Source organism: Macaca mulatta, chromosome 8 (assembly GCF_049350105.2).
Source record: "Macaca mulatta isolate MMU2019108-1 chromosome 8, T2T-MMU8v2.0, whole genome shotgun sequence".
NCBI lineage: Eukaryota > Metazoa > Chordata > Mammalia > Primates > Cercopithecidae > Macaca > Macaca mulatta.
Genome location: NC_133413.1, coordinates 146,516,090 through 146,660,268, shown reverse-complemented (window position 1 = coordinate 146,660,268; position 144,179 = coordinate 146,516,090). Strand labels below are relative to the sequence as shown.

The 144,179-nt window shown below is 38.5% G+C and overlaps 1 long non-coding RNA gene across 3 annotated transcripts; it reads left to right on the top strand.

The window, feature by feature from the left end:
- Positions 1-29,775: 29,775 nt before the first annotated feature.
- On the top strand, positions 29,776-85,309 carry LOC106999960 (uncharacterized). 3 transcript variants are annotated; one of them, XR_001446886.3, is made up of 6 exons: positions 29,776-29,905; positions 74,217-74,362; positions 82,793-82,890; positions 83,512-83,799; positions 84,756-84,849; positions 84,936-85,307. It is a non-coding gene; the product is annotated as an uncharacterized LOC106999960 (long non-coding RNA). The 3 variants fall into 3 exon arrangements; XR_013396978.1 differs by lacking the exon at positions 29,776-29,905 and adding an exon at positions 49,062-49,217 and having other exon boundaries at positions 82,793-82,930; positions 84,936-85,309; XR_013396977.1 differs by lacking the exon at positions 29,776-29,905 and adding an exon at positions 49,062-49,217 and having other exon boundaries at positions 84,936-85,305.
- Positions 85,310-144,179: the final 58,870 nt, after the last annotated feature.

The following is a 144,179-nucleotide window of genomic DNA, read 5'->3' as shown; positions in this document are numbered from 1 at the left end:
TCTTAAGTTTGCCTAGGCTGACTCCCACCTGTGGACTTTAATTAGTCTGAATGATTCCAATATTAGTAAAATTATGGCACATAGATATTAAATCCAGCACTAAGCATCCTCCTTTGGAAATCACTAAGGGCTGATTTATCCAATATTGGTGAAAATAATTATATTGAATGGTTTTTCACACTATGTGTGCATGTGTCTAGTAAGCTGGTACCCAATACAAACCATTCACTGGCACACATCATTTATCTGCTCGCAAATATTACACATTTTTTGCAGCTTTTTTCATTCTTCATATAAAGAAAATAAGCATGATTAGACGATTTTCCCAATGTTACTGGACTAGTTAGTGACAGCATCTTCAGGTGTGTGTGTGTTGGTGGGTGCTTGCATGTGTATTGGATGCATGTCTGTGCATGCACATTTACATGTGTGTGTGTTGTGTGTGTCTGCGTGTGCATATGTGTGCATGTGTGCAAAAGCATGTGTGTGTGTGGAGAGAGAGAGGAGGGTGGGCGAAATTTTTCCCTGAAGTGAGTCAAGTGCTCTCTCTACTAAAATATGCTCTTTCATCAAATTCGTATCTTCTATCCTCACATAATTCATCATAGATCCTGGAATCTAGGATGTCTTTAATTTTGGTACCTGTTATATTAAAGATAAGACATACGCTTTTTTTTTCTTTGAGCCTACATTTTTCCACTCACTGTTAAAGAGAGAGACCAGTGAGCTGACCATGCTGTGACTGTGAATGTGAGCAGAATGAGGTTTTGGTACTGGGAAAAGTACTCCCTTGAGACAATAACAGTTGGGAAATTAAAACAATTGGCTCAACCGTTCTGGATATGACGGAGGTAGGGGCTGAAGGGAGGGCACTGTTACTGGAAAATAATAGCAAACTAAGTAAGTTTTGACCTGAAGCAAGAGAATGTAAAGTGTACTCTGGGATATCAGTAGAAGACAAGAAGGGATAAGTGCACAACGAACTTTCCAAAGCACCATGTTTACATGACAGAACTACATTAATTTGTTTTATATAAAGCGTTCTGTGAAGAATGATTATTCCGTTGTTTAAATAAAAACGTTCTGAAATCACTGTCTAAGAAAGTCAAATTTTTTACTCATCTAGTTAAAAATATACATAAACTGCATGATAATAAGTGTTAATGACAGTGTAGGCAAATAGGTATTCATTCACTGCCCGAGGAGATGTAGATTTATATAGCTACACTAGAGGTACTTTTGCAAAATATACTACAATATGAAATTCACAGATGACAAGCTCTAAACTATTCATTTCTGCAGGCTATTATTCTACAGGAAAAGAAGGAGATGTGTACAAGAATGCTCATTAAGGCACTATTTATAATGCTAAGCATTAAGAACTCATATAAAGGCCTAACACTAGAGGAATGGCTAAGTAAACACATATTTATTCTTTGTAATATCATTCAACAGTTAAAAATAACGACTTACAGCTACATGTATGGATATAGAAAGTCAACCAAAGAATATTACTGGGTGACAAATACAAATGGAACAATAAGTACAATGTGAAATATATATCCAAACACACACATTCATATGTTAAATACTATATATATACCCACACATACATACATATATATATGTTTTTGTTTTTGTTTTGAGACAGAGTCTCTCTCTGTTGCAAGTTCAAGGAATTCTCCTGCCTCAGCCTCCCGAGTAGCTGGGACTACAAGTGCGTGCTACCACGCCCAGCTATTTTTTTATATTTTTAGTAGAGATGGGGTTTCACCCTGTTAGCCAGGATGGTCTCCATCTCCTGACCTCGTGATCTACCCACCTCGGCCTCCCAAAGTGCTGAGATTACGGGCTTGAACCGTCGTGCCCGGCCTTTTTTGTTTGTTTCTTTCTTGTTGCCCAGACTGGAGTGCAATGGCGTGATCTTGACTCACTGCAACCTCTGCCTCCCAGGTTCAAGCGATTCACCTGCCTCAGCCTCCCTAGTAGCTGGGATTACAGGCACCCGCCACCACGCTCAGATAACTTTTTGTATTTTTAGTAGAGACAGGGTTTCACCATGTTGGCCAGGCTGATCTTGAACTCCTGACCTAGGGGATCCGCCTGCCTCAGCCTCCTAAACCGCTGGGATTACATGCGTGAGCCACCACACCCGGCCCATACTTTATATTTTTTCTAAAAAATAGATGTAATTAAAGGTCTAGAAGAGTATATATAAAACCCAGAAAAGAAAGGAAGTTTTCAAAGGGCATTTTAATTTGTGATTGATTGCATTATTGGCCCCGATTATTTACCCTTCTCTATACCTGTGGCCTGGGACAACATAAGATGTTTCAACCACTCTTACTAATGGGCAGAGTTCATTTTCTTGACACTTGACTCTGGTTTGAGCCCTGCTGGCTTTGGCTAATAAAACAAGGTGGAGATAACTACACCACACGTGAGGCTAGGCCTTAAGAAACCTTACATGTTACTGCTTTTTCTCTTGCCATCTGCCATCCCCATGATAAGAACGTTCCTGGGGCAGACTACTAGTCACAGATGAAGGATGAGATTTACCTAGACCAGAGCTCCTGCGGCCAACCTCAGAACTGCAGTGAAAAGCAGAGCAGCATAGCCAAACCCAAACGAATGGAACCCACTGAGCTGCGTATGCACAAGTGTTCACAGAGAGATGCTTTAAGCCATTGAGCTTTGGGGTAGCTTAGAATGCAGTGTCATTGTATTAGCTGGACAATTATTACAATAGTTGACTAATCTGTAGCTTACTAATGATGTTTATTTAAAAAGCAAGTGAGAAATATGCATTATACAAATATTAAGATAAAGAAAGTCAGCTAACATTTGGCTATTCACATTTTAGGAGGCTCTTTTCTTTCTGGATGTGAGATGGCAGCCTGTCTTTTAGAAGCCAGGGTAAGCATTATCTAAGAATGAAATTTGTACTCCTATTTGCGTATGTGTAGGTACACTTGTATATTCTTTTACCGATGACCGTAGTACTTGGTCTGACCATGCACAGATCATTTACATTTCTAGAACTTATTTTCTCTGCAAGAAGAATGGAGACTAAGGATGGGGCTGAGTGATCTAAATTCTTTGATAGGCTTCACATTCTAACATGTTACAATCTGCCTTTGAGGCTTTACTGGGACATAGAGGTTTGCTGCATTCTCTGATGGAACAGCCTCTTTATTCCCTTAAGGGAGAGCATTTGTTTTGAAATACTTTTCTCAGAATCTTATGATTTCAGAGTTTTCATCCTTCAGGATGTCAACCTTTGTTAACTCAAAAAGAAAATTTTGAATTTTTTTTCTTTTTTTTGTCGTTTTTGTTTTTATTTTTTGCCTTTTACTCTCTCATGGGGCCATCGTAATGCCGTTTTTATTTTCATGGAAGAGAGTTAAAAAGCACGCATATAGTCCTCCTTAACATATTAGAAAAGGGAATGAAGAAATGTATATTTATTGAGTTCAAAGCCCTTGCCAAGCTACAGGCAAGAACATTTCACATAGACTAGAAGCAATGTGACATGGTTGAAATAGCCGGATCTTATGTCTAAATGATCTCAGTTTGAAATTCAATTGCACTTCTAACCAGCTGTAGACTTTTGAAACCTTACTTAACTTCTCTGAGGCTGTGTGACTAACTTGTGAAAGGAAAAATAATAACATAGCCCTCAGTGGATATTTTAGAGCACTAATGATACACATAAAAGTTAAAAATATAGAAGAAGGCAAAAGTATAATAATAGAGAATCAGTAGCTCTATTGTCCAACACTCCTTATAATAAGAATGTGAAGTAATTTTATTGAACACATTTTGAAGATAAAAAATATATAATCCCAAAAATATAAACATTTCTAATATTAAATTTCTAATATTAACATGGGGTCAATTGCATGGTTACAGTTAAATCTCAGGGACTTCCACGTCTAGCCATGTAAGAAAAACAGGACAAAAACTTTTCTTTTGGCATGCGTTTCAAGAACGCTAGATACAATATTGTGAGGGGAAATGTGGTCAGACATGGAAAAAGAAAGTTGTTGAAGACTAGATGAAAGTGCGGGACCATTATCCCTAGAGAAGAGAAGTAAACAACGCAAACCCCATAGTTGCCTCACCTTCCTTCCAGGAAGAAATGTTTGGAAAGCAGAGCACGGGGGTCTCACCGAGATGAGTAACAGATCAGAGTGTGGGGAGAAGGATGCTAGTATTCCCGGCACATAATAGCATTTTAGAAGAAGCTATATAGATAAAGAGCTCCAGAAATAGACATGAATGTCACCTGAGTCTTTGGCAGGGCATTAAGTTGTCCAGTTGCAGAGTGAGACTTCCTTAAACCTGAGCAAAAGGCACCCCGCAGAGTTATAGGCAGAGCTCCAGAGGGGCATACCTCAAAGAAGAATAAAGTAGGCCTGGAGTAAGGTTCTGCTAGGGGGAAAAAAAAGCTTTAAAAAAGCCAAAAGACTTAAAAAACATTCTGTGGCTAACTTAACTGAACTCCAAAACTGGACTCAATACTCTTTATGTGAAGGCAACAAAACACTGACATTCAGATTTAAAAACTCACAGTGTAAAAGAGCTAGACATAAAAGCTTCTGCAACGTGATTCACACAGACAACTCATTTAATAAACACACATTCAATAATGATAGAGATAATACAATTAGCAGACAAGGTCTACAGAAGAGCTATAAAATGTTTGGCAAGGTTTAAAAAAATATTAACACAATGAGGAGAGAAGTGGAGGATCTGAAAAATAATCCCAACAACTTATTAGTTAAAAAATCAGATATAAAACATTCTACAGACGATAGTAATAGTAGATTAGATAATAGCAGAAAATCAGGGAACTTGAAGACACAGGAATAGAAATTACCCAATTGAAGAACAAAGAAGAAAAGTATCTGAAAAAAAATGGATCTTTACTGATGTCAGGGAACTCATTGAGCAGTATTTGGGATCCCAAAATGGAGAGAATAAAGAAGTGAGGTAAAAAGTCATGAATAAACAATGACCAAAAACATTCCAAATTTCATAAAAACCGTAAACCCACAGATCCAATCATCTCAATGTAACCTGAACAAAATAAACATTGAAAAATACACCAAAGAACCTTACAATCAAATTGCTGCTGAAAACAATAGATAAAAATTTTTTGAAGCAGACAGAGACATTAAAATACATTAGGTGGAAAGGAGAAAATCAAAATTAGTGCTGCATTCTCACTCAAAAAACAATGCAATTTGGTGAACCAGGGAGATGTTAAAAATAATAAATGAGTTAGTGATAAGTATAGTAAAAATAATAATAGGAATAATAGCAAACTTAGACACTATAAAAACTATGCCAAAATAATTTTCAGATAAAAGCTTAGAGCATTTATTGGCTACCCGCTTGCACTAGAAAAAATATTAAAATAGATTCCTAAGGCAGAAGAAAAATGATACCAAATGGAACTATTATCTATACCAACACAGAAATCATAAGTAGCAAACATGTATGTCAATAGAAGACATGTTTTACTCACTTCAACTTTTTAATTGACAGTATGAATGTTGCATTGACAGGTTATTATATACGTAGAAATGAATATGATAATATTGTAAAAGATGAGAAAAATAAATGAAATTATACTTTTGTATAGTCTAACCCTATATGTAAAATAAAATTTTATTTTTTGAAGGTAGCCTGTGAAGAGTTAAGAAAGCATACTATAAATCTGAGACAACAATTGAAACATAAAATAAAAAGATGCAGAGCTATTAAGCATGAAAAGTCAGTAATATAAAATAATAAAACAAATAAGAAATAAATCTTCCCAAAAGAATTACGGAAATGATAAAAAGGAGAATCAAGGCAAAATTGGCCAAATAAAGAAAAAAAAATTAAGATAAGAGATTTATACACGAACTTCTCTATAATTACATAAAATGTACGTAGTCTAAGTATCTAAATACAAAAATTTAAGAGAAAGATTATGTCAGGCAGGATAAAAGAGTAAAACCAAACTAGAACCTGTCTAAAAATGTGTGTTTTAAATATAAAGACATAGCTTAAAAGCAAAAGGACAAAATAAGATATTCCATATAAATACTAGCATTACTTTTTCTGTTATTATTGTAAGGCATCCAAATCATAAAGGAGGAAATAAAAATGTCTCTGTTTGCAGACAACATGATCTTACATATAAAAAAACTCTAAGGACTCCTTAAAAATACCCTTCTTGGCTGGGTGTGGTGGCTCATGCCTGTAATCCCAGCATTTGGGGAGGTCAAGGTTGGAGGATATGTTAGGCCAGGAGTTCAAACCAGCCTGGGCAACATAGTGAGACCTCTTTTCTACAAAAAAGAAAAAAAAAATAACTGGGTATGGTGGCATGCCCCTATAGTCTCAGCTGTAGTTACTCAGGAGGCTGGGATGGGAAGATTGCTTGAGCCTAGGAGGTGGAGGCTGCGGAGAGCCATGATAGCACCAGTGCACTCCACCCTGGGTGACAGAGTGAAACCCTGTCTCAAACACACACACACACACACATCCCACTCACTAGAATTAAGACATGAATTCAGTAAAGTTACAGAATACAAAATCAATATATAAAAATCAATTGTGTTTCTATACGCTAACAACAAAGCATCCAGAAAAGAAAATTAAGAAAGCAATCCCATTTACAGTACAATCAAAAAAAGAATACCTAGAAATAACTTAACTAAAGACATGAAAGACTTGTACACTGAACACTACAAAACATTGATTAAGGAAATTAAAGGAGACATAAATAAATAGAAATAAATTTTGTGTTCATAGATTGGAAGACTGATACATTGTAAAAATGTTCATACTTTCCAAAGTAATCGTCAGATTCAACACTATCCCCATCAAAATCCCAATGATGTTTGTTTTATAAAAATAGAAAAAACAATCCTAAAATTTATATGAAAATATCAAAGATCCCAGATAGCCTAAGCAATCTTGAGAAAGAAGAATAAATCTGGAAAAATCACACTTATTACTTCAAAATACATTACAGAGCTACATTGATTAAGATATTATGGTACTGGCATAAAGACAGGCATATAGACCAAAGGAACAAAGTGGAGAGCCCCAAAACAGCTCCACACATACAAGATCTTTGACATGGTGACAAGAATACCTAATGGACAAAGGATAGTCTCTTCCACAAATGATGCTGGGAAAACTGGATATTCACTTACAGAAAAAAGAAAAAAGAAAGAAAGAAAAGAAAGAAATTGGACCTCTACCTTAAAGCATACAGAAAAATCAACTAAAATTATATTAAAATTTAAAAAAAGACTTAAACATAAGACCTAAAAATGTAAAACTCTTAGAAGAAACAGAAGGAATAGCTTTGTGGCATTGGTCTTTACAATGATTTCTTGAAATTATGCCAAAAGAACAGGCAACCAAATATATATATATATATATATATATATATATATATACACACACACACACACACACACACACACTAGTTGAAATACATCAAACTAAAAACTATCTGCATAGCAAGCAACAGAATGAAAAGGCAACCTAGGACATAGAAACCAACATTTGTAAACCATATATTTAATAATTGGTACATTTCCAAAATATATAAGAAACTCCTACATCTTAATAGCAACAATAAAATAAAATAACAACAAAATAAGATAATCTAACTAAAAAATGGGAATAAGACTTAAAGTGATGTTTCCCCAAAGAAGATATAGAAAAGCCCAACAGATAAAAGTGTTCAATGTCATTAATTATCAAGAAAAGGCAAATTAAAACTGCAATGAGATATCACTTTATGTCTGTTAGAATGGCTATTACAAAACAAAACAAAACAAAAAATATCAAGTGTTAGTGAGGATATGGAAAAATTGGAACCCTGGTACCCATTTGGTAAGAGTGCAGAATGGTGTAGCAGCTGTGGAAAACTGTATGGAGATTACTACAAATAAAAAATAAAAGTAGGACCACCTTGTGATCCAGAAATCTCACTTCTGGGTATCTAAAAGACTGAAATCGGTATTTGAAGGGATTTCTGTATTTTTGTGATCATTGCAGCACTAATCACAACTGTAAAGACATGGGTGACACCTAAATGTCCATCTGCAGATGAATGGATAAAAAATAGTATTTCATGGTATATCATGGTTCATCTGTCAATGCACATTTGATGGATATTTATATGTATCATGAAATACTATTCAGCCTTCTTAAAAAGGAAATATTGCCATTTGTAACAACATGGATGAACCTGGAAGGCGTTATACTAAGTGAAATAAGCCAGGCACAAACACTGCATCATTCCCCTTATATGAGGTACCTAAAATAATTTTCCTGGTTGCCAGGAGCTGGGAGGTAGGGAAAATAGGTAGCTGTTCAATGTGTGTAAAGTTTCAGGTATGCTAGATGAATAAGCCCTGGAGATCTTTTGTACAGCACAGTACCTACAGTTAACAATACAGTATTGCACACTTCAAAATCTGTCAAGAGGCTAAATCTCATGTTCAGTGCTCTTACCAAGAAATGTTCTTACCAAAAAGAAAACAAGACAAAACAAAAAATAACAAAAACAAAAGGACCGAAGGAAACTTCGGGAGATGTTCAGCATATCGATTACCTTGATTGTGGTGATGGTAACATGAGTGTTTGTGGATGTCCGAAGTCATTTAGTTGAGCACATTAACTGTGTGCAGTTCTTTGTATATCAATGACACCTCAAGAAAGCTGTCAAAAAGAAAACAAGCAAACATAGACTTTAAAAATCAGAGTGACTTTGATACTGAAAATGAAACTAAGCCTGTATTTGATTCAGAATCCAACCGCACCGGAGTGAAGCATCTTCTCAATCGTTTCCCTCTTTCGTCTGTATAATTGGCTCTGGACTGAAGTTGGGTCTCTTCTACAGGCAGTCCAGTGAGACAGCACAGGACTCACACTCCCTCTGGAAGAAAGTGCCGCTGCAAAACCTAAGGAGATGGGGGTCTTTCCACCTCAGTCAATTTGGTGATATAATTCCAAATATTTTTCTGTCATTTCTTTTGGAATATGTGTGTGTGTGTGTGTGTGTGTGTGTGTGTGTGTGTGTGTATTATCCTGAACTATCTCATTAAAAGTGAGCAAGTTTCAACAAGTTCTTAGTCTAATGGTTTGTAATAATCATAATTATCTCTGAGAACCATAACCACATGCAAAGGGGACCAGAATTTTCCTGCTTTAATGTGCCTTATTATTATTTTTTTAATGTAGTTGTCTAACAATGGTGGGATGGAGCCTGAAAAGATAAAACAATAAGAATTTAACTTAAAGTATTAATATTTCATTTCACCGTTTCCACCTTTTACTGTGGCAATGTGAATGATTCCATGTCTTTTAAATACAGAAATGAGAACCAAAATTGATTTCTCACAATTTTCAGATAATCAGGTCTAGTAAAGTTTGAGGATATTTCATTGAATGTATTGTTAAATATGGTAAGTAGCAACTTTACTTACTTACTGTTGCTCGCCAGTTCCTGAAGCAAAGCTGCAAAACCTTATCTGATCCGCTTTGTAAAATCTCAGAGGAGCAAGTGGCTACCATGACTCATCAATTTCTTCAGGAAATAATAGGTATCTTAAGCCTAGTTTCAGTATTTAGATTCCACTAAAACTTCAAAAGACAAGAACTTTGCCCTTGATAGTATTTCACAATTCATTGCATGATTTCCTCTCTACTCCCACTCCCTAAACAACATGAAAATAATGGAAAGATGAAGAGGAGGAGCAAATTGAAGTGAATAAATCTCTCGAAAACAACCTTCATCCCCAGTTCAGCCTCAGAAACCAAGCATCTTTTTCTTTTCCTTCTTAGTGTTTCCATCATGTGGCCAACAGGACCCTTTATTGAATATGTACATTTTCCAGCACTTTGACACCAAGAACTTTTGGGTTCTTTCAGAAGCCCAGCTTTAACAAATTAAGCTAAAAACATTTAAATTGATATTTTCTACAACTTAAAAAAGGGAAAGGTGAAAGCACCACATAATAAAATAAAAGTAATGTTAGTAATTACTACAGGAACGCTGCAAATACAAAAGCAACAAGCAAATTCAGGAATATATATTTTCATCACAATGTCTATATAGTGGAAAACATCCTAGTTTGGTTCCCAAATGAATCCCTCTTCAGTAATAAAGACTATTGTAAACTAAACCTTCATTATTTACTCATTTAGTCATTAAAGCATGTTAATAAACACATTCAGACATACATATTCATATGTGTATGAATATGAATGTATACTAATGATAAATGATAAAGCCATGCAATGTAAGAGTTTATGCTTAAACTATGACATAACTGCTTATCTTTTCTTTCACAACTGATATGTTTTAAGTAACTAGGTAAGTTATTTATGGAATCTCGCAACCTCTAATTGTTGACTCATGGTGTCATTTAACTTGGTCCTCTATCCTCCGTATTTCCCATAAGCTAGAGGTCAGGACTAATGTCTCATTAGATTAAGAATGAGCTTTTTGTTGAAGGAAAGAAATATTTCAGGTGATGCAGCACTGCAGGAAGGACATAGCATCAAGTAGTCCCAACAATAGTGATGATGACTGGAAAATCTTGAACAGAGTAAATATTTTTTCCAAACTTTCTTATGTGCAATCATTTTAAGCATCCACTAATGATTTTTACTTGAATGGTTTCAATAATAATTGTAAAATTATTATTTTTAAATATAACGTTCTTTCTATAGTTATTGACTGACATTCTTCTGTTAAAAAAAAAAAAATCACCCTTGTCTCATCAGCTGGGTATGAACCACAGTTCCTTCTGAAAAAGTCAGAGTATGTATTACTTCTTTCCCTTTAATTAACATTTGTCAGTTTGAGAAGTGGTATATTTGTCACCTCCAAGAGTGGCAATTTGTGATAATTTTTTAATATTACTACAGATTAATTTTTAAAATGTAATTGGTGTATTACAACCCTTCATGGATTAAAAAAAAAATTTTAAACCAAATGCAGTATGTGGATACTGTATGATTCCTAATTTAAAAATAAAGGAACTTTTTAAGACACTGGGAGATTTGAATATGAATTAGATTTTAAATAATATTAGTGAATTTCATTATGTTTCTTAGAGGTTACGAGAAAAATGAGATAACTTAGAAAAATGCTTTTAGAAGAGGTATGGTTAAATACTTTAGGCTAAAGTTCCATACTGTTTGATACTTATTTTTAATAGTTCAACAATATGTGTGTGAGAGTGTGTGTGTATCCATGTGAATCGTAATTCAATTTATAGCTAACATGTAGTTCTTTCAATTTTTTGCTGATAATTTTTGCAATAGTTGGCAAGAATCATGAGAATTGATTTTGCCTAATCGAGCTAAATTTTCTGGAGCACTTAAATGTGAAACATGTGAGTTACACAAAATAAAATTAAGATCTTCAGAACTGATCATCTCTACTCAGGACTAGGGAGCAAAAATGGCTCTCAATTAGCCACCTAATCCTTTCTGATATTATAAAGCCTGCATTGCTGGCTTCTTGCCTGTCTGACTTTCATCCTCCCTATGGATTCAAGGAGCAGACTGAAGCATATCCAGAACCAGCTACATAATTTGCAGGGCCCAGTGCAAAATGAAAAGTCAGGGTCCCTCCTTCAAAAAGTATTACAAATTTTGAGACAGCAACAGTAGAGCATTAAGCCAAGTGAAGGGGTCTTCTGAGCTGAGGACCCTGGGTGACTGCACAGACCGCTAGTGATAGAGATGGCCCTAGGGCTGCCTCTTATTTGAAACACTCCCCATGCTTGGGCTGATAAAATTCAAGCTTACCTCAATGCTTCATTAAAATGCTGATAGAAGACAATGTGATCCTCCTTGAGAGCAAAATACTAAATTATTTCCTCTTCATGCTTGTATGTTTGGCATTATGTTTTGCACTTTGTACGCCCTTAAAGAAAGAACAGAAGAGAAGCTTAGTAAATTTACAAAGGAAGGAGTTTGTCGGGGGCCACCACTTAGTATTCGTTTCTGACAAATCACTTCAACTCCCATATACTCATATTCTTGACTCTTAAAAATAGATAATATCTCTATTTCACAGAGATTTTATGTGAGAAAATATGAGATAACTCTATTGACTTCTTAGAACTAAAATACTTTATTAATACAACTCGTGGTAAATGTATGAATTGCTTGATTGATATACATGGAATCTATATCTACGGTGTCCCAAGTGAGAAGGCAGAAGGAAACATAACCGTGTGACTGGTGGAGATGGCCAAATCCATAACACACATCCTGGGATTCCCTTTCATCAGTGTAACCAAATAATCACAGCAAAATCCAACTCAAATTGTGCTGCCCAGGCTCACACGGAGAAAAACAATATGATTCTTCCTGCAGAAGTAGACAGCAGGAGGCAACGTGACAGAAAAATAACACATTCTCTAGTTACCACTGATTCCTTTTAGTAACTATGAAGTCCTAAGCATGTGATGTAACCTTTCTGAACCTCTTATTCCTCATCCGTACAGTGAGCATAACAGATGATATTGTTCACTATGACCATTAGACACTATACAAGTGCCAAAATATTAGCCTTAGGTTAATGCCATATAAATGGTAGTTTATATAATAATAATAATAACAACAACAGAAACAAAACCAACACCACAACATTTATTACAAAGTTATTTTTCTTTTTTTTTCTTTTTCTCTTTTTTTTTGAGATGGAGTCCTGCTCTGTCACCAGGCTGGAGTGCAGTGGTGTGATCTCGGCTCACTGCAACCTCTGCCTCCCGGGTTCAGGTGATTCTCCTGCCTCAGCCTCCTTAATAGCTGGGAGTACAGGCACATGCCACCACATCCAGCTAATTTTTGTATTTTTAGTAGAGACGAGGTTTCACCATGTTGGCGAGGATGGTGTCAATCTATTGACCTCATGATCTGCCTACTTTGGCCTCTCAAAGTGCTGTGATTACAGGCCTGAGCCACTGCAGCTGACCAGTTACTTTTCTTTACAATTGCTGTAGTTTAGATATTTGTCGCCCCAAACCTCATGTTGAAATGTAATCCCCATTGTGGGAGGCGGGACCTAATGGGAAGTGCTTGGGTCCTCGGGGCAGATGCCTCAGGAATGGCTTGGTTCCATCCTCAAGGTAATGAGTGAATTATCCCTCTGTTGGTTCCTGTGAGTGAGACCTGGTTGTTGAATGAGCCCGGCACTTGCTCCTTGTTTCCTCTTGTACCATATGATCTCCGAATGTGCTGGGTTCCTTTCCTCCTTCACCTTGAATGGAAGTGGACTGAGGCCCTCGCCAGATGTAGATACCAGTGCTGCTGCATCTTGTGCATGAGGCAAATACACCTCTTTTCTTTATCAACGACCCATCCTCAGGTACTTCTTTATAGCAACACAGACTAAGACAATAGTGAACAGAGAACAAGAGCACTAGACCACATTGTCCACCAGCTCCCACAAGATCAAAACAGTCCCCTTGCTTTCACCTTCTCTTCATGCTTTAAATTTCTCTGAAAACAATTTGGCTCAACAGAATTAATACTTTTCTAGCTTTCTCTTGTCTTATGGGTACCTGTGTTATCCTGTTGGCGGTTAAGGAGCTGAAGTTCCTGGGTCTTATTCGTGATTCCACTAGGTAATGCTTGCTAGAATTCTTGTTAATGTCAGACTTAATTTAGCTCAGTAGTTTCACAGTTCAGACAGTGATTATGGTGGTATTTTTTTATGTTGCAAACCTTAAGTATATCATTTTATACTTTTTAAAGTATCATTTTAAAATTAGAGGTCACCTTATCCATTATGATCTAATGGATAAAGGATACACTCTCTACAGTACATTGGGATATTTTTTCTGCTTAATTTATTCTGGAGAGAATACCACATTTTCCAAATGCATAGACTAATTTTCATAGAGAACCACATTCAGAGACAAACATTTACTTTCATTCACTTATGCATTAGATTTAGTAATTCATTTATTCCTCAGTAATTCAACAGAGATATATAGACTAGGCATCCAGCACTGTTTTTATGTGTTATTTATACAAATAAAATGAAATTACCTGGATTTTTCTGTAAAAAGAATCACAGAGTCTAACACAATGTATTCTGAGCACTAATGAAGGGCTTTTTTACAAGTGTAGAGAGATCCAAGCAGGAGGAATGCCTAAGTCTACTTGAGGGCTTCAGGATCTGAGAGTTGAAGTCTGAAGAGTTTGGGAAAGGCATAGAACCAAGGAAGAACAATGGCAACACCACAGTATAAGTTATATGCATATAACTATATCAATTAGGTCTGTGCAATAATGTAAAATGCCGTCTCATGCAGTAGTAAGTCCCTTGTGTTGACAGACATTTATACAAAGTCTGTCAATCTAACAAGCATGCTGAAAAAGATAGGGGGTCCATAAAAATCTTAAATCCTGAGATTTCAGACTTGGTTAGATTGGCCTGTAGTACACCCCTGAGTCAGCCTGTTCTCACATTGCTATAAGGTCACACGTGAGACTTAATAATTTAAAAGGAAAGAGCTTTAATTGGCTTATGGTTCTGCAGGCTGTACAGGAAGTATAGCGGCTTCTGCTTTGGGGGAAGCCTCAGGAAGTTTCTAATATGGAGGAAGGCAAAGGATGAGTGAAGCTTCTCACATGGCAGGAGCAGGAATGAGAGAGAGAGAGTGAGGAGGAGGGTGCTACACACTTTTAAACAACCAGATCTCACAAGAACTCACTCACTGTCACGAGGACAGTACCGAGGGGGGTGGTGCTAAACTGTTCATGAGAAACCCACCCCCATGATCCAATTACCTCCCACCAGGTCCCACCTTCAACACTAAGGATTAAAATTTGACATGGGATTTGGGTGGGGACACATATCCAAACTATATTAATACCCAATCATTAGTGGGAGCAAAGCCAAATAATAAACTGCAGTCATGATTGAAGATAGAAAGCTTTGGTTAGGTCTAAAATGTTGCACTGAGAGTCTGAGAAGTGAGGTCAGATGGTGATCAGAAAAATGAGTCACAAAGCCAGAAACCAAAAAATTCCAGAAAGTTCTTAGAGGTCATGGTGAGAAGTTTAAGACAGAAAAAATAGATAATGTGACGACATCAAAAGTCTCAGTTTTATGTGGCATGAATATATTTATTTGTGTATTAACTAGGTTACTACAAGTCACTGAGAAAAATTATACATCTGTAGTTGGCTTAGCAGAGGTTACAGAGGTGAGCGACTTGGGGATCTGAAATTATGAGCCAGATATGAGTAAAGCAAAGATGACACCCAACACAGATTATCATCATTATTACCATCAAGATACCTCACAGTACAATAATCACTTATGCAAGGTCCCATTAGCATCAGATTCATCCAAATATTTACATAGACCTCTGTAGTTTTATTTTCATCATACTTAATCTTCACTAAAGGTAATTTTTCTTTTCTGATATTTCCGTGGGCCAGCAGAGAAACCTCTAGAGAATCTCTGTTGGTTAGGGTTGTGCCCACTGGCACATAACTTACTCATCTGCGCTTTGGAAGGCTGTTCTTAAGTATAAACCTAAAATTCTCCACTATAAAAACGTGCGGAAGTTAATTAGCCTCTCTATTCTCTGCCTCCACATCTCTAAATTGGGATGGTTTATTCCTCAGTGAGTGTGAGAATTAAATAAGTTATTGCAAATAAAGTGCTTAGCATGGGGCCTGCCTTAAAGTACATTTAAAAACTCGTGAAAGAGAAGCTAATAGCAGTCATTGTCTTTCAGAACTTTTCATTAAACATGTAAACAGAAACACGCACACACATACACACATCCCTCTTTCCCAACCCAAAGTCCTTCCGACTTCCCAAATCACATGCCTCTTTCCTTTCAATGAACCCCAAACTCAAGGACAGTAAATCAGCAGATTCAGAAATGAATGAAATTGTACCCCCATAAAATTCAGGTGATATTGTCAAAACTGGAAGGCAAAATAATCGTTTTTAAAATATTCAAAGAAATTTTAGAAAAATGAGTCCACAGGTAAGTAGAGGATATTATTTTTTTAACAAGAACAAAAATATTTCAAAAACGCTTCAAATAAAAATGCTGGCACGTTATGCACATGTACCCTAGAACTCAAAGTATAAAAAAAAAAAAAAAAAAAAAGAAATAATCAGTTGGTTGATCTTTTTTTCAAGTACCAGGTAGGCACATCCTGAAATAAAGAAAACTCCATTAAAAAAAATAATAATAAAATAAAAATAAAAATGCTGGAATTGGAAAGTTATAGTCATTGAGATAACAACAACCGTAACAACAGTAATCATAATCAACAGATGGGTTAAAGAGCAGATGTGAAACACTGCATTAGAAGACGAGTGTGAGGAAATCACCCACAACTCACTATGGCAAGAGGGTGAAGTAGATAAGAAGGTTTAGATGTTTACCACGGAAAGAAAGGATTAAAAAAACTCTCAAGCTCTGACCCTTTTCCTTCTCTTCTTCCTTTGTGTTCTCATCCTCTTTCTTCGCCATGATCTATTTTCCCATTAACTACTTTTGGCTGAACCTTTATAGCTTGTGAAAAACTTTGAAATGCATTATCTCGTCGTTTCTTCACAGCAAAACTTTGAGGTAATTGGATTTGAAGTTTTAAATTTCCATTGAACAGATAAATTGATTGAGACTCTTGAAGAAGAAAAGAACAAAAAAAAAGTGCTAAGGCCAAACCAACTTTTATATATTCACAACCTAGTAGCATGCATGACTTGGGATAAATCATCCATAGTGTGGGCCAATATGCTTTAAGGCAGTCCCCATGCTAAGCATTTTATTTTCAATAACTTATTTAATTCTCACACCCACTAAAGAATAAACCATACCAATTTAGAGATGTGGAGGCAGAGGATAGAGAGGCTAATTAACTTCCACACGTTTATATAGTGGAGAAGTTTAGGTTTACACTCAAGAACAGCCTTTCAAAGCACACGTTAGTAAGTTATGTGCAGTGGGCACAACCCTAACCAACAGAAATTCTCTAGAGTTTTCCCTGCTGGCCCACGGAAATATGAGAAAAGATGAGTTACTTATTTTAGTGAAGATTATAGGATTTTATTTCACCATAATATTTTCATTTACAAGACATATGGACAAGTTTTGGAAAAAGTGTTATTGCTTCCTTGTTCTGAAATCCATTGTCTTACACACATTTCAGCTACATGTAGAGAAGAAGAAACTGGAATACATGTGAACAGAAGGTTCCGATCTGGGGAACATTGAAGTACTCAGGAAAACCTGAGAAAAATCCCTCTTATCCTGGAGTCGAAATTCCTTATAAAAAGGAACACTTAGGGTTATTGCAAAAATCATCTAGACCTAAATTTATAAAGCTAAACTTTATATACGATAACAAAATAGTTGGTGTGAACATGTGACACTTAGGATCATCACAAAAATCACCTAGACCTAAATTTATAAAATCAAACTTTATATATGAGGACAAAATAGTAGGAACGTGTGAATGGTTACTTGGTCAGATCTCAGTGGAGAGTGGACCAGCTGGACACATCTGTGAGTGGCTGGTAGAAACCAGGCTGGCTTCATAAGAAGAAAAAGTGCTTTGTCTCCCTTCTGGCTGGGATGCCCCAAGGCATTAGACTCTATCTGTAGCTGAGCTGTTGCTGGCAAAGCTGGTGAAAACACTATCAGAAGAGCTGTCTTAAAGAAAGCAGAGATGGGGGAAGCTCAGCATCTCAGAGACCCACAGGAATCTGAGGAGACCTTCACATTCATGATGCTCGGATGATGTGTGCCGACCACTGTTGGCAGACGTGGGATATATGCCACTTGGTAAGACATCTCACTCCACCTCCGTATGAGTCGAAGGGTGGTGGGTGATGGCAATGATAGCAAGCTTGTGGGTTAAACACATAAGTGCGGATGTAAGTGCATCCTATATCATTAGGCTCAACTATCCATAAAATACCCAGACATATTCAACACAGCCTGGAAATGGAGTGACTGCCCTTGAGCATCGTAAAGCTTGATCATGTAGGAAATTCCTACGTGGGTGGGTATTCCACCATTTTAAGCCTTGGAGTTTTAATCTTCAAACTATATGTCATGAAACACATGGGTATATGATGTTTCTTCTAGTTTAAACGTATTATGTGTGTAGACCTTACATCATGTGGGAAAATGCATTTCTGTGGTTCTCAAGTAAGAGCCCATAGGGTGGTCATGAAATTATTAAGAGGAATCTTGGACTTAGTTTCAATTGTTTAAAAAGCCAAATTGAATAATGTATTTAACCTTGAAAAAAAATCCCTAAACAAAATGCGAAGTATTTTGTCTTGCCAAGAATTTCCAAGATTTGGTGTAGTAAACTCAGTCATCTTCTGCTGGCCCAGAGATCTGTAAATCACAAATGTGTCTGATAAAAATATGAAATTAAAACATTATTAACTTTCTATTTTGTATTTATTTTAAGTAAATGTAGAACACAATTACAATAAATATAAGGTGAGTCAGCTACTATTATTGTCCAAATTTTTGAAAACTGTTTTACATTTTAAAATTCAATATTTGTTCCAGTAATCCTATTTCTAAAACTCTATGTAAAGAAAATAATATAAAAGATAAGGCTATATACATTTGGGTCACTTTCATGATCAAGTTCCCTTTAAATTTTGTTCAGTCTGTCTTGCTTTATTTAACAATCTACAACATGGGCTTCATTTATTTATTCATTCCCTTATTCAAACTCATACAGAGGGATGTTCACTCCACTTGAGCACCATACTTGATATCAAGAATGAAAGAGCAAGGCTGGGCACGATGGTTCACGCCTGTTATCCCAGCACTTTGGGAGGCCGAGGCGGGTGGATCACTTGAGGTCAGGAGTTGGAGACCAGCCTGGGACATGGTGAAACCCCGTCTCTGCTAAAACTACAAAAATTACCCAGGTGTGGTGGTGGGTGCAGGTAATCCCAGTTACTCAGGAAGCTGAGGGAGGAGAATCACGTGAACTTGAGAGGTGTAGGTTGCAGTGAGCCACTGCAATCCAGTCTGAGCGACACAGCAAGACTCCATTTCAGAAAAAAACAACAAATAGAATGAAAGAGCAAAATATATGACCAAGAAGGAACTGGCAAAATAAATTCTGCCACAAGCATATCCTGCAAGGTTGGGCAGAAATTGCAAATGTTAATTAGGAACAGCATGTAGGAATATAGAAAATAGTTATATTATAATGTTTAAAATTGAAATGTAGATAAAATTGCATGTGCATTATAACTATGTCAAATATGCTATACAATGAACTGGAAGGAAAACCAAAACATAGATAGCTTTTTTCTTAAATTAGCATAGATATTAAAATATGTATACAGAATATGCATATGAATATAGAATAAATTGTAAGGAAAAATCCAGATCCGAAAGTTACGATTTTTTATTAGTTTGGATATTAGTAATAGTATTGTTTCTTTTGATTAATGTGAATATCATTATGATTTTTTATTAGTGTGTTGTTTGTCACTAGTGGATATATTTCTCTTGATTTTTAAAATGTTCACAGTTCCCCTTACGTTAGTGTTTTTATAAGTAAAATACTAAAGTAAAAATTGGAACAAAATTTAATTTATAAATAGATTTTATTTAGTAAAAGATTGCAAAATACAGGGACTGTTTGAGAGAAAATAATAGAATCTGTGACGCAGAAAAAGTGGACAAACTATGTTTTCAATCAACCTGAGACCTCTATTAGTGACATAACTTCGTACTTGACAAGAAGCTTCCACATCCGCAGTTTAGCATCACGCATGGCTCAGAGAGGGGGCTCAATATTTGCTAAATGTTTGTTACTGACCTATACTCCTAAAGCCCTCATTATGTGAGACTTGAATCATGAAAGTGAAGAGACTTGCTCAGTCCCACAGTGGGGGCCACAGTGGACACACTGGAAGAAAATGCAATTTCCCATATCCTTCCCTAGCAATGTTTTCACTGCACTAAACTCTCACTTTTTGCAAAGGTATTTTTTTCCTGTAGTGACATTATAATTAGGAAATCTTTCAGCCATTTAGAAAAAAAGACCTTCATTAAAGTTTAAAGCCCTTCCCCAAGTGAGAACACTCATAGCTTCAAACCTCATGACTGTTTTTTCATTACAAAAAATGCCATTGAAAAATTGACATTCTTTCAGATTATGCCAACAAAAATTGATTTTACATGTATAAAAGTTTATTACCAACTCTTAAAGTTCTACCTCACTCTGTCACCATGTCTAAGGGAGTTGGCAGGATAACTGTGGATGCAGAAAGGTCAAGATGGAAAGGGATTATAGGAATGAATGGCAATTCAGCTCTGTCTTTCCTTCTAAAGTAATTAAAAATTAAAATGAGAAACAGGACCCAAAACTGTATCAGCCCCTGACTGGTTCTTTGCTTCTGTTATTATTAACTTTACACACCTGAAGACATGGCCTCATCACCTACTGGCTTGGTCTAATGTGCTCTATGGAACCAATCCTCACCTGAGTTAGGTTTGATCACTTGGGTCATTTCCAGGGTCATTCCCTTTAAATTTTGTTCAGTTCATCTTGCTTTATCTAATGATCTACAACATGGGCTTCATTCATTATTCATTTACTTATTTAATCTTATGATGTCCTTCGTATATGCCAGACTCTGTGAAAGGAAGCTTCTTGTCAGATCAAGTTTAGTGCAGTGTTTCTCAACATCTCATTTTTAAATAGTAATACTTCCCTAAGAGGCAGTTATATATATATTTGTAATTTTTTTCTCTAATCACCCTACCATATTTATGTACTGGGGCCCTTGAAAGGCCCTTTAGAGGGTCACAGATCATTGTCATAGCTAAGATTTTAAGAATTTTTGCCACAAAGAACTAATTTTCACCCCTAGATGACATCACTCTTGTTGAGAATACACAAGCTAATGACAGAAAGAAAAAAGAATATGTATATATTCAGTAGTTGTCTGACATACGCTTTGGAGAAGGACCACGCAGCTGCTACAGGAGCAATGAACCAGGGGTTATATATCCCAGACTGGAGACATCACAAAAGGATTCTACAGTAGGCGGGAAGGAGTCCTAGAGTGAGTTTGAGTGATGACTGAAAAGGGGTAAAGCAAAGACCAGGGCCAGTGGAAGGTACATCATCGACCTGAAGATAAACGTCCTATGATGGCAAATGTGTTCTCTAAGAGGCTGCCATCAAATTTTTGGCTTTTAAGGCTTGTTTATTTCATTATGCACCACTTGGCTTTATGCTTTGTTAGGAAAAACAAAACGAAACAAAAACCAACAAAAATTCTGAAAATGTCCAGAATAATTTTCTATATTCTCTCCAGCCTACCTGTTCCAAATTCAATCATGTGTCAATTGAAGTCTACTTTCTCGTTTGCTATTTGTGATTGATTTTGTTCAAGCCATTTGTGGCTTCTGCAGGAAGTCTGTATTCATCCCAAATGATGGTTATTTAAATCTCTGCCTAAAAATGGCACATGTCACCTTCACTCATGTATCACTGGCCGAGACAAAACACATATTTCCCACGTGGTTCCATCATCTCTCTTTTCTCTTCTTCCGCAGAGATGGCAAAACCTAAGTAAGAGCTATCTTTCATCATATGTTCCAGAACGCACTGTACATATCACACCATACATATATGGAGTACAGTCAGACAATCCATAACACCCATGAACAGGAATGAGAAATGAACTTTGTTCTGGAATGTCATAAAGATCATGATTCATTTGTTACTGAAGATTAACTTAGCCTACGGTGACTAATACATTCTTTTCTCACTGCTCTGTGTTGGCTAATGCATGTGATCTTTTGAATAGTTAGACCTTAGTCTTTTTATTAATATTTTTATTCAGATTGTTCTTCTGTGCGTGGCGTTCTATAATGGCAAAAACCACAATTAATTTTGCACTAACCTTGTATACTAGTTTTTACAGGTACTTAGTACCAGACCTATCTATGAAGAATGCTGCAGGTGTGGACTACTGTTGATCGGACATTCTTCTAGTCAATTCATTTCATTTAGAAGGTGATAGAAGAACGTGAATGTCATATCCTTTCTCTATAAGCAGATGTTTAAAATATAAGTTCAAAGGTCATAGTCCGTTGCTCATGTATCAGCTGTCAATTATGTTGAAATAAATCACATTGAAATGAACAATTTATGAAAATCATAGAGTTGATGACTTGAATTAAGACTCAATTTCAAACAGGATCATTGACTTTTTGCAATAATACCCATTACATTTGTGTAACACATTATCATGTACATGTTTTCACATGCATAATTTTATTAAACTCTTACAATCTGATGTAGTACAAATTTTTAATATACTATTATACAAATAAATAACCTTCGGGTCCCTAGGATGTATATAAGAAAATCGTTATGGGGCAAGAAAATTGTTATGGGGTAAGAAAATAAGAGGAAATTAATGTTAACAATAATGTCTGTACAAATTTTAAATAGAATTTGGGATTAATGTCCAAAATATTTTCCAAATTATGTCAGAGATTATGTACTAGAGATTGTGAATAAAACAAGACAGGCACAGACCCTAATTTTATATGTTAGAAGTCAACAGAAAGATATCTTTAAAACCCTCAATTAAGTGTCTGAATTTAACTTTTTAATTTTAACTATAATAAAACAGAAATATTGGGTGCATGACAATAGATTTTAGGGTCCTGACCTGTACTGGGATGATCACAAATGTTTTCTTCAAGAAATGTCTGAGTTTTGAAAGATGTATGAAAATTATTCAAGTGAATATTCAGGGCTGGGTGGTGAAAATATATCTCCAAGTGATGCAAGTACATGCAAAATTCCTTAGGTGGAGAGGAACATGACTCTTGGAAAGAAAAAGGAAACCAATGTGGTTACAGGGCAGAAAATGACAAGAACAGTGACATCAGCTGGTGGTGGTGAAGAAAGCAGGGGGTGGTCCCACCTGCTTTGTAGACCAGACTAAGGATGGTGACCTTTTTCTTAGAGCAATGGAAAATTATTTTAAGTAGAGAAATACATGATTAAGTTTGCATTCTTAAAAGTTCGTTCTTGATGTAGTGCAAAAACAGATAGGAGAAGGGCAAAAATAAATTTAAGAAGACAAGGTAGGAGACCAGAAACGGAAGAATAGTTTCCTGTCACAAAGAAGACATATTTGAAAGGAGTAGTCTACTCAAGACTTAATGGTGAAATACTAGCTCTATTGTCATTATAATGAGAATCAAAGCATGGACGTTGGGTAACACTTCACAGATATGAGAAATGGAAAGCATGGAGCTCAAGGTGCTATCCCAAACTGAGGAATGCAGAACTTTAGGCTGCAAGAGGTGAAGTACGTGTGTTAATGTTCTTAGGTGCTGTCGGCTAGGTACTCAATAACAGTTGGTTTCCTTGATTTTCCTTTTTCTGTCTGGACACACTAGGAAAAGACCTGTATTAATTGTGCATTTTATTTTCTGTATTTTTTATGCGCTGGCATCTGGGGTCTTGCTGACCCTGGAGACACTGCTCTTCTCAGACCTAGTTCATTCCTAGTGATGTAAAAGACTCATTCTAGAGTACCTCTTTCATATGCAAATGAACCCACCCAGGACCCAAACCCCAACCACCTCCTCTACAGGCTCTTATGCTCTGGGCCACTATTCATCTACTGTAACCACCCAGAACCAGGTACCAGATAACTAGAGACAAGTCCTATACTCCAGAGGCTGTGGAAGTTATTCAAACTTGCCAATTCGAAATCTATATACCCGCCTCACTTGTTCCTTCCCACAGAAACACCAATCAAGGCTCTTCCCCATTTTTCTTGCCCGTCTGCCTTCTGACCCACACCTTGTGTGACCCTGTGTGACCCTGTGTGGTGTGGCGTGTCATCTTCTCTTGGGAACTATGAATATAATAAACTATCTTTACAATGACATCATCTAATCTGTTGGCCTCAGCATACCTGGAAATTTAAAAAACAAAAATAAACAAACTGCATTTCAAAATAAGGCCTGCAGCAAACTTGAGTCTGCAAGTAAAGGCCAACTCTGGAGGAGGTCCTGCCTCATATTTGCAGAGGGCTTGTTTGTGCTAGACATGGTTGCTTTCACTCAGCTAATCCTAATGATACCCCATTATTTAGGAGGACTATATTGATCCCATTATACAGATGTGAAAACTGAGGCACAGTTAGATTAAGTGACTCTCTCTACATCACAAAACTTTTAAATGGTAGCACTGGGCTCCAAACCCATTTCTATCTGACTCCAAAGCCTACACTCTTGCCTCCCTGCTGTCATGACACCACATTCTTCCAAGAAATGCAGAGGTGAGAATAAAGAACCTTCTTCAGAGAATGTATGTTAGAAAATCAGTACTGCTCTCAGAGTGATGCCTACTGATGGGGTCGTAGATGAGAAAACAGGAACCATGAAAGCAGTTCTACGTGTTCAAACAGAAAAACAGTGCAGCACAAATTAAGACATCATTGAGTTTTTCTTAAATAGGCACCCAGGCCAACATGGTCACTCTCAGAGGCCACATTTGCCTTTTGGCCAGTTCCAATGATCAGAGTTGATGCTTCCTATAGGTAATTATCCAGGCTCAGGGACTTGTCTCAGTCAATAACCGGAGTGCAGGGAGCTCCCGCAGGGTTATTCACACGGAAGTACTCACTATATATTCTTGCTCCAACTCACAGACCACATGGCCTGAATGGGAGCAATAAGGCCTCTGCAAAGCTGACCCAGTGCTGTTGAGCAAATTGCAGAGCTGATCTCTCAGCATTAAGAGAAGCCCATTAGCACAACGGAGCTACTGTGGCTGTCAGAACCACTGGGTGCCTGGCCATGCCTGCGTGCTCTGCTGAGACTGGCTTGTCAGGGAGCTGGCTATGCCTTTGAGATAGATCAAAGTTAAGTTGTATGTACTCCACTCACTCCAACTTCTCGAGAAAGGGAGCTTTATGCAGGCTAGGTGCACATAATAGGAATCATTCAGTGGCTTTGTAGCTCTTCTTTGGTGCATCATTACACTGTCCCAGAAAATGTACTAAATAGGAGAGAGATTCGGAATAATAAAAATCAGTATGGCTCAGGCATCAGCCAGTCGTAATGAGTGCAGCCCATTGACCTACTGGTGCAGCTTCCCCTGCAATGAGGGCAGGGGAGAAACTCCCAGGAGACAACATAAGTAACCCTCAGCCTGTCCTGGTACAAAATGGTCAGTGGTAAGATAAATAATGTGACACACAAGTCCAATCTGCTCCCTATTTTCTGGACTCGTGTTCATATTGTCTTTTCCAGTGTGGTCTCTAGACCCTGTCTCCCTCATGCATCTTCTGCAACACACTCTAAATGCTCTAAGTTTCCGTCAGCATCTTCCCCCAAAACACTCTGACTGAGCCCTCTACGATCAGAAAATGAACCACCCACCCCCAGCATATTGCCTTCTCCTCCTCAATATCCACCTTTCACAGCCCTATCCTTCTGGATATGGGAAAGTTTTAGGCCTGATTCTCCTGGTTGAGAAACATCTCCAAAACATTGAGAATTTTTCTCTCTTTTATCTATTTTTCTACTTCTCGCTGCTGTTTCTTTCTATTCTCACCATATCCTTTCAGTTTGCTGTAATAAGATGCTGTGTAAAAAGGATGGCTTTCTCTTGCCTGTCTTTCCAGGCCCTTATTTACTTCTGGTTTGCTGCTCTCCTCACCCGAAGCTGAATCTTGATTGTGTTGAATAAAGACAAAGATGCTAAGAGTCTCCACAGCAGTGAAGGAGACCCTGTGTTTCTGAAGCTTTTTTTTTTTTCTTTTTTGTGATTTTTTTTTAAAGCTACATTGGTACCCAAATATTTCTAGGGCGTTGTAACTGCGGAAGCTGCACCTTTTTTTTTCTTTTCTTTTCTTACTAATCCAAACCAAACACTCTTTCTGTTTGCCTTTTAATTTGCGTCTGTAAAAAAGATAAGTTGCAGTTCACAATTTCTGAAAAGTGGATGAAAAAAGACATTTTAATAAAGTGAGATCATGGAAGTAAATCACAGCTCCTAAGGACCGTCAGAATCAGGTGAAAATGATTCTTCGCTATACAACTTTATTGTGTGTTTTTGTTTCCAGAATTTTCCGCCAGTGATATCCTGGAAACTTATGGCTGGAACTCAAAATAGGTTCATACACCTGTCATGCTCATTTACCCTCTAGGCGCATGTCTGTTACATAGACAGAGCAATAGAAGTATCTAGCAAACGTGTGTTAATGTTAATTTTGCATCTTTCACATTCCTTTCTGACAGAAATTATCCACTCAAACCACATGGACTATTCTCTCCTTAGGAACTATCTTCTCAATCCGGATTTAGCTACTTAACTGGATCTCAGTAAATTAATTCAGAGTCAATTCATGCATCTCATAGAGAACATAGTTTTGTCATTTTGTAGTTATGTGATGTGTTTAATTCCAATGATGTTTTCAAGTATAATAAGATCATTTTATTCTGAAGATCTAGGTTATAAGCTTTTTCTTAAACACACATATTTCTTCAAAGATTGAAAGACTGAAGAGCTACAACTGATGAAATTTAAAAGAATATGATGTGGAATGTTGAAACATTTTGAGGACAAGAATAGAACTTTGAAGGGGACAATTTAAGTGAGACATCTGGCTTTGAATGAATAAGTCCTTGAACGTCTAATTTGAAAATGTCAACCAATGTTCCTGTGAAGTGAGCACAGTTTTTGAAAGTAGTAAGTCCTGGAGATTAAACCTATCCTTGACCTTGAAAAACAGGTGGCTTAACTTACCCAAAACTTTAAAATTTTAAGGTATAAAATGAGGTAATCATCTATGGTGGATAGAGTTATTGTGAAAATCAGAGCCACCTATAAAACTGGATCACTCAAACTCAGTCAAGAAATAAAACCCAGTGAATATTTCACATAGAGAGGATCAAACACACAAATACGGTTACACAGGTGTTGGAAAACTGATAGAGCAAAAATGAAAATCAATGACTGCAGAAAGCTGTGACTTTCCTTAGATTGAAGGAAGAAGAGAGAAGAATGCATGTTGCCTGAAACTGGAAGCAAACAGTGGGGTGCATTTGGGGGCTGGTACTGAGACTGCTAAGAAGAAAAAGCAAACCCAGAATGTTCTTGGCTCCAAATGCTTGATTCTACTTTCCAATCTACTGATTGGAGGAAGACAATGAAAATGTCATCATTGCAATTAAGACACTGCTCTCAGGCTGTCTGGGTTCAAATCCAACTCAGACACTTTCTTGTCCTGTGCCTTTGAGCCAGCCACGAGACCTCTTTGTTCCTGCCTCAGTAAAAGGGGACAATAACACTACCCATCTCGTAGGGTTGGTCTCAGCATTCGGTGTAATGCCTGACACTTAGGAAGTGCAATAGGGGCATTTGCTAATGTTGCCAGCATTATTATCATTACTCTTATCTTTTAACATTGTGACAATAGAAGTTCCTTTCCTACCATAGAAACCTGGAAGATTATAAAGTAAATATTGTCTCGTTTCACTGGGTGCTTATCTGTTTTGTGATTAGCTGTTCCCAACTTGACTATTAGCTCCTGAGAGCAAGAACCATTTCTGTTTCATACAAAGATGTTCCTGGTGTGTGGCACTGTGCCTGGCGTATGAGGCGAGTGCATTTAATGCCTGACCACTTAATGCCTGAATAAAATATGTGGCAGCTCCTAATGTCTGGATTGGGGAACTGAATGGACAATGGGACAGTCCTTCAGACAGAGCCACTCTGAGGGAGATCAGGGAAATCCTGGCATATGAGTTTATGAAACTGAATGAAGTTACCCAAAAAAATGTATAAAATGAGAAAAATGCAATTTTTTAGCATTTATTTTATGTCAGGCATTGTTCTAGGTATTGAGGGAAAAGCTGGGAAATGGAAGAAGACAAAAGCCCTTGATCTCCCAGAGTTTACGTGGGTGAGAGGGCACATTTTGACATTAGACATGATAAACGAGTAAATCACATAGGCTATTTAGGGTAAAGTAAATGCTGTGGCAGAAGCTGAAATTTGAAATATGGTTATCAGCACAGGCCAAACTGAGGACATTTGAAGAAAAAGTTGGAGGAAGTGAGGAAGTGAGCCATATGGATATCCGTGCGAACACTCCAAGAAGATGAAGAAATAGCAAATGTGAATGCACCGAAATAGAAGCTTATTTGATGTGTTCTAGGAGGAACAAGAAGGCTGTGTGGCCACAGCAGAGTAAGCAAGGAAGAAAGTCGTAGAGGATGAAGTCAGGTTAGTGACTAGGTTACACTGAGAACAAACTTCACTGTGAGTGACGTGTGTGGGCGTGGGAAAGGCTGAACAGAGGAATGTCCTAATAGGACTCACATTTCAAAGTGACCGCTTTGCCTGGTGAGTTCTTAGTAGCACTCTGGGCAAGGGTGGCTGCAGGCAGAGAGCAACTAGGAAGTAAATGTAATAATTAAGGTAAGAGAGAGACACTGGCTTCGACCACAGTGACGGCCGAGGAGGTTGTAAGAAGCAAGTCAGTTTTGGGCAGATAAAAAGGCAAAGCCACGCCAACAGGATTTTCTCAGTGATTAGATGTGGGACTGTAAAAAAGTAAATTTTTGAACATCAACAATTGTTCAGAGGTTTCTGACCCCAAATGCTAAAAAATTGAATTGCCTTTATTGTGTAAGAAGCAGGGTTGTGTGAAAAGCAGGCACTTCCCCAGCCATCAGATACACTGATACTTAAGGGATGGACAAAGGAAGACAAGCCGATAAAGACACTGAAAAGGAGGGGCCTGAGAAAAAAGATAAAACAAATCATGAAACATATTTCTACTGAGAGAAAGCAAGTGAATGATACTTCACTTCTGAAGTGGGAAGGTGGAATGTTAATGGCATTTTCTGAGACTATACCATTTAGCCTAAGGGTGAGACAGTGCGTTTGTCTCAAAGAAGCAGAATAAGTTTTACTTACAGAGAAGAACTAACGGTTGCTTTGCAGATGGGCAAACCTTCAATACTGTATTGTGCAAAAGAAAAAGTGAAACACAAAATAATTTAAACTGTATTATCCTTATACTGTAGGGATCTACCACCTCGGGATTGTAATATGGTCAGTGCTGGCCCATGCTTTGTCTCTGTAGGATGATGAGAAGTATCAAGACTACACACAATGAAAATCTTTACAGGAGGAAAAAAGACTTGAGATAAGTACACTTAGTTTTCTATTGCTTTTGTAACAAATTACCATAAACAAGTTACAAAAAAACCCACAGAATTTTTTTTTTTTCTGTCCAGTTCTGGAGTTCAGAAACCCAAACTGGGTTTTACTGGACGAAAATGAAGGTATCTAAAGGGTTATGCCCCTTCTGAAGTCTCTAGGGAAAATCTTTTCCTTGACTTTTTCACTTCTGGAGGCTTCTTGCATTTCTAGGCTCATGGCCCCTTTCCTCCATCCCTAAGACAGCAGCAGCCCCTGCTTTATTTTGCATGGTTTCTCTCTGTCCTTAAAACTGACCTCAGATTTCATACAGAATATCTGAATGAAACAAAGGCAAAGCTTTACTGGTGAGCATGAGATGACAAGTCTTTGCTTCATAATTGTCATAACAGAAAGAAACTGTATCCATTAGCTACCCAGCAGGACCTTGACCTCTTTAAGATCCAGGGATGGGTTGACAGGAAAGGAAAGTGGAGTGTAAACCAGTGCTTCAAAACCAGCAGCTGCCACAAACTGTAGTGACCTTTCAGTGTCCTGCCGACTTCCACTCTCTTGCTTCCAGCAGGAGTTAGAATCTAACATTTCTTTACAATGGCCTCTCTAACTTCTTGGACTCAAGGTAAGTGAACAAAAAACACTAAAGGAGTTAACAGGGAAGTCAGTTGCTGCCATGGAGAGTGCAGAGGCATGGTTGTCTAGGGTGTGGTTAGTGAATCGATACGACATCTAGTCCTCTTGTTAGTGATAGAGTTTGGCAGAATGGAGAAAGTGTGGACCTTTGAGTTAAACAGGTCGTGGTAGGAATCCCAGGCAGTCTTTCTACTTATGTTGTCTTTGGCAAGTCACTTACCTCCTTGAGTCTTAATTCTTTTATTCATAAGATTAAGAAAAGAATACCTCTTTCAGAGGGTTGCTGTGAATATAAAGGAAATAAGTTACATTAGGAGCCCAGCGGAATGTGTGACATATGGTGGATACTTGATATTAGCATGCCTTCCTTAATGATGGAGTTGAGCAGAACCAGACAGGGTCAATTTGAATTTTGAGGGTAAAGGAGAAGGCAGTTAGGACAAATATGTTAATGGGGCACAGGACACTGACAGCAGTGCATGGAGAGGATAAATGCAACGACAGTGATTGGGATTCTCCCAGAGTTCTCTTTGGATGAACAAAATGGCACCCAAAGGAAATACCTATTGGGAAGTACAGAAGGGGCAGTACCGGGCATACAGCTGAGATACTGGGCCATGCCAGCACACTATATGGAGCAGAGGTTACTTGAGTGACTTAAATACTAAGCAGTGCTTACCTCCCACTCTGCAAAGCTCCGTAGTGAAAATGGCGGTAAGTGAGCAGAAAGTGGATAGAAGAGGGAGAAGCAAAGGAGGATGCAAAAGAGGAAGAAAAAGAAGAAGAGTCAGAGATAGAGTATAAAGTAAAGGAGAGTGTGTTTAAAATGAAAATATGTTTTAAAAGTGTTTTGGGCAGTGCATGCTACATACATAGTAGCAAGCCACTATGTATGTGAGTTATTGATGTTGGCTGACATCACTGTTGTTGTTAAGTGAACACACAGTTCACACCCAGGCCTGCCTGCCTTCTAAGCCCGCGTTCATTCTCTTTTCTCATTCAACCTTCTAAGTGCTGAGGGAGGAGTTGAAGTGGAGAAATCAGAAGCAGGAGGTAAACCAGTGTGTGTTCATGGCTCAACGCAGAGTCAATTCAAGTTTTAAATGAATTTTTAAACCCTAGGGTAAAAGAAAATACGAGATGAAGTCAAACCAATTGAGACTCAAGACAACGCAGTAAAGGAGGACAGAATATAGCAAGAGCATTCAAGATATTTACTAAACCCAAGGTCACAGAAGCCTGTTTTTTTGGAGACAGGGGAATGTCACTGAATGGATGAGTTATCTTTATTGGAAAGCACCGTATCACATAGATATGTGTTTGGAATGGAGGTGATTACACCAGCCCACTGTCATGTGGGTGTGGGAATTCTTTAAGGTCTACATGACCTCTGACACATGAAGGGCATAGTTATTTATGTGTGCAAAAACTAATGGCTGGATTCATGCCTTATCTTGATGAGAGCTGGGTCATTGCCCATTTTTGAGGCCTTTGAATCCCTTTATCTTCTTCAGTATAAACTTTTTCTTCTCTTCTGGGAAATCTTCCTACTCAGAACTGTGATTTAACGAACTGTCACACAAAGAACTCTCTTCAACATTCTTACTTGTTACACAATAGCCAATTACAGTGTTAATTTCTCCAACAGAGTGACTGGTTCAAGATAGTCGTGAAATCAGCAAAACTAATCAAAACCTTACCTGAGGTGTCCTCTGGAAGAGGAGAGGGTTCTACTTCTCCAAAATATCAAGCTGCATGACCCCAACTGTCTGCCAAAAACCACATTTCCTGATCACCTGATTAATGACTCACCAATATGAAGTCATTTCACAGAGGAGAGTGAATCTGAAATAGAGAGAGACACAGGTGGCTCATGACATCCTGCTAACCCGTGATTCCCTGATCCTCCTCCTGACAAAAGCCAGATCAATTCCTGTACTTTCCACCCAATGTAAACCAATAACTCCCTCTTTCCCTTCCCCCATCCCTCCCTTCTTTATCATTCAGTTTGAACTAGGTGTCTATTACTTGAAAGGAAAAGGTTTCTAATTAAATTAGGAGAAAATATTGAAAAATTAATAACATTTATGTTTGGAGGCCTTTGACTCCAACCAGTGGTACAAGGATATATTAAGAGGTATTTTTAGTATCTAAGATGTGGGCAGAGGCGAAGAAAGCTGAAGGCTGCAGTGAGAGAGAGAAAAAAAAATAACCTCCAGTTCATTATTTATAATAGTAGAATTCAGGCACTGCATGTATGAGAATTGATGGAACAGCAGAAAGGAATGTTAACTAATTGCCAAGAATTAGGGGTTGAAGGAAACCACCCCATCCTGGTCAAAGCTCTACAGCAGAGAAACCCCTGCCCGGCAGAACAAAACTAAAACCACAATGAAAGGCAGCTCAACGTGAAGGAGTTAGAATTCATCACAACTAGATTAGAACATTAAAAAAAAAGTAAATCTCATCCCAATATTAGGCAATTTAGAGGCATGGTGTGCATGGACCCTATGCTCTTTAACCTGTCAGTTTGCAATTAATGACAATGAGAAATTGATCACTTCAAAGATAACATAAAGAATATTCTATTTGCATTTGTCTTCTTCACTGTCCACCCACAAAAGCTGGAAAGTGCAGATTGGTTGTGGAAGGTGGGGAACCACCTGAGTCAGTGACAGAGCCCAGGGGCTATAGGCGACAGGTGTTCTGGCTCCAGGGGAATGTGAGCCAGTTCCTAATGTGCTCCTGAGGCTGAGAGGCCTGCAGCCAGGGCAGTTCAAGCGAGTGTTATGACTGGAGTAACACAGGAAGTGGAAGTGTTTACCCAATGCCTATACCCCCATTGTATCTTGAAAGTAGCTAACTTGTTTTTTGATTTTACAGGCTCATCAGTGGAAGGGATTTGCCTTGTCTCAGATGAGACTTTGGACATTTTAGTTAATGCTGGAATGAGTTAAGACTTTGGGAGACTGTTGGGAAGGCATAATTGTATTCTGCAGTATGAGAAGCATATGAGATTTGGGAGGGGCCGGAGATGGAATGGTATAGTTTGGATATTTGTCCCCACCCAAATCTTGTGTTGGATTGTAACTCCCAGTGCTGGAAATGGGGCCTGGTGGGAAGTGTTTGGGTCATGTGAGTACATCCTTCATGGCTTAGTGTTTTCTTAGAAATAGGGAGTGAGTTCTGGTGAGATATGGTCATTTAAAAGTGTACGGCGCCTCCTCTCCTCCTTGCTCCTGCTCTGGCTATGTGGTATGCTTGCTCCTCCATCACCTTCTGCCATGATTATAAGCTTCCTGAAGCCTCCCCAGAAGCCAAGCAGATGCCAGTGCCATGATTCCTATCAGGCCTGCAGAACTGTGAGCCAATTAAACCTGTTTTCCTTATAAATTAGCCAGTCTTAGGCATTTCTTTATAGCAATGCAAGGACAGCCTAATACACAACTCATCTTTTATTTCCTTTTTGTTCTCCTCCCTCAGTAACCTCACCTCTACTTAGTAAAACTCACCTGCATACAAGAGGAAGAAAAGCTGTATTTGTAATGAATAAGGATGGCAATCACTAACAAAATTAAAACGCTTCATCTTAAGATAATTTCCTAAGAATTTTATATGAATAAACTCACTTTATTTAATTCTGACAACATACAGTCTGTGAAGCAACTAGTATTATTAGTCCCATGGCAGTTCATGAATGTATTGGATCATGAACCCAAACCTGTATGACATATTTAGAAAATATAAATTAGAGAAGCATTTATCTTGCTATTGGCTGGTTCTATTTTTTACAAAACAAAACTAAGCAAGAAATTGTTCCAGGCGAGAAGACACTATTTGAGGTGTGCATAATTGACATCGTTATCTGTCAAGTGGGCTGAATAAGTCCAGCAGCTATTATAAGGTCATTAAGAAAAGGGTAGTAATAGGTTCAGAGGCCCAATTGACTGTGTTCTAATCACAGGAGAAGCAGCATCCTTGACAGGGGCCTTGGGGGAAAATGTATTGAAGCAGCAAGAAGTGTTTAATGACCAAATCAGGCAGGGAAATCAGCACCCGTGCCCCAGTGAGAAGGATAATTTCAGCTGGGGGTGTGGATGAGCTTAGAGACAGGGTCCCTGTCACCTCTTTATTTTCCTCCTTCTTCCTATTTCTTGATATTACAGCAGCTACAGAAATCTGAGAACTCTCAAAGAGCTATCTGAGCAAAGACAGAAGCAAAAGAAAGGAACACACTCTCCTTCCATGAATTAAATAAGTTGACTTGGCTCAAAAGATCGGTGCATCCTAACCTAGCCCCAGGTCCCCTCCCGCTACTGACACAAGCTGGTTTTAGTACACAGATTTTGTACTTTTGTTTATAGAACTCAAACTTTGCTTTGAAGAGGGGTAAGGCCTCAGGAAGAGAAAGGGAAACAGCCTCCTAATTGAAGCAGAATCTAATTGTAAAAGCTCCTTTTCAGTAGGCATCTACATGTTCTGTTTTAATGCACCAATTACCTGTGGTCAATTGCCTGCCCAGCAGCCTAGGGAGAGAAGAGCTGGAGAAGAAAATGATATAATGAGAACCAGGCCTAGGACAAGCCTAAGTGCCTCACCAGGAGCATCCTGCTCAGTAGCAAAGAGCTCCTAATTACAACATAGCTGAAATCGCCACGGGATGAGGGAGAAACAAATAGACGCTGGCGTCCCTGAAAAGTTTCTTCTCCATGCTTTTTTACCCACCTCTTCAGGGTGATTATATTGGTGGTAAAAGTACAATATTTTGGTTATAGTACATTTTGTAAAGAGACCCTGAAACTTCCCAGGCTGAGTAAGCCTGATTCATTCCTGTTCTAAACTCCCACCAAATAATCTTTTTGCAATATATTAAAATCTTTTAAATATATAAATAGATTTATATTTATATAAATAATATATAAATATATAAAATATTAAAAAATGTTAAAATGTTTTTTAATGAAAACCCTCTTTTATATTTTCATTATTATTGTCTTAATTGACAAATAAAAAAATTTTATATATTTATCATGTATGCCATGGTATTTTGATATATGTATTCATTGTGAAATAATTAAATCAAGCTAATTAACATATTCATGACCACATATATTTATTTTTTTGTGATGAGAACATTTAAAATCTACTCTGTTAGCAATTTTCAAGTATAGAGTACAGTGTAGTTACCAAGGGCTGGGGGCACAGGGAATGGGGAGATGCTGGTTAAAGGGTAAAAAGTCCCAGTTAGGCAGGAGGAATGAGTTGTGGAGCTCTAGTTTACATCGTGGTGACTAGAGTAAATCAGAATGCATTGTATTCTTGAGGTATTATTGTGCCCAGTTTACTAAGGAAGACTGAAGCACAGAGGTTAGGAAATTCACCAAAAAGTACACGGTTTGTAGTGAAAGTTTACCTTTATTAAGGTATACCATGTACCAGACATGGGGATAAGCACTCTACAAGAGACTATACCACTAAAACCACAGCCGTCTTTCAAAGTGAAAATTATTACCATTTATTTATTTATTTATTTATTTATTTATTTGAGACAGAGTCTCGCTCTGTTGCCCAGGCTGGAGTGCAGTGGCGCCATCTCAGCTCACTGCAAGCTCTGCTTCCTGGGTTCATACCATTCTCCTGCCTCAGCCTCCCGAGTAGCTGGGACTCCAGGCACCCACCACCACGCACAGCTAATTTTTTTTTGTATTTTTAGTAGAGATGGGGTTTCACCATGATGGCCACGATGGTCTCAATCTCCTGACCTCGTGATCCGCCTGCCTTGGCCCCCCAAAGTGCTGGGATTACAGGCGTGAGCCATCGCACCCGGCCAAATTATTTTTTAATCTTTTCCAGCACATGAACAGTCAGAGACTCAGAGTGATTCAATAACTTGTCCAAATTCATACAAAGAGAAAGTGATGTGTGGGTAGAATACCGGCAGGCTAACTCCGGGGCCCTTTCTCTTGAATTTCAGCCTGACTTGCTAGTTCACAGGAGTGGTTTTGAAGAAAGATCTTCTTACTACAAGTGAGGATTTAGTAAATTCAAATACAATCCTGTGCAATACACAATTGGATAATGTTAGATATAAAAGTATTTAATGTGTGAATCCTCTAACCTGAAGGTTTTCGGTTGTTATGGTTTGGTTTGTTTTTGGCTGATGGGTTTGCAAGCGTGGAGCTGTTTCAATGCCCTTATACTCATTGACGTAATAGAAGCTTGGGTGGTTTAGAGAACACAATGGAAAGTCACGCCTCTCAGAGGAAGAGAGCTAGACAGGAATGGGTAAAAGGAGAAGCAGTCATATTTTTTGGCACTACTAAGGATTCTGGAAAGAACATATATGTCTAATAGGATCTAGTGAATTTGCTTGCTGGGGGATCTGCAGTGAGGGCCTACTCCCACATTTTCCATGGAAATGTCAACAAAATTCAGAATAATTATTGTGTTTGCTACAACTATGTTTCCTTTTTTAGAAAATATGAGAAAGTAATGAGCCCTGTGTCAAGACTGTTGGGAGCACATGGGGACAACTGATTCTCCCTTTTAAATCAACAGCACAACTGACTCTCAACCTAATTGAAAGTTGAAAAAAAGAACTAGCAATTGCATTAGCTGATCAGTTACACTCACAACCCCCACACCTGTACATAACGCATCTACTTCCTCCAAGATTATGATGATGCTGTCTTTAGTTAGCTAACACACATTTCTTTCATTCTAACTGCCTGCCAAGCATTATTATTATTTCCAAGTTTCGAGAATATAACAAACAAAACAGTCAGGATCTTGATCTACATGGAACTTCCACTATAATGAGGAAAGAAAAATGCATAGCATAAATAATTTTGGATCTTAATAGATGCAATAAAGGCTTATGTTTTTGATATGGTAAAGAATGACTGAAAGTGAAGAGAACGCTTTAGAGTGGTCAAGAAAAGCTTCTTAAGAGAAAGAGACATTTGACAACAAGAGGGAAAAGCATTTCAAGTAGAGGGAAGACCAGGTTCAAAGGCCTGGAGATGGGAATTGAGCTTGGTGTAGTCAAGTAGACCAGTGTGGTCACAGCACAGCCAACAGTATGGGAAGCAGAAAGATATGGAATTGGAACTTAGGGAGAGGCCAAATCATGTAGTATTGGGTACACAATGATAGGTAGTTTGTATTTTAGTCTTATTGTAACGGATAAGTCATTGTATAGATAAAACTTAATAAATCCTTTGTGAAAAATGAATCAGAGATTGGTATGAGTGGAAACAGGGAATTCAGTATTACAGGTGAGTGGTGAGGTGCAAGACAGTTTACAGAAGTTTCATTTAGGATATAAGTTGGTTACAGATTCTAAAAAAGATTAGTAAAATTGGATGTTGGGTATGAAAAAAACTACTAAGTATGACATTAGGGTTTCAGTTTATCAAACTTAAGTTAAACTGAAATTGATGCTTCTGTAAGTTGAAACTGAGCTAAAAGTAACATGACCTCATGGAATTGAATAAGAATTGAGATCTGCAAGGCCCCATAAAGTCTTCCAGCCTGGGACTGCTGATGTGTATTGTACATATCCTGGAGTTCCAACTAGTCAAGGCAAGAAAATCAATCATAATCCATTAGAATGGAGTCTATGATGGTAGAGAAAAGAGCAAAATTCAAGAAATTATCTAACTAGAGAAAAGAGAACCACTTCTTCTAAGTGGCATTTTAGCCACATTAATGTAACGCTTGACTCAATAGGAACTAACATCTCTTTTTCTTTCAATTAAGTTCAGGAATAAACTGAGAAAACAACTCCTAAGTGAATGTTATCGGTAAATATAAAATTCATTATCACAACAGTCCTATGAGGTATCATGTCTTAGTCTGTTTGGGCTGCAATAACAAACTATTATAGACTGGGCACCTTATACACAACAGAAATGTATTTCCCACGTTTCTGAAGGCTGGGGAGTCCAAGATCAAGGCTGATTCAGCAGCTGGTCAGTGCCTGCCTTCTGCTTCATGAACTGCCATCCTCACACTGTGTCTTTACATGTGTGAACGGACAAGGGAGCTCTCCAAAGTCTCTTTTATAAAAACACTAATCCTATTCATGAAGGTTCTTCCCTCATGTCCTGATCACCTGCCAATGGCCTCACTTACTACTACCATCATGTTGAGACTTAAGATTTCAACATATGCATTTTGTGGCGATGTGTACATTCAGACTATAGCATTCCACACCTTGTCTCCCAAAATTTATGTCCATCTCATATGCAAAATATGTTTATTTCATCCTAACACACCGCAGACTTCCAACTTCTTTTAGTGTTAACTCAAAACTCTAAAGTACAAAGTCTCAATAAAATATCAACTAAATCAGATACGGGTGAGACTTGAACTATGATTTATGCTGGGGTCAGTTGCTCTTCAGCTGTGAACCCAATCAAAAAAGTTATGTACTTCCAAAATACATGAGCAGGATGGGCATAGGATAGACATTTTCATTTGAAAAGGGAAAAATAGGAAAAAGAAAGAGGTATCAGATTCCAAATAAATCCAAACTATAAAGCAAATTTCATGAGATCATAAGGCTCAAGAATAATCCTCTTTGGTTCAATTCTATATCCCAGGCCTACTGGGGTAGACCTCTTGCCTTCCAGACCCACTGGGTCAGGGATTTAGCCTTCTAGACCCACTGAGGTGAAGGTTCTGCCCCAACAACTCTACTCAGCAGGGATTATTTCCCCATGGCTCTGGGTGGCCCCAACCCCACAGCTCTGGGCAGAGGCCTTTTTTTTTTGTTGAAAGCAAGGTGGTGAGCTACCCTTTTGAAACTGAGGAGGCATTCCCTGATGATCTGTGAATCGCTTTCAGGGGCATTCTTCCCTTGTCTTGAAGAATAGCCCATGTTCTCAGCTGAACAGCTTCCTGGTCCTGTCCTGTAAAATCCAAGAAGTCTGACAGTCTTCCTTTATTTCTTCTCATCTCCTTCTCCTTCAGTTCGATTTCCTCCTGGATTTACTTGTTAAGTCTATGGTTCACACCCATACTGATCCTTCTATCAAACGGATGCTCATTCACACCCTAAGTGTTGTAATTGTTTACAATATGGCTAGATTAAGAATTTTCAAAATCTTTAAGCTCTACTTATGGTTTGCTTAAAATTTTATTTTTTTTCTTAAAATTTCATTGCTTTAACATCACTCTTGGTATTAAAATCTATTTTAGGCAGGGTTTTCCAAAGAAACAAGAGGCCTGGGATGGGTAAAGAGGTAGGGAGTGTGATGGTTAATATTAAGTGTCAACTTGACTGTTTTGAGGGATGCCTAGATGACTGGTAAAGTGTTGTTTCTGGGTGTCTGTGAAGATGTTGCCAGAGAAGAGGACATTTGAATCAGTGGACTGGGAAGGGAAGACACACCTTCAACATAGTTGGGCCCCATCCAATTGGCTGCCAGCATGGCTAGAACAAAGCAGATGTAAGAAAGGGGGATAGATTTGCTTGCTGAGTCTTCTCACACTCTCTCTTCCTGTGCTGAATGCTTGCTTCCTCTTCTCCTGCTTTTGTGATTTGCATAAGATACATCTATAATACTGACCTCCTAAAAACTATGCACCCTAACTTTAAAATGCTATGAAATGATTGAGTCTAAGAAATATGTACTATAAGCATATACTAAGAAATGGGTTCTGTTATGGATACAAGTGGTAGGATTCAGAAATACTGGCCCATAAGCAAGGGCAAGGCCCCAAGGTTTATAAAATCATATGTGACTTCAGAGATTTCAGGCTACACCAAAGATTTCCTTTGTCTGCATGGAGGCGAGAGGCAGGTGGAGCTGGCTTGACATGTTTTTGCAAGGCTCTTCACTCATCTACTCACCTAGAGGCTAAAATTATCATACAAGGAAAATAGGAAAGCTGGGAGAGGAATACTTCCATGAAAACAGGGTGCTGTCACTCAAATATCCTGTGATCCATTCCTTAGGAAGTGGTTTCAAATCACTTGAAGAAGGAGGTTTTAAAGAAGAAGACTGGATCAACCTTTTTTTTTTTTTCAATCTAGATAATTATCTTTCCTATCTCACAGGGAGCAGCTCTGGTAACTAAAGGGTCAACTATGTTCATAATGATATAGAGAAGCCATCATCAGTGAGGACCTGACTATCCCCTTCCCATACAAATAATCTATATTCTTGAGATACTTGTTAACCTACACTTCCTGAGAACCCGTTTTTTTCACACTTGCTGTTTCCCCTGTATTTAATGTTTTCCCAATCCCTTCTTCACATGCTCTCTCATGCTGATCTTTCTAAATTTTTTTGACATACCATCTCTCTGTGTACCCTATCTCGAAAACTTTCTTTCTTATATCAAAAGCTTTTCCAGACTTTTAGAGTCCAGATCTTTTCAAACCACTATAACATCATTCTCTGAGATGTAGGAGAATGAAGTCTTCTTAATGAATAAAATTAATTATCAGTAAAAATAAAAGCAGCAGTTGTCTGTAGTGTGTGACTGAGTGGTTCATGAATACCCAAGTTATAAACAAGGTGGAATGAATATAGTTTCATGCAGATAGAAATAAATGTGATGGTAAGGAAGTGAAGATAAATTTAATAAATTAGGTTTTTCACTGTGTAGCTGAGATGGAACTATCAGCTTGCAAAACAGAACCAAAAGTACAAAGAGTCCATGGGAATTATTCACAGACCACCATCCAGCAGAGAGCCTGGGCCTGGTTTGTGAACTCAAGCCCTGTATCCTCTGGGATGTGTTCTTCCCCTCCTTACTGAAAGATAAAATCATGCAACACATTATTCAGTTACTCAATAGGTCACTTACTCATTGATGTACATAATAACAATAATAATAAGCATTTATTAAGAACTTAATATATGCCAAGTATTATACTAAATATTTTATATATGCTTTACTAATTTGATTCTCACTCTAAACTTGTGAGTAGATACTGTTTTATCCCTATGTTATAAACAATGAGATTAAGATGCAGAGGATTTGACAACCTTATCCATAGGGACATCGGTATTCAGTGCCAGAGGTGTGATTTGAACCTAGAGCCTTCATTGGACACCTTCTCTGTGTGAGGGTCTGTGCTTGGTGCTAGGTACTAATCAGACATTGACCAGAAGTGGCCAAAAGAGTGTCTCTCATTGTCCCAGTGTAGGTCATTTTTCATGTTCTTTTTTCTTTTCCTCGAATAATCTGATCCTTCATCCCACTCTGTGTCACCTGAAGCCTGAGATAGCTCTTACCCATCGTTCTCAGTTCCCTGTTAGGCATTGCTCAGAGTTCAGTCCTTAGGATTCTGAGGCTTCACTAATTTTTTTTTAAGTTTAGCAAAGGCATTGTAAACCTTCTCTACTTCATTTTTATCAGTTCATTCTCTACTTCCAACTGGGAAAATCCAAACAGTGCATAAAGCCTTGAAAGTACCAGGGAAAATCACTCTTTGGAGATAATGTTAAACTAGGCTAATCACTGATGGGAAACCTTTTGTCTTGTAAGCAAACATTTAAGCTTTTATAGTTGTATCTGTGTTCCTTGCAGTATTTGTTGGCTGGGCACGTGGTGAGGCTATTCCGTTATCTGGCTACTAGGAAGTCACACACCATTTATGCCAGGGGTTGGCAAACTGTAACCCACGGGTCATTCCAGCTACCTGCCGTCTTTTGTACATAAAGTTTTATTGAGATATAGTCATGCTTATTCAGTTACATATTGTATGTAGTCACTTTTGTTATAACAAAAAAAGTAGACTTATTGTGACAGAGGCCACATGGCTTGCAAAACTGAAAATATTAATTACATTGCCTTTTCCAGAAAAAGCCTGCCAATCCCAGCTCAATGCCACAATGATAATATTTGTGAAAGTTTTGCTGATTGTAAAATGCGATGTAAGGACCGTGGCACAATATGGGAAACTGCTTATAAGAAATTCAATCCCTAAGAGGAGATCAGCTTTCTTTAACAACTCACTGCATGCCTTTGCCTTTGATATACCTATATTACTTTAGCAGAAGTGAGAGTCCCTGAGGAATTTCTATGAGTGTCCATGCTAAATGTTGCATATCTCTATTGAATAATGTAAAATACCATAATTGAAGAAAAAGAACAACTTTACTGAATGCCAACTATGTTCCAAGTCTTTTATTTACACATATCATTTTATTCTACCCTTAGCTTGGCCAGGTAAAGTGAGTATCTTCATCTCTCCTTTACAAATGATGCTAAGACTAAAATAAAGAAATGTATTTATGCTACACAGTTATTAAGTGGAAAGGAAAAGCTGTACACCCAAGCACCCAGACCTCTGAAGAACTTACTATTTTGGCTCCAAAGGCTTTTCAGTAATAATGTCTTTCGTTTGTGATTTGTATAATTTCAGCACATATAACATTGTCTCTAATACCGTGATCCATCGACAGAACTGGCACCACTCTCTTTGTTTTACAAGGGACTTGCAATGCAGAGAAAGTCACTAAGTTCCTAAGAAAGAGTGTAATGTTAATGTAATTGTAGAGTCTACAAAAAAAAAATTTCAAAACAAGGCAGAACAGCATAGATTCATTGTTTCCACTTGTATAGATGTGGAAATAGGCTGAGAGACCCAGTAAGATGCTGAAGTCCACACACCTGGCAGTGGTGAGTCTAGGACTTGCAAGATTGTTGACTCCAAATTCTTTATTCTTTGTCTTACCTTAGCACATCACTTGGAGCCAACTAGGCCTCAGTAGTTACTGTTAAATACATGCATAATTAGTAGCTTATTTTCTCTTAAAGTATTTAGAAGAAAGCAAAGACATTTGGCTTGACTTAATATATCTGAAACATATACTTACTAAAAATCACGGAAGCATAGAATTTTCTCTCTTTAATCTGGCAATGTACGCTTTTGTCTGATGATGATATAAATCTGTTTTCTTTCTGGAAAAGCTATGCAACCCATTTACAAATGTGGCTCTGTTGGCAAGACCCAATGTTTGTTCCTGAACCCTTTACTGAGTTTCAATTTGAAGCAGACAGGCAGAATCATCATCACTCAGCAGAATCTATTTCCTATGAAAGTAGACACATCAGTGAGCATTTTCTCCTCAAGAATAAGGCATGTAAGGAGTGTCTGGGAGAAATCTACATTTTTCTTCTAATTAAATTTCTTCAGGCTGTTTAGGGTAGTTATGGAGGTTTCAAGCTGCAGGACATTTTCTTTGTCACATTTTGTTTTTGAATTCAATTCTACACAGAACAAGAGTTGATTGAGTACACACATTGTGTAACATATTGCACTAGGTCCAGGTTGGGAGACAAAAGCAAATCAGACATAGTCACTGCTGACTAGCATCCCACCACCTCCGTAGAAGCAAAGATTTGGAGAGATGCTCAGAGCCACATGACAAGGGAGGTAAATAATAACCATTTGTATGGTATAAAATATGGTGGGAAAATAAAGAAAAACAGTCGTTTTGTGGGTTGAAGCCTGTTAGCACAGGTTATAGTCTTGGAAGTGAGTAAACTGCTTGCAGATGGAGGTGAGAATGACATTACAGGAGCAGAATCAGTGAGGTCATAGCATCAACAAGCGCAGGTATGACGGAGGATGCTAAGTAGTCCCTTGTGACTGTAAAATCCGTGTACACAGGAAACGTTTCAGGTGATAAGATTAGAAAGTCAAGCTGGGGCTATGAAAGAGCCAAAGATGCCATGCTAGGGAGTGAAACTGTCTTTTGTAAACAGCTCATGATTTTCCACAGGCAACTACTGTACCCAGTGGCCTGTCACACCCATCACCCCGTGCAAATAGCCTATCTCCTATTGCACTGCATTCCCATGAGGATATTCCATGTGACTTCCCAGATCTGTCCTCTGTCTTTCTCTTTCCTGCTTATGATCATCTACAGACTGACCTTTACAGGTTGGATCACATAAACTCCCTTGCATTCAAGCATCCCATTGGGTGGAACCAGTATAAGGCACTGTCTGTAGACAAAGAGCTTAGTTCCACCTTATCCCTCTCCCATTCCCATCCCTCCTTAGCTATGGCTTGACACTGGTTACAATATTCTATGTAAATCGGAACAGGTAAGTTCACTCAGCATCCTGGATTGCTTGGGACTGAGAAATTTCTCACGATGCAGGACTTTCAATAATGAAACTGGGATAGCTCTGGGCAAGTCAGGAAAGTCCCCAGCCAACTCCTATCCGGTGGCCTCCCTCACACAGCCACAGTTCAACTACATCTTCAAGGGTATTATCAAATTCTGGTAATTCCCTCTTGCCTCTCCAGGCCTGTGGGAGATGATGGCTTCCCTCAATTGATAGTGCCTGGGATCTTCATTATTCCTCATTAATTCCCTCTGCTGTGCCTACACTTCAGGAAACAGTCTCTTCATTGTATTCTTTTCAGACACTCCTTTGAATGTGATGTCTGTTTCCTGCAAGACTTTGATAATACTAATAAAGTAAAAAAAAAAATTTCCATAATCTGTCTCATGCTTAACTGAGTCCACTACCTTTCCTCATCTCAGGAGAAAAGCATTTCCTTCATCTGACTCCTGAATGAATAGACAATACAGAGAATAAACAAAGCATGGGCTTTTAAACAAAATCTGAACTCCCAGTTTTTGTAGCCTGACGACTGAGTGGGCCTGAACAAGTTAGTTCATCACAATACGTTATTTGTTCATTATATGAGGATAACCACAACCATGGCATGGGAATTTAAAAAGAGAACCAACATTTAATACATAAAGCCATGCCTCAATATATAACAGCCAATTTTAGCTCCCTTCCTGTTACAGAGTGCATTAAATGAGATCACTAATTTGGGAAGACAGCTAGCATTTATGGATATTTAGGGTATGGGCAGATTGGAGGAGAGTACAAACGTATCCATACAAAACAACAACAACAACAACAACAAAAAAACATTAATTGCAGGTCAGCTACGTGGTGAGCACTGTTTTAGGTGCTAGTTCTTTTGAATTCTGTTCAGTGTCCACCATATGGCAGACACCATACAGGGGTGTTGCTCTCCAGCCACACATGTCTCTTCCCTTATGCCAAGTATATCAGGTAGGTTCTTGTCTTTTAAATATTTGTACTTGCTGCTCCCTCTCTTTGGAATATTCTCCCTCCAGATATTTAAGTGCTACTGTCTTCCCTTCATTCAGATCTTTGTTTCAATTAGACCACTGCAGAAAGAGTCCCAAGAGCACTATCCAAGAATAAAAACCTGGGTGGGCACAGTGGCTCAACCCTGTAATCCCAGCACTTTGGGAGGCCAAGGCAGGCCAATCACCTGAGGTCAGGAGTTCGAGGCCAGCCTGGTCAACAAGGCAAAACTCCGTCTCTGCTAAAAATATAAAAATTAGCCGGGCATAGTGGTGGGTGCCTCTAATCCCAAGCTACTTGGGAAGCTGAGGCATGAAAATTGCTTGAACCCAGGAGGCAGAGGTTGCAGTGAGTCTAGATTGAGCCACTGCACTCCAGCCTGGGTGACAGAGAGAGACTCCATCCAAAAACAAAAGAAAAAGAAAAAAAAAAAAGATTAAAAACTGCTCTTTATCATTCCCTACCCCCGACTTCATGGCACTTTAATTTATCTGGCATTATATTTTCCATTTATTTGTTTGTTTATTGCCTCTCTCTCCCCCTAGAAGTAAGCACAAAGGAGGCAAAGACTTTGCTTTGTTCCTTACTATCCCCATCCCTACATGAACAGGGCTTTGCACGAAGTCCATACACAATAAGGTTTTGTTAAATAAAGAACACAATGCTAGAAATTAGGAGCACAAAGATGAATATGATATAATTGGACCATTGTGACACTGACAGCCTGGTAGAGGTAATAAATTAGAGGTTGGGAGATATAAAACAGGACAGGAACTAATGGTCTTAACAATTCTGTAAGCCCAGCTAAGAGATTTTGATATTTAAGAGAAAAGAGCCTATTTAAATATCTCTTTTCTTATCAAATGGAGAGGGCACTCTTGAATATGGAAGATTAAATTAAGCCTGGCAAATCCGTCTTTAATTGACTGTCTCTTGAATGAGAGGGACCTAACTGTAGTCAAATGAACACGAGTGTAACGGGATTGTGAAACTGACTTACAGTTAACTGATGTTTCAGCATGGGGAAGCCATGTTGAAATTTACACACTGGAAAGTTCATCCTTCCATTTTTGGAAAAGATAGCTTAAAGAGATGCCCTTTTATCTCTTTGACCCTTGCTTTATTTATAATTAGATATAAAATGTGTTCTGCATAATATCCCACTTATTCTTACCAGCCATAATCTATCCAAGGAATAGTACACATGATGCATACAAAAATGCAGTGTGATGCATCATGACTAAAAGTTCTAGAACTGTGTTTGGCTCCTCCAAGTGCCAGCTGTGTGAATGAAGGAAGCCCATTTTTACCTTTGCATGTCTCAATTTCTTTATCTCCATCACTGAGGTGTAAATTTTACATGAATATTTGTGAACTTGTCTTGTGAAGTATAAAATAGGATTTCTTTACAAGAGTTTATAAATCCCAATTGTATTTATGGTTGCACATGCTTTGGAGGTACCAAAAATATGGAATAAAATTATATATATTGTGTGTGAATGCACAAAAGTGTATTTTTTTTCTGGGTTTGGACACTAACGACATGTAGATACTAAAGATTTTCTGAGATTCTCAAAGCATTCCTAACCCACCAAAACCTAAACCTCCCTGCTGCAAAACAGTATAAAAACCAGGAGATTTGGAGCAGCAAGAGTAGTATCATTACCTTTGGTTAGTAAAAAGAACAAAAGCCAATTTACATAAATCAGTCTTCAGAATTCCTTGGGTTATTGCTCAGTTTTCTCTTCTTGTTTTATAGCTAGTCAGAAGTTGTGGAAAGCAAATTACATACCAGTGAGCTTATTTAGAAAGGCAGGGTCTAATTCTGACCAACCAATAAATTAAACGAGTCATGCTGCTAACTAAGGCAATCACAGAAATACCTACATGCCCTCTTTCCCTTCACTTCTTTATGTCTATACTTGTTTTCACTACCAGTCATGTTTTCTTGGATTATTTGAAATCCTTTGAGCATGTCCAGCTTAATTGTTACTCTAAGAGCTTATTGGAATAATCATTTTATAAGGATGAACTAGTCAATTCAGCAAAGGCAGTTGTTGGTCTTGATATACTTACATCCCTAAAACCAGCCAGTTGTGTTTGGGGGATGAGCTGCTGACTTCCAGTGGCTTTAGGTTTTCCCACATATAAGATGAAGGGTTCAAATGAGATTCCTGTTTTCAACCACTCTTGAGCAACAAATCGTCTTCTATGACTTTTCCACAACCTTCTGCCACCTGATCTTATTCTGTGTTCTCTCTGTCTTCATTCAAAATGCTTCCTCCAGCTGGATTGCACGTCTGCCTTGTCCACCTATGGAAATTCCAATCCTATGAACTTAAATCAAATGCTTTCCATTCACAATGCTTTGCTCTTTTTGCTGAATTATGCTTAATGTGTAAACTCGACCTCTCTTTTTCTTTTCTTTTTTTTTCTTTTTTTTTTTTTTTTTGAGACAGAGTCTTGCTCTGTCGCCCAGGCTGGAGTGCAAGGGCACAATCTTGGCTCACTGCAAGCTCTGCCTCCCAGGTTCATGCCATTCTCCTGCCTCAGCCTCCTGAGTAGCTGGGACTACAGGCGTCTGCCACCACGCCTGGCTAATTTTTTGTATTTTTAGTAGAGACGGGGTTTCACCATGTTAGCTTGGATGGTCTCGATCTCCTGACCTCATGATCCACCCGTCTCGGCCTCCTAAAGTGCTGGAATTACAGACATGGGCGACCACGCCCGGCTGCTTTACCTCTCTTTTTCAAAGTTCCTGAACATACTAAGTGCTCAATATACGGTTATGCTACCTTTATGTACAAGAGTAAATCAACCTAGATATCCGTCTGTCACAATAAATGGAGCCTCGACATGCTTAATGATTCAGAGTTATTAGTGAGACAACAAAGCCTGGAACCTATGTCTCCTAATTTTAGTATGTCTGGTCAGGAAGGAGGTACTATGACCTATTACCTAAACAGAGAAGAACATGCAGAACTGAACCAAGAGGAATGAGATGTTTGGGAAACTAATCCAGTTGTGTGTATCAATGCTTCAAACAAATGGGCCGGCCTTGGGGTGAAGTATCAGTGCTAATGGGAAAGTGAGATACTTAAAGGAGAAAAGTCAGCAAGGCAATGAAGAACCACTTGGATATTGAAGAAACTCACGTCCATAGACTGGGTCAGTAAGGGGAGGGGCAGAGAAGGCAGAAACATAAAGCATTCCTGGAAGGAAAAAAAAAAAAGCATGGGCCATGGTTTGAATCCATGCTCTTTCCATTAGGTGCTGGGTGGTGGTGAGCACATTGCTTCACGTCTCTAAGCCTCAGTTGTCTTGCCTGCAAAACAGAGATAAACATACAGCTCCCAGCTTTGAAAATTAAATACTATAAATGTATGTGGCACAGCTCAATATCTTGCATAGGGGATATAAAAAATGAATGATTGCTTTTATTCTTATTGTTGCTATTTGCCTTATTCTTAGAATAAAAAAATTGCTAATAACATTTACTTCCATTTGGAACGTGATGATAGGGTTGAGTTATTGGCAGGTTCCCACTATATATAAACTTTCTCCACGAACTGGAATGAACTTGGATGGCATAGGGGCACATAGGTTGACCCCTCTGTAGATAGAGTTGACAGCATGTGGCACAATGATGGTGAAAGAGCTGCATAAGGGCCTATTCCAGCCGAAGGCTTGTGCCATTATATCATGCAAAGTGTGTTGTAAAGTCTTGATCTCCATGGTAACCTCCTCTCCCTACACAAGCACACCAACATCTGAGAGTCTTATTTTAAGCAATAGCTATTTTTCTCCTTTTTATTCATCTCCCTAGAGTTATAAACTTCTGTAATGCATGATAAGTTGCATCTACCTAATATCATCGACAAACTATTCTTCCAGGAAAAAAAATACCCAATGAAAGCAAATCAATTGGCCATGGAAGTAGCTCTTCCCAGCAGTGACCTAATCTGCCTGTTTCAAAAGAAGGTGAGGAAACTGTAATTCAGTAGCAAGCCAGGATTACTGGAAGTGATCATTTGATTTGCAGCACTGCCTTTGTGATCTTGTCATACAGGCTATAATGTCATAGACTTTGACAAGGCAGAAGAAGGATAAGTTGTAATGGACCCTGGTGTTTGCCTGCAGAATTAATCTGCTCAATCATGTCTCTAAACCTCAATTTCCTCATCTGTGAAATGGTAAGAATGATAGTTTCCCACTCTATCTGAAGAGGTTGTCTATTTGTTTTTAGGACATTCTAGGTGAAAGCTTTTATACACTTTACATTGCTATGTAAAATCTAAGCTCTCATTATGCATCATTCTTTGATACCTGTTTAACTTTTGGCAGGAGCCTAAAAACGAAAATTGCCTCTTCTTTCTCTTTTTTGCTTTCTTCAGCTGAGACAACTGCTAAGCAGGGAAGAGCATACACATTTATTTAGCACACTAAAGGCAAAAATTTTATTCTGCTTTGTTTGCTGCTATAACCTTAGCCCTAGAACAGAAATGAACTCATATATACATTCATTCAATTTCTTGTATGGATACATTTTGGTCTTGGTTTGGTTACTATAGGGTCAGACTCTAAGACAAGGCTAGGATGTAAATAGTTATTTGGGAAGTGGTCTCAGGAAACACCAGTAGGGAAATGGAGAGTGAGTCAGGGAAGGGAAGGCACCAGTGAAAGGTATATTGAGGAGAAAGCAAATCCTGCTGTTGTCGTGTAGAACTTGGTCCTGCTAGGGAACCGTGAGAGTCAACGGAGGACACACACCTCCAAAGCACAGTGGAGTTGCTGGAGTACTAATTGCCTACTCATACTCATCATTTGAGTGACGGCTTCTCCCAGGCACATTATTCCCCAGAGAGGTCTCTCCACCCCTCATACACACAGAAGTTCTGCAGCCAGAGAATGACCACTGGCAAAGAATTATAGGTGCTGGCAGCTGGAAGTTGGGCTGGCATCACAAAAATAGTAAGAGGTTATGGGCAGGGCACCACTGACATCTGCTTCAATTGTTTATCAGGAAGTCTGTGTAAATCATCTTAATTTCTGTGACTCAGATTGAGTTTTTTGTTGCTCAGTGATTCTAACAGTGATCTATAATTTGATGTTATCATTTTAATTAATGTTGGATGTAGGAGAAAGGAAAGATGAAGAGGCAATATCTCGATTGCTGTGACGTTGGACCATCTGATGCTCTGATTTTTATTTTAAAATTGGGACATGTAATACAAGCAGTCTGTGGTACGTTGTGACTAAAGATCATGGTGTTTTGGTGAGATAAACAAAAATAGAAAAAAATGCAAAAAGGGCGTTAGATTTGGGTTCAAATGCTTTCTTTGTCATAAACTGACACATGATTGCAGACAATCTCTCCTCCACTGCAAAATTAGAATCTTGAGTCAGGACAGAGACAATAATTTCAAGACATGTGCCACCTCTGCAGCATTGGTGTGGCTGCATCAAGCACCCTGTTGGGAATATTGACACTGTGCTCAGGTTTGTAGTAAACAAGCCCCATTTTTTTTTCTGCTGATGTTGACAAGGAGCTTTGAAGAACTGCCTGTGCCATTCTAGTTCTAGGTACTTGCTATATATAGTCACTGCGAACTTCTTTCACCCTGTCCTGTCTTCTCTTTTTCTGTAATAATCAACTTAATCATATACTGAGATATTTTAAAACTCTCAAATGTAAAAAACTAGAATGCAACTAGCACTCACCAAAACTATATTTGTATCATACCTTCTTCCCTTGAAAGTTTGAAAATCCCTTGCAAGCTAACAGTGCTCAGGATCAAGAATCCATTCAGAAAGCATCATATCTGTGTGGTTGTGTAGAAGAGGAAGTTAATACTGATTCCCATTTCATGACAAACAAACAAGCTATTATTACACATGGAGGCAAAGGCCAGAATTTGAAAAGAATATAGAGCATAATATAATGAAACAGAGGTCATAAAACCCTAGGAAACATGATCTAATATCTTGTACACTCGCTGAATAATTACATTGATTTATAATTTTAAGTAGACTTTTGCATGTATTTTCTTATGTAGCCCTTAAATAAACACTAAGATAAATAACAACGTAAGCCCAGAGAAGGTGTTGTCATATCTCTTTTATCTAATATTATATCCCCACCACTTATCAGAATTTCAAATGTAATTTTTACCCTCAGTAAATATTTGTTGAATCAAAGTCTTATTTTCCTTTTTCTAGACAAGAAAAAATATTTTTCTCAGATCACACATCTTGTAAATAGAAGAATCATTGCTTTACCACAGACTTTCAATGTATGTACCAGATATTCTACCTGCCTGTATTCAGAGTAAATTATCAGGACCATCCTGTCAAAATTGCATCATGTATTGTTTATCTCCTCAGTTAGTAAGCCCTCAGTTAGTAAGCCCTTGTCCATCTTTTTCACAGCTGAGACCTCACTACCTAGCTTAATGCCTTAAATATGGTAGGTGATCAAAACTGAATTGTTAAAAGAATTTCTATTTGAAAATGTAAAGAAAAGGAAACTTTTAAAGAAAAACAAAAATTTAAAGGACTAGATCAAAATCACATACAGAATAAATGATGGAAAGCTTGTCTAGAGTTCAATGCTCCCTAAGTACAGATAGAATAATAAAGAGGATAATTTGAGGACAATTTACTGATAAGCATTATCATATCAGCATGCAACAACATTAGCTACCCAAGTTCAGGTTCTGTCTGATTTTGGATATTAAAGAAATAATGCTTTCAAAACTATCAGCTGCTAAGTATTTTGGAAAAAAAAAAACTTTTTAAAAAATTGCTCAAACATTCACTGTGAGTTGACAACACTATCAATTTGAGGTGACATATGTTGCCTTTTATGGTGCTCTCTGGCCTTATAGAGCCTAATGGATGGTGATTCCAAATGTCAGATTTTCCTCTTTCTCACTTGACCCTTGGGTTTTGGAGTGAATTACATTTATCACGAAAAGGTCAGCAAATACTTTGAAGTAACATGTGTACAGAGAAGAAGGGAAATTTAATGGTTAATAGAAATTGACTTTTCTTTATACTGAAGTATAACCATGTTATCTGTAAGCATGTTAGGCCAAACTTTTAGCTTTACAGAAGAAAAACAGAGCTAAAGCCCTACTAAATAAATATATGCATCAATTGAGTGTTTGTATCTAAACCTAAGCTGATCCCAATAAGATCGGTTCCTTCTGAACTTATGCTACATAATTTTTCCCCAAGAAAATTAGTAGCACATGCCCCCATCCTCTTGGCCTATAGCCCCTTCACCCACCTTTTGGTTTCAGTCATGGTTGCTAGGGACAATTCAGATTTGCTTCTAACTGGTAGGTTCCACCTTAAGCAGGATTTGCCTGTCTCTCTATCATGCCCTGAAGACTTCTACACTCCAAAAGAAATAAGCCTAAAAATAAGAGAAAGTGGAAGAGTGTGTGTCCTGGTATTAATGGATAAATGTTTTAGACTCTAATCTTTCAAAGAGATCAATCTATGTTGTGTGTGTGTGTGTGTGTGTGTGTGTGTGTGTGTGTGTGTGTTCCATTACCAGAACTGGGGTACAGAATAAAATTCCAGTAACAATCGCGAAGACATTGATTACATGTCTTCAGGATATACTAAGTTCTGGGTTTATAAAGATGACCTTGGATGGCCTTTAAATTGTCAGAACTCAACATCCAGTAGGTGAGAGATGTCTGAAAATATATATCCCTTTGTTGTGTTAGCAAACTATTCCTCTGAAAACATGGGTCAGAAGACAAGTCTTTTAGAAAGGTTCGTCTGACACCCAGATCCAGAATCTTCATGTTCAAATGTCCTTACCAGATGTTTTTGCATTTATGAGTATATGTTTGCCTTCTTAATAAAAGGTGAGCTCCTTTAAAGAAAAGACCCTGCTTTATTCAGCTCTGTATTCCCAGAACTTGTATCCATCAGGTCCTCAATAGAGGTCTGATTTAGGGAATAGTATGTAATTCTATATTCTTGAAATATCTAACAAAGTTTCTTATACATCTGTACCAAATTCTCAGATCTTAGCCAAACATTTTATTTCTTTTTTATTTCAAGGCAAGTGGATGTTGATTCTTTCTATTGCTACTCCTCCGGACAACTTCTGTATCTTTGCAGTTTCCACAAATAAGCCTATCTCCATTCATCTAAAACCGTATGTGTTTTTAGTGTTCTTGGAGAACAGTGGATTGAAATTCTGACACTGTACCTTGGACACCCTTAGAATTCAAAGCTCCCATGGAATTGACTTTGATGCCTGCAATTTCCAATAAACAAACTGTTGAAGAAGATAGTAAGTAATGCCAACCACAAAAGAAGAGGATAACAGGTTGATTGCCAAATGCTGCTATGAAGTAAGATAAAACAGAACAGTTGGCCCCCAGGCTTGTGGCAAGGTGGAATGGCATAGACAAACAGGATCATTTTGCAATTTCTCCCTCATCTAGCAACATTAATGCCATCTTGTCCCTATGTCTTCATCTCCTGGCACCATTGCTCTTCTCTCTCCTCCCATACCTACTCACCATAATAACTACATGTAGTCAAACACAAATGCAAGTCACCTAGCCCAGTGAACCTTTGAGAACCTTTGCTGTGTACTTTCAGCCACGTGTGTTTCTCCTAATGTCACTCATCAATCACAGCTGGATAATGTAGGGGGCAAAATCATATTGCCTTTCGGGAGCTGGATGTGTGTCCCATGTTTCCGACTGTGGATCATTTTATTTTTGAATGAAGGAAGTCATCCTGAACACACATTCATTTCTGGTAATTGCTTTTTAAAAATATATATCACAATATGCCGGAGGATGTATTTGTTTTGTTTTGGTTTGTTTTCCTTCTGTAGGTTCCACTGCTTTTTAATAGATTTTGAGTTCTGCATCCTTAAGTTTATTTCCTGATTTTGGTCAGGGACTTTTACAGAGAGCACTGCTGTATTTGTTTAGGTGGAAGGATCTTGAGGGCAGGTAAAGACAAGACCCTTGGTCAGACAGCCAGCTATAAAAAAATGCACTAACAGACAAGATCTATTTTGCCTTTCTCAAAAACCTTGTTAGATCAGAAAATTAAGTTTTATTATAATGCTTTACAGATGAAGATCTGACACTGGGAGGTTGAAATGACTGGTCAGTCATGCCCAAGGAAAGCTGTGTATCTTGCTTGTGTTAGAATCGAGTCCTACCTCCTGTCAGTCATTTTTCAATAAACTAACAAAAATGTTACACTAGTAAAACAGTTACATTAAAAAAATAAGAAAGACGAGCCATTAAGCAAGTAGTATCAGTTACTATCTAAATAATTTCCTATGTTATTTTTTAATTTCAATTTTTAATTACTAGTAATAGTTATATATATTTATGGGTTATAATATGATTTTTTGATATATGTATACAATGTAGAATTATTATATCAAGTTAATTAACATATCCAAGTTAATAATAATGTATATTTCAAAATTACTAAAATAATAGATCTTAAGTGTTCTCACTATGAAAAAGAAGTATATTAGGTGATAAATATTTTAGTTAGCTTGATGTAATCCTGTGTGTTATTTCTAATGCTCATTTTAATATGAGGTAATTATAAATGAAGATAGCGAGGCACTAATAAGGAACTTGTTCAAAGTTCCATTGTTTTCAATGCATCTGTACTTAGATTAATTTAACTGTGACCAAATTTAATGCTGATATCATTTCACTTCATTGACACTGACTTATAGTTTGACAGCAAATGATCAAGTTTAGTGAAGATTAAGTATTAAGTAGAAACCAATGAGCCTAGAACCTAAAGTATAGAGATGATAACAAGGGTGTTGTTTAATTTTGATTTACTCTGCAAAATAAAAGGATTAAAACACAAACCAGAGGAATAGAAGACCAAAAATAATTAGGCACAGTGTTAGCAATTAGCCAGTGATTTTAAACTGGGGAACTATTCTCCACATGTTGGGAATAGGTAGACAGATGATGTAAGCATCAGCTTGGGTTTTTCATTAGTCCATTCTCAAGCTGCTATGAAGAAATACTCAAGACTGGATAATTTATAAAAGAAAGAGGCTCAATTGTCTCATAGTTCAGGGTGGCTGGGGAGGCCTCGGGAAACTTACAGTTATGATGGAAGGGGAAGCAAACATGTCCTTTTTCACATGGCGGCAGCAAGGAGATGTGCAGAGCAAAAGGGGGAAAGGCCCCTTTTAAAAACATTGGATCTCATGAGAACTCACTCACTATTATGAGAACAGCAGCATGGAGTAACCACCCCATGATTTGATTACCTCCCACTGACTCTCTCCCATGACTTGTGGGGATTATGGGAACAACAATTCAAGTTGAGATTTGGGTGGGGACCCAGCCAAACCATATCAGGTTTCTATACCAAAATATCATAGCCTGGGTGGCTGAAACAACAGACATTTATTTATCACAGTTCTGGAGGATGGAAGTCTGAGATCAGGGTGCCAGCATGGTTGGGTTCTAGTGAGGGCCCTCTTCCTGGCTTGCAGACAGCAGCCTTCTTGCTGTGTGTTCACATGACCCCTTTCTGCCACCTCAGGGAGAGATCACTCCCTTTCTCTTCTTACAAGGGAACTAATCCCTTCATGAGGGACCTATTTACCTCCCAAAGGCTCCATTTCCAGATACCATCACATGAGGAATGAAGGCTTTAACATGAATTTTGTGGGGACACAGACATTCAATTCATAATGCAGAAAACGATATAGGAAAACTTAGTGGGAAATCAGAAAGAGACTTAATAGAGAAACATTATGCAATCAGGAGACAACTTGCTTCAAAAAGTACCGAATCCAGGTACTAAAAGTCTCTATAGAAAATATACATTGTTTCTTCTCCTTTCAAATCGGCCTCTCTGGGCTCTGCCTATCTTATCTGTGGCCTCATTTTCCCCACCTGCAACTGGGTTTTTAACTTTATTCCAAAAAACATGCACTGTGACACCCCCTAACTTGCACTCATTGAGCTTTTAACCTAAGGAACAAGTACTTCGTTACCTCCAAATCGAAGAACCCAGAAAAAGAGCTGTCTTTGCCCAGTTTGATAACAGGCACGACCCAGGACTTACATGTTGAGATAAGAGAAATAAGTGGCCAATGAGAACTGGGTCACATACCCAACCTAGGGCAGGAGAGTGAGATTCTATGATTGGTCACCATTTAATAATCACATTATTGTACATAGTTGCCCAAAGTAATGAGTTTCTAGATGGACAAAATTAACTAATATGCACTACAGAAATGTCCTAATATGGTTATAAATGGGTGAGAAATGGAAATAACATAGAGTATGAAAAAAGAGAGGATTGGGAATCAGGTAATCTGAGGTCTCTATTCTTTCACTTCCTATATGTGAACAATTTTTTTTTTACTTCTCTGGATTTCAACTTAACTAACAATAACATGAGGAATCCCAAAGTTGCTGTGCATAAGAATTGCTTTGAAGATTTTTTCAAAGTGTATGTTGCCAGAATGTCTTAATGGGAAAACTCTATGTATTTAGTGATAGGAAATAATAAAAAACAATTATCTCTTGGCCATCACTCAGGGACCACCAAACTGGATGACCTCCTTGGGCCTTTCTTGTTTTAATACTTGATGATTATAAGTGACAGAGAGGGAGAGAGAGAGAGAGAGACAGATGGAAACAGAAAGAGAGAGAGAGAGAGAGATAGAAAGACCAAGACAGAGAGGATGTGGAATAAGATGAGGATGAGGATTAAGAATATATGCAGTTTTGCAGCTGACTAAAGAGATAGCTGTAACATGTGCCACTCAATAATCCCAATACAGTCTCTGCTTGCTGATACAGTGAAAACCTGCCACACGCTTTCAAGCAAAAAAGATTCTCAAGACTTTCCAAATAAAGAGCTATGGGCTCATTCTGCATGCAGACAATATCATCAACGGAAACACACACCATAGAAATAGACTACTCCCCATGGTTTCCCGCCCTCCAGCTTTCGTAAAGTCATAACAGATGCTCGACAGCCGAACAGAGCCCAGACTGGTAGCAGCTGTGCATTGACTCCTGCTAATTAAGCCACCTATCACCTGACCAACAGTGCATCCCACGTTGGGATTGCTCTAGGAGAGGCAACAGTCACACTAATCCTTCACCTTGAATGGGGAAGATTTCAGGAACAAAACAAGTTTTCTTCTAGCACTGTCTGCTCCTACAGGAAAGACAACAAGCCCCATATGGAAAGTAAGAACACAATTTACTGGGGATTAGTGTCATAGCTAGGTTTCAGTGTGAAAATAAATAGTGTAGGGACCATTTAGCTAAGGCATTCACAACTAAAATATGCATTTGAATTATTTGTGGGTCCTTTGAATTACAGATTCCTGGACACCAACCTAGATCTTCTGAATTAGAATCTCATAGGTGTGGACAGTATGTAAACTTATATAAATCCTTAGCATACTCCAATGTGTGTGTGTGTGTATGTGTGAGCATTATGAAGCTCGCCTGATGATGGTGAGGTGCTTCCAGTCTTAAGAGAAGCTGAGTTTCTCATAGAGCTTCCCGGTTCACGTACAAAAGGGACAGGATGCCCAGACCTTCATCCTCTTCCCAGAAGAATCCCCACCTCTGCAACAAATAAAAAGCTGATGTTCACTGTAGTATGGGGTCGAGACTAGAACTCACACCTTTCGAAAATTAAAAAGAGAAAACAGGGAAAAAAAGTAAGATGAAAAATGGTGGGCTGAATCTATTGAGTTGCAGTTTTTCTTTAAAGTTAATTTAAAAATCTGTATATAATTTCAGATAGAATAAAAATACAGTGAAGATAATCAACATCAGTTTGAAATTACATAACTGGTTTATATCATAGCCTCATTTTGCACAATAATATAAAGACAAACAAACACATCTAAAAGTTAATAGCAGTTCTTGGAGAGAATTACATGGGTTTGAATTTCAACCCCATCACCTTCTGTGATATCTTGTGCTAGTTAACTTCAGGGTCTTCAACTGCAAAACTGGGATTATAGTAGTGCCTACTTTATAGAATTGTGAGGTATAATTTTTAGCAAACCATAAATAAAAAGAACATTGTTCAGTGCTTGGCATGTGTTTGGCAAGTGCCATCTGTGATCATCATTCCTGGAAAACATGTTTCTACATACAGTAGATACCAATGTCTAGATCACCCAGGGCTAAATCCTCACCATGCCACTTATTAATGCCATGATTCACTTGCAAGCTCTGGTCAAAGAAGGGCGATAGAGCAATTATAAATCTGAAGGAGGCTAGTAGAGTGGAAACTGCAAGCCAGGAACCAGGAGCTGTGATGCTTTGCTCCACAAAGTGTGGACCGTGATGCTTTAGGAGCTTCAGCATTACTTGGGAGCTCATTAAAAAGCAAGAATCTTCAGCCCCACCCCAGAACTACTGATTCAAAATCTGCATTTGAACAAGATCCTTAGGTGACTCATAATACAGTAAAATTTGAGAAATACTGCTTTAATGGTTCAGGCCCCAGTAAGGCAAATGCTGGAGAAACAGTGTAACTCAGAGCAAAAACTACAAAACAAAAATAGAATTCTCCAATGGTGAGTAAAGACAGTTACAGGGTAAACCCATTGACAGGTAACTGACAGGTAATTTTACAGAGACAGCGCCAGTAAATGGAATTCTAGAAGAGAAGATTTTGCTATCCAAGACTGTTCTTCAGGGTCAGTTCACTTAAAAAGATCTGTATTCCTAACCAGAGAAGTCAAAATACTGAGCAAACTTAGAAAAACGTAGCTGACTTCATGCATCAGAGGCAAGATGAGAAGTTAAAGAAAAATCTTTGAGCTGCAGGTTGTTTTGGGTAAGAGAAAAGCTGAGAGATCAGGGGAAGAAGAGATGAAGTAGTAGAAGAGTATGAACGTCTGGACACCCTGTCCCTTTTGTACATGAACTGGGAAACTATGAGAAACTATGAGAAACTCAGCTCCTTTTAAGACTGGAGGCACCTCACCATCATCAGGCGAGCTTCATGCACACACACACACACACACACACACACACACACACACACGGTGTTTCATACTCCCAGGAATTCTGTGTAATTATCAGGAAGAAGATGCTGGCTTCTATTTCCCTAAAACTTCCTTCAGGTGATGCTGACATTCAGTTCAAGTGAGAAGTGTTTTCAGGAGTGAGAGAAGCCAATTTAAAATGAAGATATCAACAAAAGCAAGTCATCAGCAAAGATAAATCAGAGCAAAGCTGATAGAATAAGCAACAAAAGTAAGAGTGTAAATAGGCCAGAGACCAGAGAAAGTCCATTGACTCAGTTGTGGGGTTCCAGGTGCACTTCTTTTTCCTGGGCTTAAGAATAATAATAATCTGTGTTCATGTGTGTTTCACATAAGATGAAACATGTATTTCTAAATACCATATGGAATGAACGCAAATTTGTTAAAAGTTCTATAATATCACTACTCAAAGAAGTTCTATAAAAATTCTTATACATAGTGGAAACATTTAAACTGCCTTGAATTATGCAAAAAAAAAAAAAAAAAAGGCCAGGCACAGTGGCTCATGCCTGTAATCCCAGCACTTTGCAGGGCCGAGGCAGGCAGATTACAAGGTCAAGAGATCGAGACAATCCTCGCCAACACGGTGAAACACCGTCTCTACTAAAAATACAAAAATTAACTGGGCATAGTGGTGGGTGCCTGTAGTCCCAGCTACTCAGGCTGAGGCAGGAGAATCGCTTGAACCTGGGAGGTAGAAGTTTCAGTGAGTCAATATCGGGCCACTGCACTCCAGCCTGGTAACAGACTGAGACTCCGTCAAAAAAACAAAAAAGAAAAAAGAAAGAAAAGAAAAATATGTCACCTGCTAAGGCAGTTCCTCAAAAATAATCACCGTTAACAGGTTCTTGTAACGGCTTCTAGAAATATTTCAGTACTAATGCTACTCCAGGTTTATATGCACATGTGTATATATTTTGTATGTTTACAGATACCAACAAATAATGCATATTGCTGTAGGCCTTGCTTTTTTTTTTTTTTGGTTTAATAATATACTCTGCTTATTTTTCCATATTAGCATGTACTTATTTATTTCAATTCTTCTAAATGCCACATCATATTTCATTATTTGGATGTAAAGTAGGCCCCCTCATCTTGGCTTCCCTTTCCGTGGTTTCAGTTACCAGCAGTCAATGCAGTACAAAAATATTAAATGGAAATTCTAGCAATAAGCTGATCTAGCTTAAGTTTTCAGCTTCTACCTGTCTCCTACCCTTCACCCAGGATGTGAATTATCCATTTGTCCCGTGTATCCACACTGCATCTGCTACCTGCGCATTCGTCACTTAGTAGCTGCTGGGGTTATTAGATTGACAGATCACGAGAATGGTGAATATAGGACAATAAGATATTTTCAGGGAGAGAAAAAGAGACCACATTCACATAATTTTTATTACAGTAGATTGTTCTTATTGTTCTATTTTCAGTTTTTGTTGATCTTTTACTGTTTCATAAATTAAACTTTATCATAGGTATATATGTATATAGAAAAATCGTGGTATATACAAATGGCCTCTGACTTAAAATGATTCAACTTACTATTTTTTTCACTTTATGATGGTGGAAAAGTGGTATGCATTCAGTAGAAACAGTATTTTGAGTACCTATGCAACCATTTTGTTTTTCACTTTCAGTACAGTACTGAAGGAATTTATTAGATATTCAACACTTATAATAGGCTTTATTTTAGATTATTTTGCCCAACTATAGGCTAACATAAGTGCTCTGAGGACACCTGAGGCAGCCTAGGCTATGATGTTTGTTAGTTTAGCTGTTTTACATGCATTTTGAATTTATGATATTTTTAACTTGTGATGTGTTTATTGGGACACAATCCCATCATAAATCAAGGAGTATCTGTATGATGTTCATTACCCTTTGTGATTTCAGGCATCCACTAGGGGTCTTGGAATGCTTCCCTTATGGACAAGGAAGCACTATTGGGCCATAAATTATATATTCATTTCCTTTTTGAAGGACATTTTGTTTCCAGGGTTATTTGCCCTCTTATTACAAACAAAAATGAAATAAACATCCTGTGTATCTTGATTATCCTTTTCTAGGATATCTGTACGTGCAAGATACAATAATCAGTAGATACACATTGTTAGGTTCTGGGGGAATCAGTGGCAAGGGGGGAGTCAGCGTCAAGGGGTGAGCAGCTGAAAGAACACTCAAGAGATCACAGGTAGGTGGGGACATGGTTTTATTCAGCAGCTCACTCACACTGTTGGTGTTGCATTTATGCATGTCACACACGATAGTGGCTCAGAGCCAGGTGATGAGCCCTCCCATGTTATGGCTTCATAACTGTGATTATATAATGCATGGGACTGTGCAACTGCACTCCAATCCTATTGTGTCATGCCATCCCGGATGTGTACCTCGGCCTACACTTGACTACAGTCCATCGTCCTTACACACGTATCTCATCCTTTGTAGATGTTTTCTAATACCTTCCACAAAACAGTTGATAAGTGTCTACCTTTATTGATTATGGATGGAGAATGCATGTTTTCCTCACATCATTTCCAGCAATGGGTATTCTCAAACTTTAGCATTTTTGCCAACTTGAGGGGTGAACACTGCCTCATTTTGTTTGGATTTGCACTATTTCACAATATGAGTACCTTGGACCTTAAATATCTCAAGAGACTCTCCTGATAGTTGTTTCTCCTACTACACTAGTGAGTCTTGCTTAATTGCTTTTCTCCACCCTCACCCACACTCCCCAGTATTCCGGTGCTTGGCATAATACTCTGGCACAGAGAAGCTTGTAAACAGTTGCTTAACTGATTGACTAAAATTAATCACCAACTGTCCAGAAATGGTTTTACTTCGTGTGTGTGTGTGTGTGCTTTACCCAAACCCTAAGCCAATAATATCTAACATTTATTGAGCATTTTTTTAATTACAGTGTTCTAAGTATCACATATATATTATCTTAGTTAATCTTTATAACTACCTGTAAGGTAGGTACAATTATTATTATTACCAGTTGATTGATGAAAAAAAATGAAACACAGAAAGATTCAATACATTTTCTTGATCTATAGGTATGGGCTTACAGAGATAAAATTCAACAAAGGTAGGGATGAGTAATCGATACATTTAATCTCTGTGCTACACACTGCCTCTCAGCTACTGAACTGCTACTTTCTTATTTCTCAGGCAAATAATATCATAAACTTGTGCTGGTGTAGATTTCTAGATAACACCCCTCAAAATTTGATAATAAACTTACGGTTCTGTTAGTGGGTCGAGGTAAAATCTGCATAAGTGAAACAGGAATAAAGCCAACATGTATATGAATTCTAATACATGCACTTATCCGGCTTCTACTGGAAATTTGTTTGTTTATAATAGGGTATAAAAAGTGACTACTCTTGTGATCTTGAAGATTCTGCAGAAGTTACAAATGCTAAGAACAAAAAAAAAAATTGATTGTAAAACACCACAGAAGTGCCGGTCTTGCCAATGGAACGGCCCAGCAGTTATGGCCATAGCAGAGTTAGCCCACCAGATAAATAGGGGAGATCCGAGCCTGGGGACTGGAACGGCTGCTTCAGAGAGGGCTGCAGGTGTGCAGAAAACTCTTGATTGCCACAGGGAGAGGAGAGCCTTCTGCTTTTCCACCTAAAACCAAGTGCGGAACTTCAAGGGAACTAATTACCAAGATGGATGTGTGTTCCTGAAATTTGGGGCATTTGCAAATGGCTATCTGATTCAACCCTGAGAGTGTCTGAGGGTAAAAGGTGGCGGTTGGAATGAATGTGAGAGCATCTGAAAAACAGAGCAGCCAGGGGAGGCAGCCAATGAATTAGAGTTACCGATACAGGGAGGTGCCCACCTGGGGAGTCTTCAAGGAGCTCCAGGAAGGAGGGATCAGCTTATAAATATCTGCAAAACACACACACACACCACACACACACACACACACTGCATAAAACAGCATTCCCAGGTCTCTGTCCATTACCTCTCCTCTCTTTCTGCTCTATCCCTGGAGGATCAGAGACCACACAGTGAATGAGTGAGGAGGAGATGAGGAAAAGTCTAATGAAAGGGTAAAGAAGCCCACCCTGGCCTCTTTCCTGCTGCAGATGTTCTAGTTGGAGGCACTAAAAAGGCTGAAGGGTGGAGGGAAGCTCTATGATGTATGAGACATTCCATGAGGGGAAACTGGACATTGTAATCCCTGAAAGTAACCAGAAAAACTATGGAAACCAGCCCAGATTCCATTCACAAACTAAGAAAGCTCCAGCAGAACCTTAAAGAAGCAACTTATAGCAGGAATACAGGTCAATTTCACTCTCTGGCAACTTCAGAATGGGGTAGGAGCCCAGCTCATTTATTGACTCTGGAGTCTGGACACCCTCTATTAATTCCCAGCTCAGTGTCCATCCCACGTGCTTACCCAGTCCTTTCAGATGGCATACTATGGCCACACACCTATATTCTGGTCTCTCATTTTTCAGGTTATTACAGGAAAAGATTGGAAAAGAAGAGAAATATGACAGTATTGTCCTGTTATTATATCCAAAGCTCCATTCAAAGGCATGTAAACATGCACTAGTGTCTGTATAACCACACATTTGTATGTATTATCATGTGCTATTAGTTTTATTTCTTCTATTTTAAATGTTATTATCTGAACAGGCTGGGCACAAGCTTTCTGTACTTGTTCCACCATAAATAAACAAAAATGCCTAAACACAATTTGTAAAATGTCATCTCCAAACCACAGCTAGGATGCTGCATAACTAGGAAACCAAAATTAAATCTAACTGGGCACCGTGCCCAGACCACAGGCTTCCGGCAAACAGACACAAAGGGAGGAAAAAAGGAAGACACTAAATTGCAAAACAAGGGTGGACTCACAGGGAAAGCACAGCAATTAACCCTAAGACCAGTGTGTCTGTTCTGGGATCCAACTTTTACTTACCTTTGGAAAATGAATGTTGAAAATTATTCATTTGTATTTGAAGTGAGTCTGTATTATTGGCATTGCCTTAATGTAAAACTAGAGAAACAACACTTTTTTTAAAATCTGCAGGTGTTGATCATTTTCTGCAGCCACTCACTAGTACCAATAATAATAATAACGACATCAACAGCAGAAGATTCAACAACCACAGTTACAAGAGCTGCTCCCCTCTACTGGCCAACGTGGCAGATGCTGTTTGTGCCTTGCCCCATACCCTTCAGCACATCTGAATTTACTTAGAGCTCTAATCCTTGGCAAGCTGACAGCTTCCAACCTCAAGCATTGATACCAAGCGCAATCTAGGAAAGCAGTTGGTAAGACAGGGCTTTAGAACAAAGCCACTCATAGTCTGGCTGGCAATAAGTGCACAATAACAGTAAAACGTGAGTACAGGCCAGGCACAGTGGCTCACATCTGTAATCCCAGCACTTTGGGAGGCCAAGGCGGGCAGATCACAAGGTCAGGAGATCAAGACCATCCTGGCTAACACAGTGAAACCTGATCTCTACTAAAAATACAAAAAATTAGCCAGGCGTGGTGGCGGGCACCTGTAGTCCCAGCTGCTGGGGAGGCTGAGGCAGGAGAATGGCATGAACCCGGGAGGCGGAGCTTGCAGTGAGCCGAGATCACACCACTGCACTCCAGCCTGGGTGACAGAGCTAGAATCCATCTCAAAAAAAAAAAAAAAAAAAAAAAAGTGAGTACAGGTAGTTCCTGACAGAAATTTGTGGTCCAATGGTTAAATATTTTACTGATGAATTAGGAAATTGTATGGGAAAGGGATTCAATGACTGAGGATCACATATCAGGCACAGGAGATGGGTAAATGGAGGAAACAATGCCTATTTTCTTTACTTAAAATCAGCTGATTGTAGATGTTAAACCTATCCAGAACTATCTGTGCGGCAACACCTAAACTAGTGTTGGATTAAATAACTTGGTACTATATCCTAGCGAAGTTTACACATAAAACAAACCATCATGAAGGTTCTTTGTTAGAGTAGGGTCTTATGGATGTCAGATGATATCCTGGAGTCCTGCTCAACATCTACCTTACAGGGATCCATGATATCAACCACAAAAATGATTCCAGCGGTCACTTTTCTGGTCCATAAAATTGAAATAGACAGATTGGGAAATTGACACAAAATCTCCATATTGGGATCTGTGGGGTAAAAGCAGTGGAAAAGGCCAAGTAGAAAACTGAAATCATCAACACTGTTTTCCTCATACCCAAGATAAGATATTAGAAACAATACTGTATCCCAAAGGAAAGGGGTGATTAGTGCCATTCCTAAGGGAAAAGTTTCGGGGGAGTGAGTGATCACAATGATAGCTTTTCTAACCACATTAAACAACGTAGAAACTGTAAGAATCCTGGAGGATTACTGTAGACTACTTCAAGTTCAACCAAGTACTATCTCCAATTGGAGCCATCATGCAAATAGTGTCTTTGAATAAGGATATAAATATGTCCTCAAGTAAGTGGGGCGTGGACTTGGCTGTTGTGCTCTTTTCCAGCCTTATCAGAAAAGATGATGAAGGCGGTTTGAATTTTCATGAAATAAAACACACACACACACACACACACACACACACACATTCACGCATACAATCACACAGAGTTTTGCCCTGGGAATGTGCTAACTCTCTATTGTCTGTCATAGTAAAACCCAACCTGGCCTTGATTTTCTGGATATTATGGCAAGCATCACATTGATCAATTACATGATAATACTATATTTATTGAGCTGGATGAGCAAGTAGTGGCTAAAAGCTGGAAGCCTGTGTAAGAAACCTATGCTCCAGAGGATGGAAAATATGCCAAAAAATGTTTGGAGACTACGCGTGTCCGTACATTTTAGGGGTTGAATACTTAGGATAATTGTAATGTTGTGAGATCATGAGATCATGAGAACATAAGATCATGATCATAAGATCATGCTTTGGAAACATGGCTTCCAAAGCAAAAGATAAGTTACCATGTCAGACCTCCCACCATGAAGAATAAATCTCCATGCCTCGTGGGACTCTTTGGGTTCTGGAAGGAATGTGGTCCGTTGCTAGAAATGCTGCTTTGGTTCATCTGGGTAACACAGAGGCTGCCAGGGCTGTTGGGGCCTAGAGAAGGAAAGGGCTCTGCAGCAGGTCCAGGCTGCTTGGAAGCAATAGTGGAGTTTGAGCCATACTGGGGCCCAGTATAAACCATATAATCTGGCATACACTACGGTGTTGGAGACTTCAGTGGTGGAAAAAGAAAATGTCATTAGGAATTTTTGGCAAGATTCAATGAGAAAAAAAAATTCAACACAAGCCATCAGAGTTTAATAACACATCCAAGCCACTGAAACAAATAATTGTAAGTTTTTGAGGAACAACCCCAGATGAAAACAAAATATCTGACCACAGGACATTCTATGACAATGTAGCCAAAACTACCCGTTGTAAACTTGGTTTTGTCAAGTATATGAGGATCAACCCAGGAAGCCCAACAATTGTTTTTAATAAGATGAAAGTGTTGCATCCAGGTATGGGAGTAGTACCATCACAATGGAATGTCCCACATTCTGCCCCATCCAGACACCAGCCTGAAAGAGGATTGAATGTCCTGCTCAAGGCACCACTGAAGTGCCAGTTTAGGGGAAATACCCTGTGAAAAACAGTGCCAGGATTTTTATAAGCATTTAAGCAAGATTTTACGTGGTGATGTGTCCCAACAGGAAGAATACATGGGTTTAGGAACCGAAGAATAGAAGCAGGCATGACCCCAAGTGCTATCACGCCAAATGACTCACCTGAGAATTTTTACTTCCCATCTCCAAAACCTTGGAATATAGAATTAGAAATCTTGGTTCTTAAAAGGGAGGCACTTCTTGCAAGGGAATTATGCAACACTTCTGTTTAATTATAAGCTATAGCCGCTACCTGAGCAGTTTGGGCTTGCGGTGTCGACTACCAGGCAAAAGGAATTACCATTTTTGCAGCAGAAGTAATTGACTCTGATAGGCAGTTGGAGGCTCAGCTCCTGTTTCAGAATGTGACCAAAGAGGAATATCTGTGGAACTCATATAATCCACTTAGGTAGGTCTTGGTGTCTCTTCATTGCTAATTGTGATTGTAAAATAGCAGGTTTGGCAATGCTGGCCTAATAAGGACATTGTAACCAAGGACTGAGGCCTCTTGGTGATGAGGTCTAGGTCATGCCACAGATAAACCCCTGATGATAGCAGAGGTGAAGGAGAATCTAGACCATATGGTGGCTAAAGGAGGACAACACTACTGTGTAACTGAAACTTGTTGTAGTATCATGGGCTATAGTTCATCATTCTTACCTGCCTCTTAAGTTTCTTCTAAGGAAGACAAGTCCACTGGAATCCTGAAGGAATCATATCCTGAATATATCTTAAGAAATGGACTTCAGCGTTCTAAGACATAGACTGTGGTAGACACAGGAAGGAGCAACACAGCTCTCTCTTAAAGAAAGGACTTTCCTTCCCAGCTACAGAGAGTGTGGTTAGCAGACCAACTCCAGCTGTCCCTCAAAACGGAATTGCCTGAGATCACTGTCTCTGGACAGCCCACATTGGTGACTGAGGGAGGAAGGTATGTGAAGACCTGGCCATTTTGGCTCAATTGGAATGATTTTGACTGGCATTACCTGTTTGGGGCTGAGGCTCTTTCCGGCTGTGCCACAGTTTGACTTCTTCCTCTGCACAGTCCTGCTTTCCCCCCTGTTCCTTTTATGGTATCTGTTGATCCCTAATTAACACCTTCCCCGTGACACTTCCATTTTAGCATCTGCTTTCAGAGAGCCCAACCAGCTGCATGCTCCTAGAAGTATAAGCGAATAACTGTACTCACAGGAATTGGAAGGTGTCTTTTCAGAAGTTCTACCGTGCCTGGCATGCAGTAGTTACTTTCATAAACACTGCCGGCTTGAACTGAAATGACACTGAAGCTGGATGTTTGAAATATATAGTATTTGTTGTCATGACCTAAGTAATCATACTCCCTCAGTAGTCGTATTCAGAACTCTAAAGTCTAGGCATGTAGGGAGTTGGCGGCGGCGACTGTAGAAGAATAAGTTGTACACATTTGTAAGAGAAAACTTCATCAAGTGGATATCTTGACCTAAACAATAGGCAAAGAGATAAGTGCAGATGAAGGTGCAATTTGTGTGCTGACAGAGGAATTAAACGTAAGCGAAATGGAGTAATAAAGTAAAAAAAAAAAAAAAAAAAGGAGAAAATGATGGAGCCCTCCAAGACAATGACCAACGCCAAACACTTGTCATACATTCTCTCTTTATTTCTAGTAAAAATGGTATAAAAGAAGTACTATCATTTAATATGTTACCTGTGAGAACCTGATGCTCAGCAACAGTAATACATTCTTTGTGAAACTACTTGAGAGGTAGCACTATCAATCCATAGTACAGAGGAGCAGACAGAAATAAAATTTGGAACTTGTGACAACATTGGAAGATGTATACTAGAAACCACCTGCCCTCAGACTTCTGTTTACATGGAAATTAAAAAGCCTTATTTGTTTAAGCCATTTTTAAGTCCAATTTGTGGTTAGCTGCAGCTTAAATCATTCCTTACTGATTAATTGGGGGTAATTACACATTTAATGTCAATTGAAATCTAATGTGCTGTTAAAACTTTCTCTTTTACTAGAAGGCTATTGCAAACAAGATCATATGCAATGCCTAAAAGAATCTTACGATTTTTCTGAGTTTAATGGAAAATAATGAAGTATAATTAGCAGACTTGCCCAATTCATTGTTTTTGTTTGGTTAAAAAAAAAAATTTATACAAAATACTTCTTTAGAGTGATAGGTTTCAGAAGTGATAAAATAGGATGGAGGCAACCTTAGCACCACCACATGCCTGATTCAGGCATCCCTACATCTTCAGAATGCACACCTATCCTTTGCTTGAACATTTTGTCAGTGCTAATGAACCACCGTGTGGGACAGCCTGTTTCCTGAAATCAGAAGTGTGATATTTTATAAAATTATTTCTTTGTGAAAGGTTAAATTCGATTATCTATTCAGAGCCTCATCTATTGAGCCCATTTCTGAAGCTAAATGTAAATTTATTAGTTCTTCTGTACTTCATAAAGATAGATACACTATCTTTCTTTCCCCCAAAGTCAATATATTATTTCATTCACCTAGTAAACTTTTATTTACCATTTACTATACCCGAGAGACTATTTTGGATATTGAGAAGGTGGTATTGAGTAAAATGACAGTGAACCTACTCTTTTAGGATTAAATTCTAGAAGAGAGAGGCAGGTGTTAAATGACTAAACAGGATAAAAATGAGTGTTATGAAGATTAAAATCAAAAATAGAGAAGAGTGTTATACAATAAAAATATTCAAGGGGAACTTCTTTAGATGAAGTAGACAAGGAAGTCTAATCCAAGCAGGAAGTGTGTAAGCTGAGCCTTGAGAATTGTAAAGAGTAGCCAGCCATGTGAAAATCTTCAGAGAGAATTATACAGGAAGATAAGAAAGCAAATGTAAATTCTTCAAGGCATGAATAAAATTGGTCTTTGTAGAAACAGCAATAACAGAGATGTGCCCAGTGAGTAGTGAATGAGGGGAAGGTAAAAAGATGGCACTGGAAAGAAAGAGCAAGATTAGGTCAGTAGTTATGAGATAATGCGAATTTTGAATTTGATTAGTAAGGGTAATGAATGGGGTAAGTTATCTCACACCTACCCTGAGATAACCTTGAGCCTACCTTGAGCCTACATTGAGGCTTTCTCAAGTTCCTAGGAGCGTCACCTTATAGGCATCACCAAGCTCAAGCTTCCGTTTTCTCCTTTGTGAAAATAAGAGTGTCAATTAACCTACACATTCTTTTCAAGGATAAATGAGAAAACACTTGATGTGTAAGTTATTTGTCAATTTAGAGGACCAGATATATGGGTACTATTTTTAGCATTACGTTTTTCCTTTTTCTAAACTGAATATTTTGATTTCTCTACTCTTCATTATATAGATATTACATAATCCTCTGTTTCTTCTTTATCCTGGTGTCCCACTATAAGAACTAAAGTAATTAGGGTAACCAACAGTGTAATTCCAAGCATTACTTTGCTTTGTGGTCGTTCAAGTCTGCCTCAGACTTACACAAAGAACATGGTAGGGTAGCCTATGATGTCTGAGAGGGAGGAAAGAAAAATTTAAAGCCACCTTTATCCTGTATCCAGAAACGGCATCCTCTTTTATGGAAACCTGACACATTCGCACTGATCTTACAGACCACTTTGTCCATTTGTATAATGGGGATAATAGCCTTCTAAATTAATTGGATGAAATCGCTGTGAGGAGGAGTCCTGAACTTCAGGTACACAAGGTAATACCAATACTACCCTGATCCCTTCCCCACAAAGTTAGCAAATTGTCGCTTAATGGATTTGAAGCTACGGATACCATTTAGCGTCCCCACAGCAGTAATTTATTAAATGGAACCTGGTGTCATGACCATGATATTCCAATGTAGCACCTGACCCACAGCAAAGTATGCTTTCTTCTCTTACCAATGATCTCGGGAACGTGGAATAAGGAAAATGAAAGATAAAACAAACTCCAAACTTACAAACGCATTAAAAAAGAACTTATATTTTAGTAACAATTTCTCTAAAAATAAAAACTTGCATACTTATAAGTTACAAACAGTGACAAATTTTATACGTACACATTTAGAGCATCTCTAATCCCAAAAAGCTGAAATCCAAAATACTCTAAAATAATTTTTTGAGGGTCATTGACCCTCAAAAGCTTGAAATACTCAAAAAGTTTGAAATGCATAATGTTTCAGAACATTTGAGATTTGGGGCTTTTTTAGATTAGGGACACTGAACCAATATATAATGCAAATACTCCACTATCTAAAAAATTCTGAAACCCAAAACACTTCTGAACCCAAGCATTTCAGATAAGGCATACTCAACTTGTATGAGATTTTATATGTATATACATTATATATATATGATAGATCCTTTATCCAAATTCACTCCCATCTATTAGAAATCTTTTATCCACCCACTAAATAAAAAATAAGAACATATGAAAATAGAAAATGGAGAATTATTAGATGTGTGGGAGATTCTATTTTAGTCCTATGGAAAAAAATACATATATGAAGCCATTCCCCTTCTGCCAATCAGATTGTTTCAAATGAACCACCAGCCAACTAAAAGCAGGCTTCACTGTCCCTCACAAGACTCAACATATTCCAGAAGGGAGAAATGGTGATAGCCATTATTTTTCTAACCCAAAATAAATTACGCAGAATTTCTGCCTGTTTTATGATAGAGTACTGGGTTTTCAAACTTGCAAGTCAGTTATTATATTTATCGATACCCCTGTTTCTCCATCACCTTGTTGTGTAGGTCACATAACACACGTTACGGTGCAGTAATAAGCAACTCTAAAATGTCGGTGGTTCAACACACAAACAAAAGCGCATTTTTTTGCTCATGCACACATTCCTGTTTTTCTGAATTCCAGTTTATATCTAGTGAATGAGGCTCTGAAAAACTCTATGAAATTGTCACTGCACCATTTGGAGCACACAGCGTCTTCAGCTGATACATCAGGGGAAGAGAGTGCTGGAGGACCTCACATCAAAATTTAATGCTTGACTGGGAAATAATACACAACCTTTCTGCCCACAACTATTTGCCCAGAACTAGTCAGATGGTACTGCTATGACCAACTAGCAGGGAAGTATGCTCCTGCATCTCAGAAGAGGAGAACCAAATACTCTTAGGTAGTAGAAGTGTCTACTAGAGGTAGTGATTGTGTAGTAGCTGTTTTACTAAAAGTAGTTATTGAAGAAGTAGCTATTGTTCCACCTTTGGAACAATAATCCTCGCAGATTCTTTGAATACCTTCCATGTCTCAGTCTCTCCTTTTTCTATCTTTATTTTTCCTAAACATCATTTTAAAGACATAACACATACACCATACTCTGCACTCATTTAAGGTGTTTTTCAGTATACTAAGAGTTGTGTAACCATCATCGTAATACAATATTAGAACTTTTTCATCAATCTGAAAAGAAACTCTGCGTTAGCAGTTAATCTCTGTTTCTTATGTGACCATCACCACCCCACTTCTCACACCCTAGGAAACATCTCATCTGTTTTGTGTTTCTACAGATTTTTTTATTCTGGACATGTAAAATAAATGGAATCATACAACATATAGTCGTTTATGACCAACTTATTTGATATACTAACATGTTTTAAAGGTTCATTCATATTGTTGCCAAGTATCCGAAATTCATTTCTTTTAATTATGATTGAATAATATGTCACTATGTGGATATAACCCATTTATTTACTACTTAATCAGTTGATGGTCCTTTATATTGTTCCTATTATTGACTATTGTGAATTGTTTTGCTATAATCATTTGTGTATGAGTTAAAATGTGGACATATACCTTCATTTCATTTAGGAATATACCTACAAGCAGAATTACTGGATCATATAGTGTTATGGTTTGGTTGTCTCCACCCAAATCTCATCTTGAATTGTAGTTCCCATAATCCCTACCTGTTGTGGGAGGGACCCAGTGGGAGGTAATTGAATCATGGGGGCAGTTATCCTTATGGTGTTCTCATGATAGTGAATGAGTTCTCATGATATAGGATGGTTTTATAAGGACTTTTCCCCTTTTTGCTTGGCACTTCTCCTTGCTGCCACCATGTGAGGAAGTGTTTGCTTCCCCTTCTGCCATGATTTTAAGTTTCCTGAGGCCTCCCCAGCCATGCTGAACTGTGAGTCAATTAAACCTCTTTCCTTTATAAATTATCCAGTCTTGGGTGTGTCTTTATTAGCAGCATGAGAACAAACTAATACACAGAGTAACATCATGTTTAATATTTTGAGGTACTGCTAAACTGTTTTCAAAGGGGCTACTCAATTTTACAGTCCCATTAGTAGCAGATGAGAGTTCCAATTTTTGTTCATTCTCTCCAATACTTGTTATTTCTAACTTTTTACTATAGCTCTACTAGTGGGAAAAAAGTAATATTTCACTGTGGTTTTGATTTGCATTTGTTTAGCAATTAAAGATGTTGAGTATTTCTTCTGGCCATTTATATATGTATATATTCTTTAGATAAATATCAACTGAGTTATGTTACTCTTTTTTAAATTGGATTATTTATCTTTAATGATGGAGTTGTGAGAGTTCTTTATACATTCCGGATAGAAATCCCAGTCTCTTATTCGATATAAGATTGTAAATATATTCACCCATCCTAAGGTTTATATTTTTACTGTCTTGATAGTATTAGTTGCAGTACAAAAGTTTTAAATTTTGATGAAGTCCGCCATAGGTTTTGTTTTATGGGTGTTTTTAGTGTTATGTCTAAGAAACCATTGCCTAGCCCAAAGCCATGAAGATTTACTCATGTATTTCACGTGAAAAGATCTGTATTTTAACTCTTACCTTTTGGTGTATGGTCCCCTTTGGGTAATATTTGCATATGGCATGAAGAAGGGGTCTAAATTTATACTTTTGCACATGGATAGCCAATTGTCCCAGCAAAATTGTTGGAAAGTCTGTTCTTTCTCCGTTTTATTGTGTTGGCACCTTTATCAAAATCAATTGGCCATAGATGTAATGGCTTCTTTATGGATTCTCATTTACATTGATATACATGTTTATTGTGTACCACTCTTTCTTAATTACTATAGCTTTGTAGTAAGTTTTAAATCTGAGAAGTGTGAGCCCCCCAACTTTGTTATTAAATACGAATAGCAAAGTCGTTATCCTTTCCATTAAATATGAATTTAAAACTTGGCTTGTCAATTCTGGGAGGAAAATAGCTAGCTGAGATTTTTACAGGAATTGTGTTGTATCTATAGATCAATTGAGGAATACTGGCATCTTAACAATTTCTGATTAATTTCATCTTAACAAGTTCTGATTAATTTAAGTTCTGATTAATTTCTTTCCTTTGTGTTTTATGGTTGTATCAGGTTTTATTGCTGCTGTAACATTTTACAGCATACTTAGTGCACTTAATAACTTAAATCACACAATGTTTTACAATTATTTTACATTTTTGTGTGTTTGTTTTTTAATCATTGGTCCATTTCAGTGTCACAGGACTCAATGAAGATGTCAGCATGCTACGTTTCTCTCTGAAAGCTCTGGAAGAAAAGCAGTTTCTTTGTCTTTCCCAGTGTCCACAAGCTGCCAACATCCTTGGCTTATAGCCCTTTTCCATCTTCAAATCCAGCAATGGTGGGTTGAGTTTTTCTTTCTCACATTACATCACTTCTACCTTGACTCTTATTCATTCTTCTGCTTTCACATCTACAAACCTTTGTGATTACATTGGAATAATCAGATAACGTAGGATAATCTCTCTATCATAAAGTCAGCTTACTAGCAATCTAAATTCCTCTTTGCGATGAAGCAAAATATATTCACAATTTCCAGGGACAAGGAGATTATCTTTGGGGAAGCATTATTCTGCCTGCTGCAGTAATTCAATGTACTTGTCTTTCACTCTTTGTTAAACTCATCCATAAGTATATTTTTCTTTTCTGTAATATTGTAAATATAAATATCTTTTTAATTTGTTTGAGGTTATTTATTTATATTACTATAAAAGCAATTGATTTCCACATGTTGATCTTGTATTCACTCATGTTGCTGAGCTTGTTTATTAATTCTAATAATGTTTTAGTGGATTCCTTAAGATTTTCTCTTTAACAAGATCACATCACCTGAAAATATAGAAATTTTCACTCCTTCATTACAAATACAGATAACTTCTATTTATTTATCTTTTTCTAATTTCCCTGACTGAAACCTTTGCACAATGTGAACAGTAGTGGCAATAGTAGTCATTCTTGTCTTGCTCTTGATTTTAAAGAAAAAATATGATGTCTTTCACCTTTAAGTATGATGAGTATGTGAGATTTTTCATAGAAAGCATTTATCAAGCAGTTGACTGTTCATATTTTGTAACAATACCCTGGGGGTGTAAATTGCTCCACTATCTGATCCAATTAAATAGGGACTCTTTTAAAGGGGAAGGGTGCTGAGGCTTTGAGGTTGCTCAGACCTCAGGGAGGCTTTTTTTAGCTGTCTCTTTCCCTGGTTTTCTCTGGTCATCTTCAACTGCTCTACCAATTCCCCTGTTGCTGTAAGATCTTGTAGCTATCAGTCTCCTTTTAGTTGCTCACCACTAAGATATCTATTGTTTTTGGCAGTGCTCTTGGGCATGATCTTTCCCATACTGTTTTAAATAAAGCCAGTGTTGTTTGGGAGAGTTATATTCATGTCCTATTGCCACTGTAACAAATAACTGCAAACTTAGAGGCTTAAATAACAAGTATCTATTCTATTACAGTCTTTAGGTAAGAGTTTAAAGTCAAGGTGCTGGCAAGGCTACGTTCCTTCTGCGAGTTCCACTGGAGAATCAGTTTCTTTGCTTTTCAGGTTCTAGAGTCTATTAGCATTCCTTGGCTTGAGGCCTTCTTTAACCCTCAGGTTTCCATCTTATAAGGACCCTTTTCATAACAATGGAACCACTCAGGTAACCCAGGATAATCTTTTCATCTCAATAACCTTAATTTAATCAGATTTAAAAAGTGTCTTTTGCCATGTAAGGTAATATCTTTGCATGCTCTGTGTATTAAGACATGGACATCATTGGAGAAACCTTATTCTGCTTCAGTTGTGAGGTTCTTTGTGCTTCAGTCTTATCTCTTTCCATGGGCAGAAAATCCATGTCATTGGATGAGAAGTGGCCCACTTCTCCTGGAATAGCAACCCTGATCTCAGAGGAGATTTTAGACCCTAGTCTTCCGTGCTTGTCCCTCCTCATGTGGAACTTCTGCCTTACAAGCAAGCCATTGCAGACAGGTGCATTCAGGGCCAAGGATTGTTTACCTGATTCACCTAGAGCAGAGCCTTCACCCTGAAAGTGGTGGCTGTATCAGGAAAGAACTCTGGAACAGAGTTATCTATAATCTGGAACTGAGACTATTGCCAGGGGTTCCTTGCTCCCAGAGCTCCCAAGATGGTGGCAGGCCGCTTCCAAGATGGTGGCAAGCCTCTTGTTCTCTGACCTGGGGTTCTTGGCCTCACCGATTCCAAGGAATGGAATCTTGGGCCATGCAGTGAGTGTTATAGCTCTATTAGAAGCCGTGGGTCATGGAAGAGAACCATGGAGCCCAGCAACTAGTATTCAGCTTGCTTAGGATGAACCCGGGCACTTAGCCATGCAGGAACAATGATGAGTCTTTAGCCTGATTGGGAGTGGCAATGGGCACCTCACTGGATCAGGAGCACAGCGGACACCCTGCCAGATCCAGAGGGGTAGAAGTCAGTGGAGGGCCTGCGATGGCAGCAAACAGCAATGGTGAACGGTGAGTGAAAGCTCAGCTTGAGCTGTAAGAAACACGGACCAGAAGAGTGTGCAGTTGTAAGGTTTAATAGAGTGAAAACAGAGCTCCCATACAAAGAGAGGGGACCCAAAGTGTATAGCTGTTGCTGGATTGAATGCCTGGATTTATATCCTGATCATTGTACCTTCCCCCTTTTGCTCTCAGGTGATAGACTGGCTATTTCTTCACCTCCTGTTTTTGCCTAATTAGCATTTTAGTGAGCTCTTTTTACTACCTGATTGGTCGGGTGTGAGATAAGTTGCTAGTCACCTGTTTAAAGGTAGATGCAGTTACCTTCCCAGCTAGGCTTAGGGATTTTCAGGTTGCCTAGGAAATCCAGCTAGTCCGGTCTCTCAGTACTATGAAATGTGCCTCTGGCCTACCCTCCCTGGTTTAACTGCAGTCTTCAACTGAAAATTTAGTGAAGACATAGCTCCATGTTCTTGGTAAGCATGCCTGGAGTATAGCTCCCCTCACACTCAGTTGGGGAAAAGAGGGAGTGGCATGAGTGGATCATGGATCAAATGCCAAAGCTCACTGTTCTTACCAAGATTTAGTAGATTTTCTTAAGTATATTTTTCCTCTGTCTACTGTATGCCCTTAGGACTATTTTTGGAGACTTTGAATGCTTTTATATGTCTTATTCACAATTTTCAGTGGTTAAGTAATTGCTTCACTGGCAATAGTGCCCACCATGCTTTTCCTGTTGCCATTACAGAAGTTTTTCTCTAATGTACCCTTTTATGTTGTGACAAGCTATGATTCCCTCTGCCCTACAACTCCCACTCACTCCAATGGAATGGAACCACCCATTCAGGAGATGCCAGAGACATTATTACCAAAGTTGTTTCTTTAGAAAATTTGTTTTATTTCCATAGGTTATTGGGGAACAGGTGGTGTTTGACTATATGAGTCAGTTCTTTAGTAGTGATTTGTGAGATTTTGGTGTACCCATCATCCGAGCAGTATACACTGCACCCAATTTGTAGTCTTTTATCCCTCACCCCTTTCCCATCCTTTCCCCCTGAGTCTCCAAAGTCCATTGTGTCATTCTTATGCCTTTGCCTCCTCATATCTTAGCTACTACTTATGAGTAAGAATATATAATGTTTGTTTTTCCATTCTGGAGTTACTTCACTTAGAATAATACTCTCCAATCTCATCCAGGTTGCTGCAAATGCCATGAAGTCATTCCTTTTTATGGCTAAGTAGTATTCTATCTCATATATACATATATGTATATATGTATATACACACATACACACATATACGTATCACAGTTTCTTTATCCACTTGTTGATTAATGGGCATTTCGGTTGGTTCCACATTTTTGTAATTGAGAATTGTACTGCTATAAACATGCATGTGCAAGTATCTTTTTTTGTATAATGACTTCTTTTCCTCAGGGTAGATACCCAGTAGTGGGAATGTTGAATCAAATGGTAGTTCTACTATTAGTTCTTTAAGGAATTTCCACATTATTTTCTCCATAGTGGTTGTACTAGGTTATATTACCACCAGCAGTGCAACAGTGTTTCTTGTTCACCATATCCACACCAACATCTATTATTTTTTATTTTTTTATGATAGTCATTGTTGCAGGAGTAAGGTGGTATCACATTGTGGTTTTGATTTGCATTTCCCTGATCATTAATGATGTTGAGCATTTGTTAGGTTTGTTGACCATTTGTATATATTCTTTTGAGAATGGTCTATTCATGTCCTTAGCCCACATTTTGATGAGACATGATCAAGAGAGTTTTATAGCAGGAATGCTGGGATGGTTTAACATATGCACATTAGCAAATGTGGTACACCACATAAACAGAATTAAAAACAAAAATCACATAATCATCTCAATAGACGTAGAAAAAGCATTTGACAAAATCCAGCATCCCTTTGTGATTAAAACTCTTAACAAAATCAGCATACAAGAGATATATCTCAATGTTATGAAAACTATCTATGACAAACCCACAGTCAACATAATACTGAATAATGGAATATAATCCTCTGAGAAATGAAACAAGACAAGGATGCCCACTCTCACCATTTCTCTTCAACATAGTACTGGAAGTCCTAGCCAGAGCAATCAGACAAGAGAAAGAAAGAAAGGGCATCCAAATCAGTAAAGGGGAAGTCAAACTGTCACTATTTGCTGATTATATGATTGTATACCAACAGAACCTTAAAGACTCCTTTTTAAAAAATTGTATTGGGACGTGCCTTCCATATGTTCACTGACAGATTGTAAAAAATCCATGTCCAAGATCTTTAAGATGAAGCTACAGAGGAAAACACAATGATTTTTTCCCGCACTTCACATGCTGACTAACTCAAATCACTGTTTCCTGATGTCCGCCCTGAATTATGTTATTTTCGTATGCATGCTTCTTTTCCCTGAGCCAAAGCTCATAGTTTCTTTGCTCCTTTTAAATTTCACTTTGGGTCTTTAACTATATTGTCTCTATTCTGTCTTTATTTCTTCCTTTTAGCACTTCCTTTCTCTACTGTCTTATTAAAATTAAATATCCTCTCTATCTGTAATTTACCTCTTATTTATTTCTCATGTTCAAGGTTTTTGCATAGCAATTAATTATCAGGTAATCCTGAAATTAGGATTGTTGATGTCCTCGTAATTCCAAGAGGTTTTGAGGTACCAGGTGGGCCCAGAGACTCTGAAATTTACTCCAGTTCTATCTCTTGTTGCTAACCTCCAATAGACACTTGACATACAGTTCCTTGCCTTATTTATCATTTTCTGCACTGATACTCTCATACAAGCATTTCACAGGGGTTTAAAAAGAAAGGTCAGGACAGTAAGGAATGAATGTTGACTTCAAGGAGAACTCAAGAGATAGTTTAGAGAGCACAGAAGCTTAAAAAAAACAAAACTTTTTCAAAGGGGACTGATTTGATAAGAAAAATAATAGAAGGGTGGGTACAGGGAATAATAAATTTAGGAGATTCTTAAATGATTCAACTAATCTAGATGAAATAGAAGAAGATTGAGGAGAGGTTCTGGAGCCTAGAATATTAGGCTCTGGGATCTCAAATTCTCCCTCTCAGCTAAGTCTTTTTATTCCATCCTTCCCTTCCTCTTGTCTCCCAAAAATATGTCACAGAGATAGAAATAAACAAAGAAAGGTTAAGAATTGTACTTAAGCATAGTGTCAGAATTTATCTTATGGAGGAGACTGTCTTTTGATTAGCAAAACAAACTGGCATAACTTTTTAACTGAAAAATAAGCTTCAGATTATTTCCTAGTCGGGTGGGGAACAACCTAAAAAACAATAAATAAATAAACAGAATACATTGCTTAATAAGCAACAGGAATAACAATAACTAGCATTTAGTGAGGTCTTACTATGAACCACATATATTTACAGGCCTTACATATGCAACAATTTATTTAATCTTCACCATCCTGTGAGGTAGGTATTTGTAGTAGTCTCATTTTATAGATGGAGAAGATAAACCATAAATTGATTAGTAACTTTCTCAAGGTCACCAGAGTAATGATAGGCAGGGATTTGAAAACTTAGTATTCCTCCATTCTGTCCATAGCAAGAAATATAGAAAGATCCTTGACCAAAAGATGGCTGGGAAGAGAAGTGTGGGAACCCTAATAAAAAAATAATGGAGGAGAGCTGACCTGAATCAGAGGAAGACAAATGTGGAAAGATGACCACAACTGGAACTTAGCACATGGAGAGAGAGTCAGCTGGTGAAATTCTGTATTCACCATATATATATATATATATATATATATATATATATATATATATATTTTTTTTTTTTTTTTGAGATGGAGTCTTTCTCTGTCGCCCATGCTGGAGTGCAATGGTACAATCTTGGGTCACTGCAACCTCCACCTCCTGGGTTCAAGTGATTCCTCTGCCTCCGCCTCAGCCTCCCGAGTAGCTGGGATTATAGGCATGCACCACCACACCTGGATAAATTTTGTATTTTTAGTAGAGATGGAGTTTCACTATGTTGGTCAGGTCTGGGCAAAATGGCAAGACTGACTCTACAAAAAAAAAAAAAAAAAAAATTAAAGAAAAAAATCAGTTGTGGTGGTGTTTACCCATAGTTCCAACTACTCTGGAGACTGAGACAAGAGGATCGCTTGAGCACAGGAGTTTAAGGCTGCAGTAAGCTGTGATCATGCCACTGTACTCCAGCCTGAGTGACAGACAAAGACCCCATCTCTAAAGAAAAAATAAAATAAATAAATGTATAAAATTTGACTGTGGTAGATGATTTGAACAATGAGTTAGGGTGTGACTAAATCAGGGTATAAAATAACACTTTATTGGTGTTTTGGCTAGATATTAAGAAATCTATTTTTCCTTTCTCCACCACTTCTTTCCCGGAAATAAAATATATGCAGAGCATGAAAAATTAACCCTTACATATTATGCAAGATTTTAGGTGTAAAACTCCACTATAGAAACTGGTAATTTCACCTAAACCATTTGGTAGGCTCCTTTCATGTATACCAGGAAGGATGGAATTTTACTGAGAAAAAGTTTTTAATAAGATAAGATTAAGGTATTTCTCTGCCATCACGAAGCCCGACGGTCAGGTATAATCACTCTGAAGCAAAGAAAGTCGAAGTCAGAGAACATTTGCTGGCACCTATGTTCCTTGTAGGTGGGAGGGCAACCAGATAATTTATCCTGTTGCATCAAATGAGATGACTGGAGCCGTCTGCTCCAGACCTGGTCTTCTGAGACAGCTGACTTGGACCCAGCGGCATGTCAAAGGACGGAGGGAGGAGGCGACAGAGAACATACACAAATCACCAAGCTAGAGAAGCCTCAAGTATCCTCTCTTAAATGCATGCAAAAGGAATCCTGAAAAGAATGAGAGAAAGATAAATAGTCAAGCCTGCTTTTAGACCACACAGACATGTGCTAACCTGTTAATGTCCTTGAAATCTTTACCCCTAGAAAACAGAGTACAGTCAGTGCCATACACTTGGACCAGCTTGGTTTGTGACTCACTCTCCCTACTGGTGGGAAGTAGAATCATGACCAGAAACCTTGATCTTAAGGAGATCACAAAAACAAAAACACAGAACAAAGATCAAGAACAAGGGGGGTAAGAGCAAGAAAGACTCAAGCATCCCCCCCATAGTAGAGGAGAAAGTTACAAAAGAGTAGAGGTAATCCTGATGCCCAGAAAATGAGCAGAAGCTGGCTGGAAATCATTCCTTTCATAGTCACTGCCCTCTTGGGCAGCCTGGCACTCCTGGGAACCTAAAGCCCAGTCCCATTTCTTCCACCTGGTTGCATGAAATAGCTCTAACATTTGTAATTATTGCCTAAATTTTCTTAAACTAGCAGAAGCAAGTTTCTACTATAATCTCAATTTGTAAATGGATATAAACTCTTGCTTTTTGTGAGGCTATGCCAGTGGGTAGTGTGATAAAAATGAATTGGCAAACCTGCCTTTAAAAATTAACAGTAAAGAGGATGGGCAGATAGTTAAAAACCACCATGTCCAACCACTGAAGGACTATCATTATCCCCAAGCTTCAGATGAAGGAATTGAGAATCCAAGTCATTCAATACCTTGCTCAGTGTCCACAACAAGAAATTCAGGGTTGAGCACCTACCAGTCCCAAAACACGAGCTAAATCCAGGGGAACCAGGAGGCAATTCCAAAGTGAGCAGCTCCCTTGGCACTGCTCCTATCCAGAGTCTTTGGACCATGGATTCAACATCCTTCCATGTACTCAAATCTCTTTATTTTGGAGATACCTTTAGAGAGCAAAATGACAAGTTTCTCAGAGGCATGGCTTATGAGAAATTTAGCTTACCTGGCTTATGAGTAATCAGATGATCCAGTGACTTTTGGGGTGAAATAAGCACTATGCTTAAAATGGAAAAGGTTTCGTGTGTGTAATTAAATGGCCCTATAAGAGTAGCTACAGAAGTTCAATGTGTTTAAATCCACAAGTTCATTAATGTTCTGAAGATAATCTAGGGAAGTCATACATCTGTTAGGTGTGGGGCAAATAGCCCTGGGACACAAAAACCCTGAGATCTAATATTGCCCTGAACCATTTTCATAGGATGACTAAGGACAAGCCATTCATTCTTTCTAGAACTCAGTTTTCTCATCAGAAAATGAAAAGATCAGACTGAATGAACAGTGGCTCCTTGCAGACATGCTAATTTGTAAAACTTTATACTTACACGCTGTTAAAAATGAGGAATGAATTCAATGTTGGTGCAATCTATTTTCTTTCTCTCCTCTTTCTAGAAGAGCACCAGTATGGACCCAGGAAGGACTGAAAGGCAGTAAAGGGCACACTAGGACTCTGTATGAAGAGAGAAAGAAGATACAGCGTCTTGCTATGTGTGATTGTCTTTCTTCCTTCCTATGTGGTTAGCTGCAGTGGTAAATGAGTCCATTACGTCCTGCTATTGATTAATGTGTCCTTGTCCTTGGAATGTCCTTTGCAACCAAAATAAGTTTGTGGGGCAAGAAAACAGAATGAACAGCTCAGGGTGTCTCTATATTATTAGAAAATTTGGGGAGTGTTGTATGTGCCCCATGAAGTTACAGTTGAGATGGAAAAATTGGGAAGATGGAATTACTGGAGAGGATGAGGACGGAAAGGAATAAAGAGTGTGCGGTTGTTTTGCTTGTCTCCCGCCTTATACCGACAGGACCCAGCGCGAGGAGACAGGGAACAAAGAGTTATTTACAAGGTCCTGGAAATTTAGCTTATCTGGAAGCCTGGGTTTAACTGTAATTGTCTGCATTAAGCCAGCTGAGGATACACACTCTTGGTTTCAGAATAGGCCCAAGAATAACTATATTCAAGCATTTCAATTCTTTCCATTATGAATACAACACCCTAGGGCAGGTTTCTAAGGGCCCTGACAACTTGAATTACTGTCTTTTCCTACTTGCCTGCTTGCGACTGAGCTTACAAGGAAATGACTTTAAACAATGTCACACCTCTTTACCCACAGACACAGTTTACAAGACCACATTCGCATTCCAATGACAATGAAAGGAAGAAGCAAAGAACTCCGTTCCCGCAACCTTGGCAAAGTCATTTCCCAGTTCCTGCACTCACTTTCCTTATCGTGGCAAAATGAAGGGCTGGATTAGAAGAGAGAATCTTTACGAATCTTTCCAATTTTTAACTCCATTCAATTCAACAAACATTTGCCGAGTGGATACTATGTTGCAGTCACTGTGCTACACAGCTCCCAGCTGTATAATTTTTGTTTTATTCCATCGAAAACTAGAGTCAGGTAATTTTCATGCAATTTTTAGCACGAAATCACCAGACTGGGAGCCACAAGACCTAGGTTCTGCTTACAGCAACATCATTAAATATTTGTGTGATCTTTACAGTTACATTAGACATCTGGGTTTTAGTTTCATCATCTGTAAAAGGAGAAGGAAACATGAGGGTTATGTTGATAGTTCACAGGCAGTCTGAAGTATTTTGTCATCCACCAGTTTTTTTTTTTTTTTTTTTTTTTTTTTTTTTTTTTTGAGTGGGTGTTTTGCTCTCTTTGCCCAGGCTGGATGCAACGGCATGATATCGGCTCACCGCAACCTCCACCTCCTGGGTTCAAGCAATTCTCCTGCCTCAGCCTCCTGAGTAGCTGGGATTACCGGCATGTGCCACCATGCCCAGCTAATTTTGTATTTTCAGTAAAGATGGGATTTCTCCACATTGGTCACACTGGACTCGAACTCCCAACCTCAGGTGATCCAACTGCCTTGGCCTCCCAAAGTGCTGGGATTACAGGCATGAGCCACCACACCCGCCCTCATCCACCAGTCTTATAACTACCATGCACTGAAGGCATATTCTGTGCTAGGCTGTCAGATAAGAACTGAGGATTCAGAGAAAAGTGAATAACCTGGATAGTTCTTTCAACAAATTAGAAGGAGTACTTAGATTTTTTCTCTTTTGATTTTGCCTTATTAGGAAAATCTTCCCTGAGGCATAATCAGAATTTTTTCTCCTCCCTCTTTTTCTTGGAATCTTGAGCATTGCTTTAGTAGGGAGTTATTGTACAGCATAGATCTGGTTAACTTACATTCCTGTCTTCCCTTTCAGTCTGGGGGTCCTTGAGGACAGATCTTGGCCACTAGGTTCTCTGTATTTACAATTCTTATACAGGTTCTGCAACCTAGCAGGTGCTTAATGTAAGTGCTTCGTAGTGACTCCCTACCACTTATTACTCTATTCCAGGTGTCAGTTTGTTCCCAATATACCAGACAGAGACAGCAATTTTCACCAGAGAAGATCTCGATGTGTTTTGTGCTAGATCTGACTTTAATTAAGTGTAAGTTGATTAGTTAACTTTACATTTGTTCATTCACTTGGAATATGACAAAGCAAAGCCTCATTCTCCTTTCCTTCCCATTGTAGGTAGACCATGCTCCCATCAGTGCTGGAATTGGCCCATGTAACTTGCTTTAGCTAATGAAATGTTACCAAACACAACATGATCAAAGGCTTGAGAGATGATTTCCCTCCTGTGGTTCCGCAATTGCCATGGAAAGAACATGGTCTGGTGGTCCCTGATCCCTAAAGAATGAAAGATACATGGAATAGGCTTGGCATAAATGTGCAGTTTGGAGTCAAGCCCAACCTAGATCAGACAACATTTAGCCAACCTTCAGATTCGTGAACAATAATAAATAATTTTTGTTTTAATTCACTGCATTTTGAGATAATTTATTATTCAGCACTTTGATAACGAAAGATGACTGATGTGAGTAGAAAACCATAGCTGAATCACTCCTTTAGACATCTTGAGGCTTCTCTCTCCATTACCTCGCCAAATTCTAGAGAATATATTTGCTCAATAGAAATTGAGAAAACAAAAAATGTAGGATGTTGGGTACAGAGATTAAAGGCACACTCATTGCCTTCAAGGAACTCACAGTCCTGTTGGAGAGGCAGATAAGTAAACTGACGAATACAGTAAGATGTTACATGTGCTTTGATAGGCTGAGGTCACACATAGATGGGCAGTTATGAGGGATACCCGAACAAATCTAGCAGGTAAGTGAACTCACTGAAAAACTTTTAAGAAATGGTAATGTTAAGCTGAGTTTTGACAGATCAGTAAGAAATAATCAAATGTAGAGACAGTAAAGGTGATAAAGCAGAACAAGTAATATGTGCAATCTCTTGAGTAAAAGAAAGCATGGCATAATGAAATATAGAAAATATCTCAGACTTTGAAACCAGAAGGGTAGTGGGTTTACATCTTGACTCCACCACTTACCAACTATACTAATTTGCATAATACTTAGCTTCACTGAGACTCAGTTTTCTTAACTATAAAATGGGAATAATTTTACACTTCTTGCAAAAGTAGCTGTGAATGTTAGATATAACACAAGCAGAAGAAAACGTACAGAGGTAGCTAGTGATGAAGAGGAGGGCAGCAAGAGAGTGAAGAAAAAGAGGAAGGGAATAGAGAGGAAGAAGAGGGAAATAATGCAGTTAAACTTTTCTAGTGCATCAAAGCAAGGAGGTAAATCTCTTGTACACCCTTTAAAATGGCTTTAGAAAGAAATGAAAGAAAATTTTTCTAGCAGGGATGAATAACCAGCAAGCTTTATTTCTGGCAGTGTGGCTCCTACCAAAGCAAACATCTCTAGCTTTCCACAGTGCTTGGAGTTGCACCATGCCTGCTCAGTCAGCTCCTTAATCACCTCTACCATGCTTTGTGAGGGTGCCCCAAGTCTGCTTTGATTGGGATCTTCAAAATTTGGAGCACTGTCATGTGAGGAGGAGATGTGGGGTATCAGAATTTAAATTGTCACTACTCACCGGTGCTACAATGCCGCAGCTTCCCTCCATCTCCGAACACAGCTCTTGTCACTCTGCCCCTTACTCACTAGCTTGCACACGCATGGACCATCCTTTGATTTCTCATAGACACTGAGCTTTGCTCTTCCTCAAGGTCTTCGCCTTTGCGGTTTACTCTGCTTAGAATTTTTCTCCAGAGTTTGCATGTTTGTTTTCCACAGCTGACTCCTAGTCAAAACTCAAGTTCTAATTCCAACAACTCCCCCTCAAAGAAATTTTTTTTCCCTGACAACCCACTTGCCATTATGCATTTCAAAGAGAATTTATATGAAATCATGCATTTCAAATGTACACCTTTACTATCTCTTTCCTATTCATACTCAATCTGACTTCATGAATGAGATTTTCTAAGTCCTGAAGCCTAGAAAAATGACTAGAAAACCATAGGTGTCCAATAATGATTCTGTACACACACATACAGAGAACTAATTGGTACAATGTCTGAGGACACAGGGTCAGCTCAATAAGAGGCTAGTTTATCTAACCCAAATCTTCCTCAAAATAGAATGGGGGATATTCATGAAACTCTGAAGCAGAGTATAAAAGGCAAGAGCACGATCTCGATGGGGCTGAGAGATGAGGCAGGAGATGTCCCAGAGGGTAATTCACATAAATTCTTAACTGTCACATTACTATGTTACTTTTTATTGTTTAGATAACATAGAGTCTTTGAACAGTGTATTAATCAGGACCTTTGTTTGAGAAATAAAATCAATCTAGCTATCTCAAGCAGGAAAATAAATACTTATTATACTACAGCATTCACAGAGCCTCTGAGAGGATCAGATGTCTTGGGATTGGTGTTACACAGCCATTAATAAAGCAGCTAGGACATGACCCTCTGCACACACCATGGGGGTTGTTTAGCAGAAACGCTACTGCCACCACGGCCATCCTGGGCAACTGACTCTACAACTGGGTATAAGAAATGTCAGCAGAGCTGTCTCAGAGTGGGTGATCAGGTTGCTCACTTCAGCTTTCTGGTGTCACAGGCGTACATCTCCTTTGCAGGATCTTGGACCTACATGAAACTTTAGCTGCAAGACTGTCTAGGTATTGTAGCTCTTCTCTTTCAAACCTCTCCAGTGCAGAAACATATGTCAGGAAACCACGAGTGGGGTCGAAATGAACCAGCCCACTCTCTTCCACCAGTCTTATCCTCACAGAACATTAGTCCTGGAGGAGATTCCAGGGAGTTTTGCACTGTGTAGAAGGTGGGAATAGATACTTTCTAAGGTATCTTCCAACACTGAGATTCTTTGACTCTTTGGGGGTCAGTTTCTAGAAAAGAATATAAGTTAAGGGAATGGTATTATTTTTTATTAAATAACTGTCACGTTTCCCAACACTGAGCCAAGGGTCTTGCCTATGTTGATTTATAAAATACTCTCAGAAATTCCATCATGTAAGGGATGAAAATTCCATCAGATATTAGTCTGTTCTCACTCTGTGAATGAAGACTTGTCCAAGACTCGGTAATTAATAAAGGAAAGAGGTTTAGTTGACTAAGCATTGCACGCAGTTGGGGAAGCCTCAAAATCATGGTGGAAGCAGAGGAGGAACAGAGTCACATCTTACATGGCATCAGGCAAGACAGCATGTGCAAGAGAGAGCTCCCCTTTGTAAAATCATCATATCTTGTGAGACTTATTTACTATCAAGAGAAAAGCATGGGAAAGACCCATCCCCATGACACAGTTATCTCCAACTGGGTCCGTTTCACAACACATGGGAATTATGGGAGCTACAACTCAAGATGAGATTTGGATGGGGACACAGCCAAACCATATAAAGGACCATCTCTTTTTTTCACTCACCTTCTGACTTCCTGTCCATATATCTTTCCTGAGTTGGGACTCTCTATCCTAAATGAAGAAAAGTTGATTTCCAGAATTCAGAATATGTATTAAGCAGCGTATTTTTTCCTATGGGGTGCAGGGATGTTGGCCTTTAAATGTTAGCACCAGGCCAAGATGGCTGAATAGAAACAGTTCCGATCTGCAGCAAGACCAACACATAAGGTGGGTGATTTTCGCATTTCCAACTGAGGTACCCCGTTCATCTCATTGGGACTGGTTAGACAGTGGGTGCAACCCATGGAGAATAAGCAGAAGCAGGATGGGGCATCGCTTCATCCAGGAAGTGCAAGGAAGTGCACAGAGCCCAGGGACCTCTCTCACCCAGCCAAGGGAAGTGATGAGAGACTGTGCTACCTGCCTAGGGTACTATGCTTTTCCCATGGATTTTTGCAATCCATGGATCAGGAGATTCCCTTGTGAGCCTACACCACTAGGGCCCTGGGTTTCATGCACAAAAACGGGAGGCAGTTTGGGCGGGCTCTGAGCTGCAGGAGTTTTTTCATACTCCAGTGGTGTCTGGAACTCCAGTGAGATAGGAGAACTGTCCACTCCCCTGGAAAGGGGGCTGAAACCAGGGAGCCAAATGTCCTTGCTCACTGGATCCCACTCCCACAGAGTCCAGCAAGCTAACAACCACTGGCTTGAAAGTCTCAGCGCCAGCACAGCAGTGTGGAGTCAGCCTGGGACAATTGAGTTTGATGGCGGGAGGCGCAACCACAACTACTGTGGCGTTAGTAGGCAGTTTTCCCTGACAGTGCTAAGGAGACTGGGAGGTTTCTATGGAAGAATTCACCACACCGCAGCAAAGCAGAGACATGAAAAGCCCTTCAAAAAAATAAATGAATCCAGGAGCCAGTTTTTTGAATAAATGAACTAAATAGATAGACCGCTAGCCAGAATAACAAAGAAGAAAAGAGAAGAATCAAGTAGAAAACAGACACAATAAAATGATAAATAGGATGTCACCACTGACCCCACAGAAATACAAACTATGATCAAAGAATACTACTATAAACACCTCTACAAAAATAAACTAGAAACTCAAAAGAATAAATTTCTGGACATATACACCCTCCAAAAGCTAAACCAGGAAGAAGTCGAGTCCCTGAATAAATCAATTATAAGTTCTGAAATTGAGGCAGCAATTAATAACCTACCAACCAAAAAAAGCCCAGGACTAGACAGATTCACAGCTGAATTCTACAAGAGGTACGAAAAGGAGCAGGTACCATTCTGAAACTATTCCAGACAATTAAAAAGGAGGGACTCCTCCCTAACTCATTTTATGAGGCCAGCATCATCCTGATGTCAAAACCTGGCAGAGACACAACAAAAAAAGAAAACTTCAAGCCAATATCCCTGATGAGCATCAATGCAAAAATCCTCAATAAAATACTGGCACATTGAATCTAGGAGCACATCAAAAAGCTTATCCACTATGATCAAGTCAACTTCATCCCTGGGATGCAAGGCTGGTTCAACATATGCAAATCAATAAATGTAATCCATCGCATAAACAGAACCAATGACAAAAACCACGTGATTATCTCAATTGATGCAGAAAAGGCCTTTGATAAAATTCAACAGCCCTTCTGGCTAAAAGCTCTCAATAAACTAGGTGTTGAGGGAACATATCTCAAAAGAATAAGAGCTATTTATGACAAACCCATAGTTAGTATCATACTGAATGAGCACAAGCTTGAAGCATTCCCTTTGAAAACAGGCACAAGACAAGGATGCCCTCTCTTACCATGCAATTGGAAGTTCTGGCCAGGGCAATCAGGCAAGAGAAAGAAAGAAAGGGTATTCAAATATGAAGAAAGGAAGTCAAATTGTCTCTGTTTGCAGATGACATGATTCTATATTTAGAAAACCCTATTGTCTCAGCCCCAAAACACCTCAAACAGATAAGCAACTTCAACAAAATCACAGGATACAAAATCAATGTGCAAAAATCATGAGCATTCCTATATGCCAAAAATATAGACAAGCAGAGAGCCAAATCATGAATGAACTCCCATTCACAATTGCTACAAAGAGAATACAATACCTAGGAACACAGCTTATAAGGGATGTGAAGGACCTCTTTAAGGAGAACTACAAACCATTGCTCAAGGAAATAAGAAAGGATATAAACAAATGAAAAAATATTTCATCCTCATGGATAGGAAGAATCAATATGATGAAAATGGCCATACTGCCCAAAGTAATTTACAGATTCAATGCTAGTCTCATCAAACTACCGCTGACATTCTTTACAGAATTAGAAAAAACTACTTTAAATTTCATATGAAACAAAAAAAAGCCCATAAAGCCAAGACAATTCTAAGCAAAAAGAACAAAGCTGGAGGCATCATACTACCTGGCTTCAAACTATACTACAAGGCTACAATAACCAAAATAGCATGGTACTGGTACCAAAAAGACATATAGACTAATGTCATGGAACAGAGACCTCAGAAATAACATCACACATTTACAACCATCTGATTTTCAACAAACCTGACAAAAACAAGCAATGGGGGAAGGATTGCCTATTTAATAAATGGTGCTGGGAAAACTGGCTAGCTATATGCAGAAAACTGAAACTGGACCTCTTCCTTACACCTTATACAAAAATTATCTCAAGATGGATTAAAGACTTAAATGTAAAACTCAAAACCATAAAAACCCCAGAAGAAAACCTAGGCAATACCATTCAGGACATAGGCATGGGCAAAGACTTCATGAACAAAACATCAAAAGCAATTCTAACAAAAGCCAAAATTGACAAATGGGATATAATTAAACTAAAGAGCTTCTACATAGCCAATGAAACTAGCATCAGTGTGAACAGGTAACCTAGAGAATGGGAGAAAATTTTTGCCATCTACCCATCTGACAAAGGTCTAATATCCAGAATTCACAAGGAACTTAAACAAATTTACAAGAAAAATAAACAACATCATCAAAGTATAGGCAAAGGATATGAATAGACACTTCTCAAAAGAAGACATTTATGTGGCCAACAAACATATGAGATGATTAGAGAAATGCAAATCAAAACCACAATGAGGTACCATCTCACTCCAGTCAGAATGGCAATTATTAAAAAGTCAAGAAACAATAGATGTTGGTGAGGCTGTGGAGAAATAGGAATGCTTTTACACTGTTGGTGGGAATGTAAATTAGTTCAACCATTGTGGAAGACAGTGTGGTGATTCCTCAAGCATCTAGAACCAGGAATACCATTTGACCCAGCAATCCCATTACTGGGTATATACCCAAAGGAATATAAATCATTCTACTATAAAGACACATGCACGTATATGTTTATTGCAGCACTATTTACAACAACAAAGACATAGAACCAATCCAAATGCCCATCAATGATGGACTGGATAAAAGAAATGTGGTACATATACACCATGGAATACTATGCAGCCATAAAAAAGAATGAAATCATGTCCTTTTCAGGGACATGGATGAAGATGGAAGCTATCATCCTCAGCAAACTAACACAAGAACAGAAAACCAAACACTGCATGTTCTCATTCCTAAGTGGGAGTTGAACAATAAAAACACATGGACACAGGAAGGGGAACAAAATACATCGGGACCTGTCAGGGTTGGGGGACAAAGAGAGGGAGAACATTAGGACAAATAACTAATGCATGAGGAGCTTAAAACTCAGATGACGGGTTGATAGGTGCAGTAAACTACTGTAGCACATGCATACCGATATAACGAACCTGTATATTCTGCACATGTATCCCAGAACTTAAAGTAAAATAAAATAAAATAAAATAAAATAAAATAAAATAAAATAAACATCAGCACCACTCCCTCCCTTGCATTCTTTGTTCTGACAATGAATTCCCACCTAAAGGAGGTTTCTCTGTGCATGCTCTGGGCACATAAGTGGCCAGCAATTTGAGACATGCTTACTTCCTCAGAACACTCAGCCATTTGTCTAGTGCTTCTATATGTATCATATCCTCTTTGGAAGTGAAACTACATGGGTAAATCAAAGAAAAAAAAGAGAAAATGCATTTCCACTTAGACCTCAAGCCTCAACCATGTTCTGTGAGTCAGCTTTACCCAAGAGTTCCTCATCTGTAGTGTTAATAATTTGGCCAGATGCTAATGGGGAGGTCCTGTCTCTCTGTGAATGTCTCCTTCAGATGAGAATTCTACAGTGAGGAAAAGTGAATGGTAGAATACAGGCTTCCAAATGTCACATGGAATCCTTAAAAGTTGACATTTTATTATATTGTGTCAATGTCATTTTTCTGTGATACTGTGATGTTGTAATAGTTATATAAAATGTCATCATTGAGGGAAATGTGATCAAAGGTAAACAAGACCTCTCTGTTGTATGTCTGTAATTTCTTTTGATTCTATGATTAGTTTAAGATTTAAAAATATTTAATGAAGTTGTCAAAATCAGCCACAAAAATGTCACAATCATTTGCCTTTTCCGGTTCAAGGAGGGCTCAAACTTTAAAGAACAAAAGGGCCTGTTTTCCATTTCTTCCAGAAAGGGAGATATTTTCATTACTTCCTGATCACATGCACCGGACAGACAAAGAAGTTGTTTCCAAGTTAAAGTAGGTGATATTTTCAAAACAATGAAAGAAAGAAAAAGTAAATATGTTGTGTCTACAATTGCACAAATAGAATGTGTGCATTGCTAAATAACTTATTCAAAATCATAGTTTAAAAGTGACTGTGTTTGGATTCAAACTTGTGTATTTATCTTTTTCACTCATTCTAACCTGGGAGTGAGGATATGGCAGGTAAAGAGAGCTCTTCACTATCTGTCCAGAAGGATGCCCAGATAATATTATCCATGACATTCAGGGAAGCATGAAGCCCAGGAAAGCCAACTGTACAGTTTCCAAGGGGATTGCTCATAGCCAGGAGTCTTTGATCCCTGAGAGCATCTGGACCAGAACATCATGAGCATTTTTCTCTGTCAGAGCTATTTCAGAAGCCTGTTTATGAGCCATGCGGCAGCCACATCTTGCCAAAAATAAACCAGTGTGAACACCCATAGATTGTAAATGTGAGTCCAACAGCCACCTCTATGATTTGTGATAATGCCATAAACTTGCAGACACTATTGTTCCACAGGGGGCTTCAACAGATTGTAGAAGGAGAAGGCAGCCAAAAGTAAGAAGTGATCTGAGGAACTGGAAGAAAAAACAAGTCCTTGCTCCATTAAAAACTAAAACACCCTGTAATCAAGTCTTTTTTAAGAGAAACCTTGCCCTAAGGATGTCTATTCAAATGGAAATGTATTGCATGGGTGGAAGAGAGGGTTTACAAATCTATGAGATTTAAGCTAACATCTAGTTTATAGGCATATTGTCTTTTAATATGTTCAGTATTTAAACACAGGAGAAATAGGTCCCTGAAAAGATTTTTATTAGAAAATGTGAACAGAAGGGGGAAGTAGGGAAATTCAGTTGCTAAAGAAAGAATAACAAGAGTGAGTTAGGAAATATGGTTTCATGACCTTCTTCGGTCACCGTGGGACCTGGAAGAAGTCCCTTCTCACTCCCTTTTATACCATATCATCATGGAACAATTGTGAAGATCAATAAACTAATATACATGAAAATAATGTATAAAAGTTAAATAATGATGCAAATTTAAGCAACTAAAATACTGAATTTTTTGGTCAGAATGTGGTAGCTCATGCCTGTGATCCCAGCACTTTGGGAGGCCAAGGCAAGAGGATGGCTTGAGCTCAGGAATTCAAAACCAGCCTGAACAACATGGCAAAACCCCATCTCTACAAAAAAACCAAAAAAAAAAAACAAAAATTTGCCAGGTATAGTGGCACGCGCCTGTAGTTCCAGCTACTCGGGAGGATGGCATGAGCAGCAAGACAGAGGTTGCAGTGAGCTGAGATGGTAGCACTGCACTCCAGCCTGGACAACCGAGTAAGAACCTGTCTCAGTGAAAAAATAAAATGAAATACTGAGTTTTTTTGGGATACATACTGTGTGCTGATAGTGTGCTGTTACTTATGTGATGTCTCTAAGGACACCATCTATTCCTATGCTCAATGTATTCTCACATGTTTTTCCCTCTTTCCACAGATATAGATGATGGGCTTCCCACAGATATGGATGATAGATAGATAGATAGATACATACATACATACATACATAGATACATAGATAGATTGATTTACTTCCTTCTCTTATTCATTAAGTTCTTTGCTTAAGTCAGTTCCTCAGAGAGTTTTCCTACGCCATCATGTTGAAAATTAAAATCACATAAATCTCTCTCCCACTTTCCTGCTTTGTTTAGTTCTGTATTTATAATTTTATTTTTCAAAGGGAACTGAAATCAGTAGCATTTTCCTATATAATACTATGGCTGACATTTACTGAGCACTTATTATGTGTCAAGCTCTAATATAGGCACTTAAAATATTTTAACCCATTAACACAAGTCTGATTCATTTGCAACCATAATTTCTTCTTTAAGTGATTGTATTAGTACATTTTTATACTGCTATAAAAAACCACCCGAGACTGGGTAATTTATAAGGAAAGACGATTAATTGGCTTGCAGTTCAGCATGGCTGGGGAAGCCTCAGGAAACTTACAATCATGATGGAAGGCAAAGGGGAAGCAAGGCACCTTCTTCACAAAGTAGCAGGAAGGAGAATGAAAGCAGGAGGAATTATCAAACACTTATAAAACCATCAGATTTCATGAGAACTCAGTAGCATGCCCAAGAACAACATGGGAGAAAGCACCCCCATGAATCAATTACCTCTACCTGGCCTCTTCCTTGACAGGGGTATTATAGGGATTATAGCAATTACAATGCAAGATGAGATTTGTGGTGGGGACACAGTCAAACCACATCAGCTACTAAACTATTAAAGGTGGAATGCATCAAAGACGAACTTCACCTGTTTCATGAATTTGGCAGAGGCAAGGTATGATAGATAGTGATGAGTCATGGCTGTTTACTTACCTACCTCTCCCACCTAATTCTGTCTCATTGGCTCTAGACCAAAAGACCCAGCACTCTGTTTGGTATGCCATTAATGTCAGGGTCATTGAATGAAATTAATACATGGTCATCAAATGAGAAAAAGAAGATACATTGACTGTAAATCAGCCTGTACCATGCCTAGCACTTCGTAGCAAAATACAATAATTTGCATTATAATTAAGTTCCTCTGTGAACCTGGCACTGCATTCTCTACTTTTAGATGCATGATTTCATTTGAACCTAGCACTAACCATGTCAATAGATATGGTGATCCACCTTTTTTTAAATTAGAATTCTGACATTCATAGGGGTGAAGTCATAAGCTGGAAGAAAGCAGAGTTATTCAAACCAACTCTGTCTCTGTGCCTAACTTTTAAAATTCTACATTTGGTTTTCCTTTGTGAAAATTCAGATTCAAGCAGACTCTAACGCCATCTCCTTCACTGGTCTTGATGTCTTTGAATATAACATAATCTGCCAAAGAAAATCCATTTCACATTTCTTGCTTGTCAATTTCCTCAATGTTCACTCAACAGAAAACACTGAGTTTGTGCTCTGTGCCAGGCAATATGCTAGGCGCTGGGGAAATAAAGATTATTTATAACCCATTACTACCGTCAAGACGTCTTCAACCTAATGAAAGAGATTATTACACATAAAGAAATGTTGATGCAATGTGGTCCAGATGTTTGGTGAAGATGTTCCAGGCATGGGTGTAGCCCTAAAGAGGTTAGCCTGGTCTCGATGCTTCATCTGATGCACAATTCTATGACTTCTCTTCCAGTCACCTAGCTCCCTCCCTCCATCTACTTTAGAAGAAGTCATGACTTAATAATGCATGAGAGAACATTACCTTAAGGTATAATTATGCTTTTCCACAAATGACCTATGCAATTACACCAGAGTGGTGAACAGCAGTTGCAGAGGGAAGTTGGAACAAGTGCACGGGGATATAATACTACAAAATGATCCCTGTTTCAATTTTCCTTCTCATAACTACATAAAAATTACATTTGCTTTTATCACAGAGATGTGCAGTAAAAAATAAAAAAGAACCATTAGGTTATCCACTCTCATCTCCTACTAGAAAGTTTTTTTTCTGGTCTGTGATAGGCTTTCTAGGGACTTTATTCTATTCAACTATTCCAAGATAATAAGGGTAATGATGAAGAAGGGAAAGGTACCTCACTGCTCAGTGTTTATACTTTGTAAATCTGCATGTGAGACAAGATTTGTCACCACTATGGCCAGAATATGTATGGATGGAGGCCAGAGCCAATGGTAGGAATCAATCCAGGAGACCCAAGGCAAGTCTTGGATTATAAAAACAGAGACAATATTAGAGTTAGGATAAACAATCCATTGAATAAAAGAAAGGGCTATTTAATAATCATGTGCAGTTTCTGATCAAACCAAGGGTTTGAGATAGGCATGGTTGAGGTTAACATGGGTATAAATATAATATGGATGTACATATAAATATTTTATGAAGTTTTAATCCTACCCCCAAAGTCTTCTAATTTTGTTAATTTAATATTATTGTTGGACATTAGGTTCCAATTTTTATCTTTTTCCCTCTTTTAAATATAATTATAATGAACATCTTTGAGTAAGGAGCTAAAAATTGTTTATCCATTTTAACTCAGTAAGCCATATTTGGAGATCTTTTTTTTTTTTTTTTTTTTTTTCAGACGGAATCTCACTCAGTTGCCCAGGCTGGAGTGCAGGGGTGCAATCTCGGCTCACTGCAACCTCTGTCTCCCGAGTTCAAGCAATTCTGTCTCAGCCTACTGAGTAGCTGGGATTACAGCCCCCACCACCATGCCTGGCTTTTTTTTTTTTTTTTTTTTTTTGCATTTGTAGTAGAGACAGCGTTTCACCATGTTGGCCAGGCCGGTTTCAAACACCTGACCTCAGGTAATCCACCTGCCTCGGCCTCCCAAAGTGCTGGGATTACAGGCATGAGCTACTGCACCTGGCCAGAGATATAATTTTAAAAGAAAAGAAGATGTAAAGATGTATGTATTGTTTTATTGTGTGTGTGTGTGTGTGTGTGTGTGTGTGTGTATCAGGATTCAAAATTGTTGTCTGATTTCAAAGCTCATACCATTAATTTTGCCATATCACTGTTCTGTGTGAAACATTTGTTTAAAAATAAATAAATAAGAGATTGAAAAAGATGCTGACCTGTGTAAATTCTTGCCTAAAGCAAAAAGCTGCTTTTTGATCACAGTGATATTTACGAAAGTGTGTAGACTCAGAACCCAATGAACTTGTTTCACCCCCTGCCTCAAATGCTTACCACCATGGTAAACTTAAAGGAGACGTAATCTCCCTAATTATCAGGTTCTGTATCTGGGATTTTAAAAAATTGTTAGAACCTGACATTATCTGTGCAAAGTACCATATAAAAGTTCTTGGTACAAACTTGGAACCTAACAAAGCTAATCCTTGTTCACCCCTTCCAGGTCCCCAGATAATGCTATTCCTTGTATCCATGCATTTATTCATTCGTTTATTTCCTTTCAGTTAATCATACTCTTCAGCTTCACTGGTCCTTGCAAATTTCCTATTTTTTTTTTATGTTTATCCTTTTTTATAACCAAAGGTAATTTGTTCTTTCTAACTGCTACATAAATTTATACTTGTGTAATTTAATTTATTCTTCCTTTTCTAGCTTCTTACAGTGAAAGTTTAGATAATTGATTTTATATAGCTCCTTTCCTAGGAATTTAAAATTATTCATTTGTTCAATTTGATTAGAAATGTGTTTCTTTAAATTCCAAAGGTTTAGAGATTTTCCAGATATTTTTAATTGGTTTTTTATTTAATTGTATTACTATAGAACTTACTCTACATTATTTCAGTTATTTTAAATCAGATTTATTTAGTTACTCATATTTTGCCTATCTTGGTGAGTATTCTATGTTCCCTTAAAAATAATGAGCATTTAACTATTATTGTGTGGTAACAATGTCAATCAAGTAAGGCTGAATTATGGCATTATGTAAATTTTTTATATTACTGAATTTCTCTGTACTTACACATTACTTACTGTGTCAAACTTTTCAACTGTGGTTATAGACTTTATATTTTTCCTTTATATTCATTATTTTTATTTATATGTCTTAAACTTATCTTGGTTTGTATTCTGAAATTATTTTGTCTAATATTGATATAATCACTCCAGTTTTTTATAATTAATCTTTCTCCAGTGTGTAATTATTTTCCATCTTTTCACCTTAATCTTGGTCTTTATATTTAAAAAGGATTTCTGATCAACAGCAAATACTACATGTTGACTGCTATTAATTTACTTTGACCATCTAAGCCTTTTAATTCAGGTGTTCAGATTATTTGTGTTTGATGTAGATATTGATATGATTTGGTGTAGAACTACCCACTTGATATTTGTTTTCTGTTTGTCCCATCTGCTCTACCTTAATGAATGTTCCATGTTCGTTTGAGAAGAATGTGTATTCTGCTTTTGTGGGATATAGCATTACATAATTTTCAAGAGGTCAAGCAGATTGACAGTGTTAATCAAATTGTGCATTTTTCACATTATTTTCATCTTTATCTTCTTATGTTTCATACACAGGGAAATGTTTCCATTTTTATTTTCTGAATGATTTTAAGGTTTTCTCATTTTCTTTTGATTTCAGGTGTTTCATCATGACATGCCCAAGTTTATGTTTTTTTGCTTTTGTGTTTTTTTATACTTATTAGAATTTTCTGAGCTTGGATCTGTGGGTTATTTTTTCATTAATTTCATGTAAGTATTGACTACTATATCCTCTCTTCCTCTATGTTTTCTATTTATCCATCTTCTCTTTTAACTCCTTCTGGGACAGCAATTACACATGTGTTGGAAAATTTAATATTTCCTCACAGATCTCAAATGTGCTGTCATTTTTCTTTATACTTTTTTCTTTTTATTTCTGTTTGGATAATTTCTATTAGCCAGTCTTAATGTTCACAAATTATTTATATCGCTTTATTCAGTATGCTGATTATCCCCTTCATCTCAGATAGCATGTATTTTATATCTGGCAATTTCATTTGGTTCTCTTTTTTATAGTCCTTCTTTCTGCTGAAATAACCCACCTGTTCAAATATGTCTTCTACCTTTTAATTTTTGTTATAGTTACTTTAAATTACTTGACTAACAAATTTGTACAATCTCATCTCTGGGTCTGGTTGTATTGATTATTTTTTCTTTTGATGACGTGTCATAGTTTCTTGCTTTTTTGTGTGTTTTTAAAATTCGAATGTCAAAAATTGTATGTCAAGAACAGTAAGACTGAGGGAAATATTTCCTCCAAGGAAAGAAAATTTCTCTTCTTACACCATATAGTTAGTGAGGGAGTTTGGATAAATCTAGTATATCAATAAGCAGAATGCATTATTGATGCTTTACTTACATTTAGGATAGCACAAGCTTGTGTTACTCCAATAGTAGACCACTACTGCTGTCTATTTAATGTTAGACCTGGGATTACAGAGGAACTTTCTCTGATTTCTCCATTACACATCTAAAAATGTTTTGGTGAGATTTTTTTTCTCAATTTTTATTTTAGATACAGGAGGTAAATATACAGATTTGTAACTTAGATATATTGCACTTAGGTAGTGAGCACAGTACCTAAATAGGTAATTTTTCAACTTATGACCCCCCTCCCTCATTCTCTCCTCTAGTAGTTTGCAGTGTCTGTTGTCTCTATGTTTATGTCCGTGGGTGCTCAATGTTTAACTGTCATTTACAAGTGAGAACACACAGTACTCCGTTAGTGAGAACACATAGTACTTCATTAGTGAGAACACGCAGTACTTTGCTTTTTTCTCCTGTGTTAATTCACTTAGAATTATGGTCTCTGGCTCTATCCATGTTGATGTTAAAGACATGATTTTATTCCTTATTATAGCTGTGCAGTATTCAACAGTGTACATTTACTATATTTTCTTTTTCCAATTCATCATTGATGGGCACCTATATTTATTCCATGTCTTCACTACTATGAATAGTTCAGCAATAAGCATAAGAGTGCATGTGTCTTTTTAGTATGGTAAGCTAATTTCCCTTTGGCATATATCCAGTAATGGGACTCCTGGGTTGAATAGTAGCTCTGTTTTAAATTATTTGAGACATCTCCAAACTGCTTTCCATAGTAGCTGAACTGAGTGTTTAGGAATAATGTTGAGTCTGTAAACAGTTGAAAACAGGTCACTGGAAAAGATATGTAAATAGCAAATAGCACAATAAGAGATGCTCATTCTTAATAATATTTATTAGAGAATTGCAAATTCAAACCACAATGATCCGTGGCTAAATTTTTTTTTTTTTTTTGAGATGGAATCTCGCTCTATTGCCCATGCTGCAGTGCAATGGTGCGCTCTCGGCTCACTGCAACCTCTTCCTCCCAAGTAGTTGGGATTACAGGCACGTGCCATCATGCCCGGCCAATTTTTGTATTTTTCATAGAGATGGGGTTTCACCAAGTTGGCCAGGCTAGTCTCGAACTCCTGACCTGAGGTGACCCACCTGCCTCAGCCTCCCAAAGTGCTGAGATTACAAGCCCAAGCCGCCACATCCGGCCTAGGGAACATTTAAAATATTCATATCCCAAGGCTCTACCTCCAAGATTCCTTAGGTCTTATTGTCTATGTTTATAATGCAATGCTCAGGCAATAAATGCAGATATTTTCAAGACCACATTTCAAAAAATATTCATCTACATACATTGACCTAGTAATCCCAAACCTTGCCCATGTACTCTTGGATGGGCTTTTCTCTTAGATTTCCCAGACATAATTTTATATCAATGATAGAGGGTGACTCAAAATCAAGTTCATACCAACTTTAGGGGCTTGGTCTTACATCTCAGATACTCTGACATTACTCCTGTGCATTTTAGCTAAATCACATTTTTCACCATCTGATTTCAAACTGGCGCTGATGGCAATAATGAGAGCTTCTACTCATTTAACGGTATCCATTACTGTCTGCTTAGAAGAGTGCTACTTCAAGTAGAATCATCTATCAATTGCTTTCTAGAGTATTATTCTTACTTTTCTTCATACAAAATGTAAATGGAACTGATTTTTAGCTAGGAGCAACAATGAATCTACAAGACACACAGAATAGGAAGAAATTCTACACCTGTGCTGCTTCCTTTAAATCTAACTGCAGTAGAAATAGACATAGAAAATTTGAAATTCGTGCAAGGTAAATCTAAAAATTAAATAAACTATCTACTTCTTTGATGGAAGTTAGTTTAGTCTTAAAGTTAAAAGAACACTGAATAGGGAGGAACCTGAAATTTGTGTCTTATTCATGTCCCTCCTCATTATTTTCTTCCACCTTCTCTTTCTGTTCCTTGTCTTATTGTGCTATAGTTCACAAAGTGCTTTTGTCATGAATGCTCCATTTATGACTCATAACAACCCTATATCATATGCAAAACAAGTACCATAGTTGAGGGAATAGAAACTAAGAGGGTAAGTGAACTGCTAAAGTTATGCAGTGAGTGAGAGGCAGAAAAGATATTCAATGCAAAAAAATAAAAAATAAAAAGATATTCAAAGTAAAATCATTTGCTCCAAATCCATTGCTAATATATCTTGCAAGTAGGATTTTAATCTTTTAGAAAACTTTATAATTAAGAATAAAGTATCCAGTGCTATGGTACAAAAATACAACTTGTTTTCTGGGAAAAAAAATAGAGTTGTGATGAGTCTCAGTGTTCAGGGACAGGATGAGGGTACTAGATTACATGCTTTCATAGCACAGAATGATGTCAGATGATGTCAGATGATGGATGCTTCCAACTGAGTATCTGAAGATCACACAAGGTTGGCACAATAAACAATGACCAAAGTAAAGATGTAACCCAAATCACTGCCACTGACAACTCCGTAATTTTTATGATGGCCTCCCAGCAAGGCACCTTAAGTCAGTCATTACTCACTGTTCAGCTGTGTCAAAGGTGAATATGATTGCGCTTCTGACCTCTGAAATCATCTCAAGGCTGCACCAAGATAGGGTCTCAGTTACGTCTTCCACGAATGTTGATCTAAAACCTAAGTTCTTATTATTACCAAGGAACGATTTGAGTCTCTCTGTATTATTAAAAAATGCTTAAATATAAAGCAAAAATCAAAATTGAAATGCCAAAGACATATAACTAAACAACAACTCCCAATTACTAAATATTCAACAAGTTTAACAAAATTGTGCAAAATATATTCCTTATCCTTACAATGCACTTTAGGGTTTTTGAAGCTACCTCCAATATGATATAAAGCAACTGGAGATCAAAACGTCTAAGTTGCTTGCTCAAGGTCAAATATCTGATAAGGGAAATAAATAAAATTTAAGCTCAAATCTGAGTGCAAAACATCTTATTATATTGCCTCTCAGAGCAAAGAGCAAGCTAACTAGTAGCAAGTGAAATGAGGTACATGATATTCATCAGAGAAGCAAAATAAACTAAACAGAAAAAAATGACTCATATTTATAAATGGTGGCGACCAAGACACCAAGGCAAGGTAATGGCAAACTCTTCTACCCAGAGAACACACTTTTGGATTCCATTCTGTAAGTTAGGTTTAGATGTGACTTTCTGTATTCCCTCACAGAGTCTTTAAGTCTGACCAAGGTAATACTTGGAAAGACAGAAGCAGGCTCAGATTCCCCAGCAAAGGCCTGGGAGGGTCAGGATTAAGTCTCCTCATCAAAAAGTCATAGGATTACTGACTAGGCATGGTGGCTCACGCCTGTAATTCCAGCACTTTGGGAGGCTGAGGCAGGTGGATCACTTGAGGCCAAGAATCTAAGGCCAGCCTGGCCAACATGGCAAAACTCACCTCTACTAAAAATACAAAAATTAGTCATGCGTGGTAGTGGCATATGCCTGTAAATCCCAGCTACTCTGATGGCTGAGGCAAGAGAATCACTTGAACCCAGGAGGTGGAGATTGCAGTGAGCCAAGACAGTGGCACTGCACTCCAGTCTGGGCAACACACAGACAGATATATAAACAAAAAAGCAGAGTTTTTAGTTTTTTAAAATAAATTATATACTTTTTTTGCACACAATTCAGAATTTGCACACAATTCTGATCTCTTTAAGGAGCATTTTTAGGCCTGAATCTATGACTTTTTAAAAAAAGTATATAATTTACTTTTTAAAAAATTAAAAGTGTGTGTGTGTCTGTGTGTGAATTTGTATGTATATAAACATGTAAACACCTTAAATTTAATACAGGCTACTTCTTATGTCAAATAGGATAATGATTTAATAAATATACAAGGTTTGATTTCTTAACAACTACTTTATAGAAATTTTATTAAATGTATACATACACATATTTTTTAAGTAAATTAAATAATATGAAAAGTAAGATAATAAAAAACAGTGACAGCCCACCCAAATTCAGTCTCCAGTTTCAACAGCTTTGAATTCTTTCTTCCTGTGATTTCCATGTTTTTCTATACAGTGTGTGTTAAGTGCTCTGTCTTTACTGATTAGTTCTGTTTGTCATATACCGAGTATTTTAAAAAGATTTTTATGTTAATTGCTTAGTATTTTCAACCCCTTCTCCCATTCTCTTCTTAAAATTTTTTATTTTAAAAATTGTCAAGTAAAAATTGTCTATATTTTAAAAAAAGAGAGAGAGAGAGAACAGAATTGAGAAAATAAAATTACGGCCCTGGGAAGGAGGCAGGCTGGCCACATGTAAGAAAGGTGGCCAGAAAAGTGGCCAGCCTCGCCAGGCTCCTGTGGGTTCTCCGAAGCTCAACACAGCCTGGCACGACTAACCTTAGGAGGCGGGTGGCAAACATTTCCAAAATCATAGCCATGAGTAGGAAATAAACGTCTTACATCACTACCCATTGGCTGAGAGCTAAAAACTAGAGCCAAGCAGTAGCAAGCTCATTGGTGACAGACCTCTGGATCCTAAAACGAGCAGCAGACAGGGATTCTGGCAGCAGAAAGCAGGCTGGGGTGACAAGACAGCCACTGACAACTGGAAATCAGAAAGGTGTTTTGGTCTGGGTTGTCCCAGAAGCAGAACTAGACAAGACCTGGAGTGCAAATAGTACATGTTTTTGGTTGTGGAGGTTGGGAGGAATCCCAAGAATACTGGTGGGGAGTCAAAAAGTTACATAGGGAAGCAAAACAATTCAATACGGTGTGCATTATCAAGCAAGTTACTCCTATAGGATACCAGAGTCTAATTTCACTAAATACATGAGGGATACAGTGTAGAACATACTTCTTCACTATCCCCACCATGGCAGGAGGGCACTAGGGCATTTACACATTAATTCCTTGCCTGGTAGTGGTTGAGGATGTATCTTGAAGACACTAATCCTCCAACAAATGTGGCTTGTCATTACTGTCACAGCCAGATAAAATCCCTATCGTTGTATGGAATAAAGAGGCTTCAGAGTTTAGAGGTGCTGCCTAGGGGTTATGGACAAGGTACCAACAGCCTCTACTGCAGTGAATACCTCTGAGTACTTTTCCACTATTTCACTTATTCAGCAGAGTAGTATAGAAAAAGAAAATGTGTGCGCTCTGCCTTAAAATAGACCTGAGTTTGATCCCACTTCAGCCATAATAACTTTGTAGCCAAAATTCAAATCAGAATTAGCCTACATTACTCTACATGATCCACTAAATCAATAAAACTAGAGTCAAATACATCATCATGAACACAATTGACTCTGTAAGGGCAGCATCTGGTCACAGATTAGTTCTATGTTAAAGAGAGGAACTAAGTACTGTTTAATTTAAAAATGTTCCATTCTTTCAACAAATTACATACTACCTGTCTTAACTTTTCATTAATAGTTTCTGATTAAGAAAGTTGTAAGAAATGCATGTACCATGTCAGGCTTTTGTGGAGGTGAGAGAGGATATATTTTAAGTATATTTCACAATTCTTGGTACATAGCAAACACTCAAAAATATGTCTGGTATTGGTTCCTTTTTTCAATCACTTTAAAAATAATAAGAACAAATGTTTTTGATATGTTCCATGTTCCAGGAACCAGGCTTGAGTGTGGAAATATACAGGAGTATGTATATGGTTGTCTTTGCCAGGAGCTTGATGTCAAAGTATAGAGAACAGACAGGCACAAATAATTAGGGAGATATAGTAAGCACTAAATTTTTTTTTTTTTTTTTTTGAGACGGAGTCTCGCTTTGTCGCCCAGGCTGGAGTGCAGTGGCCGGATCTCAGCTCACTGCAAGCTCCGCCTCCCGGGTTTACGCCATTCTCCTGCCTCAGCCTCCCGAGTAGCTGGGACTACAGGCGCCCACCACCTCGCCCGGCTAGTTTTTTGTATTTTTAGTAGAGACGGGGTTTCACCATATTAGCCAGGATGGAATAAGCACTAAATTTTTTTAGAAGGAGAGAATTCTTTCAGTTGAACAAACTGTAAGATTAAATATTCCGATGAGGAAATTTATAAGGATTTTTGAAATATAATACATTGTTTCATAAGCTTCAAGAGAACAGGTCCCTAGGCTGTTTTAATTGCTGTATCACTGGTGGAGAGGACAAGACCTGACTCATAGTCCAATACTCAATAAATATGTACCAACCAAATGACTGTGAAGAATATGGAAAGTGCTTTCTAAACAGAGATAATGACTTGAGCAAGTAAGACGAGGCAGAAAAGAATCAGGTGCAAAGAAGATATTGAACGATCAAGTTCAGCTGCAACTCTACATCCATGCAGATAAGAGGTAATGATTCAGCCTGGAAGAGTAGTTGAAGTGAGACGAGACTAGCAGAAAACGTTGAATATCGGTCCAAGGTGCTTGGATTTTTGTAGCAAAGTGAAGCTATTGAAGGCGGGAAATAACCTGATAAAAATGGTGATTTGGAAATTTGAATCTGGCAGTAAAATGAAGAAAGATTAGAGAGGCAGCAGGCAAAGGGACAGGTTAGAGGCAATTCATTGTCCAGGCCAGGTACATCTTAGTAATTGATGTTCATATGCTTCGCTCCAAATTACCACAAGCACTGACTGCTGCAAGCTGATTCTTGCTGGCATCAAGGACAGAAAGGTAGGGATATTTATCTCTGGCTATAACCCCCACATGGGACAACATGTGAATAAAGCAATCTGTTCACCCATATGGACCCCACAAGTTTTATAAATGTGAGTAAATTCACTCATAACTGGCATTTCATATAATTAAATTTAGCAGAGGTTAGTCATCAAAACTACATCAATTGCAATTTCCCATTTTGGGGAATGTTCATCAATTAAGTAGAAAGAAACATACATACACATACAACGTCAACAACAAGCAACAACAACATTTTTCCAGCCAAAATTATCTAACTCTTCTATGTCCTACATGGCACACTTTATTAATAAAACCACAATCAATCAATACTCAATATTATGAACACAACTGACACTATGAAATAAATAGTTGATCGTTGGTTAGCTTGGTTAAGGTGGACAAAAGGGTACTATTTGAGATAAAAATGCCCACCTGTATCTGGATAACTTCATGACTGTCAGCCTGAAATATACACATGGGAAATATATTTCTTTGTAACCACTCATTTTGTCAGTCATTTTACAAGTATATATTAAATGTGTATATGTATGGCAAATGTGACAGGAATAACCTAGATTTCAGGGAATAAATAAGAATACAAAATGACTCTTTTGCTTGAGAAATTTCGAGTCCATTGGGATACATTAACAGATGCTATGAGAGACAGGAAGGTAAAGAAATGGATGTCTTGGCCGGGCGCGGTGGCTCAAGCCTGTAATCCCAGCACTTTGGGAGGCCGAGACGGGCGGATCACGAGCTTAGAAGATCGAGACCATCCTGGCGAACACGGTGAAACCCCGTCTCTACTAAAAAAAAATACGAAAAACTAGCCGGGCGTGGTGGCGGCGCCTGTAGTCCCAGCTACTCGGGAGGCTGAGTCAGGAGAATGGCGGGAACCCGGGGGGCGGAGCTTGCAGTGAGCTGAGATCCGGCCACTGCACTCCAGCCCGGGTGACAAAGCCAGACTCCGTCTCAAAAAAAAAAAAAAAAAAAAAGAAATGGATGTCTTTAGAAAATCAATATGTATGTATTAAATGTTGGCCATATAAAGTCTTGTGTTATTTACCATTATCTGTAGAAGATTAGAAGATAAAGCTTAGTAATTTTTCAAAATGCAGATATACTTATGGATTTTCAAACTAAGGTAATATTAATAAATGGATATGTTGCTTTCACTTCTCATTTAATAATATTTTTATTGAGCACCTAGTATATTCTAGGCATTGTAGTAGACAATATGGATTTAATGATAATTAAAACATGTTCTGGCCGGGTGCGGTGGCTCACACCTGTAATCCTAGCACTTTGGGAAGCCGAGGTGGGTGGATCACCTGAGGTCAGGAGTTTGAGACCAGCCTGGCCAACATGGTGAAACCCCATCTGTACTAAAAATATAAAAAATTATCAAGGCGTGCTGGCGTGTGCCTGTAGTCACAGCTACTTGAGAAGCTGAGGCAGGAGAATGGAGTGAACCTGGGAGGTGGAGGTTGTGGTGAGCCAAGATCGTGCCACTGTACTCCAGCCTGAGCAAAAGTGCAAGACTTCATCTCAAAAAACAAAAACAAAAAACAAAAAACAAACACACAAACGAAAATCATGGTCTTCAACTAAATAGTTTATTAGGCAGTGTGATGTATCTGTCAGGCTAAATTATATTGTACCAACAACTTCAGAATAAACAAGATGTATTTTTCAGTCATGCTACTTACATACCGTAGTTCAGCCTCACTTCTGTTTCGTATAGTCTTCAAAACAGGACAGGGTTGATGGGAAAATCTCTATGTGAAATATGGCTGCTCCTGTGGCAGAGAGGAAAAAGATGAAGACACATATCACTTCTGCTCATATTTAATTGTTCAATGTACAGCCTATGACCATCATAAAACCAACAGGATGGGGAAGAAAAAACAGCTTGCAGGAAGATATATCCCAGGGGCAGAGCTAGGATATTTGGTGAACAATATAATCTACTGCAGTGAGTCAGCTAGGGCTACAAACTCTCCCAGTAGAAATTTTCATGGTTCTCAAAAGAAATCATCATGGACGTACTTAGTAGTTGATAAAACCCTTAGATTGATTATTTATCCATGAGCTGTTATGATAGAAAAGATCAAGGACAAACATGAAATTATCCTCACCCTCTAATGCTCAGCACAAAACGAACAACAATAGCCCATCATGAGTGGAACGGCCCAATGAGAACTGAAAAATTTGTTTGTACGGCCTCATAAATTTAGGTTATTTTTGTCTACAGATCACAGTTCACAGAGAAGAACAATTTGCAATAGGGTGAACACTAAGAGTCTTGCTAAGCTTAACATAAAATTAGGCATGTTTTCTCTCAATATATTACTTTTCACTCCTTTGAAATTCTATTGCTTCTGCTGTTACTGGCACTACCACCATTAACACAACCACCACCATCACTGCCACCACCATAATGACCACCATCACCGCCACCACTATCATGAGCAACATCATCACCACCACCACCATTGCCATCACCACCATCACCACCACCATCACAACCATCACCATCACTATCCCATCATTAACTCCATTACCACTACCACCACCACAGTCACCACTACCATTACATCACCAACACCACTGTCACAACCATCACTACCACCCTCATCATCATTACCACAACCATCACCATTACCACCAGTGTTATCACCTTCACCAGCACTATTACTATCAACATCACAACCATTTCACTGCCAGCTTTTACTGAAGACTCTTTTGTGCTTTATATGCATTTTTAAATTCAGTTTAATGTGCAATGATCTTATGAGGTAGATACCATGGCTATCCCTATTTTATAACTAAGACAAGTGAGGCTTAGTGAATTGTTTTAAATGTTCCAGGTTTTCACAGCTAATAGGTGATAGACTCTGAAATTCAAATCCTGGAATTTTCATGTCAAAACTTAAGAACGTAAGCAATAAACAAATTATCTCTAAGTGGCATTAATTTAATTAGAAAGTACATAACTTGTCTTTCTCCATGATAGCAAAAACAAAACAACAGTAACAACAAAACAGTGTTCCACTTGTTTCACTGTTATTGACTGGTAGCAGAAAATCACAGGGTTGGGACCAGAAGATGTCTTGTCTTTTCCAGTTTCACTGCCAATTGACTGTGTGACCTTACAGAGACCTGTTAACCTCTCTGAGGTATAGCTGTACAACTGAGAAGATAATCTTAGATTGCCTTACCCAGTACTGGTAAGAGGGATCAAAAAATACACGTGAAATCTCAATGTGAACTATCATTCTTAGAGAGCCTAAATTACCATGATTTCTGCTTAATTTTTCTCTCTCTGGAAAGCTAGTCTCTCTCTCCCTCACATAATCTTAGATTATGGCCTCTAGTCCATCTCTGGAGGGATACTTACAATTTTACTACAAATGATTATCATATATTTGAAGTTACTACGTTTTCAATAGCAGAACAATTACCATTTTTCATCTTGATGTCTAGCAAAAGAGGCTACATACGATTGGACAAGGTCCTCAGAGGCAGCAGGACGTTAGGAAGTTTCCCAAATGCTCCCAGTTCAATTGGAGGGCAGGTGATGAGGGAGAAGTAAAAGCTCCTAGTCACCTCAAAGAACCGTTTCTTAAAGGAGGTTCTCTGACTCATGAGCTTCTAACAACTCTTTAATTATTCTGGACACAAAATGACTATCCCTTTATTTCATCCAGAAAGAAAATGAAGGAGGAATTCCCCATCTCCACAGGTCAGCTTCTTATCTGGCTTGTCTTTTATGAACAGAATTGACAAGATCCTACACAGAATAGAAGACCTCAGGGGACACTCTGCCTTGGAGTGTATTCCTGAATGACTGACTTCTTGGAAGGACACTTTGAGCTTATTCTGCACAGGTGATGTGCTGCTCACAACCTCCTGAGTCATTCCGGACCTACCTGCAGAACTTTACCAAATATAAACAACCACCATAGACATTAAAGAAGAATATATTCAATTCTACAGAACCGCTCGCACTCCCTTGACATAAGATTCACCAACTACAGAATCTTTGCAAAAGTAGACATGAGTTCTTTCTCTGGATAAGGCTTCATTTTTATTGTTTTAAATGCAATTAAGAGTGAGTTATGGGATAGTAAGATATAGGAAGCTGTCAAAAGGCTTTTACTGTTCCTTTTATATATGCATAGTTCTATTAAGCAATATTCAGCTATTTCCTGCATTTATTTTATTACTTTGGCAAGGAGGAAATTATTTCAAACATGGGTAGAATCCTGCATCCTCATCTGGCCTCACCTACTTCTTTAAATGGGTGAATACTTAAGAGTTTGCCTGTAACTCTCAGCCCAAATCCAAGGATTCAAACACACAAAGGCTTCCAAAATGTAAAATGTTCTGATTTCTTTATTTTCCCATATGGAGCAGAAATAATGTGCCACAAAAACCTCCATTCATAACTTTTTGAGGTTATTTGAATACTAAGATACACATTTTACTATATTCTCTAATTAAACGGAACACATTATTTTCTGAAATAGAGAGGATTTTCATTGGCATGTTGCAGACTTTACCTGTTATTTTGCCTTATTGCAAAGTGTATAATTTTTCTTCTCAGCAATGGCACATACATCTTAATATGACTTATGTTAGAAAAATAGCCCATCATCAGAGAATATTAATTGCTCTTGTTTTCTCCAAAAAGAGAGGAAAAAAAAGTGGTATTCATTGCAAGAGCAGATCCATCTTCAGGTTTTCAAGGGAACTTAATGCAATGTTTCCCATAATATCCTTCCCATAAATGTTAGGCCCTAGAGTCCTGCCAAGTGGCTAGTTCTGTTTCTCCATTGTTCATTTACAAAAAAAGCCTTCTCTGTAGACACAGTCAGGGCTCTTCTTTATTTTTCTGGATTGTCTCCATAAACTACTTATTTTTGTCTGAATTTCTGCCTTTAAAAGAGTTATATGTCATTTTTAGTTCATATTCAAAGTATTGCTGTATGTCTTACACTAAGGGACAACATTGTGACTTTAGAAATTATATTTTAATTTATTTAAAGTGATAGGAAATATTTTCTCATGGCTGGGTTGAAAAAAAAGTCGGTGTGTGCAGAGTGCAATGCCAATAATACAGTGGCAGGCATATATGTGCATACAGCATTGGCTGATTTTATTGTTCTTGCTGGTGCTCCCTCTCCCATTGCCATAGGACTAAACCATTCCAAAAGCATCTCAAAATTCTGCAACAACATTTTCCCTGATCCTTATACTTTAATATTTTTTTACATCTATGGTTTTTCACAGTACTCTCTTCCTGACCACCTCTTAATATGTGACTGTTACAATTGTTGCTTTTGCAAATGTATAAGCCCTAGCCTTAGACTGTAAGCTTCCTCAGAGTGGGTATAATTCCTTAAGCAGTTTAGTGTGACCTAAGTTACCTGCACATTGCTTGACACTAAGTAGGGTCTTATGGACCAAGTAAGTCCTTAAAATGATTATTGAATATATATTTTAAGAATAAGATACCAGATGATGAAAAATAGTTATACCAAACAAGAGCCCATTAGCCCCTTATAAGCTGTATGTCAGTCATCTCCCCAGGCTGTTGGGAACATAGAAGAATAAAGTCATAGAGATGGTGAGGTCTTAAGAAACACAGAGTTGGTTGTAAAGCAGGAAGTGTCTACACTGTTGCATTTATTACATTTGTTTTTCGTGTCCATGCATCAATGGCTTAAATTTCTAACACTCTGGAGAGAATGACATTTTGGATGTCACTGGGTCACCATTACAGCACAATCCAGGTTTCACCTGGTGCAAGGAGAAGGCAGTGGGCTCTCAGAAACTTTGGCAGTAGGAGCTAAGCATTTTCTCCCACTAGGATTACACACAATGTGAGAAATGCTATTTTTCAAAAACAAAACTAGGTGATACTAGAAGAATACCGGATACTGGAAAATCGAAGATGATAAACATTTATTAAACCTCTGTTTGCTTAATAAATGGAATGTAGAAGATACTTAACGTATGTTTACTTAATGATAAATACATCACTAAGACTCCTTTGCAGGCATTTAAACCCAGAACTTGAAGCATGTCACTTCCAGATTTATGAGTGTGCCTAGGTATCTGTAAATGAGGTATCACTAAACCACACTTGACACTGAGAACAAACTATGTTATATTCTAATTAAACTCAATTATAGCCAGGTCAAGTTGACACTATTCATAGTCAAACACCATGACTCTGAAAGTATTTCTGAGCATCTCACAAAGTTCTCATGAATCTATTCTTTCCCATGCTTTATATTCTTTAGTAAATCAAAAGCATATATGCTCCATTCCCTACTGATTCTCAATAACACTGGTATTGTCATTTTCTGAGGGTCTGCCAAGTCTAGGGTTTGCTAATGCTACTGCTCCAATTGTTGTGCTGAGTAAACTCTCATCTAAGCCAGGGTTGAAATTGCTTAACTCAAAGCTGGAATTGTGTCTACTCAACTACACATATCAATCTAAGACCTCCCATTACTTCAAAGCTGATAATTTAGACCACAGATGTATTCACACCTCAAGTGTCACGACAAATAAATAAAAAACTGCAAGGAAAGGAAAGCTCCCTTTCCTCTGAGCCAAATTCTTTTCAACTGGTTCCACAGCATGCTTGCTTGCTTTTCAAGATATCACTAAGTTTAGGTATATGTCTTCAATAGATCATCTTTGTCTTGGAATATTGCAAAGCGCTATTTGATTATCTTTTAATGCCTATATAAAGAAGTGTGTACTTGTGCAAAAATATTGCTGGTATTCCATAGCCCTAAATGATGAGGTAATAGTTCAAAGATTATTATCTCACCCTGATTATCCTTTTTGAAACTGCAGTCTGACTCCATGTCCTTTATGCTATTCTAATTTTCTTTTTCACATCATTTATCACTATCTGGTAAGTAATATACCTGATGTTAAATATATTATTTGTTTTCTGTCTTCCTTTGCTAAAACATAAGCAGCAAGCAAGCAAGAATTCCTTTTATTTCTTGACATATTTCAAACGCCAGAATTGCACATTCCAATACTAGGTTCTTAATATACATTTGTTGAAAGAATTAAAAAGTAAATTTGCTTAACTTGCATATTACTATTTATCCTCAGGGCCAATCATCAGCTTCTTTAGTTTCTAGTTTGGAAAAGACCCAGGCATCAGCCTCATTCTGTCCCTGGCACCAGGTTTCCCCTCCAAATCTCTGGTGTCACTCGGAAATCTGAACATTTTAGCACTCCTTAGACTTAATTCTTTCTCAGAGTTTTCTATTCACTCGAAGTCTGCCAGATACCAGACTCAATATGTCTTAATCCCAATTGTGGAAATGAGTTGAGTTTTCTGTTACATTCTGCCCATTCCCAAAAGAATATTCCATCACTCCTACATAAAATAAAATACAAAAATAGGCATGTGGAAGGGAGAAGAATAGCCTACTTGCACTGCACATGCCAAATACACAGAAAGCTTAGCTATTAGTGTTTCTTTTTATAGAGGAAAACAATGATAATGAGAACATTGGAAGACCTGTTTCAGTGAGCCAGTGCATCAATGTTTGAGGAGGAATTATTATCTCTTCCCCAACTCCATACCTTGGTCCATAATCAAGCAATTTCTACCCTTATAGACCTATTGCAAAGGATATGAATGTCTGTCTCATAGGGAAGGCCCTTTCGGGTTTGAGAAAAACAGATGAGCACTTGGGCTGACTATAGAACAAAAAGAGTGTCAGAGAATGGTTATGTTATCTGGTAGAGCTGCTGTGTGGTGTATGTGGAATCATGTAATTAGAGACAAGGCAAGAAAGATAAGCAGGGGTAAGCAGGACTGGGCAATAAAGTGGGAGGAGATCCAGAAGGAGTGGCATCCCAGAACCCAAGTAGAAAATATATTTCAAACAGAAGGAGATCTGCAATGTCAAATGCTGTGGAGATGCCTGATCATCAGAGGACAGAGAAGCAGGGAACTGGTAAGGTTAAGGTCTTTGGAGATCATGTCAAGAGCACAATCAAAGAAACTACGATATAAAAGCCTGAATGGGAAGAGTTAAAAAAAAAAAAAAGACAGAAGGTGTAGAGTAATCAAATATTTACAACATTTTCCATAGCTTTGTTTAAAAAGAAAACTTAAAATGAGTAGAGAAGGGAATTAGCTAGGTTTATTTTTTAAAAGACAGAAGCTATCACAGATTTTTGTATTCAAGCAGAATTCATCCAGAATAAAAATATTTTATTATTTTAGAAGAGGGGATATATATACACACACATACATATATACACACGCATATATATATATATATACACACACACACGCAAACACACACAGACAGTGTTTGTTTGAGTAGGAAGAGTCAACAATGCAGGAACAGTTCAACCCTGTTAACAGGAGTGAAAGCAGAGTATAGAAGTACAAGCTGAAGGCTTGGTAGGGAAAAGATGGAATCATTATTTTTAGAGGGATCCAATTTTCTCCATGAAGTAAAAGGCAAGGTTATCTCCTAAAAGTGAGAAGGCAGTGGGCTTAGTGGCAGCTTGAAGATGGAGGAAGCTGACGAATAGCCATTTGGGATTGCACATTTAGTATACATTTTAAAGGTCACCTGAATAAGTAGTTCCCAAACTTAGCCAATTGTCCACATCACCTGGATGGTGTCCATAAACATGCTTGGTCCAAACTCATACTTAGAGAATAATACTTATGCAAAATAGATCCAAAAAATATTCACTTAAAAAAATAAAGGAAAGGTCTTTTCAAGAGATTCCGACAGCCTGCCATATTTGGAGACGGCCATTATTGTTATGTTGCAACTCCACCTATGGATTATCCAGAAAAGCACCCTTACCGTGAAAAGAAACAAGTTCATCATTTACAAAATACAGAAAATGACAGGCCCATATTCTCAGCTCTGAAAGGCTCAGTGTGTAGATCATCGTGGTGCTCAGTTGCACTTCCCATTGTTGTCAGTTACATATCTACTTTTTCCAAGCTTAGAGACTGTTTTACTTGAGTATCTTTAACATTAGCACAGAGACTGGCACGCAGAAAACACTTGATACAGGGCGTATTCGTTAGGGAACCTCTACTGCTAAAACGATAAACCTCAAATTTGCAGTAATTTGCCATAAGCACAAGGGTATTTCTTGCTTAAATAATGTCCAGTCGTAGGATGAGTAGATGAAGGAATTCCTTCCAATCCAATCAATTAGGGAAGTAGATAACAAAGACTTTTCCATCTTCATTCACCACATGGCTTCCACAGACACTCTGGGAATCTAGTAGTCAGTTTGGGAAAGACAGGATGTGAAGAATGCTACAGAAAGTGGTTTAGCCTGGAAGTGGCTCATATGACTTTTTCCTACCTTCTCTTGGTCATAGGACCTTCTCAGTAATAGGACCCCACCTAGATATAAACTGCTGTGGGACTTGTATATCCTGGCTGGGTATCTGCTGCTAGCAAAAATTATAACACTATGGAAGTGGAACATAAACCATTGATGGCATTTTTGATCACCTCTGTCAAAAAAAATTGTAAAGAAGACATTTTTTGAAGCTTTCTCAGAGTCCTTTTGCAACTATTACTAATTCTTAATCATTTTCCTCGGTATAAGAATCTTACATATTTTGTAGTGTTCATGCATTATTCAACATGTACTCTGCACAAAGATACACACACATATGCCCTTGTAGAGTCATATGGTGGTTGCAATATGATCACTAATTTTAAGAAGCTCATAATACATAGAGTGAGGGAACATATGGATAAACCATTATGATTAAGCCTGGCATGTTCTGTGATGCTGACTGTGTGAACAGTCACAGAAAGTGCATCTTCAAGTCAGCGACATTAAGGCAAACTTTCCAGGAGAGGTGTTTCAGCTGATCTTGGAAGGAAACTAGGAATAAGATATTGGAGAAGAGAGGGGAAGTACCCCAGACCATAACAGCATATACTCTGACAGAGAAGTTATCGTACTTTTGTACAGCTGGAGTGAAGAGTTCATGGGGAAACAATGGGAGACATGCCCGGGACGCAGGCGTGGAGACCATCACAGAGGGACTTGTGATGGTCTCTTAAGTCCTTATGCTTGCATATTTTAGCACATGCTATTTTTTTTTTTTTTTAGTTCCGGGATACATGTGCAGAATATGCAGGTTTTTTACATATGTATACATGTGCCATGGTGGTTTGCTGCACCTCCCAACCCGTCATCTAGGTTTTAAGCCCCACATGCGTTAGGTATTTGTCCTAATTCTATCCCTCCCCCAGCTCCCCATCCCTGACAGGCCTGCTGTGTGATGTTCCTCTCCCTGTGTCCATGTGTTCTCACTGTTCAACTCCCACTTACTAGTCAAACATGTGGTATTTTGTTTTCTGTTCCTGTGTTAGTTTGCTGAGAATGACGGCTTCTGTTTCTTCTACTTAACATTTATTGCCCACTCTTTACCTGGATTTACGTGGTTTTTATTTATTTTTGATATTTAGATTTCTTATGACATTTTCTCAGTTTAGGTGTTCTTCAGGTTTCTCCTAAAGATGACTTTTCCTTAAAGGACTTTTTTGGATCCTATTCTCCTTTCAATTGGTATTATATTTTCCTGTTTTGTTTTTTTTTTCATAGCAAATATCACAAGGACTATTTTTAAAATAATATGCATTTTTATCATGCATGTGTTCCTTGCTGGGTTGCATTATTTATGAGACTGAGAGCTTATCTGTAGTTGTCACAGTTGTATATCTCTCACCTAGCACAGAGCCTAGTGGAGAGGAGGTGACGGAAGGAAGGAAGGGAGGGAGGGAGGGAGGGAGGGAGGGAGGAAGGAAGGAAGGAAGGAAGGAAGGAAGGAAGGAAGGAAGGAAGGAAGGAAGGAGAGAAAGAGAGAGAGAGAAAGAAAGAAAGAGAAGGAAGAAAGGAAGGAAGGAGAAAGAAAGAGAACGAAAGAAAGAAAAGAAAATGAAAAGAAAAGAAGAGAAAAGAAAAGAAAAGAAGAGAATAGAAAAGAAAAGAAAAGAGGAAATTAGGTGCTCTCACATACCAGACGCTGTGCTAAATATTTTACGGTTATTTTATCTCATCCTAACTTCTGTGATTGATACTATCAATATCCTCAATTACACAGATGAAAAAACTGAGGCCAAAAAAATTAAATGAATTGCTCAAGGCCATATACCGGTAACAATATTATTTATTTTCATTGTTATTTTAAAATTCCATTATCTCAACTACTGTAAAGCAGAGTAAAGACTACTGTGACACGAAGCAAGCTCTGTGGGCTTCATGTGTTTCACTTATAAAATGAACGGGTGATTTCTATAATCTCCATTTGAAAATCTATTTATGTCTGAGGACACAAAAAGAGGTGGGCTCAGAAGGGTCAGATGTTTTACTCAATGTTATTGAGCTGGTATAGATCAATAACAGGAATCCAAAACCCTGACCCTCATCAAACACATTTCAGGGCCAGGCGCAATGGCTTACTCCTGTAACCCCAGCACTTTGGGAGGCCAAAGCGGGTAAACCTAAAGTTAAGGGTTCAAGGCCAGTCTGGGCAACATGGCAAGACCCCGTCTCTACTAAAAATATAAAAATTAACTGGATGTGGTGGTGGGTGTCTGTAATCACAGCTACTCAGGAGGCTGAGGCAGGAGAATTGCTTGAACCCGGGAGGCGGAGGTTGCAGTGAGCTGAGATCAGCCATTGCACTCTAGCCTGGGCGACAGAGCAAGACTGTCTAAAAAAAAAAAAAATTCAGGAAGTCTTTCTGGGTGACTTCCAAACGGGTCCAAAATGTGAAAGACATAGTTCATGTAGTTCTAGGATTACCAGAGTCATGTGTACAATGAAGTAATACAGGGAAATTTCCATTTCATTCAATTCATCAACATGTAATGAATTCTCAGTATTATGGATCTCCCATGCATTAGGCATTTCATACTGGCTCTCAAAGCACTGACTCACACTTTAAAAATAAATTCCCATCACTTAGCTCATTCTCAGGATGCATTTTCTCATAAAAAGTTTTCTGATCAGCTTCTGCTCATTGCTTAGCTTGCCAGGTGCACGACAAATGGCAATGTGGTGACGTGGGCTGCTGTGTTCTCGTTAGTACCAACAAGGAGACACAGAAAGACCCTTCATTTATGCGTGTGTCTGACTTTTAAACTGGCCTTGAAAACTGTCAGTTCAGATCTTTGTTCTGTCTTAACATGAAGAGTCACAATTTCTGGCTGCTTATCCTTAAAACACCACTTGATTTTTATATATGTTGTGATTATAAGGATTTACGTGGATGCACAATTACAAATAAGCAAGAGAATTCTATTACACACCCACTTGATACCTTACACTTAGAAAATTCTGAAATAAGTTTGTTGTGTGAATTTCTACAGGCATGATGAAATGCCTTTGTATTCATCAACTACACATCAGAAACAATACAGACGGCACTGGGCTTGTATTAAGGAAAGCTACATTCAAATTCTAGCTCCCATATCTGCTGGATGTGTGTCCTTAATCAAGTTATTTTATATTTCCAAAATTTGGTTTCCTTAACTAAAGATGAGTATGTTGAGAGAATTCAATCCCATATTTCAGAAGAAGATCACTGAGAATGGCTAGTACAAAGTAGCCATTAATAAATATAAGTTGAACTTGAATGTCAGGTTTATCTCTCCATATCCCCTTTCCATTTACATATAGGTTCTTTTTTTTTTTTTTTTTTTTTGAGACGGAGTCTTGCTGTGTTGCCCAGGCTGGAGTGCAGTGGTGTCGTCTCTGCTCACTGCAAGCTCTGCCTCCCAGGTTCATGCCATTCTTCTGCCTCAGCCTCCCTACCAGCTAGGACTACAGGCGCCCACCACCATGCCTGGCTAATTTTTTTTTATATTTTTAGTAGAGATGAGGTTTCACCGTGTTAGCCAGGATGATCTTGATCTCCTGACCTCATGATCTGCCTGTCTCGGCTTCCCAAAGTGCTGGGATTACGGGCGTGAGCCACCGCGCCTGGCCCATATACGTTCATTTTTAAGGCAATGCTCCACGTCATTTTGCTGAATATATCCTATGTGTCAAACAAAATACTGACCGAGAATAACTGACTTGCAACAATAATCTGCTATTTTCAATATAAGCTCTGAGCTGGGCTGAAGGACAAATGTCCTTGTTCAAATATCATTGGTACTCCTTGCCTTGGTTAAACTCCTCAGGCCTCAGTTTCCTCATCTATTAAAATAGCATGGGCATACTAATGCCCTTCTATAAAATTACCGGGAGCACCAACTGTAATAAAATATAAGCTAGTTCTCAGAAAATCCATAGACATTTTACAAATAATGCTATTTTTGGTCTGTTTTTATTAATTTTATAAGCCATTCATATTCAGGGCAGAAATTGTGAAATCTCTTGATATCAGTATAGTCAAATACGGAGCATAACACGGAATACTCACTGTCCCTTAGATACAGCATGAAGACAATGTATGAAGAGACCATAGTTTTTTTGGTTAGGGCAGCGATTAATTATTTATAATTTTTAAAAAACTGATGTTTATATTGTACTGCTATTATGACATGCTGCATGGTAAAATATTGATCATATATTTTTGGTTTTTTAGTACAATTTTAACTATCTATCTATCTATCTATACACACACACACACACACACACACACACACACACACACATATATATATATATATATATATTTTCGTGACAGTCTCACTTTGTAGTCCAGGCTGGAGTGCAGTGGTGCCGTCTCGGCTCACTGAACCTCCCCCTCCTGGGTTCAAGCAATTCTCCTGCCTCAGCCTCCTGAGTATCTGGACTACAGGTGCATGCCACCAGGTCCAGATTTTATTTTTAGTAGAGATAGAGTTTCACCATGTTGACTAGGATGGTTTCGATCTCTTGACCTCATGATCCACCCTCCTCAGCCTCTCAAAGTGCTGAGATCACAGGCATAAGCCACCCCGCCTGGCCGACAATTTTTTATACTTTGGAAAGTTGAACAAGGAGAGCTGTGTACTCGTAATGTCAATCCTTACTCATGTCTTAACGCTTTGTTTACGATGATGACCATAATTCCGTTGGGGTTCATGATTCTATGATCACCATTTGACATAGGCAGACAGAAAATAAAAAAACCTGCATAGTAAGAAAGAAACATCCTTCCTGGGGTCTGCCATAGGCTGAATTGACACTGCTATTTACCATAATTTTCTTAAAGTTCATGAAAATCCTTGAACCTGCATATTATCACTGCAGCTTTAAGAATAAGAAAACTTGACCCAAAGAGGCCATAATATACCACAAATCAAAGAAGTAGTAAGACACGGAAGTAACTCGATTGACTCCAAATGTTGGAATCCAAACTCCATTTCCTTTTGCTACACTAGGTTGCCTTCATGCAATACTGACTGTAGATTAACCACACACAGGCACAGTAGGTCACTGTAATAGCCCAGCCTTGGTTTGATGATTATTCTGATTATTCAAGAATCAGATTGGTGTTGAAAAATATTTATTTTCTCACAACAAATTATAATGATTAGCTCAACTGTGTAATCTAAGAGGCTGAGCATATACTAAGCAACAAATCTAATACTCTTATAATTTCTTCACTTCTACCAGCTACCCTTAGAAATCAGCATTATCTTAAACTACCAGGACAAGGCCAATACAAAATAGGGCCTGACATTTTAGCAGTTTTATAGACAGGAGAAGCTAGATTATCAAAATCAAATCCACATATAATTGTACCACACACAAACTAAAATGTAGCTCCAGATAACCCCAAATCACTTTTGTTACTGTGTGTTTTTCTTTAAATAATACTGCTATGACCATAGGCTTATTCTCTTATATAAAATATGATATTATCATATTGTTGCCTAAAAAAAAGACACACACACACACACACACACATTCACAGACACTTAATAATGAATCAGAACCAGCCAACAGTGATTCTTCGCTTTTCACTTTTTCCTCTCAAAGCATGTAGATGAGCCTAGACATGACCAAGTCAAGAAGATGTACTATCTTGAGATCTTGAGATGTTGAGCTGCTTGCTAAATTAACAGAAGAGAAACACAGCAAAATAGAATTTTAAAAGCTTACTTATGCAAAAAAGTACTTCTCATGGTTTAACAATTTTAGCAGAGGCATACATGAAGAGAACTCTGCTGAGATCCCTAGAAAAGAATGTCACCTATTCCTGACCCACAGGAGGTCTTCATGGGTGGGCAAAGTAAACAGCACCCATGTGGCATCATGGAAAGGGCACAGGAGAGTTTCCAGAAAACGACTGCATAACACCTAAAGATCCACCTCTTCTGTTTCTCCTGCTGTTTAAATATAGCACTGACTTTCAGTGCATGACATTATATAACCATCTGAAATGAGTATAAGCTCTTGGAAGCCCTTTACATCTGGGTATGAATTTATACTCTGCACTGGGGAGCTACAGAAGCCTGTTTCCTCCTGCATGAACTGTGAAATACTCCCCTATCTGCCTCACATAGTTGTCACGTACATTTAGTGAACCTTATATTCTGCTTTATTTATCCAGCACCACTCCTCCTCTATTCAAAAACATCCCTCCCCCTCATGTCAATCTACATCTGAGAAATGCTCTTTTTTCATCCCAGCCTTAGATTTATCTGTAAGCTTCCAGATTCTTTGGGAGTCCTTGGTTACGATTAAGTGACCCAAGATGGTATCCCAACTGGTTTTCTTTTTTTTAACTAGAACTGAGAAAATTAAGTTTTGTTTCTGTTCCCCTCTGGCAGCAAACCTGTAAGATGGCAGTAAGATGCTACTAACAGCAAAGTTCATAGTCATTCAAAATTTGAGTCCCATTCATGGAAAACATTATTAAAGCAGTTGACCATAGTACCTTTTCCACTTGCTGATCTCACATTCTCTTTTCAACTAACTTCCATTACGTTTCTCCCTCTACCTCTCTACTAAATATGTTCTTACCAAGGACATAATTCCCTCCATTTTGCCAAATTCAATGGTTGCTTTTCTGTTCTTTTATTTAATGACATCACAGCCATATTAAATGTAATAAATACTCCCTCTGTCTGAAAACACTTTTGTTTTTGTTGTTGACTTCCAATACACCACCCAGTCCTTTTCACATACCAGATTCTTGGTGACTTTTTCTCAGCATCTTCTCTGGTTCTTTCTCTATTAAAGCTCTAACTGTAAGAATGCCAGCATAGGACCAAGATTGATCTAGCCTGCTTTCCTCTCTCTCAGAATACTCTCCTTAGCTAACCTTACCAGCCCTTGGGCTTTAAATGACATTGGCATGCTTATGGTTTCCTAACCCAGGGCTTACAGCTCTGACCTCTCTCTAGAAGTCAGATTTATGTGCACAACTGCCCACAAGTCATCTCTATGTGGATGTCTAATGGGCATCTCAAGGATCTGAATACCACTTTTGATTTACCTCTTTCTACTCTTTGATTTCCCTTCTTGACTCTTGTCATTTAAGTAATACCAAATTGCCCCAGCTAAAACATGGAAAAATTATCTTTGATTTGGTTTCACAAGTCCCCCTTCTTTTCTGCCTTCACTGACTGTTTCCTGAGTCCCTTCTAAGTATAGTCGCATATAAGGCCCACAGTTCATACCTTCCATTTGTTATCCTTGAGGGCAAAGCTCATCAAAAGGAAGTCCTCCTGCAGACTTGAGTTTAACTCAAATACAGACCAGTGATTTTTCTAACGCCTTGTCCTACAGAGTTGAACTTTACTTGGATAGAAGCCAACTATTTCTCTAACACCTGGTCCTAGAGGTACAATCAGGGCCACACAGGACTTGCTACGTGCTGTCTTTTTGGGTAGTTTCTGATCACAAGTCAGCCTGAAGTAGTTGTGACTGATGTCTCTTAACTCACCATCTACAAGCCATGATTGCTCTGTCTCTCTCTGGGACTCTGGACTCTGTGATCCTCAAGGATGTTCTCGTTATTGGATTGTTCTTCTCTGTAAAAGAAAGAACAAAAGCTGAGCCATTTTCTAATTTTATACTGAATAGTCTTTTTCTGTTTGCCTACACTTATACTAAGCATTCTACGTGTGTAAACTTTTTAATATTCACAACAAACCTTTAAGGTAGGAATTTGTAATGCAGCTGAAAGCTACATTACAAACTATAAGAGAGATGTTCATCTTTCACTCTGTGAGTTTGGGCTTGTGGTTGCATTGCATTCTGCTGTACGCTAAGGGCCTAATTGGCACAGAGCCTGGCACACTTCAGTGCTGGTACCTAACATGTGAATTAACATGCTCAGAGTGACAGAGACGGGCAGATGAATCTACTCTGAAGATCACTGTTATAGGCTAAATTGTGTCCCTCTCAAGATTTGTATGTTGAAGTCTAACCCCTAGTACCTGAGAATGTGACTGCATTTGGAGACAGGATTTTTAGATAGGGAATGAATTAAAATGAGGTCATAGGATAGGGTGGGCCCTAATCCAGCATGACTAGTGTCCAAATATGAAGAGGAGATTAGGACACAGATATGAAGAGAGGGAAGACCATATGAAGACACAATGGGGTATAATAGCCACTTGCAAGCCAAAGACAGGGCCTTCAGAAGAAATCAACCCTGCTTACACATTAATCTCAGATTTCCGTCCTCCAGAATTGTGAGAAAATAAGGTTGTGTTGTGTAAGTCACCCAGTCTGTGCTTGTTATGAAAGCCCAAGCAAACTAACAAAGTCACTATGGTGGATGCCATGGGCTCCAGAAATTCATGAGCCACCGTCATGCAGGTGAGTCACCCTCATCCAGACCCGGACATTGAAAAAGCCAGCAGAACAGAGGACACTTAGATGGAAGACAAGAGAGAGTTTACGGTAGTAGAAACACCTCACCCATTCTACACATATGGCCTTACCTAGACATATGTGTAGGTAACTCACCATCTACAAGACATGATTCCTGTCTCTCTCTCTGGGGACTCTGGACTCTGTGATCCTCAAGGATGTTCTCATTATTGAATTGTTCTCTGTAAGAGAAAGAACAAAAGCTGAGCCGTTTCCTAATTTTATACTAAATAAACCTTTACTAGATAGGAGCACTGGTAATACACTGGAATAAGCCTAAGCAAGGACCCAAAAGACTGGGCTCTAGGCCTGACAGCTGATAGTCTGTAACAATGGGGAAGACCATCGATGTGTATAAAATCCAGTCACTCCATTGGACAATTGTAATTAACCACTTGGGCTTTACAGGAAAACTCAAGGGGATGACGACTAGCAGGTGACTTTGCTAATTCTGACATGCTCTGCAAGTGTGAGGGGTCACTCTTATTATTTTTACTCCTGTTTTTGTTTTACAAAATCTAACCAGTGGCTCAGGACAAAATGCATCCAGCTGCACTGATGAATGCTGCCTGCCTCTGCAATTGCCTTCTTCATTTGTTTCTATTTCAAACACTCGGTGAACAGAGTAATTGAGTTTGAATTGCTTGGGGGATCTCCCCCCTCATGGTTCCATTCAAGGAGAAGCTCATAGTTGTTCATGATTTATCATTTCCCCTTCTAAGTGTATTTGGTACGTGTGCCCAGCACAGTAGCTACATAAGGGTAGCACACATGTGCCGTCACTTCCAATACAGACATGAATAAATCCAGGGCAGCCCTTCTGCCTTGATCACTTATGGAAGCAGCTCTTTTATACTCTAAAATGGATTTTTTTTTTAATCTCACAGTCCCTCTCATGGGAACTGTGTCTAAATTAACTCCTTGTCCTCAAGCACCCTGGCTTCCACCCAACCCTTAATGTTTCCACTGCACTGAGAAGGCAAGAAGGACTCTGTAATTTTGCAATTGCAGAGATATTCCTGTGAATTTGAGCCCACCTGTAAATAAAAACAGCTTATATTTCGGATCAGTCATTACATGCTAAACTGTGTCATAAGCTTTTAACAAGTGTAGCTTTTTCTTAAGACTCAAAACTCAATGAGGTTAGAATTATTATTGTCTCATTTTATAGGTGCAGTGGTTTTAAAATATGACTGTGAATTCTTAGATACTTCTTCCATGATAAGGTGAGGTCTATGCCCTCTTCCCTTATATCTAGGCAGGCTATGACTGCTGGCCAATAGAGAACAAAAGAAAAGACACTCAGTGACTCCAAAAGCTTGGTCATCAAAGGCCATGCAACACTCTTCATTACTGGAAATCTCACTTTGGGATCCCAGAACCATCATCTAAGAATTTCTACCACTCTACCTGGAGAGGCCGTGCCTGCCCTTTGGTCAATAGTTGCATATGAAGCCAGTATCCCAGTCATCACTGCCAAGGTGCCAGACATGTGAGAAACCTTTCCTGGATACCCCAGACCAACCACCTACCAACGGAATACCATCAAGTGGCCTCTGTCAACACTGTGGAGAAAACAACAGCTCAACCAATCTCTGCCCAGATTTCTCACCCAGAAAATTATGAGTTATATCAAAATAGATGTTAATTTAAGATGTTAAGTTTTGGGGGAGTCTCTAGTTACACAACAGTAAATTACCCCGATACCAGTTGAAGAAAGTGAGGCAAAAAAATAGTGAAGAACTTATCCAAGGTCACAGTGATATGTCATGAGTTGTAATTGGACTTCAGAGAGTCTGATTATAGAAACTAACTTCATATATAGCCTTTTAGTCATAAACCCATAACCATATGATAATGACATTATGAATATAGACTGGAGAAAAAAAAATAGGATCTGGCTCAACAAAAGAAGTGATTTCTTATAGCGAATGCTGTCCAAACAGTAAAGTCGGGACAGTTTCAGCTTTTAAAGATGTGGGGTAGTCAAAATATTACAGCTTTAAATTCTTCTCCAACCCGCTATCAATTGTGTAACCCTGACCCAGTAAGTCAACTTTTCTAAACCTCCACTTTCTCTTTTGTAAAACATAAAGATAATAACTGAGAGATTCAAATGAGATCAGGTCTAGCACAGAGTATACATTCCATTTTAAATGTTGAAAAAAGTCTTAGAAGATAATTTCCTCCCCCAGAGAAATCCGCACACCAAGGATGTATAAAACAGTGGTTGGGACATTTGTCAATGGCTGATCACTGAAGAGGTGCTAGTGGAAACCACTCAGTAGAGGTCAGAAATCCGGCAGTGCACAGGTGAGTGCCTGTTTCTGCTCCCCCCAGCAAAGAATTATCTATTGTACAATTTCAATATTGCTGCTGTTGCTAACACTTTTATAAAGGGATCTTTACATTGTGTAGAAGTTGAAATAGATAATACCTAAGATCCCAGCAAGATTCAATTGCAGGACTCAAAAATGCTATAATTTCAGTTTTCTAACACACTAGGATTCTGACCTTTAGCAATTCTATGATCCCAAGATTATAGAAGACCTGTAAAGTTTTAAGTGATATGATTCTAAGAAGCCACAATTCTAAATTTCTAAGATTCTATTTTTTATTGTAAGGTTTCTTTAAATCTAAGACTACTTTTCTAAGCTTCCATGATGTTAAGATCTTGAGAGGCTTTTTATCTTAGATTGTAAGGTATCTTGAGGTTATGTTTCTAATAAGCTCTATCCCAAGAAACAGGGCTGCTTTGATTCTAAGATAACGAATGCTGCAGTTCTAAGATGCTAACGCGTCATAATGTACGTTTCTAGATTTATGTATCTAGAACACGGAAATGTACTGTGTTGAGGTGAGGGGTTAGTCTATATCCCATAGCTTAGATTCCCAAACTGTTTGATGATCTGGTTTTATAATCGAACAGCAACGTTTGAGGAATAAGATGTGCATTGAAATGTTTCTTTCAGTAAATGAAAGTTCAGTAACTATGATAGAATATAGAGCTGCTGGCCCAGTTTTAACTAAGTTCATGTTCTTGGATATGAAAAGGACACTAACATTTATATCCATTACCTTGAAAAGCATATCTCATGGGATACAATCATAAGGTAACTTTATTTTTATCTCCTACTTTTCTTTTGCATTTATTCTGTGGAGATGGTTATGTTCTGCCCCTGGATTACATTTAGGGTAAGTCTTATATTTTTTCTGGTCATGCATGAGTAAGTAGCATATAGGCAATTAAGAAAGAATTAATTTGTCTATTCCAGTGAAATAATCAAAACCTTTTTTTTTTTTTTTTTTTTTTTGGATAAGATGGAGTCTCACTTTGTTGCCCAGGCTGGAGCCCAGTGGTGTGATCTCGGCTCACCGCAACCTCTGCCCCTGGGTTCAAGCAATTCTCCAGCCTTAGCCACCCAAGTAGCTGGGATTACAGACATGTGCCACTCCCAGCTAATTGTTGTATTTTTAGTAGAGATGGGTTTTCACCATGTTGGCCAGACTGATCTTAAATTCCTGAGCTCAAGTGATCCTCCTCCCTCAGCCTCCAGAAGTGCTGGGATTACAGGCGAAAACTTTAAACTTAACCAGTGTTGCAGCTACTTCTCTTTCCTGGGTCTGGCTCCCTGAACTCCAAGAGACGTGCACAGTTGGCTTCTTTTTTCTTCTTCTAAATTGCTCTTTTACTATCTCATCCTATCTTCCTAAGCCTGATTCAGACCCCTCCAGGCTAGAGAATAGGAATGGGGGAGAAGGAGAGAGAAAAGAGGTAGAGAATATATTACTTGAGTAGAACTATTGAGGGAGAACACAGGTTCTCCTTGAGGCTGGCAAGTGTTTAACTCTGCCTCTCAGCAAACATCTGTGAATTTCTGTGATAATGCTAGCCCATCTGTATGGCTGGAGCTCTCCCCCTTGCAGTGAGACAGTGCATTTCTATTTCAGTTGATCATGTAGGGCTCCCCTTTTAGCTTCCTCTTTTTGGTATGCCTCTGGCATTTTTCAATCAAGTTCACTCACCCTTCTCAAGCAAGAGCTAAGACAACTCTCTTATGTGAGGCTCACATTGGTCCACAAAAGACCACAATGCACCCTTTGTTTTTAGAAATGCTGAGTTCAACTGAGTCCCAGTTCAGCTGCTTTCTTCTCCCTTCAAGCTATGGGCTAGCTGGTAATGTCTCAGGTGCGAGTTAGACACAAGTTCACAAAGGCTCCTCTTTGAGTGGTCTCTTCAAACCCTTTCTCACCTGAGATGAAGAAAGCTGTTCTCTGCCCTGTTACCCTGTGCTTGGTGTGCAAAGCGGGTGATAGGGTAATAAGGGACTCACCATAAGTGAGTCCTTTAATCCCCAAATCCTCTTCTAATCTCTCACATTTTTATTCATCTGCTGCAACATCTTTCATAGTCTAGAGCAGAGGTCAGTGAACTATCATACTCTAGTCAAGTCCTATCCACTCCCTATGTTTATAAGTAAAGTTTTATTGCAACAAAGCCACATTCATTCATTTGTACATTGCCTATGAATACTTCTATTCTGCAGCAGCAGAAGTGAACAGGTGCAACACAGATGATATTGTCCATAAAGCCTATTTACTCTCTGGTCTTCTACAGAAAATGTTTGATGAACCCTGTTCTGGAGACAAGAGCACAAATCTGGTTTCTGTCACCTTCTTTTGCAGATACAGCAGGTGCTTCTTGCTTCTCTTTTTGAAGGTGTTATATTGAGACCTATATGAAACTGTGACTAAAATGGATTCACTTTAACCTTCTTTCATCCTGTTGAACATTTGTCAAGTATCCACTGATAAGCCAGGTATTACACTGTAATATTTACCCAAGTTACCTTGGTCTAATCCTTATAAGGATACTGTGAGGAAAGCAACATGTTCTCATTTTACAGAAGAGGATATTTACCCTCAGAGAATTGTAGTAACTTGCCTCAGGATATACGGTCAGTAACCCACTAAAGTAAGAATAAAACTAGTTCTGACTATGGAGGAAATGCTTTTACACATGTCTCGATTCTGTCCAGCTGCATTTTCCAGAGACTGGAAACCATGTTGCAAAGTTCTTCTCTCATTACCGGTTCTTATTTTCCATCTCAGAGATGTAGGGTGCTATTATCATCACCATTCCTAGAACACGTGATCTGGGAGCAGTGGAGACACTCCTTTGTTTGAATAACATGAGAACTGTATATCTAATAACTCCCTTTCAAATTACGATTGAGATGGACGCTGTCAAAGCCACCATCTGCAAATGTAAATTCCAGCTAAATTTCAGAACTCTTTGTTATGAATTTCCTCCTAGGGAGAGTGTTCTTTCCTGACTTCTGCTTGTGACAAGTGACATCAAAAGAAGACAAAATAAACCCCTAGGACCTTTCAATTCACTTTTATTGCAAGAAAGAATGGAAGAGTTAGAAAAAGATTGTTGACACAATGTAGACCACTCCCAAACCCTACTTCCCACTGTCCTTTTTTTTTTTTTTTTTTTTTTTTTTAGGTGGAGTCTTGCACTGTCACCCCGGGGTGGAGTGCAGTGGCACGATCTCGGCTCACTGCAAGCTCTGCCTCCTAGGTGCATGCCATTCTCCTGCCTCAGCCTCCCAAGTAGCTGGGATTACAGGTGCCCACCACCACACTCAGCTAATTTTTTGTATTTTTAGTAGAGACAGGGTTTCACCGTGTTGGCCAGGCTGGCCTCGAACTTCTGACCTCGTGATTCACCTGCCTCGGCATCCCAAAGTGCTGGGATTACAGGCGTGAGCCACCGCACCCAGCCTCACTGTCCCATTTTTTAGACGAGAACAGTGAGATCTAAAGGAAACAAAAGAAAAATAGTGAACCAACATGCACAGTAATTAACTACTGAGTTAAGAGAAACCAGATTTCAGACTCCAGACATAGTTTTCTCTCTAGTATGACTAGAACAAAAGATAACCAAGTCTTTTGCCTTTTTTCATCTAACAAATAATATTCTGTGTTTGCTTATTAGATACCCACGGTTTTTTGATGCTGTAAGAGAAAAGGGCTAAAAACAAGTCAAGATTTCAGAAGTTAATATAATAGGTCAAGTTTATTCAGTAAGAAGATCATCAAGCAACCTTCATGAAGACCAAATTAATCTAGAGTATATGGGAAGCAGGGAGTATATAAGACAGCAGCAAAACAGAGTCCAAAGAGGGCTTGGGAACAACAGAGAAAAGACAGAGAACTTAGGTGGGGTTGCAAGTAGGAAGATTTAAGTGTGGGGCATAAGCACATTGTACACAGGATTTTGAAAGATCAATTGTATTTAAAATTATGCAAAATCTTCCATTTTTATTATATACATAAACTAGTAAATTTCTAATTACTTTTTATTTCTCTTGCAGATGTCAGACTACTGTTTCTTTTAAATACAACATATGCTGAGACTTAACAGATAGCTTTTTTTGTTCAAGATAATTTAATATCCATCAGTCCTTTGTCCTTCATTCATCCAATTCATTTGTTTGACTCATGCCACATATATTTCCTGAGCACCCGAAATTGTCTCGTACAGAACTCTCACTCATTCCCTCAGGCATTGTTTTCATTCAGAAGCCTCCTAGACCTGTACTGGGTAAGCAACATGTTGCAAGGTACACGTCTTGTTTGTGTTTTTGTCATGCTTGTCATAGCATGTAGTGCCTGTGGTAACCTTCAGGAAACATGTTTATATGAAACAATAACCAGAGACCCAGGTGATTGACTCAAGGTTTCATCGTTAAGTCAGTCATGATAGATTTGGTAAAGACAGGCAAGTAAAAATATATCACAAAACGTTATGGTGAGAAATCAGAAAAGATAAGGAGAGAACACGCAGAAAGTACATAAAGAGGCCTTGCTGAAAGGCCAATCACATGCTTTCACGTTCTGTAGATGAGAACAGAAAGGTCACTCCAGCTACCAGAGAGAGACACTTGTTCTTGAAGAAAGAACAAAATTAAAATCCTGAACCTCTCATCCTACCTGTTGTCAAGTACACTGCACTGATTACTTACATTTCTTGACTGTAAGAGGCTTTGACAAGCAACAAGTGTGAAACATGCTGGGAGTTGATTATTCTATTGAATAGGCTCTAGATAAGTTGGATAAATGAAAGGCATGCTGCTTGCCTCTGAAATCCAGGCTGAGGAAATAAAGTGGAATTGGCAAATACAACATTTCCAATGAACTCCAGTCACCACCTTCAGAGGCAGCGGAGTCAAAGCAATGCATCAAGTTCAAAGGCGAATCCAAGGCGCTCAGTGCATATTAATTTGCAGAGTCACTCCTGAATCCACATTACATATAAATATGTCGAATCTCAATTTCCACTCAACACACATTTATTAAAAGCTGGCTCTTCATTTATTTATGCATTCAGCACTTGTTGTACAAATGTTTTCCGTGCCCAGATTATGCTTGAGACTACAGAAACAGGGTCAAGCTTAGCCAACACTGCCTCACCCTGAGGAAGCTGATCATCTAGTGAATGACCCCATAGCAAGTAATCACTCAAATAATCAGTTTAGATTTTGATTAAAAAAATACTAATAAGAAAAGGTACAAAGTGTGAAAAGAATGTACAATTCGGGCCTGGAGGTCAGTGGATTTCTCCCTGAGGAAGGGATATTTAGGAAAAGACATGAAGGTGAGCTGGAGGAAACCAGGTAACAAGATGGGCTGTCTATTTAGGAGAAACCTCCATCATCTGCCACAGTGCTGGTGACTGTGTGTGTGTAGAGAGAGAGAGAGAGAGACTAAGAAGCTCTGTGATAAGCCATTGTGATGGCTAATATTGAAAGTCAACTTGATTGGATTGAAGTATACAAAGTATTGTTCCTGGGTGTGTCTGTGAGGGTGTTGCCAAAGGAGATTAACATTTGAGTCAGTGGACTGGGGGAGGCAGACCCACCTTCAACCTTGGTTGGCACAGTCCAATCAGCTGCCAGAGTGGCTAGGATAAAGGCAGGCAAAATAATTTGGGAGGACTAAACTGGACAATTCTTCTGGCCTTCATCTTTCTCCCTTGCAGGATGCTTCCTGCCCTCAAACATCAGACTCCAAATTTATCAGCTTTTGGAATATTGGGCTTATACCAGTGATTTGCCAGGGGCTCTTGGGCTTTCAGCCACAAACTGAAGGCTGCACTGTCAGTTTCCCCACTTTTGAGGTTTTGAGACTCGGGCTGGCTTCCTTGTTCCTCAGCCTGCAGACACCCTGTTGTGGGACCTGGTGATTGTGTGAGTCAATTATCTGTAATAAACTCCCTTTCATATATACATCTAGCCCATTATTCCTGTCCCTCTAGAGAATACTGACCAATATACATCCATATCAGTCATACAAATTCATCCATATCAGTCATAATGACCAATACATCCATATCAGTCATAACGTTTTTAGAGGCAACTGTTGAAAATTATGAAAAAATTCATGAAAGGGTGAACAATACAAAAGTTTCTCTCTCTCTCTCTCTCTCTCTCTCTCTCTCTCTCTCATGTTGTTTTAAGCTCCAGCTTTTTCCTGATTCTGAGTCTGGTATTCCTTGCAGTCACAAGAGGGCTACCAAAAGCAAAGAATATGCTTCTATGTTCATATTCAAGATGACAGAACAGAGGCCTCCCCCCCAGACATAGACTGTTGGACTTATCATTCAGTTCTCCTGGTCTAATTAAGTCATTCTGATTATAGGGGAATATAATGCACTGATTGATTTAGAACGATAAGAGTCTACCCTTGGAAGGAGAGCATGAAGTCAACGTCCACTAGAATTGATGGAGGTGAAACAGAAGCAGAGCTCTGGAAAGACAGAAGCAGCAGGATGTGTGATACAGGTGCTGAGGTACCTGCCATGAGTGTCCCTACATCAATGAGCCCAGAGAACTCCGGAGGAGACTCACGGTCAGCCCATGGCTGGATTAGGACATTAGAGCATCAGCTTTGGTCTTGAAAAGATCTGGATTCTATTGCTGTTCTTCCACCTGCTGGCTGTAACAACTAGATTAACAACTCAGCATCTCACTCTCAGCTTGATCATCTTTAAAACAGGTAAAATAATTACAATTATATGGTAAGTTTTTTGACAATGATGGTATGTTTTTGATAATAGAATGATATAGATAACAGATAATGCATTTGATACATAACATACAATCAATGTACATTCTTCCTTCCTTGTGCCTTTCATCCATCCTGCCCCGGAAAAGGGGGGAAAATTAATTCTCACACAAAGTCATAGTGAAGCTATGAAGGCTCAATGGCAAAAATGGGTTAAAAAACTGGGAGAGGAGGTCGTGCAGAGAGTAATGCTTTCACCCAACACTGGTGATACAGCAGCACAACTTAACATTGAGGAGCAGAGACACCCAGGGTGTCTGGTGTGGATGCAGAGGATGTATGTGGTTGATGCGAGAGATGTAGGGCAGAGCCGAAATATGTTTGGTCTGTTTAAGAGTGGTCATCTTCCTGGACTCAGAATCAGACTTCCTTTTGAAGACTAAGGCCTCCTACCATATCAAGTTCACTGTGTCCTTTTCTTCAGCAGGAATTCTCTTTCAGGAGATTCCTCAAGGCTCATGCAAAGAGGCTGCATGTAGGCCAGCCCTGCCAGTTCACCCAAGCACCCAGGCATGCATCAATGCTACCTAGATTCACCCAAGAGCCCACTGTAGGAGCAGCATGTGCTCAAGCAAAGGTAACAAAGGCTGACTCAACAATGGCATGCAATGTGGTTTCTTTGGTGTCACTGCAAATTATGGAAACAGAATCTGATTTTGCTCTTGTTTCAACAATTCTGAAAAATAAACAATAAGGTCACGCACTAAGGAGAAAGCTGAAAACACGAGGAGAAAACAAAATTCTAAAATTAACATTCTCTAGAAACCCAGAGGGGTTTGGAATCTTTTCTATGTGAAGGGGGTTAAGGAATGAAAGTAGAAATGTAATATGGCCCTCAGAGTTTGCTTGTGGAACAGGCTGGAAGATTATAAATGTATTTTGTGAAGTGGGGAATGGGAGAAGTGCAACATAGCATATTTGGGGAAAAGTAGGCAGCTCAAAATTGCTGGAACATATGTTTTGCATAGGGGCCTTCAGGAGATGAGGCTGCAGACTCATAGACAGGCACTAGGAAATAGAAAGGTTCTTCTCCCATCCCAAGATGTTTGCCCTTCATGCTGAAGGTGAAACAGAATCTCAGGATATCTCTGAAGTAGAGACATATTATTTATATTTTTGAAAGATTGCTCTAGCTGCTAGGAAAAATAAATTCAGGGACTACAGACAGAGAGTACATTTCTGTAAAGATCCAAATGAGAGGCAACATCATCCTGAAAATAGGAAGCAATAAGGAATGGCAGGAAATGAAGCTGGAGAAATGGGATGAGCAGATAACAATGGACTCCTCTGCCATCTTAAGTGACTTCTGTTGGAAAAGTCAGAAAAGCTTGAGGTTGGGAAAAACAGGCTGTGATCCTGGTGAGCGTCAATGAATCCATTGTTTGTGTAGACATGGTTCTGGCTTCGGGTGTTGAAAACGGAGCCCAGACTCCATGTGGGTCTCTGCCCAAGACCCCATTACCTGAAACCCAGAAGACAAGAAAGAAAAGGGGTGTATTGAGAGTTAAAGTTTTCTGAAAGGGATGGTGGGTTTCTGTTTTGAAAGTCTGATCTGACTGTGAGGAAATCAGTAATAAAAATTCTGCATTATTCACATTTCTGGCATTTATGTTGCTGAGTATGATTATTTGCATTTCAATTCTAACACACGAAATTTCATGGTATTATGGGCTGAACTGTGTTCTCCCAAAATTCATATGCCAATGTTCTAACCCTCAGACTGTTTAGAGATAGGTAAGGCCTTCAAAAAGCAATTAAGTTAAAATGAGGCCATTAGGGTGGACCGTCATCCAATATGACTGTATCTTCATAAGAAGAGACAGTTAGGACACAGATATGCACAGAGACACCATGTGAGGACACTGGCAGAAGAAAGCCGAGGAGAGAAGCTTCAGAAATCAACCCTCTACTGGCACCTTGATCTCTTCCCTCCAGCCTCCAGAGTGGTGAGAAAATAAACTTACATTGTTTAATCTATTCAATCTGTAGTATTTGTTATGAAAGCCCTATTAGTATTAAAAATTAGTGATTAGCAATTAATATTACAAAAGTAATACACTTTATATAACCTACTGGGAAGGCTTAGTTGGACAATTCAAACTACTAAATGAAATGAATGGTAAATTTTTGGATAGTGTCTTTTTGAGGTTATTTGAATTAAGATATTTTTGTGACTTATTATCTAAAAAACATTCTTTGGCTATTATTACAAAGTCAAAAAATAAGAGATGCTGGTGACGTTTTGGAGAAAAAGGAATTCTTTTACAGTGTCAGTGGGAGTGTAAATTGGTTCAAACAATGTGGAAGAAAGTGTAGCGATTCCTCAGAGACCTAGAGACAGAAATATCATTTGACCCAGAAACCCTATTACTGGGTATATATCCAAAGAAATATAAATCATTCTATTATGAAGACACATACACACATATGTTCTCTCTAGCACTGTTCACAATAGCAAAGACATGGAATCAACCTAAATGTCCATCAATGATAGACTGGATAAGAAATATGTGGTACATATGTACAATGGAATACTATGCATTCATTAAAAGGAACAAGATCATGTCCTTTGCAGGAACATGGATGGAGTTGGAGGCCATTATCCTTAGCAAACTAACACAGGAGCAGAAAATCAAACACTGCAGGCTCTCACTTATAAGTGGGAACTGAATGATGAGAACACATGGACACATAGAAGGGAAAAACACAGTCTGGGGCCTATTGTAGGATGGAGGATGGAAGAAGGGAGATGATCAGGAAAAAATAACTAATGGATACTAGTCTTAATCCCTGGGTAGTGAAATAGTCTGTACAACAAACAACCATTACACACACTTACCTATGTAACAAACATGCACATCCTGCACAGGTACCCTTGAACTTAAAAAATTTAAAAGAAAAAAATCCCACTATCATGTCCCTTATATGAAACTTAGTTTGAAGAAATAAAAATAATAAAAACCCTTATTTAAGAATTATTAGAATTTGAATGATACATTTCAATAGCCATAAGAGAATGTGTAGAACATAGGAAGGTTTGGAGAAAGCTGCCCAAGGTGGTGAGCAGATCATTAAGATTCCTATCATCTCCTTCTACCAGGACTAGAGCCAACCCTGACCAATCACCCAGAAACATTACTATTAATTTAAGTGGATTAACATGAAAAACAAAAATCAATAAAATGGCTTCTAGAGAGTGCTCATTCTTACCATACCTCTCCCAATGCATCAAACACCAACCTTTTTGATTCAGATAGGGTTCAAGATTTGAGGGCATTTTTGTATGACCTAGCCCCTGTGTAATTACCCTTGGCATTGTATTTCTTTTCCCCCTCTGTGATCCATCTGCACCAGTCTCATTTCAAATCTTTTTTCGCTTGTTTGTTTTATTTTGAGACGGAGTCTTGTTCTGTCACGCAGACTGGAGTGCAGTGGCGTGATTTCGGCTCACTGAAAGCTCCACTTCCCGAGTTCACACCATTCTCCTGCCTCAGCCTCCCAAGTAGCTGGGACTACAGGTGCCCACCACCCGCCCGGCTTTTTTTTTTTTTTTTCTTTTTAGTAGAGATGGGGTTTCACTGTGTTAGCCAGGATGGTCTCGATCTCCTGACCTTGTGATCCGCCCGTCTCGGCCTCCCAAAGTGCTGGGATTACAGACGTGAGCCACCGCGCCTGGCCATTTCAACTCTTACTCTACACTCTGACACTTTGAACTTTGCTTTCTCTACTTTGTTTCCTCTACAACTATGTTTATTGGGAATTCATTTCTTCCTTTCAATCTAATTGAAACATCACTGTATTAGAAGACTTGGCCGGGCGCGGTGGCTCAAGCCTGTAATCCCAGCACTTTGGGAGGCCGAGACGGGTGGATCACGAGGTCAGGAGATCGAGACCATCCTGGCTAACACAGTGAAACCCCGTCTCTACTAAAAAATACAAAAAAATAGCCGGGCGAGGTGGCGGGCGCCTGTAGTCCCAGCTACTCGGGAGGCTGAGGCAGGAGAATGGCGTGAACCCGGGAGGCGGAGCTTGCAGTGAGCTGAGATCCGGCCACTGCACTCCAGCCCGGGCGGCAGAGACTCCGTCTCAAAAAAAAAGAAGACTTAAAGCCTCAACCCAGTGATGTGACATATTTGAAGAATTCCAAGAGGACTGTATTATCTGGGACTGGTGACAGGTCACACCCAGGAGCAGTTTCCTATGCCAATCCCCATTTTATGGTTCTAGATCCTTTTTACCAGAGGAAAAGGGGTTGTCATTTCTTCACATCATGGCTATAAGATCAGAGCTATCAGGTTGGGTTGGGGGGAGTGGGTGCTTGGGAATCATAGATGGGGAAATAGCCTAGCAAGGACTTGGTGAATCTTGGTGAAACATTTAGTTTTAGTAAAACTGATCTTTCCATGAGCTCAGCCTTGCTTATTAGTTCATATCTAAGGTTTTGCATTGAGGTTTGAATTCAGAGCCTTAGTAAATACTAAAGGGTAATTTGTTTTATTTTCCTTCTTGTGCATGTAGGCCTCGCAAGGGGAGTGTGATGGGGCAGGGGAAGGTTTAACTACTCCTAAGACACTTGGTCAAAATATCATCATCATACTATTTCAATTCTGTGACTTTGACTCTCCCAATCTTGTCATAATTCCTAAGCAATAGAAAACCATTGATGGCATTTAAGTGAATTATTTATCGTAAGATCTGCTTTAACTTTTATCTAATTGTTCCTTCTGCTCTCCCTACTACTCATCTATTTGCAAAAAGGTTGCTTATCCAACTAATACTGACACAATAACTGATTTAGTTAAACCAGTACTTACTCACTGGTGCCTCATTTACAGAAGGCTGCTACTAATCAAGGATTTTTTCCTAAAATCTGTTCATTCAGTTAAATAAATAAGTCTGTGTTCTCTCTCTCTCTCTTTCTGTGTATATGTATGCGTGTGTTTGAATTTTTTCCACAGTACAGTTGACAGTTGGGTAAGTTGTATTGTTGGTTCATAAAAGTACCAGAGAGTTTTGAGCATCTAGGTGGGGCTCAGTAATAGATGAATATCCTGAAATAAAGCCAATAGCCACAATAGGGCCCACAATAGACCTGAGTTTACATTTTTCAATAATATCACCAACTTGATGGTCAGTTTCATATATTGTCACTTTCTTTCTAGGCATTGACTCTGTTTTCCCTTTCCCCTTGCTCTCATATATTCTAATGTCTATTTTGTTGATAATTTCCAAATTGATATTTCTAGCCCCAACCTCACTTCTGATCCCCAGACTTAAACAACCAAATGTTCCTTTTATATCTCTTTAATGCCTCATAACATGAACATGTCCTAAACAGACCCATGGTTCTTTCCTGGAGCGTCAGAAAAAGAAAATAAGGCAATTGAATAAGGAGCACATGGGTAAATAAATAGGTTGCATTAGTTCATTTTCACACTGCTATGAAGAAATACTCAAGATTTGATAATTTATAAAGGAAAGAGGCTTAATCGACTCACAGCTCTGCATGGCTGGGGAAGCCTCAGGAAACTTACAATCATGCCTAAAGGTAACTCTTCACAGGGTGGCAGGAGAGAGAATGAGTGTCCAGTGAAGGGGGAAGCTCCTTATAAAACCATCAGACCTCATGAGAACTCACTCACTATCACAAGGACAGTATGAGGGAAACCGTCCCCATGATTCAATTATCTCCACCTGGTCCCACCCTTGACACATGGGATTATCACAATTCAAGGTGAGATTTGGGTGGGGACACAGAGCCAAACAATATCATAGGTAGATGTTATAAATAAAACATATAAAAAATCTGCTCTCACTGAGAACAGGGCTCTGTAGCCTGCACTGACATTGCTGACAGTCAGATGTCTGTCTTGCTGTGACTGATTCTGTATGCCTCCACCTTCTTCTGGACACTAAGTCTGACCTGATATCTCCTATGAGCACATCCAATTGCAGCAGCTAGGGCATGTGCTCATCTGCCTTCACTGCAAAGAAATCTGATAAAAACTCCATGTTCCTGATTGTGGAGCTGGTCCTGCAGCTCGTGTGCTTGTATGATCAGAATCAAACTCAACCAGATCCTCACAGAGTCCACGGCTGCTGCTGTCATGCATATATATATATATATATATATATATATATATACACACACATACACACACACACACATTTGGGTGGGGAAACTGTTATCCACTCTGAGTTCCCAATTTCAGCAAATAAATAAGCACATCATCCATCCAGTTTTTAAGCCAGCATCTTAGGAGTCACTGTTGATTCTCTCACACTTACTAGCAAATCCCCATTCTTTCCATTCTGAAGATCTCTTGAGCCTATCTTGAAAAGTTTACACCATCTTTACTTCTTCTCATCTTTTACTGCCAACAATAGTGTGACCCCTATCATCTCTCACCTGGATTATTTCAATGGCCTCCCGACCGGTCTCAGATCTTCCAGTCTCACTGTATGCTACATTCCATTTTTCCACAGAGCACTCAGAGTATACTATTCAAAATACAAACCGGATGATGCCAGTCCATGGCTAAAACTAGCCAGTGTCTTCCCGTTACACTTCAAGTAAATTCCAAATCCCCTTCTCAGGCCTGCGAAGTCCTGGATGACCTAGCCCCTGTGTGTAACTACCATTGACGTTGTATTTCTTTTCCCCTTCTCTGATCCATCTGTACCAGTCTCATTTCAAATCTTACTCTACACTCTGGCACTTTGGACTTTGCTTTCTCTACTTTGTTTCCTCTACAACTATGTTTATTGGGGGTTCTTTTCTTCCTTTGAATCTAGTTGAAACATCACTGTATTAGAAAATTTCCTTATCATTAATTTATCTAGCATTTCAGCCTCTCTTATTTTTTCTTCCTAACAGGTAACTCAGAATAATTTTAAATATTTAAATATTTGCCTTTTAACTTGGATATGGTTTTTGTAGATTAGAATGCAAAATTTATAAGGGTTTTTTTTTTCAATTGTTTTTCATGTTCGTCCCTGTTGTCTAACATTGCTCAGGGAACTTAGTATGTATTCAGTAAATATTTTTTTGAAGAAAGAAAGACAGGGAAAGAGGGAGGGAAAGAGGGAGGGAAAGAGGAAAGGAGAAACAAACACATGGACGGATGAGGAAAGGAAGGATAAAAGAGAGAGAAGGGGGCAGTTAGATTGGTGCTTAATTTAATGGATCTTCATATAACTCTTGTATATTGAGCCACACGAGTTGAATTAATCATCAAGGATTTTTGTGTGATAATCAAACAAAGCAAGTTGTAAACAGTAAAACACCATGCAAATCACAGCCATTAATGCTTGTTAGTGACTCTTTCCTGCCCACCTCTCCAAGGCTATCCTCACTCTTCAGTGTTCAGACAAACAGGATGCAACTTCTCTCCACTCCTCTGAGTGCCTGCTTTATTTTCTCTGCCTTAAAGAAAATTCACCCTTTAAAATCTCCTCCATAGTTTTTTTTAGAATGCCTAATTTTCCTGCATTTTGAGTTAGATATCTCCTGTTTATATTTTATGAGGTCCTACATGCCTGTGGTAACAGTGTGGCAGTAAGCCACTGTCCTAATCACATCATTTGATGAGACTCTGTATAAGAACCTGTCCTCTGATTGGTGAAGAGCGCCTTGAGGGATATAAGCCTTATTCATTATAACACTAGCACTTAGCAAAAGAACTGGCATGTAACTGGCAAAGAGTAAATATTAAATCAATATATGAAAAGGTGGTTGAATAAGGAGTGTATGAGTGAATAAATAATCATTTTATACCTGCTAAACACAGGCACTGTATTATTAACATTTTCATACACTTTCTAGCACCTAGTGTCTTAAATATAATAGGCATATAAATGCATGGCAGCTATATTTTTGGATGTGTGTTTATTTCTCTACAGAAGAACCACTTTCTCTCTCTCTCCCCCTTTTTTTCCTTTTTGAGACAGAGTCTCGCTCTGTCACCCAGGCTGGAGTGCAGTGATGCGATCTCAGCTCAGGTTACCACAAGCTCTACCCTCTGGGTTCATGTCATTCTCCAGCCTCAGCCTCCTGAAGAGCTGGGATTATAGGCACCGCCACCACTTCTGGCTAATGTTTTTGTATTTTTAGTAGAGATGGGGTTTCACCGTGTTAATCAGGATGGTCTCAATCTCCTGGCCTCGTGATCCGCCCTTCTTGGCCTCCCAAAGTGCTGGGATTACAGGCATAAGCCACTGCGCCCGGCCATATGTGGCCCAATCAGACTTCAAACAAGGGTATTCCACACATCAAGAAAAAACAACAGGTATTATTCTAGAGACATCCACTGCCTGAGCAAGAGCAGAGTCCTTAATTCACTCTGACAACTTCTCTTAAGTAGCCAAAGTGAATTGGAATCTTTCCCTTGAGACATTCATTGGAAAACACAATTTGGATTAGTCTAATAACTGAATGTCAACTGACTTCCAAAACAAAGCAGTGAGGCATGCTTCCCTCTACAAATCAAGTAACCCAGAGAGTACAGCCTCAGTAACCACTAATAAGGGTTCTCAGAGGATTGAGGCCAGCCAGGAAATTGCTTTTACCTACAGGCTAAAGTGCAAAAACCTTAACTTGGCATCCACAGTCTTTTAGAAGTTGACCCTGACTTTCCCAATCATTAAAACACGAGGTGAAATCCCACAAGCATTTCCAAAGCAGCACAGGAGAGAGAACATTTCAGGTAGAAAGGACAATTTGAATAGAGGTGGGAACGTTGGTTAAGGCCAGCAAATCAGAAACGTTTGTGAGGTGTGTATGTGGGAGGAATTAAAAACAAAATAGAGAAACAATGGCCTGGCTGTGGAACTTCTTGTATATTAGGTGAAGGATGATGTGCTTTGATGTATTTATATCAATAGGCTATAGAGAGCAATACACATGTCTTTGATAAAGGGCAAATCCTATTTGGGGCAGAAAAATGTACCTCAAATCAGATTATTTATTATGAGTAGTGCAGAAACATATGTCAGAGAATAAAAGGACAGGGCCTGCTTATATCATAACCAAACACTTGGTACAAATGTTTCTTGGACTTCTGGTACGAACAAGGTGGCACAGTTTTTGCTTGTTCCTCTCCTGGAAATGCCACTATAAACCCCAGAACTGGTAGAAGAGATAACCGAAGGAGAACGCTGAAGGGTGTGGGAAGAGGGCGAGCTGATTTGGAACTCCAAGACTGGAAGAACAGCACGGCAGCAGGGCATCCTTCATCCTGCCATTCAATTAAGGAAGGCCACCCAGACCTGGCATTTACTAGTCCCTGACTCACCAACAGAGGATAGCCCAGCTAGGCTCATTCTGCCCACAAATTCAACCAGAGCCTGTCTGACAACATCAGTTTATCCAAAAACCACCATCAAAAGGGGTTGACGGGTAGACCCTAAAATAGTAGGAGTCCAGGCAAAGAGCTCTTCTTTCCCATTGGGCCTGAGACTGCCTTTTTCCATTGGAAGATTCTGTACGGGTGAGGCATGATGGCAAGAATGACCCAGTAAAGCAAGTAGCCAGGTCCAGGAAGCCTCTTTGTCCCCACAGACCCAAGACTCTCCTTCCCCATCCAGAGCCAGCAGAAGAATTGGGGGCTTCAGTAAGTGGGGATCCCACTGTACCTTTCACCAATGAAAGACACCTAGTGGCTAGACTTGAAAACCCCCTTCTGCACCCCGAGGGAGCACTAGCCCGAACCAGTGGGAACCCAGCAGCACCGCACCAAGTAGATGAGAGTAACACTGTAAAGGTTCTGCAAATTAAACTCTCCTTGAAACCACAGCTCATGAATTAGGCCAAAGCCTGCATTCTAAACCTAGACTAGATGACTGCCCCAAAAATAAAACATCTAAATAGAAACAAAACTATTCTAATGTAACAGACAAAATGTCCAGGAGGATATGACTGAAAATTACCTTTAATATCACACCCTCCCCCGCCACCAGATCATAACTTGAATGAGAAAATCAACTGATTCCATACCAAGATGAATCAGATGTTGGAATTACATGACACAAATTTTTTGAAAGTAGTTATAAAAATGCTCCAAAATTCAATCACAGATTATGTTGAGAAAAATGAAAAACTGAAAAATCTCAGCAAAAGAGGTTACTAAAAAATAGCCAAATGGAAATTAAGAAACTAAAAACTACAATATAGAAAATATATCATTTTGTGGACTTTATACAAGTGAAAATGATTTACCATATAGCTGCAGTAATTAAGATCGTGTGGTGTTACTAAATGGTTAGACACATAAATCAACAGAATAAAATCAAGATCCTAGAACCAGATGCACACAAATATGTTCAACTGGTTTTGGCAACGGTAAGCAGGTGATTTAATGGAGGAAATATGATCTTTTAAACACATAAGGCAGTGGCATTTAGGCATTCATAGACCAAAAATATATACTTTAATGTAAACCTCACACATCATAAAGTAATCAACTCAAAATTGATCATAGACTTAAATATAAAACACAAATCTGTAAAACTTTAAGACAAAAGAGGAACATCTTTAGGATCTAAGAATAGTCGAAAAGTTCTCAGGCTAGACACCAAAAGCATAATCCAACAAAGAAAAAATTGATAAATTGCATCTCATCAGTGGTTAAAAAATGTTCTTTCTTTGAGAGTCTATGTGAAGAAGAAAATACAACCTACAATCTAGGAGAAAATATGGCAAACTTTATGTCTGGCAAAGGACTGATGTTTAGTACATATAAAGAACTCTCTAGACTCAACAGTTGAAAAAGATGAAGAGACATTTCACTGAAGAGGATATGAATAAAACAAATAGCACATAAAAACAATGTC